The sequence below is a fragment of the Dipodomys merriami genome, unplaced genomic scaffold (assembly GCF_024711535.1).
Source record: "Dipodomys merriami isolate MVZ:Mamm:240054 unplaced genomic scaffold, mDipMer1.0.p SCAF_8, whole genome shotgun sequence".
Classification (NCBI taxonomy): Eukaryota; Metazoa; Chordata; class Mammalia; order Rodentia; family Heteromyidae; genus Dipodomys; species Dipodomys merriami.
The window spans coordinates 49,824,026-49,968,204 of NW_027206401.1; the positions used below are offsets into that span (position 1 = coordinate 49,824,026).

The 144,179-nt window shown below is 39.6% G+C and overlaps 2 protein-coding genes across 8 annotated transcripts; one reads left to right on the plus strand and one right to left on the minus strand.

Moving 5' to 3' along the window:
• The first annotated feature begins 12,137 nt into the window (after positions 1-12,137).
• Positions 12,138-19,451, plus strand: Gjb7 (gap junction protein beta 7). 5 transcript variants are annotated; one of them, XM_070010399.1, is made up of 4 exons: positions 12,138-12,239; positions 14,674-14,799; positions 16,775-16,896; positions 18,156-19,451. In XM_070010399.1, exon 4 carries the CDS (start codon positions 18,183-18,185, stop codon positions 18,987-18,989), a length of 807 nt encoding a protein of 268 aa, XP_069866500.1. In that variant the 5' UTR covers positions 12,138-12,239; positions 14,674-14,799; positions 16,775-16,896; positions 18,156-18,182; the 3' UTR covers positions 18,990-19,451. The 5 variants fall into 5 exon arrangements, with proteins under 5 accessions (XP_069866500.1, XP_069866498.1, XP_069866499.1 ...); XM_070010397.1 differs by having other exon boundaries at positions 14,724-14,799; XM_070010398.1 differs by lacking the exon at positions 16,775-16,896 and having other exon boundaries at positions 14,724-14,799.
• Positions 19,452-37,052: 17,601 nt separating this feature from the next.
• Znf292 (zinc finger protein 292) lies at positions 37,053-111,061 on the minus strand. 3 transcript variants are annotated; one of them, XM_070010651.1, is made up of 9 exons: positions 110,866-111,061; positions 76,456-76,610; positions 76,195-76,273; positions 73,695-73,748; positions 72,370-72,505; positions 57,747-57,949; positions 51,114-51,250; positions 47,883-48,024; positions 37,053-45,836 (listed from the first exon to the last, which is right to left on the minus strand). In XM_070010651.1, the coding sequence occupies exons 1-9, from the start codon at positions 111,031-111,033 to the stop codon at positions 38,727-38,729; spliced, it is 8,184 nt and encodes a 2,727-aa protein (XP_069866752.1). In that variant the 5' UTR covers positions 111,034-111,061; the 3' UTR covers positions 37,053-38,726. The 3 variants fall into 3 exon arrangements, with proteins under 3 accessions (XP_069866752.1, XP_069866753.1, XP_069866754.1); XM_070010652.1 differs by lacking the exon at positions 73,695-73,748; XM_070010653.1 differs by lacking the exons at positions 57,747-57,949; positions 72,370-72,505; positions 73,695-73,748; ... (1 more) ...; positions 76,456-76,610; positions 110,866-111,061 and adding an exon at positions 52,498-52,554.
• Between the last annotated feature and the right edge of the window lie 33,118 nt (positions 111,062-144,179).

A 144,179-nucleotide genomic window follows, 5' to 3' on the forward strand; every position in this document is an offset into this window, starting at 1 on the left:
GAGGGGGGGGAGAAGGGAGCTTTGGGGGCATTCTATATCCATACTCTATTGTCTGGTAACTGGTTTTTGTTTGTTTTTGCTTTTGCTATTGCTTTTTTATTGTTGTTCTATTGCTGTGTATTCATTCTTTTGGAACTTATGTTTTATGTGTCATTAATATCAATTAGTTTTGGTCAACTATTCACTTCCTTTGCTATATAGTATTCCATTGTATTGAGAATTGAGAGTCCTACTGTTACCATAAATTTCACTGATGGAACTTAGAACTGTATTAATATTACTGCTTTTGTTCTCTGGACAATTCTTACCAAGGAAAATATCATTTCAGACTAAATTTCCCTGACTGCATCAGGAAAAATGTTCAATCCAACTTCTACAAAGCAATGGCCATTTATTAAGATAAGAGTTTATACTTCATAAAACTCATCTCCAGGAAGTGGAGGAGTGGCTCAAGTGATAGAGCACCAGCCTTGAGAGAAAAAGACACTGAGCAAAAAAGCCAAGGGACAACACTCAGGCCCTGAGTTCAAGACCAATACTGGCGCGCGCACACACACACACACACACACACACACACACACACACACACACACATGCACACACACACGCAAACACACACTACTGGAAAAGAGATCAATTTGTGTTTTGTTTTCCGATATCTGCATAATCCTTATCTGCACAGAAAGCCAACCATATTTCTATGCTTTTAGAAAATTCTAACAGGAAAAAGAAAGAAAAAATCTTAGGCTTATTAGGCTAAAGATGAGGTTCAAGTGGTAGAATGATTGCCTAATAAGTATGAGGCACTGAATTCACTTTCCAGTACAGCAAAAGAAAAAAATTATAGGCTTGTCTGTCCCATAAGTATAATGACTGTATTATGTACACAGCAAATCTTCCTGTTGAAATCTAGGTATTTCCTGTTGTCGCATACTTACTTTTCTTAAGATTCACAAAATGCTGACAAGTGAAATATGGCCTTGCATTTGTTGACCCCACAATAATAAAGAAAACTAATTAGGGCCAGAAGCACAGGAACCTAACTGTCAAACCTTAAAAAGTCAGTGACTAAATTGGTGTTAGGTAGAGAGCTCTTCTTAGGAAAAATATGATTTCAAACATTCTTTGGACATAGAAATTACCTAGAAAATACATGATGCTTACCAGATATTGGTGGCTCACACCTATAACCCTAGCTACTCAGGAGGCTGAGTTCTGAGAATTCTGGTTCAAAGCTAGCCTAGGCAGGGAAGTCCACGAGACTCTTATCTCCAATTAACCACCCAAGGGCTGGAAGTGGAGGTGTGGCTCCAAGTGGTAGAGCACTAACCTTGAACAGAAAAGCTCAGAGACAGTGCCCAGGCCCTGAGTTCAACCCACATAACCAACAATAACAAAAAGAAAGAAAGAAAGAGAAAGAAAAGAACAAAAAAAAGAGAAGATACATGATACTCAATATGCAAATGCTAAAAATGCAACAAGACTTCTCAGTTGCTGGGAGGAGACTTGGAGTTGAGCTGGGGCTGGGCCTGATCCTGAGGCTGAGGCTGATGATAGCTGGCTGTTTGGGGGATTGCATTGTCCGGAAGGGCTCAGCTGTGATTGAAATCAAGGCTCACATTTTCATAGGAAGGGCTAAAAATTCATTTTCGACATAGAAATGGTGCTCAAATGACAACATTCCTATGTCCCTCAGATAATCAGTACTCATATACTATACTTTTCCCTAGTTCTTTTCCTACATCAGTCACAAGATGTTGAACTTTCTTGGAACAGAAAGAAGCAACAACTAACTGAAAGCACACAGTCCCTCAACCCACTCTTATCAAAATGGTAAATCTGAGAAGCAAGTGTTGTTCACATTGCATATGTGACTTGATGTCACAAATGTCAATCATTATTAAGAAATGCTTCTTATATTCCTAAAGTTGTACTAGCTGATATAAACCTACAAGCTTCTGACATAACTCAAAATTACTGCGATGGAATTAGGAAAAGACAAGTACTTCCTTCTTTATGCAGTTTTATGTTTCCAAATCATAGCAAAAAGCATTGTTCTGAGATGTGGAGCCAAGTCCTTCCTAGAAGCATTTTGATGCCCAGAATAACAGCTAATTTTGTTTGGTTTTGTGTTTTGAAATCAATGTATACTTATGTCATTTCTTGTGTTAGTTTCTGACCAGGAAATTTCACCACGACGACAGGTCAGCGTTGTTTTCAAGGATATTTACTGAGTAGCTATTGTTTCACTTAACCATTGCAAGAACACCGAAGTAAGGAATGCTTTTCCCATTTGCTAGACATGAAAATGGAGATTCAGAGAAGTTAATTAAGTCCCAAAGCTAAGAAGGAAAGAGGACCAGGACTCAGATGCAGTCTATGGGATCTCTTGAAAAAGAAAATCTTGAAACAGAGATATCATCAAATTTAGATAAGTAACTCCCTTGTACTTTGCTTACCCAGGCACGTCAGCCTTTTTTACTTTTATTTTTTGATAATGTGGTTAGATACCCTCATCACCTAGACACTGTCTTCTAGACCTACTTGAGTTTGTCAAAGGTTCTGCTTTGGTCCAAACACAAGTCTTGACTGTCTCTAACTAGAATCTGAAAGACCAGAACTTGACTTCTGTTGGGAGAGACCCTGTGCTGAGAATTAATAAAGGTCAAGATCAGAGGACAGTACTATTTTCACATGGTTCCCAACCATGAAAGTACTTTTAATTTTGTAGCCAGCTCTGATGCTAACATTAGAATCTTGGTCATGTTCCTCTCATGTAGTACCTGCATGGAGGACAATTCTGTGGCCCTTAATTTTCTATAATTATTATTTATTATAACAAAAATAAACATACTTCTCCTAGTGGATTAAATTTTACTGCTTATCAACTTTACCTAAGTATCCCTAATCAGAAAACTTGAAATTCAGCTCCAGAGACCAAAAAGTTTCTGAGTTCCCACATAACACTTGAACTTGTGATGGGTCACAGTTCAGAGAGGATTTGGATGGCGGTAGCTCACCCATGTAATCCTAGCTATTCAGGTGTCTGAGATCTGAGGATCATGGTTTGAAGCCAGCCCAGCCAGGCAAATCTGTAAGACATCTCCATGTAATCACCAAAATACTAGAAGTGGAGCAGTGGCTCAAGTGGTAGTGTGCCACCATCCTTCAAGCTAAGGAACAGTGCCTAGGCCTTGAGATTTAGCCCAGTACCAGCGTAAAAGAAGGAGAGAGAGAAAGAGAAAGAAAGATAAAGGAAGGAAGGAAGGAAGGAAGGAAGGAAGGAAGGAAGGAAGGAAGGAAGGATTAAAGGGCAAGAAGGAAGGAAAGTAAGAAAAGAAGAACGGAAAGAAGGAAAAAAGAATGGAAATCAAGAAAAGAAAGGAAAAAAGAGAAAGAAAAGGAGGAAAGAAAGAAAAGAAGGAAGAAAGGAAGGGAAGAAAAGAAGGAAGGAAAAAAGAAGGAAGGAAGGAAAGAAGGGAGAAAGAAGAAGCAGGTGGACCATACAGTTTATTCAGTATCTTAAAGGAAAGAGCCTTCTTGTATATGGCAGCACTTTTAGAAAACCTTGCTTCATGCCACAAAGGTACTAAAAATATCATCTAAAATTACCCCAGACTATGTATCTTTTTGAGATGTATGTGAAGCATAAATTTTGTACTTAGATTCTAATCTTCAGGATACAATTTATATACAACTCAGAAATGCAGCATACTTTTGGTTCTACTAATTTCAGGTAAGGGTTGCTCAGCCTGCACCCATCCATTGGTATACTGAGTAGTCTCTTCTACATTTCAACTGCTCAGAATTTAAGTGAGAAAATGATGTCCGAGACCAGAACTGTCACAGAGACATATTTCCAGAAGTACCAACTCTGCCCTTTACCCTTACCAGGCTGAACACATCAGAGAAACAAACCCAGAAGCTGTACCCCTTTTCCTGGATAATCTCAAGGATATATCATTGGTGCGCGTGCACGTGCGTGCGTGCGTGCGTGTGTATGTGTGTGTGTGTGTGTGTGTGTTTGTGTGTTGGGAGCTCAGTGCTCAAGGCTGGCACGCTACCACTTGAATCACAACTCCACTTCCTCTGTGCCCTCCCCCTCCTGCCCCACAGTTTTTGTGTGCCGGTCCTGGTGCTTGAACTTAGAGTCTGGGTGCTGTCCCTTGCGGGGAGCCGGGGCGAACGCCATTACAAGATGGCGCCCACTTCCTTGCAGCTTTGAGGTAAACAACTCCATATTAGGCAGTGCTTGGCGGGACTGTGGGTCCCGGGCTTTGCACATGCGTGAGCCACGTAGAGTCCCCAGCCAATCCCGTGGCACCTGGTGACGGTGAAAGGCAGACGACCAATGATAGAACGACCCATGTTCCTATTCCATATATAAGCGGCCACGTTTCTGTACATGGGGTCTCTCGCTCAAGCTCTCCTATCAACTCAAAAGCTCTCCAATAAAGTGTGATCTGAGAAGACTCCTGGTGTGGTGGTCGTTCTTCCTCGCTGGCCGAGAAGGCGTTCGCCGCAAGTGGTGCCGAAGAGGCTCAGGGACAAGACCAAAGACCCATGCTAACTCTCCAAGTGGAAGGGAGAAGATTTGAGGGACTGGTGGATACAGGGGCAGATAGAAGCATCATCCAAAGAGGAGAGTGGCCAAAGTAATGGCCAACTCAAAAATCCTCCCAGACCTTGCAAGGGCTGGGCTATGCTGATGCCCCACAGTTAAGTGCAAAAGAATTGACTTGGAGAACAGACGAAGGCCAGGTTGGAAAAATGCAGCCATTTGCGGTAGACGTCCCAGTCAATCTTTGGGGAAGAGATGTGCAGCAACAGCTGAAGCTAACTTTAACCAATGATTACTCTGAGGCCAGTCAGAATATGATGAAACAGCAAGGATTTGTTCTGGCCTTGGGGCTTGGTTGATGTCTCCAAGGACGCAAGGAGCCGATAGAGCCACTTCCTAAGCAGGACAGAAAGGGTTTGGGTTTTTTCTTAAGGGCCTCTGAAAACAAAGCTTCCACTGAAGGTGCGGTACCCATACCTTGGTTAACACAAAAGGCGGTATGGGTTCCTCAGTGGCCCCTCTCTCGAGAAAAATTGGAAGTGGCTCAAACTCTTGTCCAGGAACAGCTGCAGCTGGGGCATGTTGAACCTTCAGTGTCATCTTGGAATACCCCAATTTTTGTGATTAAAAAGGCCTCTGGAAAATGGAGATTATTACATGACCTTAGAGCAGTAAATGCCCAGATGCAAATTATGGGGCCCATTCAAAGGGGACTTCCATTACTTTCTGCGTTACCTCGAGAGTGGCCCATTTTAGCTTTAGATATTAAGGATTGTTTCTTTTCCATACCTCTTTATCAGAAGGATAGGGAGCGTTTCGCCTTCACCTTACCCTCTGTTAATCATGAAACCCCGGATGCTCGCTATCAGTGGAGGGTTCTCCCCCAAGGGATGGCCAATAGCCCCACAATTTGTCAACTGTTTGTGGGGGCTGCCCTAACCCCTGTTAGGAAAGATTTCCCAAAAGTGCGGATTATCCATTATATGGATGATATTCTGTTGGCTGCGCCCTCGATAGAGATTCTCCATAGAGTGTTTGGGCGGGTGTCAAAAACCTTAGCTGACAAAGGATTGATTATTGCCCCTGAAAAGGTTCAACAGTCTAGTTTTGTTCAATTTCTGGGGACCGTTGTTTCCCCCACTGAGATTAAGCCACAAAACCTTTCCATTCAAATTGGTCATCTTAAAACACTTAATGATTTTCAGCAATTGGCTGGAGATATTAATTGGATAAGGGGATTTCTTAATATCCCTCGGTCAGAGTTGTTACCTTTGTTTGCCATTTTGGAGGGCGACCCTGAAGTCACCTCCTCTAGATCCCTGACACCTTTAGCACTAAATTCCCTACAAAAGATTGAGGCAGCTTTGTCTAGTGCTCAACTTTTACGGGTTGATTTAAAATTACCTATTGATTTGTGTATATTAAAAACAAAAAACTACCCCACGGGGGTTCTGTGGCAAAATGGCCCCTTGTGGTGGCTTCATGGCAACTCAGTGGGAGCAAAGACAGTCCAATATTTTCCTGAATTAGTGGCTAAACAAGCACTTTTGGGCATAAAATATTGTTTAACACACTTTGCAAAGGTTCCAGATAAGTTAATTATTCCATACACCCGTGAACAAGTTGAGATTTTGGCCACTACCGTGGATACTTGGGCGGTTCTTGTTTGCTCATTTCCCAATGTAATTGATAATCATTATCCTAAACATCCTTTGCTTGCTATTATTAGTAAAAATTTAGTGTATTTCCCTGTTGTTACTTCAAAGGAACCCCTAGTTAATGCCTTGACCATCTTTACAGATGGATCAGAGTCTGGACAAGGCGCCTTTTTTGTTCAAGGACACCAACAACCAGTGGTCCTTCATTTTCGGTCAAATGTTCCGCAGGCTGTTGAATGTTTGATTGTGCTTGAAGTTTTTAAAAGATTTGATCAACCTTTTAACTTATTTTCTGATTCCTTATATGTTGTAAATGCCGTTGCTTCCCTTGAAGTTGCTGCTTCAGTTAAGCAGGCCAGCACAATTTCTAATGTTTTGTTACAGATTCAATCCCTTAAACAGAAAACACCCTTTTTATATTGGACATATTCACGCCCACTCTATGTTGCCGGGCCCTGATGGCAAGGTGTAATGCCCTGGCGGACCAGGCAACTCGGGCTGTGGCCCTGGTTGCTGCTGATCCTGTAGAATTGGCAAAGGACTTTCATAGATTGTATCATGTACCCGCAAATACCCTTAGAAAAAGATATAATTTACCCAGGCATGGGGCAAGAGATATTGTTAAAGCTTGTAAATTTTGTGTTACCTTTCTTCATCCTCCCCATGTGGGGGTAAACCCCAGGGGGTTGAGACCAAACGCCCTATGGCAAATGGATGTTACTCACCTGATAGAATTTGGTAAATTGAAATATTTACATGTGTCTGTGGACACCTTTTCTGGTGTCATTCATGCCACACCTTTGGCAGGAGAAAAGGTGTCTCATGTCAAAATACACTGCTTAGAAGCTTGGGTAGCTTGGGGAAAGCCCCTTAGACTTAAGACGGATAATGGCCCTGCTTATACTTCCCATGGTTTTTGCGCCTTTTGCGCACAAATGCAGGTTGCCCACACCACAGGATTACCCTACAATCCACAAGGACAAGGTATAGTAGAGAGAGCTAATAAAAGTTTAAAAGAAATGCTTCAAAAACAAAAAGGGGGAATTGCTGAGTCAGCGTCCCCCAGGGAAAGACTTTCTCTTGCACTTTTTACCCTTAATTTTTAAATTTTAAATGACAATAATCAGTCCGCCGCAGATCGGCATATGATGGGAAACTCCATGGATATTAAAGACGTGGTCATGTGGAAGGATGTTATCAATAATAAATGGTATGGACCGGATCCGGTTATTACGAGATCCAGGGGAGTTGTGTTTTTCTGCAGGATCAAGAAACGCCACATTGGGTCCCGAGTCGGTTGACACGACTTGTCAAAGAAGACCAAGAAAAGAAGAAAAATGACTGCGAAATCTCTGATAATGATGATACTACTGATGGTCAAGATCTGCCCCAGCCAGGAGGAACACAGATGGGGGATCCTGTCGGTGTTCCCGAGACCGATGCCAGTCAAACATGATGCCAGTCTTTTCCCATGATTATTTGTTATCTTTTAGGTAATTGGACTGGTGAATTTGATGAGATGCTGGATCAGCTGTGGATTGCCATTGTTACAGTGAACTCAACGCGAGTGGACCCCGGATTGGTGGAGGGACTCCAGTCTTGGATCTCCTCTGCTGTTTCCTGGTTTAAAGAGTGGGTGGGAGTTGGGATGTTTTTGGCCTGCTGCTTGTGAGGATGCGTAGTCTGCCTATGGTTGGCCTGTCGCCTTTAAGCCCAAACCAGAAGGGACAAGGTTGTTATCTCACAAGCATTAGCTGCCTTGGAAAGTGGATCCTCACCCCAGATTTGGCTGTCAGCCCTAAAGGGCAATTAAGCCCTGCCATCCTGCATAGCCTTAGCACCCCGAGGGATCAGGGGATCCCATTGCACCGGGACAGGTATGCAGCTTACAATACGGGACAGGGTGCTAGGCATATGCACTGCACTTGGGGAAGACCTCCATCTCCTCAAGAAGAGCAAGTCTGTTTGCATGTGGGTTGATGCTGTGCTTACCCCACCCCTGGAAAAAAGGCATCGGACCGGCGGGCCATCCTCTGGGGAGAGGTAACCTGGAACGAAGGCTTTGCATTGTCCTCTTCTATTCAGGGAACAGACCTCTACTCTTACCTGTTGCCAAAAACAAAAAGGGGGAACTGCGGGGAGCCGGGGCGAACGCCATTACAAGATGGCGCCCACTTCCTTGCAGCTTTGAGGTAAACAACTCCATATTAGGCAGTGCTTGGCGGGACTGTGGGTCCCGGGCTTTGCGCATGCGTGAGCCACGTAGAGTCCCCAGCCAATCCCGTGGCACCTGGTGACGGTGAAAGGCAGATGACCAATGATAGAACGACCCGTGTTCCTATTCCATATATAAGCGGCCACGTTTCTGTACACGGGGTCTCTCGCTCAAGCTCTCCTATCAACTCAAAAGCTCTCCAATAAAGTGTGATCTGAGAAGACTGGTGTGGTGGTCGTTCTTCCTCGCTGGCCGAGAAGGCATTTGCCGCAGTCCCTGAGCTTTTTTTTTTTTTTTTTCCCTCTCAAAGCACAGCTCCTTTAGTTTTTAGCACAGATCCATTTCCAGCTTTTTGCTGGTTAGCTGGAGATAAGAGTATCAGGGACTTTCCTGTTGAGGTTGGCTTCCAACCATGATCCTCAAATCTCTGTCTCCTAAGTAGCTAGGATTACAGTTGTGAGCTACCTGGCCTGACTTCTGTGGCCCTTCTTAACAACCTGATCTCTAAGAGGGTATCCCTCTAGCTCCAACCCTAGGGCAATTCCTCCAGAGGGATATGTTGGTCCTTCAAAGGCCCAGTCTGCCCTGAACTCTTGCTGGTCATCTCACAAAGCCACATTCTCATATTGAAGAGGCATCTGTCAAAACAGAAACCTAAGAGAAGAGGTTAGGTGCTGGTGGCTCATGCCTATAACCAATGCTACTCAGGAGGCTGAGATCTGAGGACCTCTACTCAAAACCAGCCCAGGAAGAAAAGTCTAAGAGGCTCTCCAACTAACCAACATAATACCAAACTAGAGGTGTGGCTCAAATGGCAAAATACAAGATAGGAACAAGAAAGTTGAGCAAGCCCCAAGATCAGCACAAATATAAAATGAATGAATGAATGAATGAATAAATAAATAAATAGAACAGAAATCAATATTATTCTTATTTTTCAAGTTCAATCTCCTCAATTTCATCTGAAGATTTTTTTTCCTTTTTCTTTTCCTTTTTTTTTTTTTTGTAGATTGTGGGGCTTGAACTCAGGGATTGGCCACTGTCCCAGAATCTCTCTGGGCCCAAGGCTAGCACTCTGCCACTTGAGCCACAGCACCAGTACCTGTTTTTGAGTGCTTAATTGGAAACAAGAACCTCGTGGAGATTTTCCTGCCCAGGCTGGCTTTGAACTGTGATCCTCAGAACTCAGCCTCCTGAGTAGCCAGGATTATAGGCATGAACCACTGGCACCTAGCCTCATCTGAAGATTCCTGATTTCAAGATGATGTTGTTTGATATTCTTTTTTGCAACCTTCATTATATTTGTCTCTCCCAAGCCAGAACAGAAGCAGAAGAGTTAAATCTCTGTCAAAAGTATAGTAGTGACCTTGTGTCCAGAAGACTGCCCAGTTAACACCCCTCACTCCATAAAGATCTGACTTGTACTCTATTTTTCTCTAGAGTCTCTCCTGGTCACCCTCTGCCCTGTTAGCTCTCTCTTCTAGCTTTTGTGTGACACACTGAAAGATCCTTGAGAGTTGTTGCTGGGAGATGACACCTGGCCTTACTGGATCACTATCTGGTAATATTTGTGTGGGTTCGTGCTGACATTACTGGAAGGCCGAGGTCCTCTGAGTCATGGTGCTCAGGTGTTCAGGAAGGTCACCCTCAAGGTTACCCTAACAATAAGGCACCAGCTGTTTAACAACAAACAGACAACTGTTCTAGCAGAAAGTGTTTCAGTACAAACAGGAAATGTTTTAAATCATGAGTAAAGCTTAGTGAGTCCTAATTATAAACAAAGAAGTAGAAACCAAGAGGGATATATAGCTCCAGAAACAAAGCTTTGGACTCTCATCCCAGTATTAATAGGACCAACAATCTGGAGTCCTGGGATATCTATAAAAGCACAACAAACTTGTGGTTGGGGATGGGAGGGAAAAATTGGGACAGTGTGAAGAAAGGTGTGGTGTTGTCCAAAAACAAATGTACTCATTGCCTGACTTATGAAACTGCAACCCCTTTGGTACATCACCTTTAAAATTACAATTTCAAAAACTAAAATTTTAAAGCTGGAAGTGGTGCTATGGCTCAAGTGGTAGAGCGCTCGCCTTGAGCTGAAGAGCTGAGAGACAGCCCCCAGGCCCAGCGTTCAAGCCCCACGACAGGCAAAAAATAAAAATAAAAAAAATTTAAAGTTATCGATAAGAGAATACTTTAATAAATGAAAAACAAAAAATGACAAAATTAGCAAATTTTAGTGTTCTACCTGGAGGAAGTTTATCCAGTCACCGAAATTAGTAATTTTAGTTAGTGCTGATTTTTTAAATAAATATACTCTTCTTTGAATTTTGGATTTAATATATGGAGATGGAGAGAATGATTTTGTTTTGGTTTGTTCCAGTAACTGGGGCTTAGATGTAGTGCCCGGGCACTGTGCTTAAGCTTTTTTGTTCACAACTAACACTCCATCACAGTTCCACTTCCAACTATTTTTGTGGTTAATTGGAGAAAAGGAGTCTTATTGCCTTTCCTGCTTGGGCTGGCTTCGAACTGTAATCCTCAGACCCCAACATCCTGAGTTAGCTAGGATGACAGGTGTGAGCCACCAGCACTTAGCGGAGAATAATTGTTAAGTGGTGAGCAAAAAAACCCATCAGAAATAACCTTCCCTGAATCTCACATGATCCATGTATGTGTAACTCATATCATGGAGGAAGAGCTCCCAGATGTGGGTTCCATCCCCAATTATTCTATTTCTATAGAGACTCTGGCACCGGAAGCATTTTTTAATGAAGGCATTACATTTTATGACATCTAATATTTCCACCTGTAAAACTGCTTCCAAGCTATTCTTATTCTTGGGGGAAATAATTTCCTTTTCACTGCTACCTCTTTTAATTCTAGACAAAGGGCATACTAGAAAGTGTTCCATATAAACATTTTAATATTTTAAAGTTCTTTCTCCACTTAGCTCTGTTACCTATTTAGGAAATATCTGTTATCATTGATTTCTGAATTTGAGAAATGATCTTTACTCTTCTTTTTATTTCTATTGTGTCCCATCCCACTGTAAGAGTATACATTACATTTATTTTTAAAAATGTGAACACAAAAACTACGTCTTTCTACTTTCTGGATTTTTTTCTGGTTTTGGTTTTTATTTGAAAATGCTAAAAACAGAGGGGTAATAGTTACATAAGTCAGGCAAAGAGCACTGTTCCTTTTAGACAATGTTTGGCTTTTAGCCAGGGTCACTCTATGTAGCCCAGGTTGGCCTCAAATTCACATATCCTCCAGCCTCTACCTCCCAAGTGCTAGCCACACCCTGTTACTTTCTAAATTTCTAAGATGAAAACATATGGAGTGAGGTCAAATAAGCTCATTAAAGATAGATTGCCTAAATTGTTCTTTGCCTATTGATTTTTTTTATTAGATAGCATTTGATAATACCTTGGAAAAATCATTTACACAGATGAAGCACTCTCATTGTCCCAGCTTCTTTGTAAGGATGATGAGAAGCTCTTATAGAAAGGAATATTCAATGAACTACTGTATGTGTGAGAGAGACAGGGACTTTGAATGCATATTTCCAGTTTTAGTTCTTTTAACATAGAGACTCAGCAAACCACATCTAAGTTATGAGCCAAAACAAAGGATCAGGTTACACCTATTTGGTTCACACTACCTTGGAAACCACTAGATTTCATTTCCTTGGGCTTAAAACACAAGTTCATTCTCAGGGAAATAATGGACTAAACTCATGCTTTTAAAAAATCAAATGAGTGACTGGATTTCTTCTAAATGTCCACTTCTCTTCTGAGAGGTAAGTTAAGCTTATTTTCTTGTCAGGCTTTGTCAATATAATGGGACAACTGTATTTTTATTGTAGTTGAGTAGCGATTACTTGGTTCAAAACAGTTTCAGTGAAAGTGGTAATGTGTCTTATTACAAAACTTACTGTTCTGTCAGTCAGCTTTGTGCCACAAAAGGTGCCCTTTCTGCATAAGTTGCCACAAAATAAAGTTGTCACATTTGGAATATGTGATTAAATGCAGGGCCTTTGGGGACGGTGGCCAAGGATGAGCTCCTGGTAGGAGCTCAGAGTACAGGGTGTCAATGTGATAAGCAGGACAACAGAGTTGAGGGCCACAGCCTGGGACCTTTCAGTGACCCATTGTGTGGGATGAGAGCAGCCTTAGCATTGTTCCTAATTGGACATTCTGTAAAAATGACAATGCCAGTATTTATACAGGGAATTAAAATACCCTGTTAAAATTAAAATTAAAATTAAAACAGCCCTCTTGGGCTGTGCAGATGTTCTTTCTTCTCTGTGTTTCTCAGGGTCTCCTGATGTTGACATTTTTTTCTAAATAACATGTTATTTACATGTACAAGTCCTAAAACAAGATGTAAAAATCCTTAAACCTCATAGCTCTTTTGCATCTACATTCACAAAAGAAATATCAAACATCACAAAACTAACAAAATAAAACTTAAGGAAAGTGTACTGGACAAAAGATGTTTCAGAGCCAGGTGCTGGTTGTTTATGCCTATAATCCTACTCAAGAGGCTGAGATCTGAGGATCATGGTTCAAAGCCAGCTGGGGCAGGAAAGTCCATAAGAGTCATCTTCAGTGAATCACAAAAAAAGCTGGAAGTAGTGCTATGGCTCAAATGGTAGAGAGCTAGCCTTAAGAAAATGGAGCCCAGATGGGGCTGGGAAGGTGGCTCAGTGGTGGAGTGCTTGCCTTGCATGCCTAAGGCCCTGGGTTCGATTACTTAGCACCACATAAGCAAAAAGAAAAAAGCCGGAAGTGGTGCTGTGGCTCAAGTGGTAGAGCGCTAGCCTTAAGCTGAAGAGCTGAGGAACAGTGCCCAGGCCCAGAGTTCAGGCCCCACGACCAGACCCAAAAACAAGAAAAGAAAAGAAAAGAAAAGAAAAGAAAAGAAAAGAAAAGAAAAGAAAAGAAAAGAGAAGAGAAGAGAAGAGAAGAGAAGAGAAGAGAAGAAAAGAAAAGAAAGAAAGAAAGAAAATGGAGCCCGGGAACAGTGCCTAGGCTGAGGTCAAGCCCCAGAACTGGCTTTGATTGTCATGCTATAGTGAACCTTGGCATGCAAGTATGTTTGAGTCTCTATTCAGTTCTTTGGGGGCATATTCCTATGAGTTAAATTGTTCGTCCATGTTTTGGTGATTTTATGTTTACCTTTTTGAGAAAATTTCAGACTTTTCCACAGGGGCTGTCTTATTTCATATTTCCATCAGCAGTGAGCAAAGGCTCCAGTTCTCCACATCTTCACCAACACCTGAGGTTTTAAAATTATAGTCAAATTAGTATGAAGTGGTATATTATTGAACTTTTGTATTCCTCTAAGGACTACTCATGTTTCATGTGCTTATTGGCCATTTGTACATCTTCCTTAGAGAAATATATATTTAAATCCTTTGCCTAGTAGTGTTCTTGTTGAGTTATAATACTCTACACACACACACACACACAGAGAGAGAGAGAGAGAGAGAGAGAGAGAGAGAAAGAGAGAGAGAGAGAGAGAGAGAAAGAGAGAGAGAATAGCATACACAAAACATAACCCATTTCCTATATATCCTTACAGATCAATAGGAATCCCACAGATCCTGATCTAAAAAACGGTTCAGGGATTTTACAAGGAATCTTCAAAAGTGAAGATACCTTGTCCAGGCAAGTTCTAGCTTCTTAGGAAACAGAGTCTGGAAGGATTACAACCTGAGGCCAGTCTACAGATAACATCAAGTTTCTCTTGTGATGTAGCATGCATCAGAATTTTATGTTTTTATAGCTGGATGATATTCTCTTATGTGTTATCATCACATTTTATCAACTCATCTGTTAATAGAGACACCAGTTCCCACATGTTGGCTCTTTATATTCTGAATATAAAGCCATATCAGATATAAAATTTATACATATTAACAAATATTCTATACATAGTCTTTTCACTTTCTTGTTAAGTCGTTTAATGTATGGCACTTTTAAATCTTTGTAAGTTTCAATTTATTTTTCTTTTGTGGTCTATTACCAAATCCAGGGTCATGAAGATTTGGCCCTATGTCTTCTTCTAATAGTTTAATAAATTTACCTCATATTTAGGTTGTAGGTTCATTATAAATTAATTTTTGTAAATGCTGAAGTCCAACTAAATTCTTTTGTGTGGGGAAAATTAATCATCCCATTAACTTCTCTCTCCTCTTTTTTTGTAACTTTTCTGTTATTGGTACTAAGAATATTGAATATTTTACTGTCTAAAATGCTTGATTACCTGAATTGCCCAGACTAAATTTCTGTGAAGTAAACTGCTACTTCAGAAGAGAGAGGACGGAGTTATGGAAAACTGAGACATTAGAACAGGTAAGTGGATGTGGGTGCTGACGGCTTACTCCTGTAGTCCTAGCTCCTCAGAAGGCTGAGATTTGAAGATCATGGTTCAAAGTTTGCCCAGGCAAGAAAGTCCTGTGGGACTCTCAGCTCCAACTAATCACCAAAAAAGCTGGAAGTGGAGTGTAGTTCAAGTGGTAGAACTCTAGTCTTGAGGAAGAGCTCAGGGACAATACCTAGGCCCTGAATTCAAGCCCCAGAACTGGCTAAATAAATAAATAAATTAGTTAGAAAAATAGTTAATGGAACCTAGCAAATAGCTTAGGGGCAGAACACTTGCCTATTATGTGTAAGGCCCTGTTTTTTCCCCCAGTACTATAAAAAAAAAAAGTAAAAATTGAAAACTCAAAAAACTAATCATTGAAATTTTAAGAAAAAGGATACATGAAGAATCTGGAATTATTAATAGATTAAAAAATTAAGCTGGATGTTAATGGCTCATACCTGTAATCCTGGCTGCTCGGGAGGCTGAGATTTGAGGATCTCGATTTGGAACCAGCCTGGGCAGGAAAGTCCATGAGACTCTTATTTCCAATTAAGCACCAAAAAGGAAAAAGCTGAAAGTGGTACTATGGGCTCAAGTGGTAGAACCCTAGCCTTGAACACAAAAGCTCAGGGACAGTATCAAGACCCAGAGTTCCCCAAAATGCTTGAGATTATATGGCAATTCTTGATTATTGTTCACCGTCTATGAAACAGAAAAATATTTTTTTTGCATTCAATGCACTTTTTGCAGTAATGGGAATTGAACCCATGGCTTTCATACATGCTAAGAAAACATACTACATTCAGTATATTTAAGTGTAATGAATTTACTAGTGATCTAAATACAGTACATTTAATGTGTATTGCATTATGTACAATTAATATTACATTTATGAAATGGTAAGACTTTGACATGAAGAACACATTTTAGTGGCAAAGAAAAGTAATAGTCATAGTGCATACTGAGCATTGATCTGTGTTGTACTTGTTTTGAGGGCGCATGAAAGCATTACCACCCCTATAAGTCTCTCAGAGTCACTAACGAGATTCGACTTAAACCAGAAAGTTCAACACTGTGGCCAAGCTATTACACATATGCTAAGTCACTCAATTAAAAGTGAAGTAGCATTAAAATAACTATTCACAATGAGAAAGTCATTACTTTTCCATCAGCAAAGGATCTGCTATAGGATGAGCACTTATCAAAGTAAAAGTGATTCTGCAATTTGATTGCTCCAGTCCTCTGATTCTACTCAATGGTCAATTGCTTTCTTACTGGTTTTCTTTCAGCAATGCAGTCTGGATTGACTCATCTTCATTTCTCTCTGAAACGATTCTCAAATGTTTTGTGACATTACATAAATATCCTCTTGAGTAATATGGATAAACGCCTAATGACATGCCATAAACATAAAAGCTTTTGCTTTCCTTTTTTGTCTTTGGAGCTTTGTTTTTCAATAATTCATGAAGACATTAACCTTTCAGATAGATTGAAACATACTTTTTACTTAATACAATTTTGTTTTGTTCTGAAAACCAAGGACATTGAAGTATTCATTCTCTGCTGAATACAGCATTGTATACATGTATCTGTGTTCATTCCAAAAATACCTCTTAACCTTAATTTGTCTTTTCAGGGTTCTAATGTGTGGGCTTACTCAATACTGTTCCTTCTGTAAAAGAGAATGTAATAGATTCTAGTAGGTGTGCTGTTATAACAATATTCTAATTTTATTTCCCCCGTGGCTCTCTTCACAACACTATTTCTGTGATATTTTGTTGGCTGATTCTGTGGACAAAACAAAAAGTGACTTTCATAATAGAAAACAGGACTTGAAAAGGTCAAATTTTTCCCCTGAGAAATCAGAGAATTAGTGGCAGGCCTGGAGTGCTGTCCCCCTGAATCTACTTTGTGACTTTGGAAAAGTGGCTTCATTTCCCAGACTCCGCTTCCTTATTTCAGAGAATAAAACCAGAGCCACCATAAAACCAACAGGCAAAAACAATCCAAAACAATCTACCTTTCCGGGTGGCCGTGAGAGACCAATTCAAATACTGAACGAAACTAAACACATACTGGACCTGGTAAGTAAAAATCAAGACTCATCCCACAGAGTTCAATCATAAGACAAGATGGGAGCAGACAAGTGCCAGAAAGCAATTGTCACTAAAATTAAGCAGAAGTTGTCCCCAATTTCCTACTAACTTTTCACTGAAAAGAGCAAGAGATAGAGACAAGTATAAGAGAACCAAGTAGCAGTGAGGTGCTGGTGGCTCACACCTGTAATCCTAGCTACTCAGGAGGCTGAGTTCTGAGAATCATGGTTGGAAGCCAGCCCAAGCAGGAAAGTCTTATCTTCAATTAACCACCAAAAAGCCAAAAGTGTAGCTGTGGGTCAGGTGGTAGGCAGCTTTGTACAAAAAGCCCAGGACAGACCAGACCCTGAGTTCAAGACCATGTGTACATGTGTGTGTGCATGCACAAATACACACACACACAGAACCAAGTATCACTGAGCATCCACTAAGAAGGGAGAAGAGAAGATGGTAGTGGAAATAGGAGATGTATGGGTGAGCGATTTCAGAAGCACCTTGGAATTTAAGAGATGTTTAGATGGAATAGGAAGAACTTGATGGGTGGGCAATTAATAAAAGACTCATGGGAGAGGATCCAAGATGAGTATGAGATTTCTAAATTGGGTGTTTGGCTGTTGGTCCTACAGTTCAACAAGAGTCAAAGGGCAGGAAAAGTAATAAATTCCATGTGGCCAGATCAAAGTTGGGGTTTCTGTGGGACATTTAGATCAAGGGGTAGTGGGGAGCAGAGATCTGGGATTGAGCTAAAGATTTGGCAGTCAGGAACCTGCCACTAATAGCTGGCTTCACAGAGATTTTAGAGAGAGGAGAGAGAGAGAGAGAGAGAGAGAGAGAGAGAGAGAGAGAGAGAGAGAGAGAGAGAGAGAGAGAGGTAAGTGAGGGTTCGGTAGGGAATGACTAATCAAAGTGGGCATGGGATCAATACATCAGTGGAGCAGTTATATCAACTCCTTTTGTAGTTTTTTTTTCCGATTATTTTTTGCTGGTTTTGGGGCCTGAACTCTGGGCCTGGGAGCTGTCCCTCAGCTCTTCAGCTCAAGGCTAGCGCTCTACCACTTGACTCACAGTGCCACTTCCGGCTTTTTCTGCACATGTGGTGCTGAGAAATCGAACCCAGGGCCTCATGTATGCAAGGCAAGCACTCTACCACTGAGCCACCTTCCCAGCCCTTTTCTGATTCTTTAAAACAGTAGATTGGTCAATGGAATAGAAATAAATGAAACTGGTGACATTTTTCTCTTTTGCAGGTTCTTGAGTTTTTGTGAGCCTGAGTCATGAGTTGGATGTTCCTCAGAGACCTCCTAAGTGGAGTAAATAAATACTCAACTGGGATTGGGCGCATTTGGCTGGCTGTTGTGTTCATCTTTCGTTTGCTGGTCTACATCGTGGCAGCAGAGCATGTGTGGAAGGATGAAGACAAGGAGTTTGAGTGCAACACTCGACAACCTGGTTGTGAAAATGTGTGTTTTGACTACTTCTTCCCCATCTCCCAGGTCAGACTTTGGGCCTTACAGCTGATTATGGTGTCCACACCTTCTCTCCTGGTGGTCCTACATGTAGCCTATCGTGAGAGTAGAGAGAAAAGACTCAGAAGGAAACTCTATGTTAGCCCAGGCACCATGGATGGAGGTCTATGGTACACATACCTGATCAGCCTCATTGTGAAAACTGGATTTGAAATTGGCTTCCTTGTTTTATTTTGTAAGTTATATGGTGGTTTTAGTGTTTCCCACATTATGAAGTGTGATTTGAAGCCCTGTCCCAACACTGTGGACTGCTTCATCTCCAAACCCACTGAGAAAACAATCTTCATCTTCTTCTTAGTCATTGCCTCGTGCTTGTGCATTGTGTTAAATTTCGCTGAGTTGTGTTTTTTGGTTCTCAAGTACTTTTTCAAGTGCAGTCTCCAAAAGCATTCTAAAAGGCTCAAGTGCTCAGAATATCAGAGCCATCATCTCAGATCTGTTGAATGTGGTGTCATGGGGGCCCCTCCCCAACTTTATAACCATCATTTAGACTTGGCTATAGGTATACCCCAGCAACCTGAAGCAAAGTTACTTTTTGACACACAAGAGAATTAAACAAAGAAATCTTGCATCCTTTCTAAGTGAGATTTTAACTGGCTTGGAAAACTTGGGGTGTGTTAATATTATTTTGGAGAAATTTAAAATTAAAAAAATCTCTCATTAGTGAATGCTACAGAGGACTCCTTGTTTTATTGTAGGGTTCTTTTTGGACAAACAAGTTGTGTTTTTACTAGATAGTTACAAATTAATCTAAAGAAATGGAACTAACAGCCAGATGCTGGTAGCTCATACCTGTATAGCTCATACCTAGCCATTTAGGAGGCGGAGATCTGATAATCTAGGTTCAAAGCCAACCCAGGCACAAAAAGTTCATGAGTCTCTTATCTCCAATGAATCAGCAAAAAACCCAGAAGTAGAGGTATGGATCAAATATAGAGCACCAGCCTTGAGTGAAAAATCCAATTAAGAGTACAAGAAGAAGAAGAATGAGGAGGGGGAGGGGAGAGGAGGGAAAGGAGGGGGGGAGAAGGAGTGAGAAGAGGAGAAGGAGGAAGAAGAAGAGGAGGAAAAAGAAAAAGGGGAAAAGAAGGGGAAAGGGAAAGGGAGAGAAAGAAGAAAATAGGAAAAGAAAGAAAGGCAATGCATGAGTTCTTTCAAGAGTTTGGATAGGTCAGAATAGAAAACCTATAGATTTTCTGAAGGGTTTTTTATAACGATCTGATTATAATTCATCTATAATGAAGTAGCTATTATAAAAAGTGACCCTTCCTCCATGGAAGCCCTAGCAGTTTCCACAAAGTGGCATTCAAGGTTTCAACTCCCTTAGGATTCCTCAGACTTTGTAGAGAAAGTGGGCAAGATATGCATGTTCAATGAGAAAGTTCAGAACTCTGAATATTAGGGTCCTTGGCTTTAAGTGAACTATAGAAAGGGAAGAACATTCTATATATTTTTTTTACCAGTCTTCCCTTTAAATACAAATACTTCCTTTTAAATACAAATTCCCTTTAAACACAAAAAATATCTTACTTAAGCTTGAGGACAGCAGACAACACAAAGAGTAACTCAAGAAACATTAGGAAGTGGAGCACCCAATCACAGGTGCATACTAACCAGAAACAGGAGAGACCACAGAGAAACATGCCCATTCAAGAATCACTTCACATACCTCTTTGACCATAAGAACATTGAAATATTGTATAAATTACCATAGATAAAAGTTCACAATATCCTATAAAGATGACATGATTTGCTTAAAATTTAATAACACATTTCTCTGTAGAACAGGTAACAAAATATATTCTATTTACTCACATGTTTTGAAAACTAAATTTTCTTGTATTTTTTAAAAATCACAGATATATTGTCTTTGGATTTGTGTGTGTGTGAGTCGTGGGTCTTGAACTCTGGGCCTGGGCGCTGTCCCCCCACTCTTCAGCTCAAGGCTAGCACTCTACCATTTGAGCCACAGTGCCATTTCTGTTTTTCTGAGTGGTTTTACTGGAGATAAGAGTCTCACAGACTTTCCTGCCTGGACTGGCTTTCAACTGTGATTCTCAGATCTCAGCCTTCTGAGTAGCTAGGATTACAAGCATGAGCCACCGACACCCGTCTGTCTTTGGATTTAATACTCAATATATGTTTGTTTTTTTCAGAATAAAAATGGTTTGTGATGAAAGTTGGTTTCACTGATTATGATTATTTCGTAAAATAAAACACTCGTTCTGACAATTTTAGAACAAGATTTGCAAGACTGGTAAGATAGCTCAAGAATTGTTCCCCTTTGAGAATTTCTTAACCAAAAATTCAGTGTACAGCATAATTTTAACTAAAATCAATTATTCGTGTCTTCCATGCCTGACCTCTTTAGAATAAAATGTCACATTACAATTCATACACAGCGAAGGTTATTTGGGTCATTCTGTAGTCTACAGGCCAAGTTACAAACAGTGCTCATAATCTGTTTTAAACACTGGGTACTGAACAGAGAGAAAGAAGTGATCTTTGTGATTTCTCCTTTCTTCAGTTTATCCTATGGTTTTGCTACTGGAATCAAAGAGATTACCAGGTCTTTTGCCATTGGGTTTTAGGTTTTTCACACATAAGTGGTTAAGGAAGTTTAAGGTTTCTGATGTGAAAGCCAGAAAAGACAATTTAAGGTACAAAGTTAGAATAGAGACAAACGGTTGTTTCATTGTTAAAATGAGTTTGCTACCAAAAATGTTTTTCTGAAATTCAGCCTCTTCCTGTCCATTATGATAAGTTCTGCCTAATCTATCAGATATAATTATTAGGACGTATATATACCTTGCTATTCTTCTTTGTAGAGTGAAAAAACTAAAAGATATGTAAGGAAGGATAATAGAACTGAAGCTATATTTAAATAGGAAAAAATATTTTTACCCTGCTTGTTGGTACAACTTTTAACTCACAGAATGAGCTTCTTATAAGAATATTCTAAAGAGTTTTAGAGTTGTTCAAGTTCCCAAACATTTCATTAAGATAAATTGTCAAGGCTTAAGCATGGTGCAGAGCACCTGTCTGTCAAGTGCAAGGTCCTGAGTTCAAACCACAGTACCATCACAAATACACAGTAATAAAAAAAAAGTTAGGTTGTGCTATCTGCCTTGCTTTTCTCATGAATAACATAGCAGATATTGAGCGCTTGGGAGCATGACCCTGTGTGCACATTCTGAGATATAATAATCTCGGAATAAGAAAATGTCCACTTCTGTTAAGAGAAGTGTAGAAGGGGTGGTATCGTGACTGGTCAGCACTTGCCCCATGAACTTTCTGGATAGAGACCTTACTGGGTGGGGGTCATAGAGTTTTTGACTAACTGAAATTTGGTGGGAAACTTTTTTGAGCTGCTTGTATAAAATGAATGACCATAGCTGCTAGTAGCTATGGTTCTCATGCAGAAAGGCACACTGTGAAGATATGTGGAGAAGAGGAAAATTCCAAGTCTTGATATTTGAATCCTTCAATCTTGTTGGTCCTGAGTCTGGCTCCATCTCTACCCTTTGTATGAAATTCTATCTATCTATCTATCTATCTATCTATCTATCTATCTATCTATCTATCTATCTATCTATCTATCTATCTATCTACCTACCTACCTACCTACCTACCTACCATCTATTTATCTATTGATCTATCATCTTCTATTTGCTTAATCTGGTGCAAGCTAGATGTCTAGGTCTTGCATGAGACAGCCCATTAAAATTACCGTCCAGGGGTTGAGAATGTGGCTTAGTGCTAGAGTATTTGCCTAGCATACATGAAGCCCTGGGTTTGATTCCTCAGTATCACATAAACAGAAAAAGCCAGAAGTGGCACTGTGGCTCAAGTGATAGAGTGCTAGTCTTGAGCAAAAGAAGCTCAGTTATAGTGCTCAGGCCCTGAGTTCAAGCCCCAGGACTGACAAAAACAAAAAGATAAAAAAAAAAACCCTAAACAAAACAAAACCACCTACCTTCCACATACATTTTCCCTGTTTAATAGTTTGTTTTTCTAGTATCTTCCCTTTCTAACCCCCCTGCCATTTTCTGCATGTTTACACATTTGTGCTACTAGGAACTAGTTCTAGAGGGAACTCAATATTGATTACAAGTAAGATAGAGATACCAAACTCTTCTTTATGGATTTTTTCATCATTTCTCATGTTAGTTTTGTCCTTAAAATTATAATGACTTGTTTAAAAGCCCATAGTTCACATACCATCACATGTATGTGACATACCGCTTAATCACAGACAACACCTTACTCCTACTGTGCATGTAATGTTTTTGTATATTCTATGAGTATATAGACCACAGAAGAGGGGAACATTTCATGGCTTAAAAAAATCAAATGGACAAGAAGTGGTGAAGCACACAAGAGAAAGCATGTCAGCTTTCAACTGGATTTTTCAGACCAGGGCCTGAGATAAGTGCTCTACAAATTCTTCTCAAAAAATAAAGACATGGGGCCTTTTCTCCCAAAAGCAAATCTTCTTTCAGCTGTAAAAGATCCTGGGTATTGAGGAAAATTCTATTTCCCACACACCGTTTTTATTCCCACTGTGTCCAACAACTTTCCTATTTTGAGATTATCTTTTTAAAATTTTTACTAATTTACCTTATTGCTATTTAGAGGAGATTTACAGAGAAATTACAATTATGCAAGTGAGGTAACAAGTACATTTCCTTACATACAGCATCTTCTGTTTCCTTATTCTCTCCCAGTCCCTCCCTCTTGTTCCCTTGTATAGTTTGTGAGATTGTCTTTCAAAGTACTCTAATGTATCACATATGGTTTGAAATCAAAGTGACATGAGTTCTGGATATTACTTAACTCAACTTTTCATCTAAAAGGAAGTATCAGATCCTTTCCCAGCTATAGAGATTTGATTCTCAATTACATATTATTACTACAGAGGAAAATATTGTTCAGATAAAAATAGTGCAAGTAATTTCTATTATTTTTATATTAAAATTGTTTCAGATATTAAGTACTCTTTCTGGAATGGAGGACAGATTGCTGTCAGTGTAGAATTAGGGATGAATCTCCCTACTTACAAATACTCACTGTAGGCTGAAGAAGTGGACTCCAGGTTCCTACTCTCTAGGAAAAGTTCCTCCTTTGTTGCAGATTGGGGCCACAGGAGAGAAATATTAAGCAATGCATAGGCTACATTCTTGCTCTAAAATATTTTTAACTGGACAGGGGCCAGTGTTTCAAGCCTGTAATAATATCTACTGAAGAGGCTGAGATGTGGATGATCAGTCTTCCTTGACAGAAAAGTCTCTGAGATTCCATCTCCATAATAATCTGCTCAAAGCAGGAATGGGCCCAAGTGGTAGAATACCAGCTGAGCAAGTAAGCCATGCAAGTATGAGGCTTTGAGTTAAAACTCCAGCACTACACCTCCATGTTTATTGCAGCACTGTTCACAATAGCCAGAATACGGAAACAACCCAGATGTCCAACACAGATGAATGGATTGAAAATTGTGGTATCTATACACAATGGAATATTATGCAGCCATTAGAAAGGACAAAATTATGGCATTTTTAGGGAAATGGATGGAGCTAGAAAAAATCATGTTGAGCGAGGTAAGCCAAGAGCAGAGACAAACGGCACACAGTCTCCCTGATAAGTGGATGCTAAATCCAAAATGTAAAGTGATATAACAAAATTAACAAGACTTAAGAAACCAAAGACTTCCACTCATCTGGTTGAATCACTACTAAATAACCCCATGCTGCTGATCACATATATGGTATATATGTGCACACCAGAGGGAAACCAGGAGAATAACACAGAACTAGAGGGAATTGGGGGAAATCATATACCAGAGGGACCCATCAGCTGCACTGGACACTGACCAAAATGTACTAAGCAAGTCAATAGCAGCAATGGGAGGGAGGGAATGAGTGGGAAAAAGGGAACAGCTGACGCTATGCAAAACAAATGTACATATCACCCAATGTGGAAGAAATAACTGTATTGCAAAGCTCACAGAACTCATAAATGTTATAGACCATGATAGACAATTTGCTCCATGAAAGTTAGAAGGTGTTTGTGACTTTAACTAAACATCACTATCCCACAATACTGTGAAATTTGGGGAATTATGTAACCACTTAATCACAATAAAAAAATTGAAAAAAAACTCCAGCACTATAACAACAACCCTCCATATACTTTGTACTTTGAGCTTTATCAATACTACAAAAAATAAGGACATTTGGCTTTGATAAATATACCAACTGATTAGTTTAACAAGTAAACTCATCTTCCTAGAATAGATTGCTCCAAATCCTATCAATTTAATATATATAGTAAGGTTATTGGTACTTGACAGTACATTTGCAGAAAAATACATCATCCAAGATCTTGCCTTCCTCATCTCTCATCTATCTATTATCTCCATCTAAGAGTCATGATTTTGTTGAGGATGACAATTTATCTAGCTTAAATAAAAGAAGATTTTCAAACATTCTTTGTGTGCAGATGGCTATCTTCTTACCAAAGGGAGAGACTTGGGGGGTGGGGCTGGAGAAAAGTTTGCACTGGGGAAAAGTGGCCTACCTACTTGTGTCTTGTTACCCCCCTCATCCTTACATGCCTAGAACATCATAACTAATAGAGTAATGGACTTCTGTAGTGAATACTTTTCAGGAGATGACTTTGAGGATGGAAGACCTTGTGTAGGAGCAGAAAGATGGGCTCTTGGGACACTGCTGCCATTACTGAATTGCCTACTAACAGGAACTGCCTCTCTTATCTGCTCTGTGCTGGCCAAAAGCTAATTCGTACCTAGGATAAATCATTGTTTGCTAATCTGTTTTTATTAGGGCCTAAACAATTCTTAAAAACATTCACATTAGGGGCTGGAAAGGTGGCTCAGTGGTAAAGTGCTTGCCTTGCATGCATGAGGCCCTGGGTTTGGGTTCGATTCCTCAGCACCACATAGCAGAAAAAGCTGGAAGTGGCCCTGTGGCTCAATGGTAGAGCACTAGCCTTGAGCTGAAGAGCTGAGGGACAGTGCCCAGGCCCAGAGTTCAGGCCCCACAACTGGCAAAAAAATACATTCACATTAGTGGCTAGCATAGAGACATAGAAGGCACACTAATTTCTACTGGACACAAAAAAATGGCTAGTGTGTGGAATGGCAAAACTGAAAAGTGTTAATCATTTCAGTAGGGTAGAATTTTATTCAGAATAGGTGATGTGATATGGACAAGTCATTGCATAAATCTTCTGAGAACAGCACTGATTTTATTTTGCAGCAAAGGTCCTTGGAATTCTAACTGTATACTACCTTAAGATGAGCAAGGTATGAGACTATAAAAATTGTTAATTTAAACCTCTATTAGCAGAATATAGGAAATGACCCTTCCAGTCCTCAAAGGGGAAACAGTTCATTTTGTATTCCAACTTTGCACTGGCTGAGGACCAGGACCAATGGCAGCAAACCAAAGAGAAAAAGGCCTAATATAGGAAAATGCTATTAGTTTGAGCTTCCTCGATGAAATGATCATTTTATAAAACAGTAAGAACTCAAGACACTGGAAGAGATGTTAAAGAATGCTTCTGAATTATATGGAGGTGCAACTGGATTTTCTCCAAATTTTCTTTAGCTATGATTCTAGTTTTTAGAATGTGATTGGGCAAATGGCAAAATGAGACTTTGTATTGGCTCTCTCCCTACATAAACTGAGTACACAGAAATAACAAATTTTCATGGACAACAAGCTATTTCTTTATAATAAACTATTTAGGCAGATTGCATAAAATAGAAAATTCATTTTCTTTACAATTTTGGCATTATAATGACATGCAAAAAGTACTTACTAAATACGTTGTATAATTTCATTCTTCTTTCCTGCACCTTGAAAAAAGTTCTCTTGCAAGCCTTGGATCAAATATTTCTGTCAGAGAACAAAATGTAATGTAAAATGGGGATACAAAATAGTACCTGGCAGGGCTATTGCACCAATGAGATGACCCATGAAGGCCACTGGCATATGGTAGCTATTCAAAAACTGTGCCAGGTGCTGCAACGAACCACACATGGCTTTATCACTTATATTTGCTTACATATATCCTTTTCTTTTTATTGTAGTACTGGGGCTTGAACTCAGGGCCTGCCACTTGCTAGGCAAATGCTTTACCATTTGAGCTATGCCCCCAGTTCTCTGAATTGCCAGCATCTCAAATGCAAGAGATAATGATGCTCTCCATCATTTTTACTTTCAAGGTTTAATCCACAGCAGCTTGGTATCAATGAACATATTTTTAAAGCTTACAGTGTAACTATGCTATAAAAAGTTAAATTAGTATATTAACAATCTGAATTAAACTCCTGCAGCACAAAACAATCAAGTGATTTGCCTGATGTTTCATGAAGTGACACAGCAGGTATCCAGTTTAAAAAAATCCAAATCTGGTGTTGGAGAAATTTATTGGAATTGTTTCAAAGAGCTTTGCAATATTGGCACCTCCATGTGACACTCAGCTCCCAATTGTATTATCACTTCTTTATCTTATTAGAAAGCTAAACACATACAATCAATATTGTCTCCAGTCTGTTCCCATATTCATTCTAAAGTAATGGCAATTGTCCTAATTTTTAAAAACTGTGCTTGTGTAGCTGTTTAACTTACAATAATTATCCCAAATTGTATATACATTTCTAATGTTAGTCTGCCATCTTGTGGCCTTACACTCCTGTGCAACTTACTACCCAGCCACTGTAAGGGGTCAGGCTTGTTACATATGCATGTAAGTTAAGTACAACTTCTTTCAGAGAGTAACTTCATTCCAGCAAAAGCTAGACAATTGTAATGCAGGAAGACATGCTGGGAGCTACAAGGAAAGCAGATCACCTAATTACAAAAAATATGCTGTGACAGGTACTAAAAACACCAGAATATTTACTGAATAAATATGAATACACATCTACTAAAAATGACTGTACAGATAGGCTTGCTGGACCATGGCAGCAGGAGGACCCTGTATTCAAAGCCAGCCTGAGATACATTGCAAACCAGTCAAAAATTATAATAAAAGTATAATCTAAAAATGTAACATTTTTAATTAGGCCAATCTGAACATGACCTCTTATAAAGGTGGAAAAGATAACAAGATTTGAATGTAGATTTTGCCAAAGGTAACAGGATAAAACCTGTTTGATTTGTTGAAGCAGAGAATATGTGTACATATATGTATATAATATTGGCTACCATGTTACTTTTCCTTCAAATAATGTTTAGGATTTATCCTCAACAAGCATATCTAAGTCTCTTAAGGGAGATGTGTCAGGTAGTACCTAGGAATAAAAACTGTTACCACCTATGCTAATTCCTCACATTGATAATTAAATGAGTTGATGTGTAAGAAGTCGGAATAGGATGTGGCACCTAGCTGCTTATTATCATCTGCTGTTCCTACTATCGAGAGCCAGTTTCCAAGCTACTTGAAATCTTTTGAGTTGAATTCTCTTAACTGTGGCAGTGCTAAGTTCTGGGTCAGAAAAGACTTGAATTTTCTGCTAAGCATGTCTGTCTTTTGCTTCCATCTAGTACTTCTGAGAAAAACGAGTTTAGTAAAAAAGGAAAGGGGCAGGGGATGGGGGGAGATGTAGGTATTCATAGGGACTCTGGCTTCTAGGCTATGGTTTTGTGTTTAAGCAGTGCATGGGTAGCAAACACAGGGTTTTGCAAATTCTAGGCAAGTATTTGATCACTGAGCTATTTCTCTAGCCCCTACTGAATTTCAAATTTTCTTTTGTCAAAGGCATCATCTCTGAGAGGTGGAGGTTGAGAAAATCCAGCCATACCTAAAGCTCAAAATCTAACACAATCATTTCATCATGTGGTAAAGGAGCATATCACTTCCACAGAACCAACTGGAGTGTCCTGGTCTTTCATTTTTGGCAGAGCAGCTGCCCAGTCTACTACTTGTTCATTTACTTTGTGTGGGAGGTGATGTGTAGTTACAAATTTGTTAAAGTCGGGAGCTGCTGGCTCATGCCTATAATCCTAGTTATTCAGAAGGCTGAAATCTGAGGATCACATGGTTCAAAGCCAGCCCACACAGGAAAGTTTTGAGAGTATTTTTGTTGTTGTTGGTCGTGGGGGCTTGAAATCTGGGCCTGAGCACTGTCCCTCAGTTCTTCAGCTCAAGGCTAGAGCTCTACCACTTGAGCCACAGTGCCACTTCTGGCTTTTTCTGTTTATGTGGTGCTGAGGAATTGAACCCAGGGCCTCATGCACACAAGGCAAGCACTATACCACTGAGCCACCTTCCCAGCCCCTTGTAAGAATCTTTATCTCCAATAATCAGGAAAAAGCCAGAAGTGGAGCTATGGCTCAAGTGTAGTGAGTGCTAGTCTTGAGCAAAAAACTCAGGGACAGTGCATAGGCTCTGAGTTCAAGCCCCAGAACCTGCACACCACATCACACCCACACTGTTGGAAAAACAGACCTGGTTTGTTTGTTTTTTCATTTTACACTGGTGGTAAGCAGATGAAAACTTTGAACTTTTACATTTAAGAAATCAATTTTACTTTACCCAATAGAGAGCAGGTTGCACTCTTGCTTGTGTATTCATATCATTATGTGATCCTGACACTTTCCACCAACATAATACCACTGGGAAATGGAAACTACATCACCAAGCAACACAGTAGAAAGCAGTCTAAGCCAGGCATAGGAGACCTACTTTGTAGGGTACTGTTAAATTTCTCCATGCCACTGTTTTCATCAAGTCAGAATGCTAAGTTTCCTATTCTTCCCACAGATGGGGCTTTCATGAGAAGCATGGCGTAAGTAAATACTTAGCTGCCACAATGCCATTTGAAAAAAAATCTACTTTGCAAAAATGTATTGGCAAAAATATTCTGTACTATGGCAGTAGACACAGTTGTGTCTAAGTAGGTTTAGTACATACCTTGTTTTCCCAGTAAAAGTGAGCTAAGAACTCTTCCAAGGTTTCCCTCCAGCCTTAAATTCATTGTTTTTAAAGATGACGGTATTTTATTATGTAACAAGTTTACCAGCTCCTGAGGACTGGAGGTAGCTATCTAGGACTGTCAAGAATGACTTGTTTGGACATTTGGACTGCGTGATTACAAAAGAGTATTTGCATACCCACCATCCCAATCTTAAGCATTCAAGTGTTGCTACCTCAATGCCTCTGTATAAAAGGGGCCAATTTGGCTCAGCAAGAAATGGACACTCTCCTTAAGAGGATGCCTCACAGACAGCTTTCTAATGACAAATATCCTGGCACAATCTGTTCCTGTGCAGTTTGTATCTATTGTGTGTCCTGAAAAGTACAGGGGCTTCTTGAATATCTCATGCTATAAAGGGATTTTGGCACACAAGGCTCATTATAATCATTCACTGTTCTTAAACCCAACCTTGCTACCCTTGGCAGAGGGTATAACAGTACTTAAATTTAAGAGCTGTGTACAAGCAACCTGCAAATTGAAAATTAATTTCCACCCTGCTATTTGGGGGAACAAAAATCACTCAGCTCCTCAATTAAGGCAAATGAAACCTCTTGCAGTACAACTTACAATCCTCTCTATATACATCAACTACAACTAGGAGCTGGGAAGAACCCACTCACTGCACATTGGCTCTTTCCCATTTCTCTTAGCTTCTCTGATTCAGGAACGAAGGTGCAGCACAGCTTATCTAGTATTTTATATTTAGAAACGTTTCCAAACTTTTAAAAGAAAAAAACAATGGTAGTAAATCTGTGAACCATAGGCAATTTTCTGCCATTTCTTCTTTGGAAATATGACATTTGATTCTCAAGCATATGCTGGATGTGTACCAGGTACCCAATTGTAAGCAGGTAAGAAGTTGAAACCCTTGGGGCTGGGAAGGTGGCTCAGTGGTAGAGCACTTCCCTTGCATGCATGAGGCCCTGGGTTCGATTCCTCAGCACCACATAAGCAAAAAGAAAAAAGCCGGAAGTGGCGATGTGGCTCAAGTGGTAGAGCGCTAGCCTTGAGCTGAAGAGCTGAGGGACAGCGCCCAGGCCCAGAGTTCAGGCCCCACGACCGGATCCCACCCCCTACCTCCCCCCCCCCCAAAAAAGAAGTTGAAACCCTGAGACTTTCTGAGATGTTCATCTTTAGGTGTTCCCTTGCCTGTGGTTTGTCTTTGGATCAGCATTAGTTGCCTAACAGCTACTATGGCTTTATTAATTTTTGTCTGTAGCTCCCTAAAGCTCTTTTACATGTAGCAATAGTAGAATTTGAGCAGCTCCATTAAGAACTACACCTCTTGTAGCCAGGTGCTAGTGGCTCACGCCTGTAATCCTAGCTATTCAGAAGGCTGAGATCTGAGGATGGCAGTTCAAAGCCTGCTGGAGCAGTACAGTCTGTGAGGCTCTTATTGCCAATAAACCACTAGAAAACCAGACGTGGTGCTGTGGTCAAGTGGTAGAGTGCTCACCTTGAGCTGAAGAGTGAAGTGACAGTGCCCAGGCCCAAAGTTCAAGCCCCACGACTGACAAAAAGAAAAAACAACTGCACCTCTTGTGTCAAAACCAAGAATGTATGTCTAAAGCAACAGGCAAGCCCTGTTTTTGTTTGCTTCACTTTAGGCAAATGAGAACTCTCATTATACCTTACCAGGTAATAAGTGCAGTAGCCCCTCTGCTCCTCCCCATTCCCTAACTTACCTTATGGGTGCAGACTGGGTTCCAGAAGTTCTTTTTAACCCTTTGGTGTATTAACCAAATGACAAAAATGCACATAAAAATAAAGAGCCCATGCCAGACTCTGGTGGCTCATGCCTGTAATTCCATCTCCTAGGAACTTGAGATCTGAGGTTTAGTTTGAAGCCAGTCCAACTAGGAAAAATTTGTGGGATTCTTCATCTCCAATTAATTAACAAAAAGCCAGAAGTAGAGCATTACAAGTGGTACAACACTAGCCTTGAGCAAAAAAAAAACTTAGTCAGCACCCAGGATCTGAGTTAAAAACCCCAGAACACACGCACACACACACACAGATAGCCCTTAAGAGAATATTGCAGTGTACATCAGTTCCTAATAGTTTCCTTATCCATAGAACATTTTTCAATTTTTTTTTTTACTTCTAGCTAAAAACACCCATTACTTAAAACTTCCACTACAAATATTCTATTTGCCTCCCATCTGTTCATAAAGCTCTTCCTAGAAAGGATAATGGAACTTCTTGTATTTTTGCTTCAAAAAGTTATACACTACAATGTCCCCATCTTTGGGGGGGGGGCAGTCGTGGGCCTAACTCTGGGCCTGGGCACTGTCCCTCAGCTCTTCAGCTCAAGGCTAGCACTCTACCACTTGAGCAACAGTGCCACTTTCGGCTTTTTTCTGCTTATGTGGTGCTGAGGAATCGAACCCAGGGCCTCATGCATGCAAGGCAAGTGCTCTACCACTGAGGCACCTTCCCAGCCCCATGTCCCCATCTTTTTGAAATGAGATCTGAGGCCCAGCCTTGCCTCAAACTCATGATAGGTGGGTTTACACATCTGGCCACTACAACTCAACTGAACTTGGATCTCCCTGGATGGCTAGGTCAAGAGAACATTCTTCCAAACTCTTTAAATGTACCACATACTCTGGAAGCACTTTGTTATACCTAATCTGGGACTTCAATACATGGTCCAATCTTCTCACACTAGTTCCAAGTACCTTTTCTTGTAGAGCTCATCAAATACTCAAAATTCCTTCATCTCCATTCTAATTTAGTGGCCTAACTCTATGGCTACTTCCAGACTAACAATTTCATTACTCCTAAAATCTTGTCTCTGTCCCAGTCTAAAGAGTGGAAGGGATACGAAGTCTTAATAGGGTGGAAGAAAGGATATCATCTCTTCTTAAGTCCTCTTGGTTTTATTTCCTGTCTATTCAGTCCGAGTTCACTGATGTATTACTTCTACCAGAACTGAAAAATAAATCCCCCCCTCCCACATAACAAAAAAACCTGAAGACCACCATTAGGAAAACCATACCACCTCAATGCCACTCCATTTTGCCTTCAAAGCGAGAAGCTGCATACATTACCCAATCAGTTGTTTTTGTATGTTACCTATACTTGGCTCCTCACATTCACCTCAAACTTTCACCATTCTTATCTTCACTTCCTACTTTTCCAAGTTTAGCTGTTGAGCAGTGTTTTCTTTCTTCTTTTTTTCCTTTCTGACAAGGAGCTCAATAGTTTTTATTTACCTGATAGTCTAAGCTATCAACTTCACTTCTGGGTCTAGGTTCCATCTTCTATACAACTTCTACCTTCTGAGGCAGAAATATGTTCAAATATTAGTATCTGCTAAAACTTTTCTGAAGATAAGACCATCAGGAGTTAATCTGACTAGTGCTTTATTAGTACTGACCTCCCAATGGCCTTGAAATGATCACCCACCTTCATCTTAATCTGTCAGTTTCAGTAATACTTGTACTTCACCCCCTTCTCTGATTCTAGCCTGACCTCCTTCCTCAGTATAACTTGTCTTCATCCTTTTCTGCTTCTTTCTCAACTCCAACAAAAGGTTATCAAGTACCAACCATGACCCTGACTCTGGGCAGAATGTCCAGAACTTAGAAGACAGGGTGCTTGCTTTCAAGTTTTTTAAATTCCAGAGCTGCTTCAGACACTTGTTAGAACTTAACTCTACACCAATCTGCAGTTGGAGATTTAAACTTTATACCATTTCCTCAAAATCAGCACTTTTTGTACTGGCCTGGATTTTTTCTCATTTCTCTCCTTTGATGATTTTCATATTACTATTATTTCTCATATTTTGGAGGGGATGGGGAAGATTAAGTGTATGTGGCCCAGTTTGAGCACTGGTACTAGAGGTGTGTGACACATCTAATGTCTCCTACTTTAGGGAAGAGAAGTAGTTCCTTTCCCTCACCAGACAGTAGGGGTATCACAGATTCATTATATATAAAAATGTATATAAATTATATAAATACTACAAACATAAATTTATATAAAATATATAATTCTAATAACCCACAAAATGTTTATACTAGGATAATAGCTCTATAACCCAACTGAGTCAGAATCTGATATTTTAAGCACTGAATATTCTCTACTGCACTTTACTCTAACCATAGTTAAAAAGAACAAATATTCTATTAAAATGCAATGTGACTATGAGATTTACATCTCCCTTCAAAAGAAAAAAATCAACTTAGCTGTTTGATGGGGGAATATACCAGAATATAAAATACAGGGAGTCTGCAAGGGAAGGGGTGACATTGAGAAAAAGAAAGGTACTCTTTACCTGATTTATGTAACTGTAACCCCTTTTTACATCACTTTCATAATAAATCTTTTTTTCCCCCCTCCATCAGTCATGGGGCTTGAACTTTGGGCCTGGGCACTGTACCTGAGCTCTTCAGCTCAAGGATAACACTCTACCACTTGAGCCACAGCACCACTTCTGGCTTTCTGTTTATGTGGTGCTGAGGAATCGAACCCAGGGCCTCATGCATGCAAGGCAAGCACTTTACCTCTGAGCAACCTCCCTAGCCCCATAATAAAATTTTTTAAAGGCAATACAGTGTGGCTCTGGCAGTCTAAGCAAGAAACAATTGTGATTTAGTTATGACATGGACAGCAACCATGACTGAATACAGGGGAGAGTGATGGATTGGTTAGTAGGATAACATCAATGAATCTTCAAGCAGACTTCACTTTCCAAAATATGCAATACTGGTAGAGGGATAGAGGATGGTGGAGATGGAAAAATTAGATTTGGATATAATAAGACAATTCGGTTACTTGTACATACCATTAGAATAATTCGAATAATGGGCAAGTTTGGTATTAGAAGTACACTGATAATATAAATACACTAATCACTACAGAACAGACCAAATCATCCAAAATTGAGAGCTCTAATGACTGAAGGTCAGGTTCTGGGAGATGAAGTAGGGGTTAAGTCAGAGATAAAGCAATCAAGAAAGAATGAACAAACAAAGGGTCAAGAAAAACATGAAGAATACTTCAAGCAGAGCCACTAACCCCCTACTGAATGCTTCTGTCAAAGCAAATAAAGGCTCAAAAAGCACCAGTAGATATGATAGCATAAGAGGCTGGTTATCCTGGTTTTTAGGAGGGATATAGATTGGAGGTCAAAAGCTGAAATAAGTAATGCTCAACTTTAAATTTTCATCAGTCATTTTCACTTGTGGAAGCAAGTTAAAGGTACTTGCTAGCCTGTTTTGGGGAACATTTATTTTTTTCATGCTGGTCCTGGGGCTTGAACTCAGGGTGCTGTCTCTCAGCTTTTGCTCAAAGCTAGCACTGGACCACTTGTGCCACAGGCCCACTTACGGCTTTTTCTGAGGACTTCCTTGCCTGGGCAAGGAAGATCTCAGCCTCCTGAATAGCTAGAATTACAGCCATGAGTCATCAGTGCCTGGTAGTAATATTTAAAGTTTTGAGATGATCAAGTTCTTGGAATAATTTTCTTCCATTCAATGGCTCAAGTAGACAAAAGGTTTTTGGATTCTTCCAGGAAATTATGACCAGGGTGGGGTGGGGACATTTTTAGAGTTTATGCAAAGTAAGGTATAGAATAATGGAATTAAGTCTCTAAGCTCAACAATCTGAGGACAAGAGATGAATAGTTAGCAAATGGTAGTTGTGATCATGTAGAAGTGTTTTTCAGTGGATATAGTTTGAGCAGGAGACTAGTAGTATCACTTACTTTATCAAAAGGTATTGACGGAAGGCAAAGTGAGTGAACAAGTAACAAATATACAAGCATAAAAGATTGCAAGACTAGCTAAAAGCCAAGCTGGAGGCATGTCTTAAGTGGTAGAGCACTGGTCATGAGCAAGCAAGCCTAGCACAGTGTTCAGGACACAGAGTTCAAACCTGGGGGTGGGGGTAATTGACAGTAGGAAGATACAAGATACAAGTATCTAGAGAGGTTGGCAGAAGCTTTGAGGAACAAGGAAGGAAACTGGATGTTTTTTGTTGCACCAGTCCTTGGGCTTGAACTTACAAGTATGAACCACGGATGCCTGGCAGGAGACTGAATTTTAAAGCACATTTAGCTGTTATTGAATATATTCAATAACAAATGTTATTGAATATAGGTTATTCAAGTCATTAACAACCAATACAGTAGAAGAACCAACTGGAATGGATAGAGAGCAATAATAATCACCCTTTATAAATAGCTAACACACCTGACTTGGTACACAACTAAATGACAAGTCATTTTAGATGAATCAGCATTTCTTAGTTTGTTCCCTAGAGTACTAATCCAGTAGGATATAATTATTAACTTCAAAAGAGAACAAATGTACTCAATTTAGTGTAGAAAATTTCCACTGAAACAGCTGAGACAGAAGTTTTCAATCTTCAATATGCTAATGGACATTAGATTCTTTAAGAGGGAGCTATTACAATATGCAATTTAGAAGACAACTTTATCATAACTCAATTCCATGACTGATATAAAAAATTCTAAGGCTGCTTCAGAGTGCATTGCTTTCTGGCACCTCCCATAAACATGAACTTTGTTTTCCAACTCCATTAACACTTTTTAATTCTGCTTCCATCAGTTTTTTTTTTTTTTGCAAGTTTTTCATGTTTCTTTGCTAATTTCATTTATCCAATTTTCATCCTATATACAATGCCAATTAACTCTCTAAAATTAGAGTTAAATTACTGGATAAATTACTCAACCTAAATGCATTCAATGCCACCTTTCCTTATTTAAAATCTGTATCCATCTAGCCTTTTAAAGTAATTAAACTTTACTGAATTTAACACTGACAAAAACTTTAAAAATTAACATAAGATAATGATGTAACTAGCACAATTCTGAACTGTAATGTTAACATTCTCTGGTTGTTTAAGAAGGAAAAAATTTTAGTGACAAAATTTAGGCTGTGGGAAGATATTCCAAAGACAATAGACTAAGGAAAAGTATACCATGAAAAACATAATTTAGGATGTTTTAATACTTAGGCATTACATTCCATATCAAATTTAATCAACATGCTATCCTATAAACTCATTATTTTATACCATGATTTTTCTATTCCATGCTAAAAAAAAAAAAAAAAAAGCCCACTTTTCCATAATTACTTTGAGCATACTGTACCCAAACCAAAAACCCAGCACTCAATGTTGGCAAACTCTCTAAAACATAAGAGAAGGAGATTTACAGAAATGTCTAGGGGTCAATTTCCTTCAACCAACAAGAAAGAAAAGAAAGGCCCTAACACATTGGTATTTTCACTTACCAGTGGCTCATGATTACAACGATCAGAAGTGCTTGCTGTTTTTTGTGAACTGCCTACCTTTAAAAGCTAGGTCAATTCCTAAGAAAACTTAATGAAAACATTCAACTGTTAAAAAAATACTAAAATTTGGTTACTGTTTAGAAAAGGCAAGTATTAATCACCCATTAAAAAATCTTTTTTATTTTAGTAACAGTGGGCCTACCAAAGGAATCTTCATGTGTCAAGTAGTATGCATATTGAAAATAAACTCGAAGGAGGTAAAACCAACTATTCAACATAACCCATGATGCCTTAAAAAATAAAATTATAATACTAAAACTTAAAAACAATTTTCCAAAAGAAAATAGCTCACACCTTGACCATGCTTATTTATTCAGAGTACCAGCAATTTCAGTTAAGTGCTTCATTTGTTCTGCAAATCTGATGCTTCACAGGGAATATACATATTTTTGTACCACAATATCATTAATATCTCAGGCTAATAATATTGTGAATGTGTTTCATAACGCAATGTAAAACAGCAATGCTTCTCTTTGTGGCAAACAAAAAGTAAATATTCAAAGGATGTCTTCTTTTGTTTCCAGTATTAATTTTAGTTGGATATTAGGTGATGGTAATCAATTTTTCTAAAATAACTTCTACTTTTGGCCATAAATCCACAATATAAATATGGTGAATAAAACTAAGCTAGAAGAGCTATATAGTGAATAATCAAAATAATCAATTACAACTAATACTGTTCTTGAAGACTGATCTAATGAAAAATGTATCATTAGATATGCTGAGAAAATACAGACAAATCTGTACAATCTAACATCTATAAACAGTAAAATCAAAACATCCAACTTCCTTATAGAAAGTGTTTCATCAATGTAACTATAAATGTTAAGAATTCTTGCATTTTATAAACACAAGATGGGCTCACTTCGATGATACCAATTTCAAGATTTATAAAAATGTTTAAAAAATTCTTTCCACAAAAGTTTATACAGTTTAAAGCTATACACCAATCTATGAATCTCAGAAAATGGAGGAGGGAAAAACCTTAATAGTTCACGTGTATAAAACAAAAATGAAATGTGATCTTATTTAAGGCAATACTGGGCTACTTCACAAATCACCATCTCAAATATTTACACTGCTCCACATACTAGTTTCTATCACATTCACAAAGGGTTTTTGTTGTTATTGTTAAAATACCAACATTTAAAATCTTCAATGTAGTAAATTCTTTATTCACATTTCTATTAGATTTCATGGACTCATAATAGCTATATCCAATTAGAAGCAATGGGAGAAAAAAAAAAGAAATCTGTAGCTACAGAAAACTAATTATTAGAGTCTGTTTAATTTCACATGCCACCCAAAAATCCTGGATGGCAAATTTACAAAACAGAGCAAAGTGTTGATATAATGTGCCTACTTTGTGAAACAACCTTAAGATCATCTCGAAGATATATTTTTCATGTAAAAAAAAAAAATCAATGAACTATGGCAGTTTCTATTTTTAGTTCAAAAAAGTTCTTAATTTAAAACAATAAAAGTTTTAAAAACTTGATCACTTAGTTAAAAATTAAAATTGCAAATATAAATGTCTCATTTAATAGTTTAGACTTACAGACTGCTGGTGGCAGCAAATGATTTACAATAATAAATATATACAAAAAAGATATCTACAAATAAAGAGTACTGTTATACATGAGCAGTGACATGGTGAAACATACCAATCACAGAGAATTCTGGCTAGTTCATCATGAAAAGGGGCACGGATAGAAATCTGAGGTTTAACTCAAATATTTACAATGACTGAAGCATTAATTCTGTTCCTCAAGTCCCATAGGGATAAAAAAAAAAGTTCTACATGACAAAGGTCATGGTTTTTTTTTTCTTTTTCTTTGGGAAAGGGGCAGGTAAATTTGTATCAACAAAAAAATAAACAAAAACTTTCACAATTTCAGCATGCTTGATGGCTTCCTATTTAAAATAAAACTATAAAATGATATATTTATAGTACATTAGTTATCAGTACTGCCCTCTGCCTGTGGCTTTACCTACACAGATTTCTTTCATGACAGACATATCTAAGTCATTTGAATGAACTTCAAGTTTTTGCAGACTGACAGTAGGTTTCATTTCCTGAAGTTGCTTTAGAACAAGCTCAGTGTAATCTTTTAGAGTCTTGTCTAAAACAATCTTTACATTATCACTGCACTGAAGCTGTGAGGGATTGGCAAACTGTACAAAGATTTCACTTTCTTTACAAGAACACACATGATTTCCACTAGTCACAGCAGTCTTATCAGTGTTTTTCCTTGAATTTGAATGAGAGGTTCTTTTATTTCCACTATTTGGATGATCTTTGTCAGCATTTTTCTTCTGCTTCACTGCAGACTCTTCAAGAAACTTCAGAAATGATACTTCAAACCCCATTGGTTTAAATGAGCTCCAGTCAAAAGATGCAGGATGCTCCTCAGTGGTCTGAATCCCAACAGCAGTTTCTTCCTCTTTATGCGTGCTACCTAACTCAACTGCTAATTCTGGTTCAGTTTTCTCAATCTTCCTTTTTTTATTTTGTGAAACATTTTTTTCTTTATTAACTCTTTTCAAATTACCTGCTTTTTGTCTTTCTGACTGGCAGGGATTATTTTCCTGAAAATCATGATTTATACTTGAAGAGGTATTAGCTTGTGTCTCCACACTTGTGCTATCTTCATTAATTAATTTTGTAATAAATAACTCTGTCAGCTCATCCATTTCATCTTTTTCATTTTTTTCAAATTCCTTCTGTGGTACAGTTTTTGAGCTATCGCTGGTCTCTGATACACATGTGTCAGACTCTTTCACATCATCCTTATTACCCTCTTGCTCAGAAGTTTCTTTCACTTGTGAGTTGTCACACTTTTTGAAAACAATAAGAAGATTGCGATGTTGTGATGTAAATGCTTTAGATAATTTATGGCATTTGTAATGTCTAATTATATTGCTTTCACTTGTAACAACTGAAGTACATCCCTTTATCATACATGGATACTGGGTTACGAATCTGCTTGTACACTCAGACAAGGCATCATTTCGAGCCTTTATAGAATATACATGCTTTCCACGTTTCAGAGAATAAGGCTTATTTTCTTCAATCTGTACAATCTTTGCATTTTTGTTTTCTAAATTAATTTTTTTCTTTCTCTTGGTCTTAGGCATTTTGATTCCTTCCTTTCCTGATCTGTTATGTTTTGTTCCCCGATATTTAGACTTTGATTTTTCTTGGTTTGCCTTGCTTGACATATTTTCCTGACCAGTTGTTAATTTTCTTGGCCGAATCAAATGAGCTTTATGTTTGTCATTATGCTTATTAAAAATGTGTCGGAGTAGATTAGATCGCGTTGCATATATCCTGTCACAGCCTTCACAGTCACACTTGTATATGCCATCATCTTCTGTTTTACTTGTCCTTGATCCAATTCCATGGTCTGCCTCAAGATGAATCACATAGTTCAAATAGGTTGTAAATGAAGACTTACATTCTAACTGGTCACATGGAAATTTGCCAACATCCACAGAAGCGGTCATACTTTCAATTTCCTCAGGAGTCATTTCATGAAGTTTCATATAGTGTTGTATCAGGCCAGTGATTGCTTGGAAAATTCGAGAACAGTCACTAACCTGACACCGAAATTCTTTCATGATTTTAGTTTCAGTTTCTTCACTTTCTTTACATGCTTCACTTTCCTCTTCAACTTCTGCAGAAAATGCAGGAAGATCCGATTTGTGTACAGCCTGGTAATGAAGAATCAAGTTTTGCTGTATTGTAAAGGCAGCAAAGCATCCCTGATGAACACAACGGTACGGTCTGTATGGACTATATCTGGTTGGAAGTTCAAGAGACTGGGATGTTGGCTTCTTGCGTTTTTTCTCTTCCCTTTCTTTTCTATGCCTCCTAATTTTCCGGATTTTGGTTTGTATGTTTGTGAGAGAATTTGGGTTAAATGGTTCAGACATAACTGTAATTAATTGTGAAGAAACTTCTGTTTTGTCAGGACTTTTTTTTTCTGTAAGTTGTTTGTCTGGGACCAATGCAACATTGAGGGCATTTTCTGTCTCTGATCCCAATTCTAAAGCAGGCTGGAATTCCTTTTTAGTGTCCTCTGTTATAGTTGGCTGTTTATTTACTTGTGTAATTCGTGAAGCTGACAAATTTTCATTCTGAGATTTTCTTCCATAAGGCCTTTTTATTTTTAACTTCACCATTTCTTCTGTCGTGAAATGATGTACCAACTGACAGTGTGCTCGGAGATTAGAATTTCTTGTAAATGTTTTTGTACATGTAGGTACTACACATTTAAATGGAGCAAATTTCAACTGATTCTTCTTAATTTCAAGAATCATCTCTGGAGTGTATTGATGGATTTTACCATAGTGCTTAAATAATGCATCTTTTGTCATAGCACTGTAGTTACAGCCTTGGTTTTGACACACAAAAGGTTTATTAACCCTGTCACTAAACTGAATGTGTATCATTTCAGAAACTGGCTGAACAACTGCCACATTTGGAATTGGTTTAGGAGGAGTCAGTGTTACTGATGTATTTACTAGTATACACTGGGTTGTTGGAGTGGATAGGTCATTTTCTAATTTCAATTTCTGTAAGCCTTCTAAAATTTCCTGTATCTGATCCTCCTTATGCAATACTTCAGATTGTGGAATGTTACTTTTTGTTGGCATGATACTTATGAAAGAAGAAAATTGAGAAGACTCAGGTAATTTGTTATTTTGTACAGGGTTTACTGAAGGAAGTTGGATGCTGTAATTCACTTGAGCATTCTGTGTTGGTTCACCAGCACCTTGAGATCCATTTTTTACCTCAAGTATTTGAGAATTCATAGCAGTTTTAATAATTTCAAGAGTCTTTTCAAAGTTCTGTATAACATTATCTTCAGAAATCTGCAAATCAGAATTCACTGCTGTGCATGAATTCAAAGCCATCATTTGAGAATCACCATTTTCAGTTTTTAATGTCAAAGGGGCTAATGCTGTATGAGCCTCAAGATTTGTTTTGAAATTCTCTTTTACATCAGTCACAAATTGATTGTCAACATTATTTAATTTGTGTGTTATATTTTCCACCAAGCCCTGAGGTTCACAGTTTGAAATTACATTTGAATGAAGGTTAGTAGTAGGGATCTCAGTGCTCTTTGCTATAAGTCCCATTGTTGTTAATTCACTTGGTACCAAGCTTTGGGAAGCATTAGGAGCAATTAGTGGAGGAGTAGCTTTCTTTCTTCTCTTAGATGCACTATTTCCTTTTTTATTTAAATGACTGCATCTTGCATTTTGAGGACCACTTATAACTGAAACACGTGAACTGTTACTATTAAAGTTTTGTGATGGCACAGTAGAATTAGTGAATGAACTAGAACACAAGCCATTTTCAGCGGTCTTTAGCAATAAGTCATTTGTAGGAAAAACAGGCAAATTGCTACCTTCCTCGATAGTGGGTGCTTTGGAGTTTGGTGTCCTATTCTGGTTGGTGAGCAAAGTGTTTGGGTGGCATACAGTCGGCAACAAGGTTGGTCCAGCTGGATTTGGCATCACTGTGGCATTTACTTGTGCTGCATCTGAGACACAACTTGTTCCAACAACCTGAGAAAGCATCTCAGCACTCTCAAATGTACTGGGAATGCCAGCAGTTTCCAAAGCCTGCTTAATAATTTCACTTCCTTCTTGAGTAACATTAGTATTAAAGTTACTCACACCAGATCGCGGAAATGTATTTGGTAAAAAGGTTGATGAGCGACTTTCAGCAGCAAGTAGCTGCAGAAATGATGGATCTTTAAAACATGCTTCAGGACTGAAGGTAGATTGTTGAGGCTGCTGCAAATTTACTGCATTTGTGGAGAGAATCATGCTGGCAAGAAGAGAAGGCTGTCCATTATTCTGCAGAAGTTCTTGAGCAATTTCTGCTCCATCCAGTGGTTTACAGTAAGATCTCTTAGATAAGTGTCCACCCAGTGACCTAGGGTTAGTAAAAGCTCTGTAACACCTACTACAGATAAATTTCCCATCTCTGATAATTGCAGGCCATTTAGCCCTTTTGTTGTGCTTGGGTTTTCTTTCCTTTCCATTAGGGCCCCGCCCCCGATCTTGTTTTACTTTCTCAGGTGCAGTCTGTTGAGCACTGGTGTTACTGAAGTCATTTGTAACAGGAAAAACTGCATTTTCACCACTGCTCCCCTTTAGAAAGGAGGAATTTGTGTTTCCTTCAATCTGTGAAGAATAATGATTTGTATTATTTTCCACTTGGGAAAAAACAGAGTTAGTTCCACTATCTGCTGGTGAAGGGAAGAGAGATATTGAGCTACTTTCTGCAGGTAAAGGAAGGAAAGGATCTGAGCCACTGTCAATATTCAATGGCAAAACGGTTTTGGTTAGATCTTCCATTTGTGCTGGCAAGGTAGTATTAGACAAATTTTCCATTTGAGAACATAACACACTACCTTGTTCATTTTTATCCTGAGAAGAAATATTTGGATTCATGACACTTTCCACTGAGGGCAATAATGGAGTTGACACGTTTGCTAAATGAGCTGGAAAAATGGAAGGTGAGACATGCTGGGTGGAACAGGTAGGATTCCCATTGACTTTGGTCTGTGATGTGAAAAATGCATTATTAGAGCTGCTCACCTGTGATGGCAGAAAATAAACAAACTTTCCGTTATTTGGTATATTTAAGTTGTTGGACTTTTGACCTTTTTTACTTTTGCGCTGCATCTTAAATGCAGCATACTGGTCAGGGTGTGCTGTTTTCATGTGTTTCCCAATACTCTGTGAAGAGTTATAGGTTCGAGTACATCCCTCCACCTGGCAGCTGAATTTCTGAACTGGAGCTTTTGGAGGCACTGATGGAGTTCCTATTGGATTTAGGTTGGACTGGGATGGAACAAATGTGATACTTTCTAATGTCTTAAGAGGTAAATTATAAAGACTGGATGATGTTTTTACATTATCTCCACATTCAAACTTGGAAGGTGGCAAACTGTTTTGAAATCCGGCTTGGTTTTGCACAGAAAAGGTCATCAGACTGTTTACTTGTCTTTCTAAGTTTTCAGGGTTAAGGTCACCTATTTTAAGGGTTTCTGAATTTATTAAAGAATTCTGAGCAATCTGGGTTTCGTTAAAACAATTCTGTTCTTTTCTCTCTTGGAAACCTGGATGACACAGATCATTACAAGTATCTTTAGCTGGTGTACATAAATTCGTGACCAGCAGCTCACCACTGCCTTCCACAGTTGAGTTTTCTTGCTTTCCAAAGTTATCCTCTATTCCTTGATTAAGTGACACCTTGATGGACACAGCTACTTCACTAGCCTGAAGCAGAGGAGTAGCAGTAGGGTTTTCCAAATTATTTGACAATTGTCCATTAGCTTGCCTGAGTTCAGAGGCAGAGATGTGGTCTTTTTTGACAGCTGACTCTGCTTTGCTTTTATCCCAAACATTACTTGTATCTATCGGTAAACTGTTCTCAATGTTATTTTCTGAAGGAAGCACTGATTTTTCTTTCTCACTATTATCTTCTGTGCTCTGATTTACTCTGGAAAGCTGAATGGATTCTCCTGATAAACTAAGTTGATCTTCAGGAGGTAGCACTTTTTCAGGAGGAGTATTATGATCATCCAGGTGCTTTTCTAATTCACTCTGAGAACGATACACTTTACCACAACCTGTGAACTTACAAGTGTAGGTATTATAATGCTGTGCTTCATGATCATACAATAAATAAGCTTCTGAAAAAATTCTGCCACATTTAGGAAACATGCACTTTGCTCTAAAGACTTGATGCTCCTTCCGGTGGGTTAAAAGTTCTGCATAACTATTAAAACCAGCCTTACATTTCATCTGTATACAGATGTATGGTTTACTACCACAGTGCATTTGTAAATGATCATTGAGATGAGTAACGCTCACAAAGTGTCGTCTACAGTACTGACAAATTACTTTTTTGCTTTGCATTTCAAGAAAGCGCTTGGCATCTTCATTATCTTTATGCCCCTTTACATGCGCAATTAAATTTTTAAAGTACTTAAAGCCTTTTTTGCAAAAAGTTACAGGGCAATTAAATTCATTAACAGGTACTGGCTTCTGGACTGGGATTACTTCTGGCTCATAAGATTTATCTTTGTCATCATTTTCATCATCTGAACCGTCATTGTCATTAAATACTATAAAATCTGTTGAATAGAGACTATTCTTTTTTATAGGCCGCTGTTCTTGCTTAGCAACAGTATTAGTCTTCTGGTTCTCATGGGTGGTTGTGATTTTAGGAGGCCTTCCCAATCTTCTTAATGGCTTCATAGCCGCTAGTCTCTCTTTACTAGATTGTTTAACATGCAATGTGACATGAGGGACAAAAGTTTCTTTAGAATTAAAATTCTTTGCACAGATGGGGCAACTGTAAATTCCATCTTTGTAATGTTTCTGAGCATGACGTACTATGCGATGTCCAAGGAATTCTTTGTCACATAGCACACAATACTGCATGTAGGCCTGCCAATTCCTAAACCTAGCAGATATAAATCCTCTCTCTCTTAATTGTTTTATCTCCTTCTTTTTCTGCTTGTCTTCACCAATGTCTTTAAGAAGCCCAGAATTAGCACCAACTCCACCAGAAAGTCCATTCACAGAAGTTCCTTTACTTTCTTCCTGGTAGTCTACTACTTTCTCATAAACTTCGCTATCATTTAATTCATCGATTGAAGACACAATGGATGCTTCCTCTCCCATTAGTGCAAGACACTGTCGTTTTAAGGTTTTCCAATCCCAGAATTCTGGGTCAAAGGGCCATTGAGTTTTCAAAACAAGTAAGAGCTCACAGCGCAGAGAATTTGGTATAGGAAGATTCTCTTCATCATACTTCTGGTCTGGCTGGTTATACAACATTTCCACAGCATAATATGCATCTACCGTGGGCTCAATCAAAAATTCGCTCAGTTGACAAGCACGTTTAACTTCCAAATCATCAGGTAACAAACAGGAAATGGTCTTGCAAATTGATATTTTCACTTCGGTATTTTCTGTAGATTCCAAGCGAAGAGCTTTTACACATAATTCTATACAGGTAGCAAGACCAGCCCCTTCAGTCTGTGAAAAAACAAACAGGAAATGTTAATCTAGAATCAACAGATCAGATTTATTTTTTAATTTGGTATTTAAGATCAAGGTGTTCTTTCCCAAATCTTACCACAGAAATATATGAAAAGACACTCTTTTCTAAAGCACTGAAGCATATTTTGGTGTGTGGTTTGTATAAAATAAACTGCATAGTACAGCAGACACAAACATAAGTACTAGAAGCTAAGAAAAGATCTAGGTATGAAAAATTCCTTTTAAGTCAAAATAGCACTTAAAACTTTGTAACATTGCTGGCTTATAATGAGATCAAATGTATATACTACCAGATAAGAGTTTAATAGAATGTCTCACACATAACCAAATGATCAATAAAAGTCATCTTTAGCATTAAGTTCACTTCCTTGCAATCCTTCCAAAATGTAAGAAAATTGAGAGCCCTCAGGTTCCCCAACTTGTTAGTAATGGAAGAATTTCAAGTGTAGCAAAGTAAATTATTCATTATTTGTGTGTGTGTGTGTGTGTGTGTGTGTGTGTGAAGAAGGGGGGCACAATGTTAAAGCACCTACTTTATGGCTAAGCCTGCTTAAGAATGAAGAAAGCAAGTTTTGTTTTTTTTTTTTAAACTGACATCTGGGGCAAAAATGTTAGTGATACGTTTCTCAAAGGTTAACAACTCTTTGGTTGTTCATAGGTTCATGCCTGGAATCCCAACTAAATGGGAGGCAGAGATAGGAAGATGATTGCAGTGTACCCAAGCCTGGCCCCAAGGAAAAGCAAGAGCCTACCTGAAAAATAGCTAAAGCAAAAAGGGTTGATAGGCTATGGGCATGGCTCAAGAAGTTGGACATCTGCCTAGTAAGCCTTGACTTTTAGAAAACGTAAGGACACAAGATTGGGAGGGGGGAGGATGGATAATTATGACCTAGTTGTTATTATTATTGTTATTATTATTATGGATCTCCACATAGCTATCTCCTATCCCTATGTTAATATTAAAACCTGAGCTACTTAGTTACTGTCCTAATCCCCACCAGGCTAGGCAAGACTGAGAACCTATTACATTAAGCTTTCTCTTCTATATTTAAATTCATCTTTACCAAGGAAAACCTGCAGATTTCCCTAATAGTCCTGTAATCTCAGCTGCAAAAGTAAGACATTTGTTTTATTTCACAAGTATCTGTGGCTATTTGATAATGCAGATTTTTGTTTTCCTTTGTTTTTCGATGCCAATCCTGAAGCTTGAACTCAGGGCCTACACAGTTCCTGAGCTTTTTTGCTCAAGACTAGCACTCTACCTCTTGAGCCACAGGTCCTCTTCTGGCTTTTCTTTTTCTGGTAGTTAATTGGAGAAAAGAGTCTCACAAACTTTCCTGCCCACACTGGCTTTGAACCAGGATCCTCAGATCTTGGCCTCTTGAATAGCTAGAATAACTGGTATGAGCCACCAGTACCTGGCAAATACAGGGAGTTTTAGACTACATAATCTGCCATGCTACTGGAAATGAAATTTACTTTTTATAGTTCTCTTTATACTTTGTAAATTTCTTTTTTTTTTGGTCGGTCATGGGGCTTGAACTCTGGGCCTGGGCGCTGTCCCTCAGCTCTTCAGCTCAAGGCGAGCGCTCTACCACTTGAGCTATAGCGCCACTTCTGGTTTTCTAGTGGTTCATTGGAGATAGGAGTCTCACGGTCTTTCCTGCCCGGGCTGGCTTTGAACTGCGATTCTCAGCTCTCAGCCTCCTGAGTAGCTAGGATTACAGGCGTGAGCCACCGGAGCCCGGCATACTTTGTAAATTTCTTAATAGTCAAATTCCCATAGTAGTAACAAAACTGAAGAATGAAAATTTGTATTATTTTGTGTACTACTTTCCTAGAAGGTAAAAGCAAGCCCTTCCTTTTCAATTCTGGATCAAATATATCACAGGATTAAAAAAAAAACCACCACCACCATTGTCTTAAGCAATTAAAAAAATCACTTGAAATAGTTCTGAAATAATAGAATTTAAAATCTTTTGTTAATTTTAAATTAAGAAAAGATATCATATTTATTCTTACCTCTGAATTAATAACTTTAATCAGGAAGAAAATGTGATATACAGTCTTTGTTAACAAAGAAAGTTGACGACACCTCTCTAGGTATACTTGTATTGATGGTTCTACCCTTTGTTGTAATTTACTCCAAAAAAGAGTGAGTTCCCTTTAAAAAAAAAAAAAAAGAAGGTTAAGAGAGAAGTCTGAGTATAATCATAGACTGTATGCCAGTCTTTTCATTGTATTTGAAAACTGGTTTTAATTCAAATGATACATGTGGAATGCAAGACAACAGATTCTGATCTTCTAAAGAACAAATACTTTATTGATCAGTATTTTTTCAATCCTAGAGTAGCACTTATCTTTTCTTAAAAAAGCATTTAACACTTGCACAAGCTATAGAATAGTTACTTTGAGCTGTGAGTGTGTGTGTGTGTGCAAGTGTACATAAATATCTTAAAGTGAAAAAATTATTTTTAAAAAGCATTTTTCTAGAGTTAGGGGTGGTACAGCATTGAGTAGTGTGTTTGGGACTCTGGCTTCAATCCCACCATCATATAGACACAAAACTAAAAAAATCATTTGTCTTTTAAATTAAAAACAACCAATAAGGTTATTTTTGATGCATATAGGAATCATGGTTGACACAGAACATAGAGGAGACTAATTTGTTACAATAGTACAAGAACATATATATATATATATATATATATATTTATTTATTTTTTTGCCAATCCTGGAGCTTGAACTCAGGGCTTGGGCACTGTCCCTGAGCTTTTTCTTTCTTTCTTTCTTTTTTTTTTTTTTGCTCAAGGCTAGCACTCTACCACTTCCGGCTTTTTCTGTGTATGTGGTACTGAGGAATCAAACCCAAGGCTTCATGCATGCTAGGCAGGCACTCTACCACTAAGCCACATTCTCAGACACAAGAATACTTTTTAAAAGTGGGGGACAGTATTGGGGCTTTACCTAATCTTGCACTTGCTAGGCAGGTGCCTCCAGCTCTTTTTCTGCTCTTGTTACTTCTGAGATAAGAGACTCATTGCCATGCATGTGACTGGACTATGATCCTCCTAGTTTCCCTTTCCACCATAATGAGGACGACAGGTTCATGTCACTATGCTCAGCTTCTGTTGAGATACGACTTTCCTAAGATTTTCCTGCCTGGGCTCAATCTCAGCCTTTCATACAGCTAGGATAACTGACATATGCTACTGAGCCAGCTGGGTTGATGGTTAAGAAGGGGTTTGGCGTGTATACCTGGGCTAGCTATAAACCAAAATCTTTCCAATCTCAGCCTTTCAAGTAGCTAGAAGTACAGGTGCGTGCCTGTCTTAAATATATTGTGAAAACAAAATTAACTTTTTATTTAATGAAATATTTTTTCAGAGAAAATAAATCTGACTAGAGTAATAAACTTGCCCCACTTTTAGTATCCTATTTCTATGTACCCCATAGTTAATTTTCACCAAAAAAATCTTCCTGTGTCAGCATTTTTCACCAAGTGTATTCTTTAATTGACAGGCCTTTATAACTAACTTTCCTGTTTCTACTTCTGCCAACTTGAAAATTTTGCTCATTTGCTGGATTTTAACCTACACAAGGACTTTCAACAATCTGTTTCTCAAATCCTAACTACTTGCACCTTTTCAGTTTTTTGCAAGCCTTTTCTGATCTCTTCTGAAACCTGATATCTGTAGTAATGCATCCTGTAACCATGTTTTCAGTCTCATTGGAGCCATGTCAGAGGATGGCCCTAAAGAACCACAAAATCTTCTGATGGCATGCCATTGCAGCCTCTTGCTTTAACTAAATTCTGTAGTATTTGTCTAATGACTAAAACTGACTCTAACCATGTTTCTCAAAAATGTGTCCTGTTAAACAATATGTGACCATATATGAAAAAGTGACTGCTAGTCTTCTCAATTCACCATCTTTTTAATTTAGTATATCATTATCATTGAGTCTTGTCTTTTTACTATCCTGGAAACCAGAAGCTTTGGTATTTCTTTCACTTCATGACACACACATAATGAGGACTTTATAACTTCCTATAGGATTTATTGGCTTTCTGGTTGGTATTTTTCTCAGTTCTATATGGTTAACTTCCTTCTCCATAAATGCCTATTACTTCTCCAATAGAGTGGTTCTTATACATTAATGTCTACTTTCTATTTAAGAGTGTATAGTAGGGGCTGGGAAGGTGGCTCAGTGGTAGAGTGCTTGCCTTGCATGCATGAGGCCCTGGGTTCGATTCCTCAGCACCACATAAGCAGAAAAAGCTGGAAGTGGCGCTGTGGCTCAAGTGGTAGAGCACTAGCCTTGAGCTGAAGAGCTGAGGGACAGTGCCCAGGCCCAGGGTTCAGGCCCCACGACCGGCAAAAAAAAAAAAAAAAGGGTGTATAGTAGATTGGTTTTGCTTATTTCCTAAAATTCAGACTTTAATGCCTTTTTAAACCATTAGACACTGGTTTCTTAGTTATTTTCATACTATTACACCTATAAAGTCTACTTTTCATTAATAAATGACCTGTTATTTATTATCTCCATAATTTTTCTACCTGCCTTTTAAATCAATCCATTTTATAGTGCATATATATTTTTTCCTTCATAACACAAATCAACTGCTCAGCAAACCTTGAAAATTCTCATTTTAATTCCTTTGATTACACAACCATTTACTGACCTGTCCTATATTCTTTTGTCACATATCACTTGATAAGTCTTTTTAAATGTCAGATTGTTATAAACCAACTTTTTTTTTGTGTCATCATAAAAACTGTAACATTAAAGATCGTGTGGCTATTACAATAAAGTTTTAAGGCCAAAATATAACTACTAGGTAATTAGTTTTTACAGCACATAATAAAAATATAATTTGTCTTGGTGAGGTTTAAAAACATTGTTTTTTTTTGTTTTTTTTTTGTCTTGTAAATTGTGGGTCTTGAACTCTGGGCTTGGGCACTGTCCCTCAGCTCTTCAGCTCAAGGCGAGTGTTCTACCAGTTGAGCCACAGCCCACTTCCAGTTTTCTGGTAGTTAATTGGAGATAAGAGTCTCATGGACATTCCTGCCTGTGCTGGCTTTGAACCGCGATCCTCAGATCTCAGCATCCTCAGTAGTTAGGATTAGAGGTGTAAGCTACCGGTGCCTGGCTTAAAAATATTTTAAAAACATTACTAAACAATCTTAATCCTCAAGACCAATTTTGTATTACTATTTAATAACTGTTCCTTGAAAAAGAAAACCAACTCACCAAGCACAGTACATATCCCCTTGCTGGAGCTGACGTGATAAAAATGCAGTACACAAAACAAGAGCACTTTTCTCATCACCTTCAGATTCTAAGTTACAGATCATTTCTAGTGCATCTTTGCAGTCAACTTCTGAAATCTACAGAAAAAGGACACAGAAATGTGCCATAAATAGGCATATTTTAAATATTAGAATATTCAATTAGAATATTAGAATATTCAATTTTTCATTACAATAGCTATGAATGTTTTCACCAATAAAATGCCATTAACTCTCACACTATCAAGTTATAATTGGTCATTTACTTATAATTTTAAGAGGTAATCTTTCTTCATAGCCAGTAAAACAGACAAAGAAACAGGGAGACCAACCATGAGAATTTACAAAAGTTCACTAAGTAATATTAATTATAAGCACCTACTGTCCATTAAATGAGATTCCTGACACTGAAAAAGGAAAATTGCAGTATTTTTCTCACTTTTATCTGATTTAATTCTAGAAATCAGCAGAAAGGCAGGTGTTATAAAGGACAGATTAATAAACTATTTGTTAGAGGAAAAAATATAAAAAAAATTTATGTAACTATATATTCAAAAATAGGCTCATCTTAGTTTTCTATAACTCTCTACTATACTGCTTTTCATATAAATTTATTCCACTTCAAAGTTTTTCAACATTCATGAGTATATTCACATAACCTACATGAGGGCAACTTGCTTCATTTAATGATATACTCACATCTATTACTCTTTTTTATTAAAGTTAATACTTATTACACCTCATTACAGTGATGTACTGTATAAATTTCCCTATCATCTTTGCAGCCATTTGCTCTAAGGGATGTGATAAGCCTCTCAAGGTAATAAATCACTTTGTGTTCCCCAGAACAGAAAGAGTACTCACCACACAGTACAGTGACATATGGCAAAAAGGAGGAACAAAGATGGAACACAGACCACTAACACCCAAGTACCACAGAACTGACTGGATCTTTCCTAGTTGGTCATCTTTCTCTCCTCATCAAATACTGGGTTAGCAAAAGTGTGCATAGGTATAAAATTTCAAGTGTTTGGAACTGAACAAGTGTTTATACAAATGGATGAGGTGGATAATCTGACAATTGATCTTTGATAATGATGGTAAGTGTGGTGTAGTAATAGACTCAGGAGCTCCATTATATCGAATTGGGCTACAAAACATTAAAGACTAAAAAAGATCAAACTGTGTAATCAATATCGGTGATTTCTTAAAGAAAGTATAGTTAGCAGCAGAATAAAGACTGAAACTTAAGCTGGATATAGTTGTTCATATCAATATTCTCAGCAAAAGCCTAGGTAGTGAAACACTGTTTCAAAAACAAAGCACCTGCCACTGATGGCTCACACCTGTAATCTTAGCTGCTCAGGAGGTTGAGATCTGAGGATCATGATTCAAAGACAGCCAGGACAGGAAAGTCCATGAGACTCTTATTTCCAATTAATCACCAAAAAAGCCAGGAGAGCTGTGGCTCAAGTGGTAGAGTGTTTTTATTTTTTGCTTTGAACAAAGAGCTCAGGGATAGTGCTCAGGCCTTGAGTTCAAGCCCCAGGACTGTCACAGAACAAACAAAATCCCCTGCAAAAGAAAAAAGAAAAAAAAAAGGCCCTGGGCAGTGTTTTTCTACAATTCAATTCCTCTGATACTTCCTACCTATAAACAACCTACAACTAACAATTTTTATCTATAAACTACTCTATTTCATGTAAATATTTCATTATCAAACATTTTATGTATATTATCATTCAATCATGATTATCAATCAATAATTCAATAGCACTATCATTTTATATATAAATATTATGTTCGAAGATGTTGCTGTCCAATTTATAACGGTTAAGTGGTGGAGCCTTGACTAAAACAACCTGTGACTGATATCAAAAATCCAATCTCTTTCATCACTTTTTTTATAAAGATTATTCTGGTTTTAAGCAATTATTCTGACATACAAACAATAGTAAATCAAACTGATTTTAGTTGTGTTTTTTTGTTTTGTTTTTTTGGTTGGTTGTGGGGCTTGATTACTGATGCCCATGATTTTAGTTGTTTTTTTGGTGTAGGTACTGGGGTTTGAACTCGGGGCCTTAAGTTCTCACTTGGCACTTTTGCTCAAGGCTGGCACTCTCTCCACTTTCAACATTATGGTGACTATTTGGAGGTAAGACTCTCACAGGACTTTTCTGGCATGGCTAGCTTTGAACTTCGATCCTTATATCTCAGCTTCCTGAGTAACTTGGAGTACAGGTATGAGCCACTGGTTCTAGCATAACCTGAGTCTTTTTTTAAAAACATTTTCATAAAATTAATAACAGTAGCTGGGTGCGGGTGGCTCATACCTGTATTCCTACTCAGGAGACTGAGTTCTGAGGATTACAGTTCAAAGCCAGCCAGGGCAGGAAAGTCTCTTATCACCAATTAACCACCAGAAAACCAAAGTGGTGCTGTGGCTCAAGTTGGTAGAGTGCTAGCCCCGAGCTAAAGAGCTGAGGGACAACACCCAGGCCCAGAGTTCAAGCCCCACAACTGACCAAAAAACAAAAACAAACAAACAAACATAGTGCCAGCTTCTTCAGAGAGAATACTGAAAATCTACACAAGAGCTTGCTGGGTAAATATTACTTTACAGTAAGTGTTTTTCACCCAAATACTTGTGACAAGAAGTATTTCACAATTTAGATTTTTTTTAAGAGTTGAATATTTGCATATATACAATATTATATCTTGTGGTAGCAACCCACATTTAAACATGAAATTTCTTCATTTTATATCATCTTTTTTTTTCTTTTTTCTTTTTTCATATCATCTTATACACCTACCCTGAAGATTATGCATCTAGGTTTTGACTGTGACCTGTCACATAAGGTATAGAACCTTCTACTTGTGTCCTTCAACATATTACAGATTTGGAGCATTTCAGACTTCAGATTTTGTGATTTAGGGGTGCACAAATTTACATACTACTTTTTTTTTAAGAAAAAGTTAAGCTACAAACACTTGGTGTTAGTGTCAAGATTTTAATTCAGGCTTGGCTTCACAGTCTATACTCATTCTAGAATTCCACATGCATAAGTACATAGATAAATAAAAACTCTTCGAAGATTGATTATTAATCTGACCATATTTGTTTCTTTTAAAACCTTAAAATCCCATTAATGTTGACATGGAAAAAATTGCATTATTTATGAAGAAAGAGATTTTATTTCCCCAATGAAATTTTCTCTTTAGCCCCTATGTTTTTGGTAGTTCTAGGGTTTAACTTAGGGCTTTCATGTTTTCTTGGTAGATGTTCTACCATTTGAGCCATGTCCCGATCCTTTATGCTACAGTTTTTATTTCTTTAACAAAGCAGTTTATGCATACAATGTATCTTGTCAGTATCACCCCTTCTGACCACCCTTCCCCTACCTACTCTTTCCCTCACTCTTAATTTGTGGTACAGGTCAGCTTGGACCCGATCCTATCTTTACTTCTTGCATAGGCAGAATGACAAGTTTATACCACCATGGTTAAGATTTTTCTTTTGAGGTGAGGTCTTGTGAAAGTTTTGCCTTGGCTGGTCTAGAACCACAAATCTACCGAATTCAACCATCCACACAGCTAGAACAAAGGTTTGTATCACACTGTACCAGGTTTGGGGGCAGATGGGGGGGGGTCTTACAAACTTTTTGCTAGGTCTAGTTTCAAAATGTGAGCCTCTCAATCTTCATTTTCCAAGCAGCTAAGATTACAGGAGTGAGTCACAGGAGTGAGCTTACTCTAAAACTGTACATTTTTTATGTTTTTTTTTTTTGGGGGGGGGGGGCGGGTCTGGTTGTGGGGCCTGAACTCTGGGCCTGGGCGCTGTCCCTCAGCTCTTCAGCTCAAGGCTAGCACTCTACCACTTGAGCCACAGCGCCACTTCTGGCTTTTTTCTTTTTGCTTATGTGGTGCTGAGGAATCGAACCCAGGGCCTCAGGCATGCAAGGCAAGTGCTCTACCACTGAGCCAACTTCCCAGCCCCTGTACATTTTTTATGTATCATTACTCATGTTTATTTACTCACATATATCCAATATATTTCAAGCCTTTGTGATCTAGAAATACTGAAAATTTCCCCCTCTTTTTGGGGGGTAGGGCTTTGCGCATGCTAGGAAGGTGCTTAGTATCAGTTGAGCCACACCTACAGTCACAGAAACACAGATGTTTATGAGATTATAAATTCATCCCTTTGATTTTAAGCTATTAAACCCTATGTTTAGATGACTTCCCACTAGAAAGTATGCTTCTCTAAGACAAAGCCTCGCCTCACTCACCTTTAACATCTCACTACCTACAAAGCACATACTGTGCACTTAACATTACAAACATTATAAAGGTTATTTCTTTTTTTTCTTTTTGGGTCCGGTCGTGGGGCCTGAACTCTAGGCCTGGGCGCTGTCCCTCAGCTCTTCAGCTCAAGGCTATCGCTCTACCACTTGAGCCACAGAGCCACAGCGCCACTTCCAGCTTTTTTTCTTTTTGCTTATGTGGTGCTGGGGAATAGAACCCAGGGCCTCAGGCATGCAAGGCAAGCGCTCTACCACTGAGCCACTTTCCCAGCCCCTATAAAGGTTATTTCAAGAAACGTTATACACCATTGTCAATTGTGTAGTTATTACTTGTGAAAACAGAGAGGGAGAAAACCCCCTATAATGGAAAAATGCCTTAGGCATTTTTGTGATTCTACTTGCTCCAGCCTAGAAATTGCCTGTAGTCACTCATCCTAATATTGTCAATACTCTCACTGTATTTGACGTGCTCATTTGTTACCTTGGTCTAAACTTATAACCTGTCCTCACTTTCTCAAGAAAAAGCACAAAACCATCATATACTCACGATGTCTAACTTCATGTGGGTAGTGAGTTATTTTCTGGTTTCTAATTACAATCATTGTCGACTCAAGGGGATTGCAAATCCTTTGTAATTTTTTTAGTGGGGCTGGGGTTTGAATTGAGGTTACAAGCTCTACCACTTAAGCTACACCCCTATCCTTTTTTTTGTTGTTTTTTGGGGTTTTTTGGTCAGTCATGGGGCTTGAGGGCCTGAGCGCTGTCCCTGCACTCTTCAGCTCAAGGCGAGCACTCTACTGCTTGAGCCACAGGGCCACTTCCCGTTTTCCAGTGGTTTATTGGAGATGAGTCTCATGGACTTTCCCGCCTCGGCTGGCTTTGAACCGCAATCCTCAGATCTCAGCCTCCTGAGTAGCTAGGATTATAGGCATGAGCCACCAATGCCCTGCACCACTATCCTTTTTTGCCTAGCTATTTTTCAAATAGGATTTGTGAATCTCCTCTTTACACTTCTATCAATATATTGGATGACAGGCTGCACCACAGTGCCCAGCTATCTACTGGTTGAAATGAGGTCTTATGAACTTCTATGTCTGAGGTGACCTTGACTGTGATCCTGATCTCTATCCTCTTGAATAGCTGGGATTACAGTTATGAGCTGTTGTTTCTGCCTTGTCATTTTTATCTTACATATCAGACTTTCTTTTAACATATCTTCAAGTCTATTCTACAACTCCTTTGCTTTCCTCTCTCTACTGTTTTAGAATCAACATATAGAGATACAAATTTTTTTACTTTATTTTTTTGCTGGTTCCCCAACCATGAATTCAGGGCCTGGGTGGTGTTCCTGAGTCTTTTGCTCAAGGCTAACACTAGCACCACAGCTCCATTTCTGGCTTTTTGGTGGTTAATCCAGAGTGTGGCAGACTTTCCTGTCCAAGCTGGTTTCAATCCATGATCCTGAGATCTCAGCCTCCTGAGCAGTTAGGATTACAGATGTAAATCACCGGAGCCTGGTGAGATACAGATATCAATATGCATTCTGTGTTCAGTGAACACTAGTCAGTGTACTACTAAGGTCTACCTAAATTCCTTAACAAATTGTTACACATTTGTCTTTCAATGCTCCTTCCTTATCTCCAACTTCATTTTGAAACTGATTCTCCGAAATGTAAAATTTCCATTTAGATCATGATTCTACTTTCAGAATTTTGAAGTCATCAAACATAACAATATATAAATACTATGCCAAGTACTATAAAGTTTATGCCAAATTATATGTAATGATAGGCTAATGCTTCATAAAAATAAACTTACATTATGCAGATATGCACACAGAACATTTACTCTTAATGTATTTTAAGTATTATATAAAATGCAGGTATTCCTATATATTCTACATATTTAGAGAGAATCTATATGATTCAGTTCTAGGAACACTTTATGTTGTTATTTAAACTAGCCAATTCAAAAGCTTTGCAAGTATTTGAAGTCAGAAAAACTAAAAGTACTACCCCAAATAAATATCTTATTGAACTTTTAAACCACCACCATCTGCCCTTATCTTAGTCAATCAATTAAAACATCCATATTATTCAAAATAGAAGGTAAATGAAAAGTTTACTTATAATTCTGATAGATGCTTAGAATAAAGTTGGACCCTACCCAAGAGCATATTAAAACAGGCTGACTGACAAGTCCCTTAACTACTTACAAAATAAAGTCAGGCATTCTAATATAATTGAAAATTTTCTATTTTAAAAATTAATTTCTAACAAAAATATACTCACCTCTTCAATTAGCTTTTCATTTGGTGATGATGTGCAAAGACAGACGAGGTAAGTTTGCTTAAAACTACCTTTTGTACCAATCTCTGGATGATCAGAACACAGCTTTGCTAGAGCAGTTGCTTGACTTAACTGATTTGTTTTGATTAGATGTTTAATCCTCATATCCAACAAGATGGGACCCTCAAAAGCTAAAAATTCATTCACTTTAAAAAACAAGACATAATAGATTATTAACATTTGGTAATACTTCACTTGCAACTCACATATCCATACAAGAAAACAACTTAAAAATAGGAACTAAAACTCATTTTTTCTATTCTCTATTATTGCAATTAAGGCTACCACATAATACTTGAGATTTTCATTGCCATCTTTTTATATTGTTTTTCTTTCTTTTAAAATTCTGAGACAGGGTTTCAAAGCTGGCCTTGTACACCCTATGCAGCTAGTCTAGCCTTTGGCTGGGAAACCTCCTGCCTCAGCTTACTGAGCACTTGGATTCCAGGCATGGAACCATCAGGTCTGGATTGCTGTGTGTGTGTGTGTGTGTGTGTGTGTGTGTGTGTGTGTGTGTGTGTGTGTGTGTGTGTGTGTGTGTGTGTGTGTGTGTGTGTGTGTGTGTGTGTGTGTGTGTGTGTGTGTGTGTGTGTGTGTGTGTGTGTGTGTGTGTGTGTGTGTGTGTGTGTGTGTGTGTGTGTGTGTGTGTGTGTGTGTGTGTGTGTGTGTGTGTGTGTGTGTGTGTTGATCTAGGGTTTAAACTCAGGGCCTAGGTGCTGTCTTTGAGCTTTATCACTCAAGGCTAGCTAACATTCTACCAGTTGAGCCATAGCTCCACTTCTGGCTTTTTTGGTGATTAACTGAAGGTAAGAGTCTCACAAGCTTTTCTGCCTGGGCTGGCTTTGAACCATGATCCTCAGATCTCAGACTCCTGAATAATTAGGATTACAGGCATGAAACACTGGCACCCGGCTAGTTTGCCAACTTTTTTTTTTTGGTCGTGGGGCTTGGGCGCTGTCCCTGCACTCTTCAGCTCAAGGCAAGTGTTCTTCCACTTTAGCCACAGCACCACTTCTGGTTTTCTGGTGGTCTATTGGAGATAAGAGTGTCATGGAGTTTCCTGCCATGGCTGGCTTTGAACCATGATCCTCAGATCTCAGCCTCCTGAGTAGCTAGGATTACAGGCGTGAGCCACCGGTGCCTGGCTAGTTTGCCAACTTTTAAAAACTGCATTAAAATAATTTTCCCTATTAGAGCATTATTCAGAATGGGTTCAATAAACTTCTTGTTGATAAAAATAGTTGTACATTCAATTTTAAAATTCTATTAAAATTATACTACATTATTCTTACTATAACATTTATTCTTGAATCACAGTGGTTAGTATTCCTAAAATTTGTAATGTTGGAGCATTATATAGTTGTTTGGGCAGCCACAAAAGAACATCTGGGTATTCTAAAAAAGAAATTTAACTATTATTTTGTTCATTATTGGCAATGTCATTTTACAAAGATGAAGTCTATCTTTTTAAAAATATATCTTTTAGAATGAATCAAAACTATGTAGTCTGGGTGCTGATGGCTCACTCCTGTAATCCTAGCTACTCAGATCTAAAGATCATGGCTCAAAGCCAGCCCAGGCAGGAAGTCCCTGAAACTCCTAACTCCAATTAACTACTAAAACAACTGGAAACAGAGCTGTAGTTCAAGCTGCACAGCACTAGCCTTAAGCACCAAAGTTTAAGGACAGTGCTCAGACTTTGAGTTCAAATTCCAAAACCAACATAACACACACATACCCACATACACAAAAGATTTTTTAAAAAGAAAAAGAAAAAGAAATGTAAGCTAGAAGGGGAAAATGTTTTAAGAACAAATCTCTTAATACTTCTGTGGGTTTAAGTTATTTTGTTAAAGTATCAACTGATAAGCTTCAATACATGCCTAAACACACTTATGCATAAGATACTTCTATTTTCATTATTCTCTTTTGGTCATCTACAAATAAGGGTTCATATTTTGCACCTATGAAAAGAATTTAAATCTTAGCAGGCTTAAATTTAAGATTTTCCCCCCAAAGTTTTCTTTATCACAATGGAAATCTTTTTTAAACATTTATTTGGTGATAGCTAGCCTGAAACTTTTGAAAAACTTTTAGCAATTAAATTTAAAATGCTTTATACATAAACTTCATTATTCTCTCTACTTGTGAATATGCTAAAAGATGTAAATACTTTGTGAATTAAAAGATGGAAAGTGAGTGATATTCTTTCTTATTCTGTGTTCCTTTCTATTACCTTTATTTTTACATTTTAACTATACTCTGTTCTACAAGATTTGTCTATATGCTTATGGCTCCTCAGTATTAAAATCATAAATATAGGGGCTGGGAATGTGGCCTAGTGGTAGAGTGCTTGCCTAGCATGCATGAAGCCCTGGGTTTGATTCCTCAGTACCACATAAACAGAAAAAACTGGAAGAGGCACTGTGGCTCAAGAGGTAGAGTGTTAGCTTTGAGTAAATGAAGGTCAGGGATAGTGCCCAGGCCCTGAGTTCAAGCCCTAGGACTGGCCAAAAATATATATATATATACATATTTCATAAATATATAACCAGGATAACAGAGGATCCCAAATTTCATACTTTTCTAGACTTCTATACCTACTTTATTCTTTACATTAAACCAAACAAAAAGTATACAGAATACAGATAAATATATGAGTTTGATGCCTCTGACTATCTTACTATGATAAATGACATTAAAAACAAAAGCAAAAGTAACATGAAGAAGGTCAAGTTATTATACTGGAAATATCTTTATATGTAAAATTCAATATCAAAGCAAATTCTAAGGGTTTTAAATGAAAGATTTATGAGAAATAAAGTTAATATAAGGCTATCCTGGACTTAATTAAATGATTGACATTAAAAAAAAAAAACCACCACTAACAACCTCAGTTTCCTAATACAACTATCTCAAAAGAACCCCCCAGGGATATAATACCTTCACAAAAACTCATAATCATGGCAAAACAAATAATATAAAGACGTTAAGTATCTAACTAAAATAACTGTTCCTAAGAGATCAATTGCAAATCATCCCTGAAAAAAAAAATCTCGTGGATGACGTATATCAAAATGCACTAGACTTATAAACTCATTTGTTGAATGATAACTCCTTTGTACAACTACTTACTAACTTTAAAAAGTTTTTTAAAGCATCATGCAAAATAATTTCTGTGCCAAATCAGTTTATGAAAAGAATGTTTACTAAAAACTTTCAAAGTCAGAGGTGTTTGTTTTTAATAAGAGACCACTGATGAACTAGGGTAAGATTTCAAAAAAATACAGGAGGAAAAAAATACAGAATACTAGGGCAGAAGGAGTTTTATAGTATCATTCTGTACAGCTCCATCATTTGGCAGATGAGTAAACTAAGGCTCACAGTAGGAAAGTAGCTTCCTAAAATTACAAACCACCCAATGACAAAATCAGGACCAGAGGTAATGGTTCTTCTTCTTCACATAGTCCAAGACCAGGAAGAAAAAAAATTCTTCCATGTGACTACTTCATTTACTTCTAATCCAAATAGTGCTTTGTAACAGTAAAAAGAAAAAAAAAGTGAAGTATTATTAGTCTTTAAAGGAAAATAATTACATATTCTGAAGCTCATGACTCAAAAGAAGAATATACTCAAATGCACTTATTCTCTCTTTTCAACTGTTACATCTTTCATTACTCTCACCAATAAGGACAGGATTTTCTTTATAGAAACTGCAACAAAGACTACCTATTTCAGTGCTTGCCAGACTTGTTAAAAAAAAAAAAAATCAAGGTACTGGGTTCTGGTGGCTTATGCTTGAAAGCCAGCCTTGTCAGGAAAGGCTGTGAGACTCACCAGAAAACTGAAGTGGTAGAGCACTAGGCTTCAGCAAAAGAACTTAATCCTAAGCAAAGGGGCAGTGCTCAGGCCCGAGTTCAAGCCCCAAGAACGACTAGTAAATAAGTAAAATCAAGCTAAATGCATGATATTGAGCCAATTTATCAAAGTAAAACAAAACAAACAAAAAACCTTCTTTTCATAAAATATCACTTTTATAATATTAAACAAGAAAATTAGTACCCAGTACATTTCTTTGTTTGCTGGTCGTAGGGATTGAACCTGGGTGCTGTCCCTCAGCTCTTTAGCTCAAGGCAAGTACTCTACCACTTGAACCACAGCGCCAAATTCTGGTTTTCTGGTGGTTTATTGGAGTTAAGAGTCTCACAGACATTTCCTGCCTGGGCTGGCTCTGAACTGCAATCCTCAGATCTCAGCCTCCTGAGTAGCTAGGACTATAGGCATGAGCCATCGGCGGCCCTGCTTACCCACTACATTTTTATGACAAATAAATCACAGCATAAACCTGAGTAGTTTTTTGAATATTATATAACACATATCTCTTACTTTCTCAGATTCCCCTAGAGTAGGGCCAACTTATTTACTGAGTGCACAGTCCCCTACCTAAGTGTGTATACAATGGCCTTTACATCATTTCTTTCTCACAGCTTCTCAACTGTCTCAAACAGCATATAAAAATCTCTACATGAGTGCTAGCCTTGAGCAAAAGAAGCTCAGGAACAGTGCCCAGGCCCTGAGTTCAAGCCCCAGAACTGGAGGGGGCGGAAAAAAAGATCCTTTTATGGGCTAGGAATGTGGCATAGTGGTAGAGTGCTTGCCTAGCATGCATAAAGCCCTGGGTTTGATTCCTCAGTATCACATAAACAGAAAAAGCCGAAAGTGGTGCTTTGGCTCAAGTGCTAGAGTGCTAGAGTGCTAGCTTTGAGTAAAAGAAGCTCAGGAACAGTGCCTAGGCCCTGAGTTCAGGCCCCAGGACTGGCAAAAAAATAAAAATAAAATAAAATAAATAAAAATCTCTGCACAGTATGTGTCACCAAAACCACTCCACATAAAAATCTCTGCACAGTATGTGTCACCAAAACCACTCCACATCTACTCAGGAGGGGTAGGCCAGGGATTTAAGAGCTTATAGATAGATTATAATGAATACATTTCCCAAACATCCAGTCTATTAGCTAGCTATGCCATTCTACTCGGTTCCACCCACTATTTCCTCTCCTCCACTGCAACCCCACTCCCAACCCAAATCACAAATCAGACAATCTTGCAGATCTGCTCCTTTTTTGCATCACTCTTACCCCTCATCACTTCTCCTCTAAGTGACCAAGGATACTTAAGAAGTCAGCTTTTAAAGCATATACTTCATTGTCTTCCCTCTTTAAAAAAGAACAAAAAACAAAAAACAACTTTTAGTGGCTTTCCCTTACCTTCCCAGGGTAAAGAAGGATGTTTCCTCTTAGAAGTAATCTAATAATTAGGCAAGAGAAAGAAATAATATGCATTCCAAAGAAGTAAATCATCTCTTTGAGCAAATAACATGGGGTTAGAGGTTAAAAATATACCTAAAAATTCCACTTTAAAAAAACTACTAAATGTTTAAGGTTCAAGAACCTAGAAAATGAACAAATGCAGCAGTGCTAGTCACTAGATACAATGTTGAAAATGAACTATACAACTTGTGGGTAGATATGGAAAGGGAAAACTGGGAGAGTGTGAGGAAAGGGATGACATTGTTCAAAAAGAAATGTACTCTTTACCTGACTTATGTAACTGTAACCCCGCTATACATCATCTTTATAACAGTAAAAAAAATTAAAAAGGACCTAAGAAGCCAAAAGATACAATCATTTGCATTTCTGTGCTTACAATTAAAAACTCATAAAGAAAATAAGAAAACAACCATTTAAACAGTATCAAAAATAATAAAAAAGAAATAAAACTTTAAAAAGGGGGTGGGAAGATTGTACACTGAGGACTATTAAAACATTACTGAAAGAAATTACAGGTAATACAAATAACTGGATTTGAAGAATTATATTAAGAAATCTACAGCTTTAACCCAATCTCTATCAAATATCAATTCAAGTTTTTATAAAGCCAGAAAACTTCGTCCTAACATTCTTAATTGTAAGGAACCACAAACAGGCAAAATAACTTGAAAAGATCTACAAAGTGGGAGGTACCATACTTTCTGGCTAGAAATCATATTCCTGACCTAGGGCAACCAAAACAGTGATACCAACAAAAAAGACATAAATTATGAATAGAATAGTGAAGAAAGTAGTATTTCATGAAATAAGTTTCAAAAATGATGCTAACACAGCTCAATGGAGAAAAGAGAATCTCTTGAACAAATAGTGCTGGAGAATATATCCACATGTAAAAGAATGAAGTTGAGACTTTATCATGCATAATATACAAAAATTATCTCAAAATGGATTAAAGACCTAACCTTAATATTCAAAACCACAAAACACCTAGAAATTTTATGGTATTAGGCTTAAACAAAATTTATTGGCAATGACACCAAAGGCAAGTGAAACATACAATGAGACTGTATCAAACTTAGTATTTTGTACAGGAAAATAACACTATCAATAAGAATAAAAAGACAATTAATTGGATAAAATATTTGCAGATCACCTAATAAAGAAGTATGCTCCAGAGAACTCTTAAGGACTAAAAGAAATAAATAATCTAAAATGTGGGCTACGCTTTATAGACCATGATAATGACAATTTGCCTTGTGAAGGATAAAATGTGCTTGTGACTTTAGCTAAGTATCAGTATCCTACAATACTCTGAAATTTATGTAATCATTTAATCTCAATAAAGAAATTAAAAAAGAGGCGTGGGGGGGGGGGACTATGTTGCCAGGCACTGGTAGCTCATGCCTGTACTAGCTCACGCCTAGCTACTTAGGAGCCTGAGATCTGAGGATCACAGTTTGGAGCCAGCCTAGACAGAAAGTCTATGAGATGTATCTCCAATTAACCAGCAAAAGGCTGGAAAGAGGAGTGTGGTCCAAGTGGCACAGCACCAGACTTGACTGAAAGAGACAAGTGAAAGCTCAAGGCCCTGAGTTCAGGTCCCCAAATCAGCACATAAACACAACCCAAGGGCTATGTATTCATATAGGTATCTCCCAAAAGATGATGTACAAATAACCAAAAAGTACAGAAAACATCAAAAATCCTTACAGAACTGCAAATCAAAATGACAATGAGGTAGCACCAAGCTATTAAGATAGCTCCTATGAAATAAAGTGTTGGTGAAGATATGGAGAAATTGAGAGCTTTGTGCACTGTTAATAAGACTGAAAATAGCACAAACTCTGGAGTAAACAATATAGTAACCTACCAAAGTTAAAAACAGAACTGAGTAAAAAAAGAAAAGCAAACAGAATTGGGTAGCGGTAATGCCTGAAACACTAGATATGGGGAGAATGATATTGGGAGGACTGAAGATCCAGGCCTGCCAGTGTAAAAGTTTGCAAGACCTTAATTATCAACCAGTAAGAAGCTGGAGTGGTTCATACCTGTCTTTCCACCAACACAGGAAGCAAGGTTAAGAGGACTGCACTTCAAGCTAGCCAAGGCAAAAAGTAAGACCCTATTCAAAAACTAAGGGAATCTGGCAAGGTGCTCGAAGCTCAACACTTCTAATTCTAGCTACTCAGGAGGCTGAGATCTGAGAATCACAGTTTGAAGCCAGCTCAGGCAGGAAAGTCTGTGAGACTCTCAATTCCAATTAACTACAAAAAAAAGCTGGAAGTACATCTGTGGCTCAAATTGTAGAGCACCAGCTTTGAACAAAAAAAGCTCAGGGACAATTCTGAGCTCAAGCACCAGGACCAGCATCAAAAACAAAATGGAAAAAGAAAAAAGAAAAAAGAAAAAGAAATTTTTAAAAAGTGGTAGAAAACATATCTAAAAAGTGCAAGGGAAGGGGCTGGGAAGGTGGCTTAGTGGTAGAACACTTGCCTTGCATGCATGAGGCCCTGGGTTCAATTCCTCAGCACCACATAAGCAAAAAGAAAAAAAGCCGGAAGTGGTGCTGTGGCTCAAGTGGTAGAGCTAGCCTTGAGCTGAAGAGCTGAGGGACAGCACCCAGACCCAGAGTTCAGGCCCCATGACTGGACCCCCCCCCAAAAAAAAAAGAATAAAAAAGGAAGTGCAAGGGAAGAGTATCAGTCCAAATATGCCCCTTCAAAAACATTACTTAAAAACAGAACCACTCAGTTGGCGCCAGTGGCTCACACCTGTAATCCTAGCTACTCTGAAGGCTGAGATCTGAGGATCCCAGTTCAAAGCCAGCCTGGGAAGGAAAGTACGTGAAACTCTAATCTCCAATAAACCACCAGAAAACTGGAAGTGCACTGTGACTCAAGTGGTAGAGCACTTGCCTTGAGCTGAAGACCTCAGGGACAGCACCCAGGCCCAAGACTTCAAACACTAAAACCGACAAAAACAAAACAGAAAAAAATAAAACCAGCCACTATATGACCCACCCATATCATTTCTGGGTATATGCTCACAAAGCAAAAGTCATATTTTCATATTTACAGTAGTATTACTCATGACAAGAAAGAAATGGGAACAATATCTTAAACATCTAGAGTTGAATTCAAATCCCAGTACCAAACACAAACAAAACAAACAACAATACCCAATATCCAACAAAATCCCGAATATATAAAGATGCCTTGCATGCATGAGGCCCTAGGTTTGATTCCTCAGCACCACATAAGGAGAAAAAGCCAGAAGTGGTGCTGTGGCTCAAGTGGTAGAGGGCTAGCCTTGAGCTGAAGAGCCAAATGACAGTGACCAGGCCCAGAGCCCAGGCCCCATGACCACCAAAAAAAAAATTATATATATATAAACCAGCCAGGTGCTGGTTGCTCATGTCTGTAATCTTAGCTACTCAGAAGGCTAAGATCTGAGGATTGAAGTTTGAAGCCAATCAAGTTAGGCAGGAAAGTATATGAGATTCTTTTTTTTTTTTTTTTGGTCAGTCATGGGGCCTGAATTCTGGGCCTCGGCGCTGTCCCTGAACTCTTCAGCTCAAGGCTAGCACTCTACCACTTGAGCCACAGAGCCATTTCCAACTTTTTTTTGCTTTTGTGGTGCTGCGGAATCAAACCTAGGGCCTCATGCATGCAAGGCAAGAACTCTACCACTGAGCCACCTTCACTGCCCCCATGAGATTCTTATATCCAGAAAATGGGAAGTGGTGCTGTGGCTCAAAGTGGTGCTAGTCTTGAATATAAAAGTTCAAGGAAGGGCTAGGAAGGTGGCTCAGTGGTAGAGTGCTTGCCTTGCATGCATGAGGCCCTGGGTTCGATTCCTCAGCACCACATAGGAAAAAGGAAAAAAGCCAGGAGTGGCACTGTGGCTCAAGGGGTAGAGCGCTGAAGAGCTGAGGGACAGCACCCACGCCCAGAGTTCAGGCCCCAGGACCAGACCAAAAAAAAAAAAAGTTCAAGGACAGTGCTTAAACCCTGAGTTCAAGCCCCTGGACCGACACCAAAAAAACAAAACAAACACCCCTCCCCCCCCGAAGAAACAGAAGAATGCTATTTTGACATGCTAGTTAGTATACTAAAAAATCTAAAGAATGAATAAATGCAATCCTGGATAAGAATGTAGAATTTCTAAGCTGCTATGGACTTACACTTTGCTTGCCAAAGTTCTTGTTTTTCTTTTCTTCCACATCAAATATGATAGAGTCTAGAAACCTACTTTTAAATCATTAAAATAAAACTATTATCACATATTACCTTTTAAAACCTAATATCTTTTTTAATTTAAAAATATAACCTCGGGGAAGGTAGGGAGGGAAGGGATGGTAGGGAGAAAACAATGGAGGGGGTAACTGCTCAATGGGAAGTGTACTCATTACCTTACTCATGTAACTGTAACCCTCTATATAGTATCTTTACAATAAAAAATTAAAAAAATTATAAAGATATGAGTACACTTGGGATTTCTTCCCTGTATCATTAAAAGTTATTGATGGTTTCATTCATAAACACTAAATTCTGTCATCTGTCATTTCTTACTCATTCAAGTATGTCTTTTCTTATGTATATTATACAAATGTATTTTATGACCTCTTACCTAAATAAATAATTGTAAATAGTTTTTTAAAAATGTAGATTTTTTTTTTTTTTGTCATTTGTAGGGCTTGAACTCTGGGCCTGGGCACTGTCCCTGAGCTCTTCAGCTCAAGGCTAGACCTCTACCACTTGAGCCACAGTACCACCTCTGCTTTTTTTCTGTGTATGTAGTATACTGAGGAATCGAACCTGGGGCTTCATGCATGCTAAGCAACATATTCTAGAAATAGTATTTTAAAAAGGCGTGATTGTTTATGGAAAAAAATGACTAAGAGCTAAAGCAGATTCATAAAACATAAATCAGACTTTTTATACACCTAAATATAAAATACAAAACTATAAAACATCAAGAACAAACACAAAAGAAAAATCTATACGACACTGAATTTGGTGATGAGATTTTAGGTAAAACAAATCATAGTCCATTTAAGAAAGTGAGAAAAATAGTGAGAAGTGTGGAATTTAAGCTCTGTTAATTCAAGTCACTGTTAAAGAAAAAGGACAAGCCAAATGTAAAGAAAAAAAACTGACATATATGTATATTATATATATAATATATAATATATATAATATTCCAAATGTATTTTTAAAAACTGATAATTCAATAAGAAAACCACCTAAAAAAACCTCAACAAAAACCCCAAACAGGTACAAAATCTGAACAGATAATCATAGATAATATAGATGACAAATACTCTGAAGAGAAAATCTTCAATATCATTTTCACTACTGAAATGCAAATTAAAACAGTAATTTGATAGCACTGTATGCCTATTAGAATAGCAAAAAGACTAAAAATACAATACCAACTGCAAGTAAAAGTGTGGTAAAAGAGAATTGCAATTCATTGCTGACAAGAATCTCAAACTGCTTAGGTCTTTTAGATATCCTTGAGACTTTGCAAGTCTCAGTTACAAAGTCAAATATAGTTTTCTCACATAGAGCAACATTCTCCTAAGTATTTACCCAACGAATATGAAAATGTCTATCTACACAAAAACCTAATACTTATAGTGGCTTTATCCAAATTATCAAACATGGTAGCAATCAAGATGTCCTAGATAAACAAATTAAGCTAGATAAAAGCATGGCGGAATATTAGACAAATACCGTTAAATAGAAGAAACTAGAAAAGGCAAAACTATATATAGAAACAGTGAATAGATTGTCAGGTGTTTGGGAGAGGCTGAATAGATAAAACAACTAATATTGTTCTATGAAGTAAAACAAATCCTAATACTGTACAGGTGTCTGGATATATAGAACTTTACAACACAAAGAGGGAATCTTGCTAGGTGCGGGTGGCTCACGCCTGTAATCCTAGCTACTCAGGAAGCTGAGATCTGAGGATCACGGTTCAAAGCCAGCCCGGGTAGAAAAGTCCATGAGACTCTTATCTCCAATAAAACACTCAGAAAACCAGAAATGGTGCTGTGGCTCAAGTGGTAGAGTGCTAGTTTTGAACTGAAGAGCTGAGGGACAGTGCCCAGGCCCGGAGTTCAAGCCCCATGACCAACAACAACAGAAAAGAGGGAATCTTAAAGGATCAAAAATACATTTGTGGTTTATGATTATTCAACAAAGTAGCACTCTAAGTAATAGAAAACTAACAAAAGAAGTTGGGTGCCGGTGGCTCATGCCTGTAATCCTAGCTACTCAGGAGGCTGAGATCTGAGGATCATGGTTCAAAGCCAGCCAAAGCAGAAAAATCTATGAGACTTTAATCTCCAATAAACTACCAGAAACCAGAAGTGGTGCTTTGGCTCAAATGGTAGAGCGCTCACCTTGAGCTGAAGAGCTGAGGGACAGCACCCAGGCCCAGAGTTCAAACTCCATGACTGACACACACACAAAAAAGACGACTAAGAATATGGTTGCAAACTCACATCATATGAATTCCCCAGTTGCTTCATGTGTTGTATTAGAATTAGACTACATATAACCCATCTGCTTTGTAGAAACACCTGGCTACCCAGTCCCAATTACTTCAGTGGCTAGATCAGGTGAAGATCAAGAAATAAAGCAACCAAAAGAGACTGGCAGATAGGTATCAGTCAATACAGACAATGTTAGGCACAAATAAATACTCAGGGCATGGGTGTTGTCCCTGAACTTTTTCATTCAAGGCTACCACTCTACCTTTTGAGCCACAGCTCCACACCTGGTTTATTGGTGGTTAACTGAAGATTAGAGTCTCGTGGACTTCCGTGCCTAGGCTGGCTCTGACTGCAATCCTGGGAGCTCAGACTCCTGAGTAGCCTTGATTTTATAGATGTGAGCCAGCAGTGCCTAGCAAGCACACTATTTAAATTTAAGTTTAAACTTCTGTTAAGGTAAGGACTCCTTTATACATATATATAATGTGCAGATTTGTCAAAACTCTATTTAGGTATCAGCAATGGGAAAAAGAAAAGTTAATCCTTTATTTTGATTAGCAATTTATTTAATGTCGGTTGTGGGTCTTGAACTTAGGGCTGGGAGGGGTCCCTGAGCTCTTCAACTCAAGGTAAGAGCTCTACCACTTGAGTCACAGCACCATTTCCTGGTGCTGTTTTCTAGTGGTTAATGGAAGAGAAGAATCTCCTGGATTTTCCTCCTCAGACTGGCTTTGAACCATGATTCTCAGATCTCAGCCTCCTGAGTAGCTAGGATTATGGGGGTGAGCCAATGGCGCCCAGCTTGTAATTTTATGTTATTAGGCAAAATTCAAGAAAATATTAGAAGAGGATGTAATATTGAAGCTCTGATTTTAATTCCTTGCTCTGCCTCTTATCACGAGCAATGTGAAATGGAAACTACAACTCATCTTTTTGTGCCTCCATTTACTCATCTGTAAAAGATCTTGTCGTTATATCAGGATCATTTTGAGTGTTAAATTAAATCTGTGTATAAATACTTTCCATACTGTTAGAAACTATATAAAATAATTTGATACTACTATTAACACAGCATCATCCAGTATTCCAAAAGTTAATATCACGAAGTATAATTTGATACCAGAAACAAATCAGGGATAAATCAGTCAATGGCAAAAAAAAAAAAAAAGATTCTCTATTTTAAAATTACTATTATTTTAAATAATTAGAGTCTACTGTTTTCCATATTTCCAAGGTTTTATAAATACTTCAGTAATTCTGAGGAAAAGGGATATTAAAACTTCTTGTGCAAACTAAAAACATTACATTACATTCTAGAAAAGCATGGGGAAAATGGCAGAAAGGGAAGACAGGCAGGAACCAGTGGGTTAAAGAAAAGTTTAGAGATGGGCTGTGAAACATTTTAGTAAACATTAAAGTACCAGAGTAGTTTACAAATATTAATAGTCCCTGCTTATGAAATTCAGAACTCGCTGTCAACAGTGAAATTGCTTTACTTTGGAGGGGAAATAAAAAAGAAGAAACAGATATGGTAAATGGTACACACATACTCTTGCCATTGTACATTTTCTTTTTTTTTTTTTTGTTTATTTCACCAGTTAAACACCTTAAGTAAGGGTAAGAAGAAATCTGGGAAACATTTTTTTTTCTTTTCTTTTCCTTATTTTTGCCAGTCCTGGAGGCTTAAACTCAGAGCCTGGGAACTGTCTCTGAGCTTGTTTTTTTTTCTTAATCAAGGCTAGCACTCTACCACTTGAGCCACAGTGCCACTTGCAGCTTTTTCTGTTTATGTGGTACTGAAAAATGGAACCCAAGACTTCATATGCAAGCTGGGCAAGCACTCTACCACTAAGCCATATTCCCAACCCTGGGAAACATTTTCTTAGGTGCTCTCAAGAAAAGTATAAGGGGCTGGGAAGGTGGCTCAGTGGTAGAGTGTACATGAGGCCCTGGGTTCGATTCCTCAGCACTACACAAGCAGAAAAAGCTGGAAGTGGCGCTGTGGCTCAAATGATAGAGTGCTAGCCTTACTTAAGGTGAAGAGCTCAAGGACAGTGCCCAGACCCAGAGTTCAGGCACCACAACAACAAAAAAAAGGAGAAAAAAAAGAAAAGTATCTAGAAGACAACTAGGCTTTTCATCACAGTATATGTAACTTGAAATACTCAATATGATTTTATATAGTAGTGACTTAGCCATCTATTTCCAATAGGATGTCTGCCAGTTTCACTGTCACTTTTATTGCCTGAGCTCATATTACACCAAAGCAAAGTAAAATAATGTTTGAGAAAGTACTAATTTTCTTTTTGTCTTTCTTCTGTTTGGTACTGGGGACTGAAACCAGGATACTACACTTGCTGGGCAAGTGTTTTGCCACTCTCCTACATCCCAGCCCATAATCTTACAGACAGAAGATTTGAAGAGTTATAGCACTGATTTCTAATTCTATTTTAAGGAAAACCTGTCATATTTCTATTCTCCATCTGTCAAATAATCATCAAACATAACCTATGCCACTTGCCAGGACACTCTATAGGGAATGCCTGTTGAGAAACATAGAAAAAGTTTTGTTTCCATAAAATAAAGGACCTCAAGTACCTCAGATAAAATTTAATTAAGTGGACTTCTTTGGAAGATGAGCTTATGTCTGAGTAACTTTAAATACTTGTGTTTTGAAGCCTAATCCTCACCCCACCCCCACCTCTTCTCTTTCTCTCTCTAGAAAATTTACCTTTATCCTTATCCAACGGATCCTGGGAAAGAATAGTGCGCAGTACCGGGTTTTTCCACACCCCAGTCTCTTGAGCTAGAGTAGCTAAAAATTGCAATTCACAGCTGCCATTCTCCATCAGTTTTTCATGAGCTACCTATAAATATTAAATAAACATCCAAAGAATTACAACAGATTTTAAAACAAGATTAACAGATTTTAAATATAACTATACACTTTTGAAAAACAGAATTTTATCTTAAAATTTTTATATCACAATATCAACTGCTGAATTCCTGCACTGACATTTAAAATTCAATTTCAAAAATAATAATTAATCAATTGCTCTAAAATGAGAGCAAAATTATATGGGAATACTTACAGCTGCATGTTATAGTCAAACAAAATGATGCTTCTCAGAGTCCAAAAAGATAAAATCTTGCCGTTAAAAAGTTCAAATGTTGAGGGGCAGGGAAGGTGGCTCAGTGGTAGAGCACTTGCCTTGAGCTGAAGAGCTGAGGGCCAGAGTTCAGGCCCCACGATTGGACCCTCCCCCCCCCAAAAAAGTTCAAATGTTGGGTAGAAAGGTGGCTCAGTGGTAGAGCACTTGCCTTACATGCCTGAGGCCCTGGGTTCGATTCCTCAGCACCACATAAGCAAAAAGAAAAAAGCCAGAAGTGGCGCTGTGGCTCAAGTGGTAGAGCGCTAGCCTTGAGCTGAAGAGCTGAGGGACAGCAACCAGGCCCAGAGTTCAGGCCCCACGACTGGACACCCCCCCCCCAAAAAAAAGTTCAAATGTTGGGTGGGAAGGTGGCTCAGTGGTAGAGCACTTGCCTTGCATGCCTGTGGCCCTGGGTTTGATTCCCCAGCATCACATAAGCAAAAAGAAAAGAGCCAGAAGTGGCGCTGTGGCTTAAGTGGTAGAGCGCTAGCCTTGAGCTGAAGAGCTGAGGGACAGCGCCCAGGCCCAGAGTTCAGGCCCCACGACTGGACACCCCCCCCCCAAAAAAAGTTCAAATGTTGGGCTAGGAAGGTGGCTCAGTGGTAGAGCGCTTGCCTTGAATGCATGAGGCCCTGGGTTGGATTCCTCAGCACCACATAAGCAAAAAGGAAAAAGCCGGAAGTGGCGCTGTGGCTCAAGTGGTAGAGCGCTAGCATTGAGCTGAAGGGCTGAGGAACAGCACCCAGGTCGAGTTCAGGCCCCACAACCGGACCCAAAAAAAAAAAAAAAAAAAAAAAAAAGTTCAAATGTTTTAAGACATTTTCTTTGAGCAGCAGCTGAATGAACACACAAGGATTTAAGCAACAACCTGTGCTGGGGATGCACTTAGTGTTAAGGTGCTTACCGAATACCTCCCCAGTACCTCTCCTTCCACTCCTGCAATAGTCTTCTTATTAACCTACATGAAAACGGATCAACCAGTGCTTTTTATCTCAAAAGAGAAAGCGTGAAAGTTTATCAAATGTTAGGAAACAAACTCAGAAGTGTAAGTTGTTCAGTATTCTTTGTGAATAAAAATGATTTAACTTGAAAAAATATTTAATTTGGTGTTATGATCTATCCAAATGCTAAACAAAGAAAATTCTAAAATATTTATTTACCTGAAAATAAAACACTTGCTGGGGGAGAAAAATAACTTCTAAGAAACAAGTTACTACTATGCTAATGTAGAAAATTTATGATCAAGAATTTGATGTGAAGGGACAAACGGTTGGTAAAACACATTCATTTCAACAATTATTAAGCATCTGCTATGTGTAAGAGAGTGTGAAACCTTTTGGTATTCAATAAGACGGGAGACTTCCCTTGCAAGGGTTGTGCATTGAGTATAGACTTTAATGTTTAATATTAACATAGAAAAATTCATTTCCCTGCCTAGCTATACCTTGCTTTACATGCTTATTTAAGGCTAAGCCTCTTTAAAATATTGGTTGCAAGGAAATATGAGGCCAATTTTAAGAATGCTGGAGAGTGGGGGGAGAAAGAGAGCAGGGAAAGGGAGGGGGGAGGAAAAGAGAAGGAGAAAGAAGTCAAGTGGTAGGAAGGGAAGGGAGGGGAGGGAAAGGAAAGAGGAAGATATTATTAAAAATTAATGAAAATTCACTTGAAGCAATAATACAGTCAGCATAATCTAGTGCTTGAATTTTTGAAAATGATCTAAAAGCAGCCACACAATAAATTCTGTATTACTGTCCACAAGTAGAAAAATAGCATTAAATAAGCAAGAAAAGCAGTCACTTTCAGATACAGGAGGAAAAGCTTGGGCTTTGAATCTTGGCTCAAATAACTGTCCTGTGATATTAGTTTTATTGAATTTGAACATATATATATGTATATGTATATATATATATATATATATATATATATATATATATATATATATATATATATAAAATTTTGTGAGGGGGGCCTAGTTCTGGGGCTTAAACTCTGGGCCTGGGTGTTGTCTCCGAGCTCCTTTTGATCAAGGCTAGCACTCTACTACTTGAGCCTCAGCACCACTTCCAGCTTTTTCTGTGGTTAATTGGAGATAAGAGACTCACAGACTTTCCTGCCTAGGCTGGCTTCCAACCATGATCCTCCGATCTCAGGCTCCTGAATAATTAGGTGGCTGGCTCAGATAAATATTTTGAGAGTTCTTGACTAAGTTTCCTCATCTTCCAAATTAGAGAAATGCATCTCCCATAACCAACTTTATCATAAGAATTAAGTGAAAAATTAAATTCTTACAAAGTGTATCACATATCATTAGCAATTACACTGTCTCTAAACATAAATGAAAGTATTTTGTCTTCTCTTAATCCTTCATTATTTTGTCTTAAAGAATTGTGCAAGCCGGGCACCGGTGGCTCAAGCCTATAATCCTAGCTACTCAGGAGGCTGAGATCTGAGGATGGTGGTTCAAAGCCAGCCCCGGCAGGAAAGTCCGTGAGACTCTTATCTCCAATAAAACCACAGAAAACTGGAAGTGGCGCTGTGGCTCAAGCGGTAGAGTGCTTGCCTTGAGCTGAAGAGGCGCAGGGACAGCGCCCAAGCCCACAGAGTTCAAGCCCCACGACCAACAACAAAAAAGGAATTGTGTAATATTTAAGCCATCTATCCAAATGTGCATGCCAAATTAGCAAACATTTATTTATTATATGCAAAGCAGCAATTGATATTTGTCATTCCTTCAATGTGTTCAAGTTTAGCCTTTTTTTTTTTTAAAGTGCCAGTCCTGGGGACTGAACTAAGGGCCTTGGCCATTGTTCCTGAGCTTTTTTTTCCCCTCAAGGCTAGTGTTCTACCACTTGAACCACAGCTCCATTTCCAACTTTTTGGTGGCTTGTTGGACATAAAAGAGTCCCATGAGGGCTGGGAATGTGGCTTAGTGGTATAGTGCTTGCCTAGCATGCATGAAGCAGGGTTCGATTCCTCAGTGCCACCGTAAACAGAAAAATCTGAAAGTGGCACTGTGGTAGAGAACTAACTAGCCTTGAGCAAAAGAAGCCGAGGGACAGTGCTCAGGCCCTGAGTTCAAGCCCCAGGACTGGGGGGCGGGGGGAGGGCGGGGTAAGAAGAAGAGTCCCATGAACATTCTTGCCAAAGCTGGCTTCAAGCCACAATCCTTAGATCTCAGCTTCTTCAGTAACTAAAATTACAGGCACCTGGCTTAGCCAATTTTTTTAAAATACCAAAAACTGGTAAGATATACCCATATTAAATCTAAGAAAGGTGGGGGAGGATGACAGAAAGGGTGACACTGACCAAGATGTAGTCATAACCTGACTTCTGGAATTGAAACCCCTTTGTACAACTATTTAATAAAAATATTTTTAAAAAATCTAATAGGTAAACATCCTCACCTGTACCAGCGTCTGAAACTGTTGCCACTGTTTATCTGATAACTCAACAGGCAGACACAATAAAAGTTCAACACAGCTTCTAAAAACAAAAGTTGGTAAGGATACAATTATTAAAATTCATAATAAAATAAATCCAATAATTCTAATATCAGTAGATTCCCAATAAATCTATTTTAAGTTAAATTATGAAAAGGCCTGAAATATAATGCTTAAAAAAAAGGCTAAATGTTTTCTGAATTTACTTTTTAAAGGTTTACTCACAATGCCAAGCGTTCCAGAACCAATGCTACATTTTCACATTCAGAGGTAAGATAAGGTCGAGCTTTAACATAACTTTGGATAGCCACTGTGTATACCTCCAATAAAGGTAAGGGATCTTCTGAAGTTTTCCATTTCTCTGCATATTCAAGGAGTGTCTGTTTTGGAAGAAATAATAAACTTATTCAAAATGTAAATCAAAATATACTGACTAATCAACTTTTTCTTCCTGTACAAAAATGTTATTTTTGCTTTGTTCTTTTGTTTTGTTTGGATTTTTTTTGTTTTTGGCTGGTCTTGGGGCTTGAACTCAACTCAGGCCCCAGGTGCTCTCCCTGAGCCTATTTGTGCTCAAGGCTAACGCTCTATCACTTGAGCCAGAGTGCCACTTCTGGTTTTTCCTGAGAAGTTTGTTGGAGATAAGTTTCACAGACTTTCCTGCTTGGGCTGGCTTTCAACTGTAATCTTCAGATTTCAACCTCCTGCGTAGCTAGGATTAGGTGTAAGCCACCAAGCACCTGGTGCTTTGGTTGTTTTTTCAAGGTAGGTTCTCTCATGCTCATGTTTGGGCCCAACCTCCAACCATGATCTTCCTACTTAACAGCCTTCCCACTTAGCACTGAGATCACTGGCTCAGACCATTATGCCTGGCTTATTGATTGAGATGAGGGTTTCACTAACATTTTGTCCTGAATAGCCTCAAATCACGATCCTTCCAATTCCACCTCTGAGGTAGCTGGGATTATAGTAATAAGCCACTGAACCCAACAAGGCTGGATTGACTGACTGACTGATGACACTAGGAAGTGAGCCCTGGGTCTTCCACTTGCTAGGCAGGTACTTTACCATGCAAATCTTTCCTCTAGCGCCCTCTTGCACTTTATTTTTTCAGGCATGGGGCTTAAACTCAGGGCCTGGGCGCTGTCCCTGAGCTCTTTTCACTAAAAGCTAGTGCTCTACCACTTTAAGCCACTTCTCCACTTCTGGGTTTCTAGTGGCTAATTGGAGAGATAAGAGTTTCACAGACTCTCCTGCCCAGGCTGGCCTTAAACTGTGATCCTCATATCTCAGCCTCCTGAGTAGCTAGAATTACAGGTGTGAGCTACTAGCACCTGGCTGCACTTTGTTTTTGAGATAGGGTCTCACTCTATGCCCAAGCCAGCCTGGGCTGTAATCTTCTTATGTGTGTTTCCCAAGTCACTCGAGATAATAGCACAAGTATTGTAGTGGGATAACAAGTATGAACCACTTCACCCAGCCATTGGTTGAGATGGAAATCCCACTAACTTTTATGCCCAGGCTGACCTCAAATGATGATCCCCAATTTCTGCTTCTCAAATAGCTAAAATTATAGAGAAGCTGGCTTTAAATAGTACAAGTATTACCTGTTTTCTTCTCTAGTCAGAAATGCACACTCTTTCCAAATAATTACTAAGGTTTCAAAGTTATTTTAAAAAGAAGACACCTGGTAAAGCAATAGTTGACCAAATATACAGAGAGAAATACTTAAATTATGTTTGCTATTGTTTATAGAGCAGAAAATGTGAAATGAATCACATCTGACCAGCAAACACATGTACTTTCTCAGTTCATAAAAGAAAATAAATAATATATAACAAAGTTTTCTTTTTGGGTGGTAGTTGGGTTTGAACTCAGGGCCTCACACTTGCTACACAGGTGCTCTGTTTCTGAGCCATACATCGATCCCTCTCCCCAACAGCTTTTCTAACAGTTATCTTGAAATAGGATTTCTTTCCCTTTTTGCCTAGGCCTGTGCCTGCCCTGCCAGTCCTATCTTATACTTCCATCTGTAGCTGGCATGACAAGTGCACACTACCTTGTCCAGCTTCTTCTATTGAGATGAAAGTCTCACATTTTGCTCAGGCTGGCCTAAAATCATGATACTCCCAATATGAGCCTTGAATAGCTAGGAATACATATAAACTATTGGGCCCAGCCATAACAAATTACTTAACACTAAAAATACCTTACTCTGTTTAGTAATCTCTAAATAACAGTAAGTAATCGGAATAAGAAAGAATTGAAAAATCTGGTGAATTTAAGGGCAACATAATAACAACTCACTTGTTTAATAGCCATACAACTCACAGACTCTCACTCAACACCCACCTTTTCTTTTTCTTTCACTTTAAGTAGTGAAGGAAAATACTGGCCACTGGGATAACTAGAGAAATGACAAAATAACTACAATGTTGAGTGGGGTGGCAGGGGTATTTCACTAGATGTAAATAAAAACCAACTCCAACAATAAGAACACCAAAAAGGGCTAGGAATGTAGCTTAGTGGTACAGTGCTTGCCTAGCATTTATGAAGCCCTGGGTTCCTCAGTATAACGCAGAAAAAGCTGAAAGTGGCACTGTAGCTCAAGTGGTAGAGTACTAGTCTTGAGCAAAAGAAGCTCAGGGATAGCACCCAGGCCCCGAGTTCAAGCCCCAGAACTGGCAAAATATATATATATATATTTCAGGCAAAGTGGAAACAAATCTTTCTCATTTATCCATGAAAAAAATTCAAATATTTCCCAGATGATTCCTGAAATCAACTTGCTTTTCAGATCTTAACATTGACCTCACTTCATAGTCCCATTATATTTATAACTGTTATGGTACAGAATACAATCTGTGAGGATAAAAAGAATCAGAGGTAAGTTCTCTAGTCCTAACCAAGTGGAAATACCCAGAAATCCAGAGGTAAAACTATTTCTGAACTTTCAACAAAGGGTAGAGGTAGTAGTACTAAGAAGGAAAATCGGAATTTCTATGTAAATGTAGTCAATGTATTCTCTAATGAGTTACAGGATGAATGGCACTGTAGTGCCATGGAAAATGAGTTGAGGCTGACTTCTGCAAGATTCAGAACTGTAAATAGAGAAATTAAATAATTTTTTCCTGCCAAGTCATATCACTATTGTATACATTATCCTAAAGTGGACTCACTCTTGCACAATTCTCACTTTTTAAAAATACCTACAATAAAGATTAATTTTACATTTCTCATGATCTGAAATGGTTATACTTTCCAATCTTTTAACCAGTAACATTACATCATTTCAATGACAATGACAAATATGTGGAAAATGAATTATCTTGCATGTTGACTTTGATTATCATGGTTATAAAATTAAGTGAATCAAACTCTTCATTGAGCTAATATTAAATAAAAAGACTATATAAGAAAACACAGATATCAAAGATGCATCTATTTGGTGAAAGGGAAAGTAAATTTCACTATCAGTCTTTCAAGCTTGTGCCATGTGCATAAAGGTGTGGTACAAGAAAAAAATGTGTTTGTTTTTTTTCAAAATTCAGTTTCTGGCACAGACCTAAAATCCTTGAAATAAACTAAATGTGATCAGTATACTACATGTTACTAATTTTTGACCGGGGCACCTACATAGCTTCAGGGTGGGGTGTTATTGGCAGAAAGATCAAATCATGACTAGGCTGAGACTTTTAGCCCTAGCCTCTGGAAGAAGGAGCTAAGGGATTGAGTTCAGTCTCTAATAATGAACATTAATGAATTATATCTATGTAATGAAAACTGTATATAAACTCCTAAACAATAGGGCTCAATGAGCTTCTGAGTGGCATATATCCATGTGTCGAGAGGTTGGCATATCCCAACTCCACAGAGACAAAGGCTTTTACATATACTTCTGGCTTTCTCATATACTTCTGGCTTTCTCTATACACTTTTCATTAAATTATAATAGCAAACATTGTAATTTCCTGTCATATCGTATCTAAATGAGAGGCAGAGGCTGTAGGGATCCCCATCTTTGTAGCCAGGTTTGGCAGAAGTACAGAGAACCTGGGGTCCTAGTACTCTCAATTTGACAAAGAGAGGTTGCTTTGTGAAAGTGAGCCCTTAAGCCTGCAAAGTCCCACTAACACCAAGAAATGAGTGTCAGAATTGAACAGAATTGTGGAACGCTGGTTTGTGATTGATGAGTTAGAAAAAGTCTGTGAAAACACTATGAAAAACAAAACAACAGAATATAAAACTGAATTAGCTGAATGCAGTGGCATGTATCATGGTTTAAAATCCTAGCTATGAGGTGGCTGACCCCAGAGGATCTCATGAGCTGGGAGTTCAAGTCTGGCCAGTTCAACATTGTCAGACTGAACTTCAAAAAAGTTAAATTAGGGCTGGGATGTAGCTCAGTGGCAAAGCACTTGCCTAGCAAGTGCAACGTCCTGGGTTCGATCCCCAGTACCAAAAAAGAAAAGACCCCCCCCAAAAAAAAGTTAAATTAGTTGGGTGCCTGTGGCTCACATCTGTAATCCTAGCTACTCAGTAGGCTGAGATCTGAAGATCATGGTTTAAAGCCAGACCAAGCAGGAAAATCCCTGAGACTCTTATCTCCAATAAACCATCAGAAAACCAGAAGTAGTGCTGTGGCTCAAGTGGTAGAGGACTACCACTGGGACAGTGCCCAGGCCTAGAGTTCAAGCCCCATGACTGACAAAAAATTAATTAATTAAAAAACATAAAAGGATTATTTCAGGGGCTGAGGGTGTGGTGGAAAAGTGTTTACTCAGCATGTAAGAGGTCCAAGGCCCAATGATGTGTGTGTGTGTGTGTGTGTGTGTGTGTGTGTGTGTGTGTGTCTGAGAGAGAGAGACAGAGACAGAGACAGAGACAGAGACAGAGAGAGAAAGAGAAGAGAGAAAGAGAGAGGAGAGAGAGAAGAAAGAGGAGAGAGAAATTAAAAAGCAGATAAAGCTGGGAGCAGGTATTTCATGCCATCCTAGCTACTCAGGAAGCTGTTCTGAGGACTGAGGACTGAGGTTCAAATCCAGCCTGGGCAGGGCAGGGATGTCCATGAGACTCTTATCACTAGTTAACCACCAGAAAACCAAAAGTGGTGGTGTGGCTCAAAGTGGTAGAGCAGAAAAGCTCAGGGACAGTATCAGGCCCTGAGTTCAAGCCCTACAACCAAGGAGGGTGGGAGGTGGGGAGAGAACAGGTAATGAATTGATGATGGTTGATTTTAAAGCTAATATGAATCAATTCTCCAAAGCTGAAGAATCAATCCAGAGACCCAGGGCCTTTTTTTCTCAAAAGTGCAAAGCCATGTAGAAGAAAGAAAAAAAATATGAAATAAAATCTGAATTTTATTTACAAAGGAGGACCCAAAGCCCTACATTTTTCCTATTAGTATTTTATTCTCATACCCTTTCAAAGAAATAAATTTCTCTACCTCTCTGTATTTATATTTACACAGAGAGAGAGAGAGAGATGAAAGTCATGGTTTAAAATATTATTTAAAGAGGGGATGTGGGGGGGAGATAGTAAGGGGAAACAAAAGAGGAGGCAACAATACTTGATAAGAAATGTACTCATTACCTTGCTCATGTATTGTAACAATAAAAAAAATAAAAGTGTAAAAAAAAAAGAGGGGATGTGGGAGAAATGGTAGGGAGGACAGAAGAATAGACCCTCAAGTGACCCTATCATGTATATTAATTAGGGGACAAACCTGGAATGGGCAAAAGAAAAACAAGCATAAGGTAGGTTATAGTGGGTTGATCCATCCCTAATAATAGTTTCCCCACATCTTTTTCTTACAATTCCCCCGAATCATTCCCTATCCCAAATAAAATTTGATGTTAAAGATAAACCAAATATAGATGTATGGTCCACAAAAAATTGAACTAAGTTTTTTGCTCTCTAAAAGCCAGGTTTTACCCCACTGGGAAGAAAAATGCACACTTTTAATAGTTGAGCTTTTAAGATGACTTCTCACAACTTAAATCAGTAGAGACTAAAGGATTCTCTGGTGGAAAAGATAGTACAGATTGACTTTCAGTAGCTTCCTTCATTTCCCTCAAGGATTATCAGAAGAGAAAACAAAACAGAAATGAAGCCACAGAGGTGTTTAATTTAATGAACACAAGGATTAAGTTACTTATTGTCCTATGTAAATATAAGACTAGTGGAGTGTAGGGTAAGTTTAGTGTTATACTCATGTTCCAACTTACATCTAGGATTCTCCAGACTGTAGGTTAGATTCATCTGGAGTGCAGGTTCTCAAATATTTTGGTCTCATGACTCTATACTTCCTAAGAATGCCACCACAAATAGACATTCTTAATTAAAGCTGTATTTTCTTTCTCATTTTTTTATGCCATTCATTCCTGGAGGTTGAACTCAGGGTCTGGGCTCTAGCCCTGAGCTACTTTTTGTTCAAGGCTAGTGCTCTACTACTTAAGCCACAGATCCACTGGAGATAGGAATCTCATGGATTTTTCTGCCTGAGCTGGCTACAAACTGTGATCCTCAGATCTCAACCTCCTGAATTGCTAGGGTTATAGGTGTGAGCCACCAGCATGCCCGCATGCCCACCAAAAGCTGTATCTTCTAAGACACCATTAGTGAGAATTATGACACTGCTTTACATTTCTCTTTGCATTTCTCAAATCTCTATAATCACTTAACAGAAAATAAGTATTTTCTTCAAAATTCTATTCTATACCAATTAAAGAAGGCAAATAATATCTTAAAGCTTTGACCTTTACTCCAAACCTCTGGCTCATGCATAAGTTATTTACATTCACTTTGTTGGGTGTGAGGGCACATAGCTGTAATCCTGGCATTTAGAGGGCTGAGGCAGTAGGGTGATGAGCTCATGAACTATTTAGTGAGACTGGGTTGGAGACGTAGCTCCAGGGTAGAGCACTTGCAACTCTGGGTATAATATCCAGTGTTCTAGTTTTCTGTAAGATTAATACAATGGACATATACATTTGATATCCTGCATTTTCCAGACTTCATTAAAACTACAGTAATTCAACACAGTCAAAAGAAACAGGAAAACAGGATTGCGGGGAAGAGAAATAAAAGATTTTAAATTGGAAAGCAGGGAGCTAATGGTACTCAGGGGTAAAAAGTGTGCTTGGTATATGTAAGTCCCTGATTTCAATCCTCCAGAGTCCCCTAGAATAACAAGAAAGAAACAAACAAAAAGGCCCCCAACCTGAAAAGTGATATGATTACCACTCTATGAACACTAACTCCTAAGTAGGTTGTATTTTTAAAGGAGGTGGGCAACTCTTCAAAGATACCAGAGGATTCAAGAATTAGGAGCACTAGGTCCCTCTAAAATGAGGGAGAAGATGGGGACAAAATGAGAGGATCAGGTCAGGCACCAATGGTTCATGACGATAATCCTGGCTGCTCAGGAGGCTGAGATCTGAGGATCACAGTTCAAAGCCAGCCAGAGCAGGAACCTCCATGAGACCCTAATCTCCAATTATTTATCGAAAAAGCCAGAAGTGCAGTGGTACTCACTAGACACTATGCTGAAAATGAACTAAACAACTTGTGGGTGGGGATGGGAGGGAAAAACTGGGAGAGAGCAAGGCAAAGGATGACACTGTCCAAAAAGAAATATACTCTTTACCTGACTTAGGTTAACTGTAACCTCATTGTACATGACCTTTACAATAACAATAAAAAAGTTAAATTAATGAAGAAAGCCAGAAGTGGAGCTGTGGCTCAAGTGGTTGAACACTAGCCTTGAGTAAAAGAAAACCTTTAGAGGCTGGGAATGTGACTTAGTGGTAGAGTGCTTGCCTAGCATGTATGAAGCCCTGGGTTCAATTCCTCAGTACCACAAAAACAGAAAGTGGTGCTGTGGCTAAAATGGTCTTGAGCAAAAGCTCAGGGACAGTGCCCAGGACCTGAGTTCAAGTCTCAGGGCTGGAAAAAAAAAAAAAGAAAGAAAGAAAAACAAGAAAAGCTTTAGGGACAGAACCCATGCCAAGTTTAAGCCCCAGAACTGACAGGAGAGAGGAGAGAGAAGAGAGGAAAGGAAAGAGAAGAGGAGAAGAGGGAAGAGAGGAGACAGGAGAGGGGAGGGGGAGAAAAAAGTGGGGGCATTAAGTAAACTTTATATCTCAACTAGGTCCCTCCCTCAAGCCCTTTGCTCCAATGTTTTAGTTGAATGCTTTTTGGAAAACTCAAAGAGGGAAAAACCCTCTGAGATTCTGATACCCGTAAAACCTGCTAGACTCTCTTAATGTAGATTGTAATAAATGCAAAATATGGCCTTGGAGTTCTCACTCAGCAATTATAGTGGCATACGTTTAAGTATGTATGTCAAGGGTAGTGAGACACGAAGAAACTTTCTAACAATGTGAGATCGAAATAAAAAGGGGATACTAGAGGGGAGAAAAGAACTTCAGTGTGCAGAGATGATGCAGGGATAAGACAAAGACGTTAAGAAACTATTTCAGCCTGGCACTGGTAGCTCATGCCTGTACTCAGGAGACTGAGATCTGAGAATTAAAGTTTGAAGCCAACTGAGGGAAGAAAGTTCATGAGATTAACCACCAAAATAAAGAATAAAGTGGAGCTGTGGGTCAAATGGTAGAGAGGTAGCCTTGAGGAAAAAAGCTCAGGGACAGCATCTAGGCCCTGAGCTCAAACGCTAGCTGTAGGGGGATGGAGGGGGACGGGGGGGGGGAATTGAGTCCTCAGCACAATTACTGGAAGTGGGCTTATACCAAGGTACTCCCCCCCCACCACCCCAAAAATGCCAGAACTCAGCTGAATGCTAGTGGCTCATGCCTGTATTCTTAGCTACTCAGGGGACTGAAATCTGAGGATTGTGGTTTGAAGCCAGCCTGGTCAGGAAAGTCTACAAGACTCTTATCTCCAATTAATAACACGGACACAGACACACAGAGACACACACACAGACACACACACACACACACACACACAGAGAAAGTCTACAAGACTCTTATCTCCAATTAATAACACACACACACACACACACACAGAGAGAGAGAGAGAGAGAGAGAGAGAGAGAGAGAGCGCTATGGCTCAAGTGGTAGACCACTAGCCTCAAGCTGAAAAGGCTCAAGGATAGTGCCCAGGCCCTAAGGTCAATTCCAGGACCATTAAAAAAAAAAAAATTCAAGCAGAAATTAACAAGTAACTTTGATGGAAAGTGGGTAGCAGCCTTCTCAACATCAATACTGGAACAAAAGGAAAATCTAGCACTGTATTAAAAACTAAGGGGAAATTACATCTGTCTAACCATCATAAATATGAAGATATAAACCCATTTTGAGAAATCCAAGTACTCAAAAAATTCACCCTCTAGGCGCATTTTTCCCCCCAGGAAGCTACTGAAGGAGGAATTTCACAAAAATAGTAGTAAGCCAGGAAAAATGTAGAATACTACCCAGAAAAAATGGAATACTATCCCAGGAAAAGGGAATCTAACATACAAGAAAGGTGGGATTCTAAGATCCCAGGAAAGTACCTCAGCAACGGTCTGAAGAATAACATATCAGATAGCTTTAGGAAAAATGTCTTCAAGGTTAAGGTGATAAGATTACCTAGGTGCTTGAATAGGCTGAGATTTGTGCTTGAATAAGCTGAGATTTATACCACAGAGGACGCATTTTAATTAAATTAGTGCTGGCAGTGGTACTCACTAGACACTATGCTGAAAATAAACTAGACAATTTGTGGGTAGGGATGGGAGGGAAAAACTTGGGAAAGAGTGAAGGAAGGGGTAAAACTGTTAAAAAAAATTGCACTATGTCTGATTTAGAACTGTAACCCCTTGTACATTACCTTTACAGTAACAATAAAATATGCATTATTTTACATTATTAACATTACTTACATTATTTACATTATTAATGCATTATTAACAATAAAAATGCATTAATAAAAAATAAATTAGTTTAAGCTAGGTGCTGGTGGCTTACACCTATAATCCTGGCAACTCAGGAGGCTAAGATCTGAGGAGCATGGTTCAAAGTCAGCCGGAGTAGAAAACTCTGTGAGAATCTTATCTCCAATTAACCATCAGAAAACTAGAAGTGGAGCTGTGGCTCAAAGAGGTAGAGTGCTAGCCTTGAGCAAAAGAGTTCAGGGACAGCACCCAGGCCCCGAGTTCAAGCCCTATGACTGACAAATAATGCTAAATATAAAGAAAATTAAGCTAAGGAATTATTCCTTAACTGTCTTTAAGACCATCCAAGTCTAGAGAAATTTGCACTCATTATTTTTTTTTACAAATATGAATAAAACATTTACACAAACGGACTACAAACCAGGTCATAGACATAACAGAAAACAATATATATTTCAAATTCTTGAACACAGTGCAATGAAGTTAGACACTATTAACAAAAAGAATATCCTTAACAAAGACAAGCATCACTTGAAATTTTTAGATGTGCTAAGTCATAACAGGAGAAATCATAAACCAGAATATTCAGACCCAAACTTCAGGATAAACTCAAAATACCAAAATTTGTATGCTGCAGCTAAAATCATCTTAAGAGAGAAATATAAACATGTAAATGCTTTTACTGTTGTTTCTCCTGTAATTTTAAGACACACACATATATGTATATGTGCACATAAGTTGTTCCAATACTATATGAGACATGAATTCCCTGGTTGCTTATATGTTTGGGGGGAGAAGAGAATAAGAAATATTAGGTAAAAGCGAAAAACTAGCCAACTGAACAGAGCTATGTCAGAATATAAAAAATGTACATTCAATTTAAAATGTACTAACCACCTCAGTTCACCAAGTTTTATTACACTACTCTTCCATGCCTGGTGTTACAATTTTCTGTCCAATTTCAGAAGTCTCCTACAATTTCACAGTAACTCACAAACTGCATCCCTTCTATCAGTCACACACTTTCTATGTCTACTTCCACAAATTTCCCATCTTTTCCAAAATCTTTTTCAAGCTATTTCCTGCAGTGCTTATATATTCCATAATCACTTAATGTTTCTTTTCAATGTCATTAGTGCCAACAATGCATACAAAAGAAGTCCATGCGAAGTCACTGGAGAAACTGCATTTGGATCCAAACTCAGTATTAACTGTAATTCTACTCAAATGTAAGGGTTAAAAAGTGTAATTTGAGCCAGGCACTAATGGATCAGACCTGTAATCCTAGCTACTCAAGAGGCTGAGATCTGAGCAAAATCACCTGGGCAGAAAAGTATTATGAAAGTCTTATCTCCAGTTAAGCACCATTGCCCTGCAAAAAGAAAAGGGGGGAAAAGATAGAGAATAGAAAGAAAGCCAGAAGTGGAGCTGTGGCTCAAGTGGTAGAGAGTCAGCCATTGTGGTTTGAAGCCAACCATGCAGTAAAGTCTATGAAACCCTTATCTACAATAAACTAGCAAAAAAAAAAGCCTTAAGAAAAAAAGTTCAAGCCCAGTGATAGTGGCTCACACTTGTAATCCTAGTTACTCAGGAGCCTGAGATCTGAGGATTGTGGTTCAAACCCAGGCCCGGCAGGAAAGTCCATGAGACTCTTACCTACAATTAACCAACAGAAAACCAGAAGTGAGCTGTAGCTCAAGTGGTAGAATGCTAGCCTTGAGCTGAAGAGCTCAGGTACAGCACCCAGGCTGAGTTCAAGCCCCATGACCGACAAAATAAATAAATAAATAAAATTTTTAAAAAAGCAAGCAAGCAAGCTGCGGGGAGAGGGGAGGGGCCTGGCCACTGGTGGCTCATGCCTGTAATCCTAGCTGATCTGAGGATCACCGTTTGAGGCCAGCCCAGGCAGGAAAGACCTAGACTTTTTTTTTTTTTAATATTATTTTATTTTATTTGAGAACATACTGTACAGAGGGGCTACAATTACATGGGCAGGATAATGCATACATTTCTTACCAAGCATTGCAGCCTCCTCCTTTGTTTACCCTTCACCTCCCTTCCCAGCCTCCCCCCTCCCCCCACCCAATTATACCCCCCCCCACATGGACATTATAAAGCTGGTTTTGACATGACATTTTGTACTTCTCATTGTTGCAACAGGTCAAGACCTAGACTTTTACCTCCAATAAGCTACTCAGAAAAAGCTGGAAGTGGCACTGTAGGTTAAGTGGTAGAGTGCTAGCCTGAGCACAGAGAGGCTCAGGTGACAGCACCCAGGCTCTGAGTTCAAGCCCCAGACCTGACCAAAAAAAAAAAAAAAAGAAAGAAAGAAAAGAAAAGGAAGTTCAGGGTTAGCACCCAGGCCCAGAATTCAAGATGCCAGGACTGGCATTATGGAAAAAGAAAGTGTAATTTGTCTTTGTGTCTTTTCTCCTAACCCTGCAAACCTAGATTCTAAGCAGGCTGAGCAGGCTCTCTACCACCCAGTTATACCCCTAGACCACAAAAAGCATAATAAGCATTCATACTTAAAAAAACCATAAAGTACCTAAGAATAAATTTAACAAATTTTTTTTTTTTTTTTTTTTTTTTTTTTTTTTGTCGGTCGTAGGGCTTGAACTCTGGGCCTGGGCGCTGTCCTTCAGCTCTTCAGCTCAAGGCGAGCGCTCTACCACTTGAGCTACAGCGCCACTTCCGGTTTTCTGGTGGTTTATTGGAGATAGGAGTCTCACAGTCTCTCCTGCCCGGGCTGGCTTTGAACCGCGATCCTCAGATCTCAGCCTCCTGAGTAGCTAGGATTACAGGCGTGAGCCACCGGCGCCCGGCTCAAAATGTATTCTGAAGCTGGGCATCCATGCATCACCCTTGCAAACCTAGCTATTCAGGAGGCTGAGATCTGAGGTGATCCTCAGTTTGAAACCAGACTAGGTAGAGAAGTCCTGGAGGTTCTTATCTCCAATGAACCACTACCAACAAAACAAAAGCTCTAAGTTGAGCTGTGGCTTTAAGTGGTAGAGTGCCAGCCGTGGGCAAAAAAGTTCAAGGACAGTGCCCAGACCCTATATAGTTTTATATTTTTTTAATTTTAAATTTTTTGTAAAGGTGATGTACAGAGGGGTTACAAATACATAAGTAAGGTGATGAGTACATTTCTTTTTGAACAGTGTTACGCCCTTCCTCATTTTCTTCTACTCCCCCCAATTCCTTCCCAAGTTATAAAGTTCATTTCCAACATAGTGTCTACTGAGTATCACTATTGAATTGGTTCCTTTGTCCCACTGTTTCTGATTCCCCTTTCTTTTCCCCAGGTCAAATAAACTTATATACAAGAAAAAGGGTACAGAATTTTTTTTTAAATGGTGACAAGGGAATAAATTAAAATTTAAAAAGGAAAAGAAAAAATAAATAACTGCAAACATTATCATTTAAAAAACTGTATTGTTTCTAACATATTTATAAGATGATTTCTTTGTTGCTTTGTATGTCCCTCGCCCAGGGTCTCACTGTTTTCACTGTATTTGATGTTGGTATAATTTGTGGAGGGGAAGGGAAAAAACAAATTGTTTAAATAAGGATACAGGTGGACCCAATGCAACAATGAGATGTACAAGATGTTATGTAGAAAAACGAACTTTACAACTTTGGCATGGGAAGGGGAGGGACGGGGGGGGGGGGGAGGGATGGTAAGGGGAAACAAAGGAAGAGGCAACAATGCTTGATAAGAAATGTACTCATTACCTTGCTCATGTAATTGTAACCCCTCTACAGTATTTTCACAATAAAAACAAAACAAAACCTTCTTGAGCTGGGAATGTGGCTCAGTTGTAGAGTGCTTGCCTTGCATGCATGAAGCCCTGGGTTCGATTCCTCACTATCACATCAACAGAAAAGGCTGGAAGTGGTGCTGTGGTTCAAGTGGTAGAGTGCTAGCCTTGAGCAAAAAGCAGCTCAGAGACAGTGACCAGGCCCAGAGTTCAAGCCCCAGAAGAGGGGGAAAAAAAACAACAAAAACCAATCAACCAATCAACCCACCTACCCTTTCTTGTTTCTATTTCTTGGAGTTCATTTCAATAAGCATCACTTTATATGGTCATATGCACATAGCTATTGAGCCATTGTGATCCTCTTCTAGATTATCCTTCTTTGTTCTCACTATGCGATACTTAAAAGTGCTGTTTAATTAATCATTTAATCATTTCCAAATGTAAGTATTTGTCTTTTACTATCCACTGGATTAACTTGTAGATTTATAGACATATTCTAATTATTACAAATGATGGAAACCATGCAGCCTATGTTTCTTTGAGCCTGGCTTACTTCACTTAATATAATTTGTTCCAAGTCTTTCCATTTCCTTATGAATGGGGCAATGCTATTCTTTCTAATAGAAGCATTGAATTCCACTGTGTATATATAGCACATTTTCTGGGTTTAAGCCCCACTACTGACCCAAACAACAACAACAACAAAAAGCCAGGTGCCAGTGGCTCACGCCTGTAATCTTAACTACTCAGGAGGCTGAGATATGAGGACCACAGTTCAAAGCCAGCCCGGGCAGGAAAAGTCCATGAAAACTTTCACCACCAGAAAACCAGAAATGCACTGTGGCTCAAGTAACAGAGCACTAGCCTTGAGCTGAAGAGTTCAGGGACGGCGTCCACACCCAGAGTTCAAGCCCCACAACTGACAAAAAAACCAAAAACAAAAACAAAATGAAACAAAACAAAAAACAAAAAAAAAACCCTAATCTTTGTAAAATAGTTATTGTCATCTCTAAGAATGAATGGTAGTCTAGCCTTGGTATCTCATGACTGTAACCTTACTCGGGAGGGCTAAATCTGATTATTATGGCTAAAGGCCAGCCCATAAAGGAAAGCCTGTCAGACTTTCTCCATATAACCACCAAAAGTGGAGCTGTGGCTCAAGTGATAGAGTGCTTCAGCTTTGAGCAAACAAGCTCAGAACTCAGTACCCAAGCCCTGAGTTCAAGCCCCAGGACAAGGAGAAAAAGAAAAAAGAATAAACTGTAGACTATAGTCAAAAATCTAATTAAATGGCTGATATTTTCTTTTATTCCTCCTCTATTAGTCACTTACCTTCTTTTTCTTTATTATTCTATCAAGTTTATTTTTGTTTTCCATACATCAGAGGCTCAAAGTTTTTGACTGTGAATACTTTGCCTGTGAATACTGTTTAGTTTGCCACATTGACTTTCCCATGTTCCATTTCTCCCTATTTAACCCTCCTACCTGTTCCCATCCCCCAATAAAGGATAAGATCTTTAGATTCTAGGGCGAACTATTCAATTTTCCTACACTTATTCTCCTTTCTCCATTAGATCTCTGAGGTGTTTCATCCCCCTTTCTGATGTCCTCATTTCAGCTCCCTTTATGGCTTTCTATCATGCCTCAAATTTCCAAAGTTATGGAGTATCATTAATTCCTTAGGATAAAAAAATACTAAATTTGTGTATACATATATAGAAAAAAGTTCTGCTAAAACAAATTATTCTATTTAATGTCTCCTATTTAAAAAATCTTTAGAACTCACTCTTGGTAAATGCATTTATTTTTAATCTATTTAAGAATCTTGGGAAACTAAGGTCCTCCCTCAAGTGGCAGAGCTTTATTTTTTCTTGTCTAGCATGTGTGAGGCCCTGGGTTCAATCACTAGACACATACTTATATAACAAAAGAAGCCATCCATATTACCAAAAGCAATCTTCAGATTCAATGCAGTATTTATCCAAATTCTACTCACATTGTTCGCAGAATAAGAAAAAACCAATCCAAAAATTCACATGGAAGCATAGAAGAATTGCAAAAGCAATTCTAAGTCAACTAGATCACTGCTGGAAATACCACAAAAAGTACACTATAAAGCCATAGTAACAAAAGCAAACAGTTTGGTACTAACACAAAACAGCCTTGAAGACTAATAGAACAGTATAAAATACTCAGAAATATAACACAGCTACAGCCAGCATAATAATATTTGGCAAAGAAGCCAAAACCATCTATTGGAGAAAAGATAGTCTCTTCAACAAATGGTGCTGGGATAACTGGTTATCCACTTGCAGGAAACTGAAATTGGACCTCTATCTTCCACACTGTAACAAAATCAAGTGCAAATGGACCAAAGAGTCCAAACTAAGACCTGAAACTTTAAATTTATTACAGGAAAATGTGGGGGAAACTCTAGAAGCTATAAGTACAGGTGAACATTTTCTGAGTAGGACTCCAGGGTGAGAACTGATAAAGGAGACTATATCAAATTAAAGAGTTTCTGCATAGCAAAAGAAACAGTCTCTAGACCCTAGAGACAACTCACAGAATGGGAGATTATCTTTGCCAGCTATTCAACAGATAAAGGATTAATATCCAGAAATACAAAAAACTAAAACATCAAGTGAAACAAGTCAATAAATGGGCAACTGAACAGTTCGCACAAGAAGAAATACGAATGAGTCAAGCGGAAAAGGTCAGATAATGTGATGTTAGGAAAATGAACCCTTAAATATGTATTTTAATGTTTTCGTTTCTTTCATGCATGTGTTTCTAACGCATTTATAAGATTATTTCTTTGTTGCTTTGTATGTCCCTCCCCCACAGTGTAACCCCCACTTTCACTATATTTGATGTCAGTATAACATGTGGAGGAGATGGGGACAAACAAGTCGTTTAAGGATTCAGGTGGACCTGTTGCAACAATGAGAAGTACAAAATGTCATGTCAAAACCAACTTTACAATGTCGGTGTGGGGGGGGGGAGGGGGGTATAATTGGGTGGGGGGAGGGGGGTATAATTGGGTGGGGGGAGGGGGGAGGCTGGGAAGGGAGGTGAAGGGTAAACAAAGGAGGAGGCTGCAATGCTTGGTAAGAAATGTATGCATTATCCTGCCCATGTAATTGTAGCCCCTCTGTACAGTATGTTCTCAAATAAAATAAAATAAAATTTAAAAAAAAAAAAAGAAGAAATACGAATGGCTAGCAAATACGTAATGATCAACATTGTTAGCTATAAAAACTACATTAAGATCCATCTTCTCAGCCAGGTGCCGGTGGCTCAAGCCAGCAATCCTATCTACTTAGGAGGCTGAAATAAATCTAAGAATAGAGGTTTGAAAGTAGCCCAGGCAGGAAAGTCTATGGGACTTATCTCCAATTAACCATTAGAAAACTGGAAGTGGAGCTGTGGCTCAAAGTGATAGAACACTAGCCTTGAGCAGAAAAGCTCAGGGAGAGCAACAAGGCCCTGAGTTCAAGCCCCAGACTGACACCCTCCCCCCAAAAAAAGTCTCAATGAAATCTGTTAATCAATAGGGGGTGGGAAGAAGCAAGGAATGAGAAACCAGATAGCAGGTAGGGAGGTGTACTTTAGGATAACAAGGAGTATAAAAATGATGAATATGGTCAAAATTGATTTTATCTATAAAAACCAGAACTTAGCTGTTGAAAAAGTTTGGGGATGGGCTGGGAAGATGGCTCAGTGGTAGAGCGCTTGCCTTGCATGCATGAGGCCCTGGGTTCGATTCCTCAGCACCACATAAGCAGAAAAAATAAAAAAGCCGGAAGTGGTGCTGTGGCTCAAGTGGTAGAGTGCTAGCCTTGAGCTGAAGAGCTGAGGGACAGCGCCCAGGCCCAGAGTTCAGGCCCCACGACCGGACCCAAAAAAAAAAAAGTTTGGGGAAAAAGTGATAGAAGGGATAAAAAGGATTGATTGAAATATATTGTAAGCATCTGTGGAAATGTGACACTAGTCCTGGGTCTTGAGCTCCAAGCTGGGTGCTATCCCTGAGCTTTTGTGCTCAATGCTAGTGCTCTACTACTTGAGCTACAGCTTCACTTTTGGCTGTTTGGTGGGTAATTGGAGATGAGAGTCTTATGGACTTTCTTGCCCAGTTGGCTTCAAACCATGAGCCTCAGATCTTAGCCTCCTGACTTGCTAGGATTACAGGTGTGAGCCACTAGCCCCTGACTTGCTTTTTATAACTTATTAATATAAATGGGCCTCTACCAACCATAACTTCATTGGTCCCTGGGTCTACCAAAACTCTACAGGCAGAATGTGTATTTGAAGTCCAATTAGAAATTATATATATGTGTATGTGTATGTATGTATATTTGTGTATATATACATATGTATATATATGTATGTATGTGTATATATATATATATATATACATACATACTTATACACACACACACACATATATATACCTTTGAGCCACAGCACCATTTCTGACTTTTTGGTAGTTAACTGGAGATAAGAGTCTTACAGACTTTCCTGCTATAGGCTGGCTTTGAACTGTGAGCCTCAGATCTCAGCCTCCTGAGTAGTTAGGGTTATAAGTGAGAGCAACTGACACTTGGTTTAAAACAAACTCTTAAATATACTGTTTTCTTTATAGTGGTGAATAGCGGAATTCAAGAGGCAGTGGAAGATAAAGAAATAGGCAATAAATATATGTTGTACCTTTCCAAGAAATCTGGCAATGAAAATTAGAAAAGAGTTAAAACTTTCTTCAGGATAGAAGTTTCAACAAATGTGAACAAAAGGAGACAGAGGAGGGTGAGATCTGAAGATACTCACTCAAGTAAAAAGAGGAGACATATGCATGTTACCTAAAGACAAGAGTAATAGAAAGAAGATACAGGAAAGTAGAAAGGTTGGAAGTGATTAACAAGTAACAAGCAGAATAGCTCAATAGCTATGCACATGTGACCATATAAGATGATGCTAAGTGACACAAGAGGTTTTTCTTTGTTGTTATTTTTAATGTACTATGTGATTTTTTTTTGGTTTCCTTTGTATGTTCTTCCCCCTATGGTATATTCCCTGTTGTCACTGTATTTGCTTCTGGTACCCTGGTATAGTACATGTTTATTTGAATTAGGAAAGGGAAGGGGAACAACAGAATGGTGAGACAAAAAAACAAGGGGAAAACCAACACAACAACGATATACACAAGACAATATGCTGAAAATGATCTGTACAACTTGGGGGGGTGAGGGAGTAGGGGAAGGGAAAGGAGAAAAATGAGGGAAAGGCTAACAAGTTTGACAAGAAATGTACTTATTACCTTACTTATGTAACTGTAAGCCCTCTGTATATCACCTTGACAATAAAAAAAAAGTATGGGGCTGGGAAGGTGGCTCAGTGGTAGAGTGCTTGCCTCGCATGCATAAGGCCCTGGGTTGGATTCCTTAGTACCACATAAACAAAAAAAAGCCTGAAGTGGCACTGTGGCTCAAGTAGTAAGAGAGCTAGCCTTCAGCTGAAGAGCTGAGGGACAGTGCCCAGGCCGAGTTCAAGTCCCACAACCGACAAAAAAAAAAGACCCACTAGGAAACTGAACACCATTTCTTCCAAAGAAAGACAATGAAACCTGGAGATAAAAAGATGAGGAGGGGCTGGGAATGTGGCTTAGTGGTAGAATGCTGGCCTAGCATTCATGAAGCCCTGGGGTTCCATTCCTCAGTATCACATAAATGGAAAAAGCTGGAAGTGGTGCTGTGGCTCAAGTGGTAGAGTGCTAGTCTTGAGCAAAAGCTGCTCCAGGACAGTGCCCAGGACCTGAGTTCAAGCAAAAAATTAAAAATTAAAAAAGCTTTTAAAAAAAGCATGAGGAAATGTATTAGCCTGCCTAAAGTCTTCAATAATAGCAGAGAGTATTTTTTGTGGAACTATTTATGCATAAATTTCACTATTATCTAATTTTTGCTATTCCCCTGATAAAGCACCATGTCTATATTTACTCTATACATACCAGCAGTATCATGCTTTCAGACATAAAGCCTTAGATACCAAAAAGTAAACATTTAGTGTAGTTTATTGTGTAAGAAAATAGCACAAATATATCTTTAAAATATATGAAAATATATGAAAGTCTTGAGTAGGCTTTTATAAGACAGTAAACATTTGTTATCTTTGGTAGAACACAGAAAAGGAGGTAGGAGGACAGAGAAACTTAAGGAGAATAAACACCTGTTTAGGAAGAGAATTATGCTTGAACTCCAGAATTTCTGCCAGCATTACTATAAAGTTTTAGATCAGTATTTGTCCACCTGAAGAGTTTAAGGTATTAGACAAGACTTTGATAGGGTGGTTTTTCTGTTTGAGTCTATGAGAATGATCTTGCTATATTTCCCAGTCTAACCTGGAACTTAATTATGTAACTCAATCTAGCCATACACTCAAGATTCTCCTTGTTGGGGCTGGGAAGGTGGCTCAGTGGTAGAGCGCTTGCCTTGCATGCATGAGGCCCTGGGTTCAATTCCTCAGCACCACATAAGCAAAAAGAAAAGAGCCGGAAGTGGTGCTGTGGCTCAAGTGGTAGAGCGCTAGCCTTGAGCTGAAGAGCTGAGGGACAGTGCCCAGGCCCAGAGTTCAGGCCCCACGACCGGACCCCCCCCCCAAAAAAAAAGATTCTCCTTATTTCTGCAAATGCAGGGATAACAAGTATTTACCCCAAATCTGTCTCTGCCTTCTGCTCTCTATCTTCTGCCTCTGTCCCTGTCTTTCTTACTTGAAAAAGCACTATTCAGACAAGAAACTATTTCACTATGATTAATGTTCTTTTATGAAGGGAAATCTCACATGAGCTCCTCATAACTGCATTAGTTGCTAATATTTACTCTAATTTCAGTGTAATAAGCAAAGAGCTCAGTTGTGCTTTATAGTTGTTTGGGATATTTTGTTTATATGTGCTGGTCCTGGGGCTTGAGCTCAGGGCCTGGGTGCAGTCCCTGGGCTTTTTGTGCTTAAGGGTAGAGTTCTATTACTTGAGCCATAACTATAGTTCCATCACTTCATCATTTCCATCACTTTCATCACGTCACCATAGCTCCACTTCTGGCCTTTTGGTGGTTAACTGGAATAAAGTCTCACCTGTCTTGTACTGGTTTTGAACAGAGATCCTTAGGTCTCAACCTCTGGAGTAGATTGGATTATAGGCATGAGCTACCAGAGCCCAGCAAGCTTTATAGCTTTAAAGTAGATGTAATTTTAACTTCAGGACTTACATGAGAAGAGAGGCAAAACAAAGCAAAACAATCCTGACATCCCACCAGAAGTAATGAAGTTGGGATACAAACCATAGTTATCTATCTATCTATCTATCTATCTATCTATCTATCTATCTATCTATCTATCTATCTATCTATCTTTTTTTTTTTTTGAACGGTTGTGGGTCTTGAACTATGGCCCTGGGCACTGTCCCTCAGCTCTTCAGATCAAGGCTAGCACTCTACCACTTAAGCCACAGTACCACTTCCGGTTTTCTGGTGGTTAACTAGAGATAAGAGTGTCTCAAGGACGTTACTGCCCAGGCTGGCTTTGAACCACGATCCTGAGAGCTCAGCCTCCTGAGTAGCTAGGATTACAGGCATAAGCCACTGGCACCTAGCTCATAATTCATATTCTTAGTAACTATGTAATCCTATATTTCTCATTTCCAGCCACTCAATTCTACATTTAAGTGTTTGTTTTTGTCTTTTGGACAAAGGAAAGCTCTGAATTATAATGCCAGCAATCTACTGGCATATCCATATTCATCAATGGAAACTTGCCTCATGCTGGAAAAAGCACCCTTAATGGATTATTATTATTATAAAATCCAATTCTCTAAATTAAGTTTCAAAGAAGCTGCCACTGAGGTAGGAAGACAAAGACTTTAGGAAATTTTACAAACCAAATCAAAGTTAAAAGCAAATTCACATCAGTTCAGAAAAAAAGAAGCCCCAAGACTAGGACTAATAGGTGCTATTATTAGACTGAAAACTAATCACAAAATTCAGACCAGATTTAATATTAAGGTCAAGAACTATGGTAAAATAAAGAGGTCATTCCAAAAATTTTTCAAAGTCATAGTGTTGGGATAGGTCATTTTTCCCTCTTTTAAAGACTGAGATTAGGGCTGGGAATGTGGCTTAGTGGTAGAGTGCTTGCCTACCATGCATGAAGTCCTAGGTTCAATTCCTCAGTACCACATAAATAGAAAAAGCCAGAAGTGGTGCTGTGGCTCAAGTGGTAGCCTTGAGCACAGAGAGGCTCAGGGACAGAACCAGGGCTCTGAATTCAAGCCACAGGACTGGCAAAAAAAAAAAAAAAAAGACTAAGATTAGAAAGCAGGAACAGAAATAGCTTTGCCAATCTAAGAGAAAAGTGAGAGGGGTCAAGAAATAAAGTAATACTCTTGAGGGAAAATGTAAATATGTTTATAAAAGTGTCCAGAATTACAGTGGGGAATAAATGGTCTTCCCCACAGAGACTAGGTTTGACTATGCAACTTATGGTAGCCATTAATAATGTGAATGGCTTACAAAGGAAAGCACCAGGGCAAATGGGATTTACACTCTTCCTGCTGAAAGAAAGAAACTCTGGCTACCTAAATAAAGGACAAAGATAAGAGTGACAAATAGCCTAACTGAAGAATGACAAATAGCCCAACTGAGTGCTGTTGCCCAATTCCCCTAACAACACACAGGTAAGGAAGATCATTCAGCCTCCAATGTGCCAGTGTACCTGTAGATATGTGTACAGGTACAGTGTACCTGTAGTACTGAGGTTTGAACTCAGGGACTTGCTTGGAGGCATGCACTCTACCATTTGAACCACACCTCTACCTTTATGCTTCTTTCTCTTTTGTTGGCCATAGGGCCTGAACTCAAGGCCTGGGTGCTGTCCCTGCTAGCTCAGGGCTAACACTCTACCACTTGAGCCATAGCATCACTTCTGGTTTTCTGGTGGTTAATTGGTAAGAGTCTTACGGACTTTCCTGCCTGGGCTGGCTCTGAACTGCAATCCTCAGATCTCAGCCTCCTGAGTAGCTAGGATTACAGGCGTGAGCCACCAGCACCCGGCTAGTGCTCTACCGCTCTGAGCCACAGTTCTACTTCCAATTTTCTGGTGGCTATCTGGAGATAAGATTCTAAGAACTTTCCTGCCTGCAGTCCTCAGATCTCAGCTACTCTCCTGAGTAGCTAGGATAATAGGCGTGAGCCACTAGTACCCATATCCTATGTTTCTTTAAGTGCTAGCAGTGGGGCTACATGCACTCAGTCGGCTTTTTCAATCATGGCTGATTCTCTACTACTCAGTTCCAGCTGAGACTTGTCTGTCAGTAGAAGCTTCAAAACTTTTTAGATCTCAGCCTCCTGAAAGGCAAGGATTATAGGTATGAGCCACCAGCACCAGACCCCTCATCTCCCACCAAGAGACTTTTAAGTTACTAAGTTTTGTAGTCAAGCAAAGCGTGGTGAAATTTAGCCTTTGTTAAAACTGGCATAAGCATACTCTGGAAAGTGGAATTTAATATTTCTAGTATGCAATCATACTAATTATCAACATTTTAGAAAATATTTCCCATGAGCATTATCTAAACTTTTAAAGTTTAAATGACTTATTATTCCCTCAATACCTAAAGTAATTATCACTAATTAACAAGCAAGTCATCTTTTCTTCTGATTTAATGTGTCCTACAAATTCAGATAGCCTCTAATATTAAAAAAAAGTCTAGCTTCAAACATTTCCCCCCATTACTAAATCTAAACAAAATATGGATACACAAAAAAATCAACTTGAATCAAACTAATGAAACAAATATGAAGAGATGTTGGAATAAAAACCAGTAACAAATTCTACAATATAAACCAACAGATTTATATTACTAAAATATAATGTGAAGCCAAGATCCACTTGTAATTACAGGCTCACACGTGTAATCCTAGCTACTCACCAAGCTTAGATCTGAAGATCATGGTTTGAAGCCAGTATGGACAAGAAAGACTGTGAGAGTCCTGTCTCTAACCACCAAAAAGCAGAATGTGGAGCTAAAGCTCAAGTAGTAGAGTGCTAGCTTTGAGCAAAAGAGCTCAAGGACAACACCCAGGCTCCAAGTTCAAGACCCAGGACAGAAACACAAAACCAAACAAACATAATCTGAAAATTGCGTAGCACTCAACAGTTTTATTTATTTCTTATTACAAGAAGGCACTATCAATGTTTAATAAGGTAATGAAATCTAGTTCAAATCTTAACTCCTCAATAATAACTATTTTGAATTCTTGAAATTAAAATTCTTTTTATTTTTGGGTCCGGTCGTGGGGCCTGAACTCTGGGCCTGGGCGCTGTCCCTCAGCTCTTCAGTTCAAGGCTAGCACTCTACCACTTGAGCCACAGCGCCACTTCCGGCTTTTTTCTTTTTGCTTATGTGGTGCTGAGGAATCGAACCCAGGGCCTCATGCATGCAAGGCAAGCGCTCTACCACTGAGCCACCTTCCCAGCCTTGAAATTAAAATTCTTAAAAATTAGCTCATTCTCCTAAATATCCAACAGTAATTAACTTACTAGACATAGCTACAGACTACAATTATCATGCAGTTACCTAAGCAGCTATGAAATGATCTTAGAAGTACATTTTTAGGTTAAAAAAGTAAACAAGATGGAGGTAGGGATACAGCTTACCTATTATTCAAGGCCCTGGATTTGACTTCTCCAGTACCCCAAGACAGCAAAGCAAAATGCAGTGTAGAGTATCTTGCCATCAATCATTTTTTTTTAAAGGAGGAACAAGTTATTTCTTCAAGATGCAGAAAAACCTATTCATGAATTGCCTTACAAAAGACTTGAGGTCTAAGACGTGGAGATAAATAAGTTTTCATTGTATGCCCTTTCTTTGAGTATATTTTAATTTTATTGTCAAGGTGATGTATAGAAGGGTTACAATTACATAAGTAAGGTGGTGAGTGTATTTTTTTTTTTTTGTCAGTCCTGGGGCTTGAACTCAGGGCTTGGGCGCTATCCCTCAGCAATTCAGCTTTGAGACACAGCACCACTTCTGTTTTCTAGTGGTTTATTGGAGATAAGAGTCTCATGGACTTTCCTCCCCCCGCTGACTTTGAACCCCAATTCTCAGATCTCAGCCTCCTGAGTAGCTATTACAGGTGTGAGCCACCAGCATCTGGCTGTGAGTACAGTTCTTGTTGAACTTGTTACCCCCCTTCCCTCATTTTTCTCCCATTTTCCCTCCCCCGTCCCTTTTTTTAAAAAAACTATGTCTGTGTATAGTCATCCTTTGGCTTAACATCAGAAATACATCACTAGGTAATTTTGGTATTATTATTTTGTAAATATTTGAGTGTACTTAAGTATTATAGCTCACTCTCCTCCCTCGACCCCAGGTGCTATAATTGTATATATACCATTGGCATATAACTAACTACATTTTCAATGAAAAGCTTAAAAATAAAGCAAAACTAGCTCATAAGCTAATGATATACTACTACCTTTGTCATCTCTTCAATTGTCTTCATGAAGTGCTATTTAAATCTTACCTTATTAATTTATATCCCACTGGAGACTCCTTTATCTTACATCTCCTGTAATATCTAAAAGACAGGCTGTCAATTATATCAAAAGGCAAAATCCTTGGCTTTGGGTTTTTGTTCAGCTGATTTTTCTTGGGGGGGGAGGGCAAAAGGGGAGAAAGACTGCTTATTTTTGTGGAGACAGGATCTCACCATATAGTCCACGAAGTCTTGGGATTCGCTAACTGCCTGAAGTCTCCCTAGTGCTGGTACCATCTGGCTTATATCCTTGGGTTAGTCAAAACAATTAAATATGCTGAATTTTTTAGTAAAGGTAACAAATGTCCATTCAAATTTTCAATCTTTTCAGGTATACTAGTCTGAAGTGCTTATTACCTATTTTGAAGCGTGTGTGTATGGTAATAGGGTCTGAACTCAGGATCTTGCACTTGCTAGGCACATGCTCTTGCACTGTGACCATACCCCCAAGGCTTATTTTGAACTCTTTATTGAAATTATACTATTCACAAAATTGGCTTTTTCTCCCTAAATACCCACCTTTATTAAACCTAGTAAAATAATTTTTGTTGTTGTTGTTGACTGGTTCATTGTTTTTGTGTTGTTGAGGCTGAATCCAGAACTAGTGCATGCTAAGCTGACCTACACTCCTGGCCTGCAAGTTGTTTTAAACAGCAGTTAACATAATTGGTTGTTGGGTGCTGATGGCTCATGCTTGTGGATATCTGGGGATTGCGATTCAGAGCCAGGCCAGGCAAGAAAGTTGGTGAGCCTCTTATCTCCAAGTTACCAGCAAAAAGTTAGGTATGGAGCTGTGGTTCAAGTGGTAGGGCACTACCCTTGGGCAAAAAAGCTCAAGGACAATGTCCAGGCCCTGAGTTCAAGCCTCAAAAGCAGTAGCAGCATAATAATAATAACTGTCTACAGCCAGTATTACTGGCTTACACCCGCCGTAAAACCTAGCTACTCAGGAAGCTGAGATCTGAGGATCGCAGTTCAAAGCCAGCCAATTAATCACAGAAAAAGTCAGAAGTGGTGCTGTGGCTCAAGTAGTAGTAGAGCTCAGGGAGAACACCCTCAGGCCCCCTTGGAGGGAAAAGGGAGGTAGAAATAGTTTTGGCTCAGTGGTAAAATGCTAGCCTTGAGTAACAAAGCTAAGGGATAGCGCCCTGGCCCTGAGTTCAAATCCCAGGAATGGCATGTGTGTGTGTGTGCGCGCGCGCGCACACACACACACACACACACACACACACACACAGAGACTGGAATTCTGCTAAGAAAGCAAAAAGTTTCTTCTCATGTTCAGTATATTTAAGTTTTAAGAGCTTTTACTTGGACCTGTTCCAAACTATTTCTGGAGCTTAGTTACCCTAATATAAGAATGCAACAACTAGAAAATAATTTCTTAATATACTACTTTCTTTTTGGTTTATAGTGTTTTTCAAAGGGGTACTGTATTTAGGCAGGAAGATAAATTTCCATGGGCAGGACTGTCCATGGGTGCTAAGAGCCACTATCCATAGCTATAGCATAATGTAAATTTCTCCATAAAAGAGAATTGGATGCCAATTGAGAAGCACTGGTTATATGAACTGAGAAATTATAAGCCATGTGCATACATACATATATATATATATACACACATACTTATATATTTATATTTATATATAACATACATATTTCTACAACATATTTCCATAAATGCAATTCAACTAATTAAAATGTAAGCTGTACTTTAGGTGTAGTTCAGTGGTAGAACACTTGCTTAGCATGCAGAAGATCCTAGGGTTCATTTTAAGCATCAACAGAGCCTGTACTCCTAGCTACTCAAGAGGCTGGGATCTCAGCATCACAGTTCAAAGCCAGCCTGGGCAGGAAAGTCCGTTATTCTTATCTCCAATAAACCACTCAGAAAACCGGAACTGGCATTGTGGCTCAAGTGGTAGAGTGCTAGCCTTGAACTGACCAAAAAACAAAACATTTACAGTCACTTTACCTAGTATTATAGATGTCATAAACATGACATCCTAACAAATGACTGTTTAATTCTTTTCAATGAATGATTATCTAAAATCCTGCAGGAACAATTCTGCTGTTGGAATATTTCTGTTTAAATTTCCAAATAAATAACTTTTCTTTGCCATATTCATCTCTGATATAAACAATCTAATTCATATTTTTCCTAAAATTATTTATCCATTTATCTAAATTATTTATTTAGACATGGCAAGTTACTTGAAGCCAAAAATTGTGGTTCATCTGCTTGGCTCAAAAATAGTAGGTAGTTGAGCTGGGAATGTGGCTTAGTGGTAGAGTACTCGCCTAGCATGCATGAAGCTCTGGGTTCGATTCCTCAGTACCACATAAACAGAAAACGCTAGAAGTGACACTGTGGCTCAAGTGGTGGAGTGCTAGCCTTGAGTAAAAAAGAAGCTCAGGGACAGTGCCCAGGGTCTAAGCTTAAGCCCCAGGATTGGCAAAGAAAAAAAAAGAAAAAGAAAATAAATAGGTACTCAACCAAAGTACTGTGTCAGTAATTACTGGCCCCACATAATAGTCCAAGAGGCTCCAACTATAACCACTTTTTACATATAATAAATATAGTAATGACTCTAAAGCAAATAAGTGCAAGAAGTGATTTCTGGGTATCCTATAATCAAATTATAAGTAAATTTTAAGAAAGTGTAAATGTATATTATCCATATAAATGCTAACTTTCAAAAGATAGGATATTTAAGATTTATTACTCTCATAGACATGTTTTATCTATCCTTTACACTTAAGTTTTAATTTTGTATGTGTGCGCCCATGCATGTGCACTAAGGATGCATGGTAGGGCTAGTACATGCTAGGCCAGAACTCTTTCACTAAGCAGTTTCTACAGCCTTACTACAAATGCTTATTTAAATAACGAACAGTGGAACTTGTTTCCAGGAAGGAACCCAAAATGAGGAGCAAAACAAGTTGTTAACAATAAGAAAAACATTTGCCTTTCTATTCTATTTCTCTGAACTCAAGAAATGTTATTTTTCATCCTACATAATTAAAGAAAACCTATAAATTAAGGCTCAAATAATTTCTGTATTTGTGGATTTCACTATATCCTCCAACACACCTTTTATTAAGGTAAAAATTCAAAATACAAACAAACTCATTTTTAATTCATACAATTATATTCAACTGATACCTAGGTAGGAAGAATATACACTGTGGAAGGAAAATCTCTTTAAAAAATGGAAAAAATAGATAACCACATGTAGAGAAATGAAACTGGACTTCTTTCATCATATTATATATATTATATAAAAGGTATTGAAGATTTAAATATAAAACCTAACTCTACAAGCCTACAAGAAAACAGGGAGGGCTGGGAAGATAGCTCAGTGGTAGAGAACTTGCCTTGCATGCCTGAGGCCCTGGGTTCGATTCCTCAGCACCACATAAGCAAAAGAAAAAAGCTGGAAGTGGCACTGTGGCTCAAGTGGTAGAGCGCTAGCCCTGAGCTGAAGAGTTGAGGGACAGCGCCCAGGCCCAGAGTTCAGGCCCCATGACCGGACCCCCCCCCCCAAAAAAAAAAGAAAACAGGGAAAACAGCATAAAACATTGAACTGGACAAGGACTTTTTGGATAGAAAATGGGATTGATCAATTACAGCAAATTAAAAAAGGTTCTTTATTATAGAGTTCTGCATAACATAGAAAAAGGAAGGCAAACAGACAATATACTGACCAGAAGAAAATGTTTACAATCTATATATCTAACAAGGGGTTAATATCCAGACTATCTAAGAAACACAACTTAAATTTAAGTTTTAAAAAAATGGGCAAAGCCGGGCAGCTGGTGGCTCACGCCTGTAATCCTAGCTTCTCAGGAGGCTGAGATCTGAGGATTGCAGTTCAAAGCCAACCTGGGCAGGAATGTCCGTGAGACTCTTATCTCCAATTAACTACCAGAAAATCAGATTGGCACTGTGGCTCAAGTGGTAGGGTGCTAACCTTGAGCTGAAGGGCTAAGGGACAGCACCCAGGCCCAGAGTTCAAGACCCATGACCACTGACAAAAAAAAAAAAAAAAAAAAGACAAAAAGACTTCAATAGAATTTTCTCAGAAGCTCTATAAATGGCCAAAATGTATATGAAATACTTTTGTATCTCAAAAGTTTCTCAACTGCACTAACACATCAGAAAAATGCAAATCAATGCTAGAGTTGTCATCTTAGTGGTAGAGTAGTGCTTAAGAGTATACAATCTCCATCTCAGAAATGGGGGAGAACCCCACAAAGAAGAGTGTCCCTTCCCTTCAGTTAGTAATATTATCAAAAAGACAAAACAACTACCATATGATCCAACAATCCTACCACTCAATATATAGCCAAAAGAACTGCAGTTTTATATATTTCATGTGACACTATTCATAATAACCAAGATATACAATTAAATTATGTTATCTGTATCTATCAACTGACAAAAAAAATAATACTTCACCCAGGCACGGTTGGCTCATGGCCTGTAATCCTAGCTACTCAGGAAGCTGAGATCTGAGGATCATGGTTCAAAGCCAGCCCAGGCAGGAAAGTCCATGAGACTCTTATTTCAAATTAACCACCAAAAAACCAGCAGTGGCACTGTGGCTCAAGTGGTAGAGAGCCCTGGCCTTGAGCTGAGGAACAGTGCCCAGGCCCAGAGTTCAAACCCCCACGAATGACAAAAAAAAAATAATAATAATACTTCAAACACACAATGGAATATCATTTAGTCATTAAAAAGGATGCATTCTGTTATTTATGCCAATACGGACAGAACTGGAGGACATATTCAGTGAAATCAGCTAGGCACAGGAAAACAAATGCCTTCATTCATAGAAGGAATAAGAAAGGTTATTACAAGTGACTTGGAAAGGGAAGAAAAATCAAAGGAGACTTGTCAATAATATAGTTACAATCAAATGAAAGGAATAAGATGTCCTATTACAAAGAAGGGTAACACAGTTAGCAATAATGTTACATATATCTCAAAATAGCTAAACAAGGAATGGTCTCACCACAAAGATAATCAATGTTTTAAGGTGCCAATTACCATGGCTCAATCATTGCATAATATACACAGGTACTAAATAACATACTGTGCCCATAACTATGTGTTTTCTATCAATAAAAAATAAAAAATTAAATTCACTAAATGCAAGTTAGGACTGCAAAAGCACTGAGTATCTTCCTTGTTAGAATATTAACAATGAGGCCTATTAACTCTTAACAAAAGGTTGTTCATCTTGACATTCTTGAAGTATGTCAATATCCCAATAGAAAAAACTTAGAAAAAATTAAATGATAATCTCAAGGTTGAAAAAGAAATAATTTCTTTTTCTTTTTTTGTCAGTTGTGGGGCTTGAACTCTGGGCCAGGGTCTGGGCCCTGTCCCTGAGCTCTTCAGCTCAAGGCTAGCACTCTACTGCTCTGAGCCACAGTGCCACTTCCAGTTTTCTGATGGTTAATTGAAGATAAGAGTCTCACAGAGCCAGGTGCCAGTGGCTCACAGCTGTAATCCTAGCTACTGAGGAGGCTGAGATCTTAGGATCGAGGTTCAAAGCCAGTCGGGGCAGGAAAGTCCATGAGACTCTGATCTCCAATAAACCAAAACCGGAAGTGGCACTGTGGCTCAAGCGGTAGAGTGCTCGCCTTGAGCTGAAGAGCGTGGGACAGCACCCAAGCCCAGAGTACAAGCCCCACGACCAACCAAAAACAACAACAACAAAAAAGAGTCTCATGGAATTTTGGGCTGGCTTTGAACCATGATCCTCAGATCTCAGTCTGCTGAGTAGCTACAGTTATAACCATGAGCCACCAGTACCCAATAATTTCTGACTCTCAGTATTCTTAACACTATATTTACACCGCTCTAATAAACCATATATATATATATATATATATATACATATATATATAGCTTATATATACATAACCTAACCACTGCTTTGCTCCACTTCCTATCAAAATTCTACATAATGGTCTAGAGGCATGGCTCAAATGGTAGAGTGCCTGCTTAGCAAATTAAGGCACTGAGTTCAAACATCAATATAAAAGAAAAATCCAGCTGGGTGCCAGTGGCTCATGCTTGTAATCCTAGCTACTCAGGAGGCTGAGATCTGAGAATCACAGTTCAAAGCCAGCCCAGGCAAGAAACTCCGTGAGACTCTTATTTCCAATAAACCACTAGAAAACCAGAAGTGGTGCTGTGGCTCAAGTGGTAGATCACTTGCCTTGAGCTGAAGAGCGCATGGAAAGAGACCAGGCCCAGAGTTCAAGTCCCATGACCCACGGAAAAAAAAAAAGAAAGAAAGAAAGAAAAGGAAAATCCCTCCCCACAGAAAAACAAACCCAGTTAAGATACAATTGTACAATAATATTCCATTATCTCCCATTGGATAGGATCACTAAATATACTATTAAAAAATATATTCTCGTGAGAATCAAACACCTAATACACCCACTTCAAATAATAGAGATCACATCTAAGTGCACGTCTATTGTGGAATTGAAGTGCAAGAAATAATTTGTAAGGCTGGGAAGGTGGCTCAGTGGTTAAGTGCTTGCCTTGCATGCATGAGGCCCTGGGTTTGATTCCTCAGCACCACGTAAGCAGAAAAAGAAATGTTGTTGTGGCTCAAGTGGTAGAGAACTAGCCTTGAGCTGAAGAGCTGAGGGACAGTGCCCAGGCCCAGAGTTCAAGCCCCACAACTGACAAAAAAAAAAAGAAAAAAAAGAATTGTAATTCTTGAAATCCATTTCATTTGTTTGATGTTTTCTGTCAGCACTAGTCAATAAAAGCAATTCAAGTGTGGTACAATCAATCACTTTCTGATTTTTGTAATACCATTCTATTCACTAAAAATAACTTTAAAGTGATAAATTCACGTACATGTAATGGTAAGCAGTACTGGGGTTTGAACTCAGGACCTAATGCTGGCTCTACCATATGAGCCATGTCCCCAACTCTTTTTGCTTTCCTTAATTTTCAAATAGGCTCTCAGATTTATGTGGGAGACCATGAATCTATCTACATTTCCTACACAGCTGGGATGACAGATCACATACCAGACCCAGGTTTTTTACTGGTTGAGAAGGGGTCTTGTAAACTTTTTGCTTGGGCTGACCTCCAACAATGATCCTTCCAATCTCAACCTTAGGAGTAACTAGGATTCAGGAGAGGTGGTTCATGCCTATAATCTTGGCTACTTAGGAGGTAGAGATTAGGAGACTGAGGCTCTTGAGAAGAGGCCAGCCTGCACAAAGAGTTCAAAAGGCACAGTGGCATCATAGGAGCATCATAGCTCAAGTAGGCCAGGGCATAAAGAGAGACCCTACCCAGATAACCAACATTAAAAAGGGCTGAAGGCATAGTTCAAGTGGTAGAGTGCCTCTAAATATGAGGGCCTGAGTTCAACCCCCAGTACCACCAAAGAGGTGGGGGTGGGGGGGAGAGCTAGGGGGGCGGTGCTAAGATTACACATATGAGCAACTAGGCCCAGCTGAAAGTAATAATTTTGTATCACATAGCTTCAAAGATTCCATATTCCAAGAATTATTAACCTCATGTATAAATGCTGCTGGTTAAAAATATAATAATTGTAATAATTAGCCTTGAAGCCATTAGTAGACACTATCAAGGGAATAAACAGCAAAGCTACACTTTTTATACTTTTCACTTGTTAAAAAGGCGAGTCTGTGGGACTGGAGGTGTGGCTCAGGTGGTAGAGGAAGAGCAGCTGCCTAAGAGCAAAAGCATCAGACATGGAGTTCGAGTTCTAGTCGCACAACAACAACAAAAAAAATGCTGAATCTATTTGCAAATAAAAGACTTCCTAAATCTTTACATCTAAAAACCAAGTAAGTGTAAGCAGGTAGTTTCAAGGCAGAGAAATCTACAAATTTCAACAATTCTTTAACGCTTAGAGATTCAAAGAAATGACAGATCGTTTAGTTTTGCCTCCAGACTTACATTACCTTAAAGTGGGGGAACCTAGGCAGTCCCTGCTTGATCTCATCAAGTTCTCCTTAAAATAATGAATCGATTCCTGACAATAATGCATACACAGCAATGGAGATTCTTTTGTATGTGATCCATTATTCCTGTTTTTATGAAGAGATTGCAGAATCTGGAGGCTAAAACCTAAGTGAAATCATAACCTACTACAACATGCTAAATTGGTCCACCCATTGTCCAACCTTAAGTTCATCACGTCCAAAATAAATTCTCTATTACTGGGTACGTTCACAAGTTAACTCTTAATGTTAACTCTGCGAAAATTGTTTGGTTTTATTCCCCCTCCCCCACCTCAATTAGAGAATTTATGATCTTCATCAAAGCCAGAAGCAATCTTGATGGAATATCAAACGTACTGGAGGGCCTAAATTCCGGGTTCTCGCTAGAGCAAAGACTGTTTAAAAAAAAAACAACACAACATTCTAAACCCTGCTTAGAACGCAGTTACTGGTAAGCAATGTCCTTGGTCAAGCAAAGGATGGAAAGACCCTCTCACAATTCGCCAAGAGACCAAATTGGGATGACTCCGAGAAACGTGGGGGTGGGGACAGGGTGCAAAGAAGGGTAGAAATCGTTACTCTTCCAAGCGGGAAGGCAAAGGAAGAAACGACTCTGGACAAGCCGCCCCCCCCAGAAGACAAGCGATCCTCTTCGAATGGATGGAGAGACAGCTCCTCTCCATGGAGGAAGTCTACCTCTCCCGTGGAGGCGCGTCTAGCTAGCCAAGGCAGCCGTGGACAACCTCCGCCCCCCTCTGCACATCGCCTGGTCCAGCTTGGAGGGGTCGGCAGGGACTGCCCCCACGGAACATCAACAAAGACCCCTTCAGTGGCAGGGCGAGAAACTCCAACAACAAAGGCCCGGGAGGGACACAGGGAGGACCGCGCCGGGGGCGGGACGGCTGGAAGCAGGCAAAGGAGTCCCCAGCCGTGGAGGCGGAGGCCCGCTGGAGTGGGAAGCCGAGGCTCAGGGGCAGGGTAATCCCCCGCGCACAATGAGGAGAAGAAGAAGAAGAGGAAGAGGCCCCGGCCTCCGGCCTCCCCTCGTCCTCTCCCCAGGCTCGCCATCTCCACCGTGGCCCCCGGGACCGCGCAGCCCCGACTTCTGGGAGGGGAAAGGGAGGGAGGATTTTCCGCCCTGACCACAACTCCCTTCCCCCCTTGAAGCCCGGCGCTGCGGACGACAACAACCGCCACCACGGCGGCCACACAAAGGCGCCATCCTCGTCCTCCCCGCTCCCGCGCCCGGGCGGCGGCGCCGACGAGGCCGAAGGCGGCGGCGGCGGCGACCCCCGCGCGGCCGCCGGGCGCCCGCGCGCCCCGGTTCCCCCGCCAAGCTGGGGAAAGGGGGAGGGGACCCCGGCGCCCTCACCTGGCAAAGCTGCTGACAGTACTCGGTGGCCGCTTCCACGGCCGGCACCCGGCTCTCCCGCAGCTGTCGCTCCAGCTCCTGGAGCCGCTCGCCCAGGCGCTGCAGCTCGACGACGCAGCCGCCACGGCCGCCACTCAACCTCTCCTGCTCGGCCTCGTCGTCCGCCATCTTCACACCCCGCTCCGTCGCGTACGCACCTGGGTCACGTGATAACACAATGCCACGTTCGGCGGGGTCACGTGCCGGGCGCGCTCGCTCGCCGCCGAGCACGTACAAAGGGCCGCGGGAGGGGGGGGGCGGGCGCGGGGCGCGGGGAGGGGGGGGGTGTGAGCGGGAGGGGAGGGCGGGGACAGTGGCGCGCCGAGCGCGCAGGAGGTGCTGGCCCGGGGGAGGCCGCAGGGATGGGGAAGGGGGGGGGCAGGGCGGGGTGGAGGCGGGGCGGGAAGCCGCGGGTTACTTACCCCAGCGGGAAGTGGGCAGCCGCGGCCAAGCGGGGCGGGCCCGTGGAGGCCTGTTCTCGGTCACGTGGGGGCCGAGACTGGAAAAAGCCTGGGGAGGGGCTGCCCTCGGCGGCGCCCGGCGCCCCGGCGCGGCCGCCCCGAGCCCTCCGGCGGCAGTGCCCTGGCAAGTCTGGGTGGCCTGGGGCCACGGCCGCATTTGCCACGGGCCTGTAAGCAGGCCCGAGAGGAGGGCCGAGGGGAGCCGGTGAACTCCATCCGCGGACCGCGAACGTGAGTCGGAGCTAGAGGACGAGCTGTCAGAACTGACGGCCCCGGGAGGAGGGACCCAGCGCCGAGGCCCCCCGGCCTCGTCCCACTGGACTCCGCTCTCAGGCCCGAGACAGCCTCTCCCCTGGAAACTCCTTCCCTAGAGGGGCAGGAGGCAACAAAGGAAAGTCACTGAACGAGGTTTACTCCTTGGTGTGCAGAATGGAGCAAACGCGTGGAAAGTCGTTTTAAAAGAATTCAGACTACGGAATTAGGAACGCTGTAACCAGATCCTTTTAAAACCACATTTTTTTTTTCTACAGTAAATGATAACCAGCCAATCTGCTTCACCACAGACATCACCCACATTGAAAGCATGTATGAACGCTCTTGAAAGTAGGTCGAAAAAGAAAGAAAAAGAAAAACAGCAATAAGCATTCTACTTAAATCATAATGGAAGAGTAAATTGAGGCCAAAAAACAAAAAACACCCAAGGTTGTCAAAAATGATAAAAAATAGCATTCTCTTCCCTGGTGCTACACGTAGAGATGGTATTCTGAACCATATTTTATTTAAACAGAAAGGAATGAAGACCTGGTATTAAAAGAATAGAAGAGTTAGTACATAAAAAAGTCCTAAAGCCCATAACGAAACATCTTTGTTAATATTAGCACCAAGGGGCCTATTTTTCTTTTGATGCAAAGGAATTAAAGAAACAATGATGTAGGTGCACCTTAATATTAGCACCAAGGGGCCTATTTTTCTTTTGATGCAAAGGAATTAAAGAAACAATGATGTAGGTGCATCTAGACTTTCCACTATTGTAATTGGACTGAAGTATATCTTCTAACACAAACATCTTTTTTAAAAAAAATTCTGTCTGGAGAGATGGTGCACACCTGAAATCACAGCCCTAGAAAGACTGAGAGAAGGATTCAGGATTGGAAGCCACATACAAATAGTGTGTCAAAAGAAAAAAAAGTCTATTGTGCAGGATTCTGTTCCAAAATTTTCTAGTAGAAAATGTCCCACATAATATGCTATTCTGAAGGAATGTTTTTACAATTAGTGGGTTGTCTGTTTTAAAAGCAATGTGGTATATGGTGAGCAGACACAAAGCCCTTGGACAAACTATCAGTTACTACATTACAAATTAACAAGTTAGAATCTTCAAATGCTTATTTGTACAAGAGGCTAGAGAACGTTTGAAAAGCTGAGAAAAGGGATACAACAGTATCATTGAGAGCTGAAATGCAACAATTAAGGTTTTTTGTTTTTATTTTTGTTTTTAATTTTTAACCTGGTGAGAAACCCTAAGCTTTAACTGCTAGTGATTTTGTCTTTGTTTTTGGGCTTAAAGTCAGGGCCTGAGTGCTGTTCTTGAGCTTTTTTTGCTCAAGGTTAATGCTGTACCAAGAGAACCACAGCTCTACTTCCAGCTTTTTGGTGGTTAGTTGGAGATAAATCTCATAGACTCTCCTGCCCAGGCTGGCTTTGAAGCATGTAAGCCAACAGTGCCCAATTGATTTTTAGTATTTACAACTTATTTTCCCTTCTTAGGTAATTTAAATATACAATGAAGTTTGAAATGAAACATGTTCAGTGTTATCTTAATTGCAGTGAAAAATCCAAAATGAAAAAGGAGTTTAACCAAACGCACCAGGAAAACTAAGGACATTTAAGTAATCAAAGGTTACCTCATTTCCAGTTTCCTGGCAATGATGTATACTACACATAATCTACAGTAAGGAAGAAAATGGAGAGGAGATAAATATCTACAGAGAAATATACCAAAGAAGACTAATTTTGTTTTAAAGGATTGCCTACAATTGTAACTCTGTGATAAAGCAAGGTGCTAAACCCTGGCTTGGATAGGCAGGATGCTAAGGAAATGGGGGAGGGACAGGGAATTACCTGAAAATGTAAATATGTAGGTCATTCCACATCATGCCCATGATAATTGTATAGCTAAGGAGTCTTGGTTATCAAATTGATTCTTATCACTGCTACAGCCATATCCTTCACTTTCAGTTAGTGCCCGTGGACCCTACTTTCTTTTCCTATACTATTTCTTCTTTGCATTTATGTAGAAATATGTAGAGCTCCTTGGAAATGTAAGGACTGAGGATGAGAGCCATCAATACTTAGGAAGTACTTAATATTCATAGGTACTATTTGGTTTTGGAAAATTAGAAGTGAATAAAAACTACCCCTTCTTACAATGTTGGGGGAAAGGTGACCTGCAATCCCAATATAAGCTTGTGACAAGCGTTTTTATGAAAATGTGGTCTCTGAACATTAAAATAGCCTAAGGGGCTATTTAGTGAGACTAGATGGCCTAGGAATCTCTACAGAAGTGCGAGCTTTTGTTTTTAATGAAAAGAATTGGAAATCGTATCCCTTCACAAGTCGATCTTGGAGACTTCAGAAATCTCATTATCTAAAGAAACGATGTAACAGCAAGTACACAGGACTGTGTGCCTGAGTGCACTTGTTCTTTTAAGTATTAAACTGTGTCTGTCTCTGTCTGTCTCTCTGTCTCTGTCTGTCTGTCTCTGTCTCTCTGTCTCTCTCTGTCTCTCTGTCTCTGTCTCTCTCTGTCTCTCTCTGTCTCTCTTTCTCTCTCTCTCTCTCTCTCTCTCTCTCTCTCTCTCACACACACACACACACACACACGCACAGAGTTCCTAGAGGAAATCCTAGACCCGTTCCATAAAGCAAAAATAGGCCCTAGGACCAAGAGCTCCGAGTCTCTAAGGAAGTACACATTCACAAAGAGAAACCACCCATTTTGAGCACTGAGCGACTGTTATGGGCGTGGTATAAACATACAGGCCTTCTTACTCGGTTTCAGTGTAAATCTGGGAGGCAGATGGAGAAGGCTCCCCCACCTCTGCGATCAGTACTGCTGGGGGCCCTGGGGGTGGACGTCGCTTCCGGGGCCGCGCGTGCACTCCGGGGCTGCACAGGGCCGCCGCCGCCGAATGCCTTCTCTTTCTGGGATTCTTGAAATACGGACAGGGAAGGAGCTGGGTTGTGCGGGTTACATGCAGGCAATGCAGAGCCAGAGGGGCGCCCCCAGGAACGCAGCGATCCTGGCAAGAAGCCCCCATTAGCTCTTGCTGTCTCCAGACCCGAGGCGCCCGGCCGCCGGGCCGGGGAAAGCGAGAACCCTCCCTGCAGAGAGAGGAGAGCGCGCGTCACCCTGGGCCCCGGGGAGCCGAAGCCGGAACGGGCACCGGCTCTCGCTCCATTCCGCTGCAGTACCCCTGTCTGCACCTCCCCAGCCGGCCGCAACCGCGCCCAAGAAGATCTCGCCCTGCTCCCGCTCGGGGTCCGCCCGTCGCCGGCGCCCAGCGTTCGGTCGGAGCTTCGACTTTTGCAGCTGCGGATCAAACCCGCAGCTGGACGGTGGCTCCGGGCTTGGATACAGAGAGGCCTCCGGGGCCCTCGAGCTCGACCGACTGAGGCGCCTCTCCAGGGCGTTAGCTGGGTGCTGGAGGGGCTGCGCCAGAATGCTGCTGAGGCCGCGCAGCGGACACTGCTGCTCCGTCTCCGGCGCGCTCCGTCTGCCTCCTTCTAAAGGGCCGGGCCGCCAGGCCCACGCCGCACCGTAGGGCTGGAGTCTGGAATTGGGTCCAATAGAAAGTCCCTGAGAGAGTCTGGGAATCGGCCGTGCCCACGGACTCTGAGGGAGCAGGAGCTTCACGAAACGCTATTTGCATCTGTTAGAAACACACAACACGTTTCCAGGGAAGACATTTTCCCTGAGAGGAAGAGCAGAGGAGTCACAGTGTTGAAAACATAAAGCAGGTGCTGTGCTGCATGTGGAAATGATCCCCAAACGGCAAACGCTAAGCTCACATTTGAGAGGATGATTTTCAGTCCTTGGATTTCTCCCTCGCCCTGCCAGAAGTCTGGCATATAAACTTATATGAACAGATCATGACGGAGACATTTCTCTCTTTTTCCTTTTTCCTTTCTTTCTTTCTTTTTACCCGTCCTAGGGCTTGAATTCAAGACTAAAGGCATGGGCACTGTCTCTGAGCTGCTTTTGCTCAAGGCTAGCACTCTTCCACTTGAGCCACAGGGCCACTTCCAGCCTTTTCTGTTTATGTGTTACTGAGGAATTGAACCCAGGGCATCATGAATGCTAGGCAAGCACTCTGCCACTAAGCCACATACCCAGCCAAGGAGACAATTCTTTAAAATTTATTTGAATGTTTTTTGCTTTCCATATGAGGAAAAGCAAAATACAAAATGAGGCCTGGCACCTACGGTGCATGTCTATAATCTTAGCTATTGCAGAAGCTGAGATCTGAAGATCATTGTTCAAAGCCAACCCAGTCAGAAAAGTCTGTGAGATTCCTATCTCCAATTAACCACTGAAAAGCCTGAGGTGGAGCTGTGGTACCTCAAGAGATAGAGGGACAGCCTTGAGCACAAAAGCTAAAGGACAGTCCCAGTAGAACCAGACTCACAGACAGACAGACAGACAGACAGACAGACAGACACACACACACACACACACACACACACACACACACACACACACACACACACATACACACACACAGAGGATCAAAAGAAAATGTTTTAATGAGAACCTCAATTATTCAAATTTCTGTCCCTGAGCTCATCTGCCAAAGCCAGTGTTCTACCACTTTGAGCCATACCTCCACTTCCAGTTTTCTGGTGCTTAATTGGAGATAAGAGTCTTTTGGAGATTTTTCTGCCAGTCTTGGTGCTTGAACTCAGGGCCTGGGCACTGTCCCTGCGCTTCTTTTGCTCAAGGATAGGACTCTGCCACTTGAGCCACAGCGCCACTTCTGTCCTTTGCTCTTTATGTGGTACTGAGGAATCAAATCCAGGGCTTCATGCACAATGCTAGGCAAGCACTCTACCTGTAAACTACATTCCCAGCCCCCAAACTTCTAATTTACCAAGATGAAAATAATTCTGTGGGCTGTTTGGGAATGTGGCTTAGTGGTAGAGTGCCTGCCTAGTATGCACGAAGCCCTGGGTCTCAGTACCACATATACAGAAAAAGCTGGAAGTGGAGTTGTGGCTCAAGTGGCAGAGTGCTATCCTTGAGCAAAAGAAGCTCAGGGACAGTGCCCAGGCCCTGAGTTCAAGCCCCAGGACTGGCCAAAAAAAGAAAAAAAGAAAAAAGAAAGAAAAAAAGGATAATGTGGTATACAATCTCTATGGAAAATCTGACAATTTGTTCCTAGCCCTTCTCCAATAAGTGAAGAGAAAAACATAGACCTTTCACTTATTAATTCTTCTGATTTATTTATTGTGGTGGTGGGAATGAAATCAGGGCCTTGAACTGGAGCATGCATTACACAACCGAGTTGCCTTATATTTCTAAATTTTAATCATTGTATATCATTTACTTCATCAGAAATCTAATGTTAGTTAAAAATCTGAATATCACTATTCACATAGCATTTTAGTTTTAAAATACAAGGCTGTTGTAATAAACTTGGATTATATATAGGACTCTCATCCCCTTTTAGATAGCAACTTTACAACTTTTTAGGATTCATGATTTCCATGAATCTTTTGTTGTTAGTGGTGGTGGTGGTTGTGGAACTTGAAATTAGGGTCCTTGTGCTATCAGATCTTTTTCCAAGGCTAGTATTCTACCACTTTGAGCCATAGCTCCACTTCCAGTTTTCTGGTGGTTAATTGGAGATAAGAGTCTCTCTGGGATTTTTCTAACAGGGCTGGCTTTGAACTGTGATCCTCAGATCTCAGCCTCCTGAGTAGTAGGTTACAGATGTGAGACACCAGTGACTTGCTCCATGAATCTTATACACATACTTTTCAATGTAATAACTAGTAATTAAATCACTGAGTATTTAGTGTCTGTTCATGTATTGAACAAGGATTATTCCCAACAAATACTCTCTATCACATTTTTACAGAAATATTCTCTTACTGTTCCTCTGCTTAAATCCTCAACCTTTTTTGTTCCTTTGCAACCAAGGTTGCTCTATGGCATTTTCCTTGATCTGCCCTGGCAAAATAAAATCTAGATTCAATATCTGTAACCAATGTAGATATGACTTATTTGTTCTGTTTCCTTATATATTCCTCCTTCATACAATCATTCTCCAAAGAGTCTATAATTTTATTAGTAATGTGTGTATGTGTGTGTATGAGAGAGAGAGAGAGAGAGAGAGAGAGAGACAGAGAGAGAGAGAGAGGGAGAGGGAGAGAGAGAGTGGTCCTGGGGCTTGAACTTAAGGCCTAGGCATTGTCCCTGAGCTATTTGGCTCAAGACTAGTGTCCTACCACTTGAGCCTTAGCTTCACTTCTGGATTTTTGGTGATTAATCAGAGGTAAGAGGTCTGCCAAGGAAAGTCATCATCCTGTCCTCAGATCTCAGCTTCTTGAGTAGCTAAGATTACATGCATGAGCCACTGGCACCCAGCTCTGACTGTAATTTTATCTGGAAATTGTCTTTTACTTTTTATTATTCTTTCTATAGATATGCCTTACTCAGAGACTAATCTCTTTGAGGGTAGAGATAGTCATATTTTGTTTTTTATTCTGCAATACCCTTTGGCAAGTAGCAAAGCAATAAGTATCAATATGTGTCCACTGAAGTAAGTTCAATTGTTTATAGTTGCTAGTTGTATGTAACAATTTATACTGAACATTATTTAAAATATCCTAGAGTCTATAGGGAGAATTTATGCCCTTTAAACTTTAAAGACTTTACTGCTGCCTTTAAAATATTTTAAGAGATCCTGTTTTATCAGCAAAATTATCTATTAAAAAATAAGAGAGATAGGAGTTGGTGGCTCACATCTGTATTCTTAGCTACTCAGGGGGTTGAAGTCCTAGGATCATGGTTTGAAGCCAGCTAAGGCAGGAAAGTCCCTGCGACTCTAAATCTCTAGTTAATCAGCAGAGCAGAAAAGATGTGAAGTAGTACAGAAGTAGTAGAGTACCAGTCTTGAGCAACAGAGCTAAAGGACTGTGCCCAGGTTCTGAGTTCAACACCAGTACTGACCAAAAAAAAATTCTAAAACTAGGGATATTTCTCATGAGCAGGTTCATTAACATGTACAGACTCTGTACTCACATGTACAGACTGTGTTTTCAATCCTGTGCAAAAAACAAAAATTGAGCTCAACGACTAGAATTAAAAGAAAACAGGAGCTGGGTGCTGGTAGCTCATGCTGTAATACTAGCTACTCATGATGTTGGGATCTGATGATTATGATTCAAAGCCAACCAGGCAAGAAAGTCTGTGAAACTCTTATTTCCAATTAACACCCTCCCCCCCCCCCAAAAAAAAAACAAAAAAACCAACCATAAGTGGAGCTGTGGCTCAAGTGGTGAAGCACTAGCCTTGAGTACAGAGTTCAGGGTACAAAACACAAGCCATGGGTTCAAGCCCCTGAACCAGCACATAAAAAAAAAGAAAAAAATATGATACATGTTCAAGCCTTACATATAACAGATAAGCTGTGAATGCATGGACTCTAACTTTCTATCTAGCTTATTCTGTGCTTGAGGACTGATTTAGTTTTGCCTTTGCTTTTTTATGTTGTCACAGTATTGATGATGTTTTATTTCATTTCTGCAAGAGATTTTTACATTCACACTCGAGTTTCTTTTTGGTGCTGGTCCTGAAGCCTGAACTCATGGCCTGGAGGCTATCTCTGAACTTTTTTTACTCCAGGCTAGGAATCTACCACCTGAGTCAATCCTCCTCTTACTGCTTTTTGCTGGTTAATTGGAGATAAGAGTCTTAACAGTCTTTCCTGCTCTGGCTGGCTTTGAAGCTTAATCCTCAGCCTCTTGAGTAAATTGGATTACTGGTATGAACCATTAGTGCCAGAAGGGCACAGCTTCTTGAATTGCCATGTCTATAAGAAGTACTCAATTTGACCAATATGCAGATTATCAGACCATAACTCTAGAATATTTGATTTAATTCACTGAGATTGGCTCTGGAAACTTGCATTCCAATCTCTTGTGGACCAAACTATTCTAGACCTTTGGCTATCTAATTCTGCCTTAATCTTCCCCTTGAACTCATTTCATCAATTTTACTTTAAAAAAAAGAAGCCTGAACATACACTTACTTCACACCCACTCCACTACCTCTACCCCTGCACAGAAACTACTTTAAAACTGCTTGAATTTCACTACTATCTAACCTTGTCATAAAGAGTTGGTAAGGATAGGAACATATTCTTTGTGCTTTATCTGATCCCCAGCACAGAAAACAAAACTATTCTGTATTTGTCTGCTACAATGAAAGTCATTTTTCATTTTGCATATATAAAAAAAGGGAGAGTAGAAGTATGTTATAAGTATAATTTATATTTGTGGTAAAGTTTTCAAGCAGTTAAGAGACAAAATGAAAAATAAAAATCACATCAGCTGCTGGTGGCTCAAGTCTATAATCCTGGCTATTCAGATTGAGATCTAAGGATTACTGTTTGAAGCCAGCCAAAGCAAGAAAGTCCTTGAGGCTTTTATCTTAAATTAACCAGCAAAAAGCCCAAAGTAAAAGTGTGGCTTAAGTGGTAGAGCATCTTTCTTGAGCAGAAAACTCATGTGAGAGCTTGAGGCCCTGAGTTTCAGCCATAGTACCTGCATGCACATGCATGCACACACACACAGACACACAGACACACACACAGACACACACACACACACACACACACACATTGATTTAAAAACATTTCTGAGTATAATACCATCGGTTTTTCTTGTTGTTGTTGTTGGTTGTGGGGCTTGCGCTCAAGGTCTGGGCACTGTCCTTGAGCTTCTTTGGCTCAAGGCTAGCACTCTACCACTTGAGCCACAGTGCCACTTTGGCTTTTTCTGTTTATGTAGTGCTGAGGAATCAAACCCAGGGCCTCATGCATGTGAGGCAAGCACTCAACCACTGAGCCACCTTCCCAGCCTGCATCTGACCTTCTTAAATCTTAAATAACAGCTCATCTGGACTATCCTCTACCTTAATTTTGTTTTTTCAGTGCTAGGTATCAAATCAGGATTTTATACTTGTTAGACCAGTGTCTTACCATTAAATCATATCCCCACCCCAACCTTACATTTTCTTAGAAATTATTACATATTAACATTATTTTAATGGCCACATGATATTCCATGGTATAAATAAGGAATAACCACTGATGACTAGATTATTTGTGGGTTTTTTCCCACTAAAAGACCTTTTTTAAAAGGTAGAAATGGTAGCTTACATCTATAATCCTGGATACTTCAGATGCTGAGATCAGGATTGTGGTTCAGTTCCAGACTGGACAAAAAACTATGAAAACGCTGTCAACATAAAAACCTAGTCATAATAGTATGCACCTGTCACCCCCTGCTACAGGAACAAGTATAAATAGAAGGATTACTGTCCAGGCCCATCTAGGCACAAAAGCATGGCCCTAACTCAATGAATGAATGAATGAATGACCATAGCAAAGGAGTTGTAAAATGTTGGTGCATGTCTCAAGTGATAGATTATCTGCCTAGTAACTGTGAAGCCCTGATCTCAAGCCTCAATTCCACATCACAAAGATAAAAACAGGAAGCCTTCAGTGTATTCCTTGTGCATATATCTGTCTATTTGAGTAAGTAGATCTCCATGGGGTAAATTTCATTTAAAGCTAATCTTTTTTGTGGAAATCTTTTATTCCATCAATAATAAGGCTAGGTTGTGCTTTGGTGGTAAAGAGCTGGCCTAGCATGCTGAAAATACTGGGTTTGATCCCCAACATAAAAGTGTAAGGTCTGCACAGGCCATACAGGCCCTGTGCAGATACCTCCCAACCTCTTGGCTAAGTTTCCACCCAGTATCTGTTACCTAGGTAACTGGCACACCTGGAAGCAGTCACCTTCCCCTCCAGCTAGATCACATTCTGGGCTTCCTCTGGTCACACACCTCCCATCTGACCTTAGGAGGATCCCAGACCCTAAGGTCACATCTGGATCCATTGTGGCACACCTTTCCCCCACCTGGCCACACCTCTTCCTGTTTCTGGCCTACATAAGTCCTGGCCCAGGAGTGGGTCACCACCCTTTTTCAGCCATGGTGGGGGCAGCAGTTCTGTAAATTAACTTCTTTTCCTGCCTGAATAGCTCATGGTGCTCTCTTCACCTGCTACCTAATGAAACCTGCCTACTTAATACACCTTACAAGAAGAAATTAAACAAATGAACAAATAAAATTTAAAACAACTTAATCGTTAGACTACCAAAGTGTCCTTCTATAATGTTGGCCAAGTTATACTTCCATCAGTATTGAAGAAGAAAGTCTGTTGTCCAGGAACTAGATGCACTAAGCTTTGTACCATGGAACTATGTTCTAAACCACAGAATTTCTTTCTCTCTGTCTCTCTGTCTCTCTGTCTCTCTCTCTCTCTCTTTTTCTCACTTTCTCTCTCTCTCTCACACACACAATGTATATGTGTGTGTGTGTGTGTGTGTGTGTGTGTGTGTGTGTGTGTGTGTGTGTGTGTATGTGGTGGTCCTGGGGCTTGAACCCAGGAGCCTTCCATTCTTACTTTGCCTTTTCACTAATGCCTGTGCTCTAGCACTTAAGCCACACCTTCATTTCTGGCTCTTTGTTTGGGCTAGCTTTGAACTTCATCTTCATATCTCAGCCTCCTAAGTAGCTAGGACAATGGGTTCTAGGGAAGTTCCCCTCCCTCCCCCACCCCCCCACAGCCATCATGGGTCTTGCACTCTGGGCCTGAGCACTATCCCTGAGTTTTTCAGCTCAAGGCTGGTGCTCTACCACTTGAGCCACAGCACCACTTTCGGTTTTCTGGTGGTTAATTGGAGATGAGCCTTTCAAGCTTTCCTGCCTGGGCTGGCTTGAACAGCAATCCTTAGATCTCAGCCTCCTGAGTAGCTAGCAGGTGTGGGTCACTGGTGTCTGGCTCAGGCAGTAATTCTTATTGCTTGACTTTAAAAAAATCTTTAGAATTTTAAATAATTCTCTCTCTCTCTCTCTCTCTCTCTCTCTCTCTCTCTCTCTCTCTCCTCCCTCCCTCCCTCCCTCTCTCTCTCTCTCTGCCAGTCCTGGTGCTTGAACTAAGGGCCTGGCACTGTCCCTGAGCTTCTTTTGCTCAAAGCTAATGCTCTATCATTTTAGCTACAGCACCACTTCTGGCTTTTTCTGTTTATGCGGTACTAAGTAATCGAACCCAGGGCTTCATGCATACTTGGCAAGCAATCTACCACTAAGCCACATTCCCAGCCTAATATCTCATTTTGATAAACATAGTTTTGGGTCCATTTAACTTATGCATGGTTACTAGTAATTTTAAGGATATGATTAATACTGGGACTATCTCAAGCAATTATTCACTATATTTTGCATTAACATGAAATTTCATAAATATAGTAGGTTTGAAACAAATTGTTTACTAAGGAAATATTGAAATGTACCATAAAGAGGGCCACTTTCTCTCTTAAATCAATAGGGGATAGAAATACACAGCTAATCTTTCTTCTTTGAAATTTCTGCCATTCGAATATTGTTTGGTGTATTATTCTCCTTTTGAATTAGTGACATAAGAGAGAGGTTTGATTCCTAGTTAGTTATTTTTTTTTTTATGTGGGTCATAGTGTTTGAACTCAGGGCCTGGACACTGCCACAGCTTTCTGCTTAAGGCTATCATTCTACCACTTGAACCACAGCATTTTTTTTTTTTTTGGTGGTTAATTGGAGTTAATTGGGATGGCTTTGAACTATGATCTTCAGATCTCAGCCTCCTATTAAGTAGTTAGGGTTACAGGTGTGAGCCAGCACCAGGCTAGTTACTTATTTTGTACAGAACACATGTGAAGAAGCAAGGAGGCACTTTTTCGCCTTTGCTTCAGGGTGTCTGCATTTTGCTGTCATTTCTGTTCCACTGTAGGATTTCCTTCATCGGTGCACTGCCCTACTTCCTGTTTAGAAAGTAAAAGCACACAACTGTCTGCAGTACTGGATCATCATTTAGAAGGCAAGGATCATTTCTTGTGAAGCACTGACTGGCAAACACAGCAGGAGCACAAAACTGAAAGGAGAAGCCATAAGAAATTTATGTTTTCTTTCCCTGTCAAATACATAAAACCAGGACTTCAAAATGAATCAAACGCACTTCTAATGAACTTTTAAAGTAAAAATGCTATTTTTTTAAAACTTCCAAAGAATCAGTGTGTTGCTCCTTACAGAATTATTAGATGCTGCTGGGTATGTATCTGTTTGAAGTTATAAGGCTTTAACTAAGAAAACTAGTTTTATGATAAACAGCATTTTGGAGGATTTTACATTTTTATATACTTGAGCTATTTGTAAACTATTTATTATTTATTAATTATATTGCCATTAAACAGTTGTACAAAGGGGTTTCAATTCAACATATCTGTTTATGATATCAGTGTCATTCCTTTCATCATTTCCCCCATTTTCCTCAACCTCACCCATCCCTATAAGTTACTTGGTTTTATTTTCATATATGTGTATTAAGTATTATGACGCATCCATACATCCTTCTCTCCAGTTGTCTGACTCCTACCTACCTCCTTCCCTCCCTCGCCTGCTTGCTTGATTGCTTGCTTGCTTGCTTCCTTCCTTCCTTCCTCCTTTCCTTCCTTTTTTAGTTTTGTCAGTCACGGGGTGTGAACTCAGAGGCTGAGCACTGTCCTTGAGCATTTTTGCTCAAGGCTAGAGCTCTACCATTTGAGTCACAGCTTTACTTCCAGCTTTTTGCTGGTTAATTGGAGATAAGAATCACACAGACTTGCCTACCAAGGTCAGCTTCCAGCTGCAATCTTCAGATCTTAGCCTGCCGAGTAGCTAGAATTACAGGCTGAACCACCATAATGCACAGCAACTTATTTATTTATTTATTTTTGAACTCTGGGCTTGGGTGCTATTCCTGAGCTCTTCAGCTCAAGGCAAGCACTGTACCACTTGAGCCACAATGCCACTTCTGGTTTTCTGGTGGTTAATTGAAGTCTTGTGGACCTTTCAGCCTGGGCTGGGTTTGAACCTCAAACCTCACCTCAGATCTCAGCCTCCTGATTAGCTAGGATTATAGGCACGAGCTACCAGCACCAGGCACAGCAACTGGTTTTTTTTTTCCATAATTTTTTTATTGTAAAAATACTGTACAGAGGGGTTACAGTTACATGAATATGGTAATGAGTACATTTTCTGTTGAGCATTGTTACCTTCTCCTTTGTTTTTCCCTTACCATCCCTTCCCTTCCCACCTTCCCAACTCCTCCCTCCCCCCCAAATTGTAAAGTTCGTTTTCAACATAGTGTCTTGTATATCTCATTGTTATAATGAATCAACCTGTATCCTTATTTAAGTATTTTGTTATATCCCTTCCCCTCCCCAAATTATAAAAATGTATATACTATACGCAGGACACCGGAATCAGATACAGTGAAAACAGGGATTATACTGTGGGGGAAGAACATACAAAAGGAACAAAAGAATCACACAGTGTGTTATAAGTATGTTAAAAACAATAGCAAGAAAGAAAAAACCACTTATGTTCCTGTCTTGGGGTTCATTTTACTTAACAGCATCTTATATGGTCATATGTACATAGCTTTTGACCTTTTCTGCTTGTCCTAGACATGTATTACTTATTGCAAATAAGGGAAACCATGGGGCCTATGTTTCTCTGGGCCTGGCTTACTTCACTTAATATAATTTTTCAATAAAAGACCCCAAATAGTATAAACAATTCTTAGTAGAAAGAACAGCATTGGAGGAATATCAATTCCAAATTTCAAATTCTACTACAAACCCATAGTAATCAAAACAGTTTGGTACTGGCATAAGAACAGACCTCAGGACCAATAGAATAGGACCGAAGACCCAGAAATGAACCCACAGACCTATAGCCACCTAATCTTTGACAAGGGAACTAAAAAAATAGAATGGAAGAAAGACAGCCTTTTCAGTAAATGGTGCTAGCAAAACTGGTTAACTACTTGTAGAAAACTAAAGCTAGATCCTTATATATCACCCTGCACCAGAATCAACTCCAAATGGATCAAAGACCTCGGAGTCAAAGCAGACACTGAAAACATTACGGGATGGAATAGGAGAAACCCTAGCTCTCCTTGGCACAGGCTGATATTTTCTTAATAGAGATCCAGAAACACAACAAATCAAAGAAAGGTTGGACAAACGGGATTGCATGAAACTGCAGAGCTTCTGCAAGGTAAAGGACATAGCTAGCAAGATCAATAGAAAGGCCATGACTGGGGGCTGGGAAGGTGGCTCAGTGGTAGAGTGCTTGCCTTGCATGCAGAGGCCCTGGATTTGATTCCTCAGCACCACACAAGTAGAAAAAAACAGAAGTGGTACCGTGGCTCAAGTGGTAGAGCGCTAGCCTTGAGCTGAAGAACTGAGGGACAGAGCCCAGGCTCAGAGTTCAGTCCCCACAACTGACAAAAAGAAACACAAAACAAAAAAACATATTTGCCGGGCACCTGTGGCTCAAGCCTGTAATCCTAGCTACTCAGGAGGTTGAGATCTGAGGATCGAGGTTCAAAGCCAGCCTGGTCAGGAAGTCCGTGAGACTCTTATCTCCAATAAATCAGTAGAAAACCGGAAGTGGTGCTATGGCTCAAACAGTAGAGTGTTGACCTTGAGTTGAAGAGCTGAGGGACAGTGCCTAGGCCCAGAGTTCAAGCCCCAAAACCGACAAAAAAAAAAAAAGAAAAAAAAGAAAAGAAAGGAAGCCTATGACCGGGAGAAAGCTTCACTAGCCATACAACGGAAAAGGGTCTCATATCTAAAATATAGTTAGAGGGGCTGGGAAGGTGGCTCAGTGGTAGAGCGCTTGCCTTGCATGCATGAGGAGCTGGGTTCGATTCCTCGGCACCACATAAACAAAAAGAAAAAAGCCAGAAGTGGCGCTGTGGTTCAAGTGGTAGAGCACTAGCCTTGAGCTGAAGAGCTGAGGGACAGTGCCCAGACCCAGAGTTCAGGCCTCACGACTGGCTCCCCCCCCCAAAAAAATAAAAAAAATATAGTTAGACTCAAAAAACGAAATCCCTCAACAACAAATCCTCAAAGAAATAACTGCCTGATTAATAAATGGGCTAAGGACTTAAAGAGAGACTTCTCTGAAGAGGAAATAAGAATGGCCAATAGACACCTGAAGAAATGCTCATCTTCTCTAGCCATAAAAGAAATGCAAATCAAGACAACATTAATAAAAACAGATGCTGGAGGGGATGTGGCCATTGTCGGTGGGAGTGTAAACTTGTTCAACCACTTTGGAAATCAGTATGGAGGTTCCTTAAAAGACTTCACATAGAGCTCTTCTCTGATGCAGCAATCCCACTTTTGGGCATTTACCCAAAGGATCACAAACAAGGTCATACCAAAGCTACCAGCACAACAATGTTTATTGCAGCATTATTCACAATAGCTAAGATATGGAACCAACCCCAATGCCCCTCAGTAGATGAATAGATCAAGAAAATGTGATATATATATATATATATATATATATATATATATATATATATATATATATATGAATTCTATGCCTCCAACAGAAAGAATGACACCACCCCATTTGTTAGGAAATGGAAAGACAACAACTGTTTATTTTTATTTTTTTTAATTTTTATTTTTTTTAGCAACTGTTTTTTTAAAGAAGATAGATAGCTGACCACTATTACTTTCCTGTATGAGCTGTATGCATTTGATACTTTTGGTTACTTCAAATACTGTTTTATAAAGCCCAGCAAAAGAAAAGCATCTTGGGGCTAGGAAGGTGGCTCAGTGGTAGAGACCGGACCCACCTCCCCCACCAAAAAAAAAAAGAAACCCACAAAGCATCTTATTCTGGTTAAGATGCTTGCAGGATCATACATGCACTTTGCAATGTGCAATGTAGAATACTCAGAAAATCTGTAGTGAGGACCTTCATGAATTAAAGCTCAAACTTACAATTTCTAACTTTGGTGTCATAAAACCATTTTCCGTCTAACTGTGGTATCATAGAAGATAACTTCCCTTCCTTGTAACACATTTAGTACTGTTTTGTACAACTGCTGAGTTTCTTTTTTTGGGGTCCATTCGTGGGGCCTGAACTCTGGGCCTGGGCGCTCTACCACTGAGCCACCCTCCCAGCCCCATTTTTTTGGGGGGGGGCGTCTGGTTGTGGGGCCTGAACTCTGGGCCTGGGCACTGTCCCTCAGCTCTTCAGCTCAAGGCTAGTGCTCTACCACTTGAGCCACAGCGCCACCTCCAGCTCTTTTCTTTTTTGCTTATGTGGTGCTGAGGAATCGAACCCAGGGCCTCATCCATGCAAGGCAAGTGCTCTACCACTGAGCCACCTTCCCAGCCTCATGATGGGTTTCTTTTATGGTGATCCTTTGCTCTTGTTGGAAACTCACTCAGACAGCTGAATTTTTTCATATATTTATATATTTACTGTAAAGATACTGTACAGAGGGGTTACAGTTACATGAGCAAGTTAATGAGCATTTCATCGAGCAATTTCCTATTGAGCATTGTTACCCCCTCTTTTGTTTTTCTCCTATCATCCCTTTGCTGAATGTTTTTTCTAAGTTTCTGCCACAAATCTTTTCATTATGCCCATCCATTTTCATGGTTTTTAATTTTTTTGGGGGGGGGTCCAGTCGTGGGCCTGAACTCTGGGCCTGGGTGCTGTCCCTCAGCTCTTCAGCTCAAGGCTAGTGCTCTACCACTTGAGCCACAGCGCCACTTCCGGCTTTTTTTTCTTTTTGCTTATGTGGTGCTGAGGAATCAAACCCAGGGCCTCATGCATGCAAGGCAAGTGCTCTACCACTGAGCCAACTTCCCAGTCCTTAAAATTTTATTTTATTAGCATATTGCCAATCCAATTTTTTCCTGAGCTACAATTTGATTATCTACTTTGTGTTACAAGTATTTCAAGCCCAAAATGAGTTTGTCAAAGTTTCCTTCCATGCTTTCCCTAATCCAGGCTAAGCTTTATGCTTGTTTGTTTATTTGTTTATTTGTTTGTGCTGTGCTGGCCTGGGTACTTACCCTGAGATTTTTTTTTCCATTTTTTTATTGTGAAAATACTGTCCAGAGGGGTTACAGTTACATGAGCAAGGTAATGAGTACATTTCTTTCTTTTTTTTGGGGGGGGGTCCAGTAGTGGGCCTGAACTCTGGGCCTGGGCGCTGTCCCTCAGCTCTTCAGCTCAAGGCTAGCACTCTACCACCTGAGCCACAGCGCCACTTCCAGCTTTTTTCTTTTTGCTTATGTGGTGCTGAGGAATCGAACCCAGGGCCTCAAGCATGCAAGGCAAGTGCTCTACCACTGAGTTATCTTCCCAGCCCTGAGTATATTTCTTATCAAGCATTGTTGTCTCCTTCTTTGTTTCTACTTACCATCCCTTCCCATCTTCCTCCCCACCCCACCTGATCCTGAGATTTTGCTCAGGGCTGACACTCTACCGTTTGAGCCACAGCTCACTTTTGGCTTTTTTTGGTGGTTAATTGGAAATAAGTGTCACACAGACTTTCCTGCCTGGTCTGGTTTCCAACCATGGTCCTCAGATCCCAGCCTCCTGAATAGCTAGAATTACATTTGTAAGCCACCAGTGCACAGCTTCTAAGTTTGCTTTTGGTTCTCCTATTTCTTTTTCAGGGAAATGATATTGTTACAAGCTTTAAATTCCAGACTTTGAATTGAGTTTTGACTTTTCTGTCTCCCTAATATGCCACTCATGGTCAGACTTTGCAATAAATCTTTGTATCACTTCTCTCCACCACTCCAATGTCATTTCCCAGTGCTTTTCGTGATAAATCTCTACTAAGGAAAGGTTTCTTTTTCTTTTTTTCTTTTTTTTGCCAGTCATGGGGCCTGAACTCTGGGTCTGGGCGCTGTCCTTCAGCTCTTCAGCTCAAGGCTAGTGCTCTACCAACTTGAGCCATGGCGCCACATCCAGCTTCTGCATATGTGGTGCTGAGGAATCTAACTCAGTGTCTCATGCCTGCAAGGCAAGCACTCTACCACTGAGCCACATTCCCAGCCCCAAGGAAAGGTTTCTTAATTGTTACTTACTTCAGGTATTTTCTTACCTGTAGTTTGTTTTATATCCATTTATTTAATTTCCCCCATCTTGGCCAACATTTTATTGGTTATAAATGACTTGCACTCCCTGAACAGTAAGTTAAGAAAATAAAAAGCTGGAAATCATTGCCTCATAGTTGTAAGGGTTAACCAGTGACTGGAAATATATCAGAAACAATAGAAGACCCTGACTCTGTTACATTCATTCTGGAGACACATAGACTTCATTGCTTTCTGTACATTTGTTTTCTCTGCTTCTCCTTGTGCTCAGAAGTGATTCACCTCTTGGACTTTTATTGCTTTATTTTCATTCACTTAGTTCTACATACCAACCAAAGAACCTTTGACCCCAATTCCAAATTCCTGAGGAAGATAATCAGATGGGACCCTGTCTAATCCACTCAGTTTTAGCTGGAAGAGAGTGTCTTATTGTGTAGATAGAGCTGTCAGGGTTCTACCTGTGTGTGCCAGGAAGTCTTCAAAGAAAGTCCATTCAGGATAAAATGTTCCCAAGATGCTTTCCATGTCAGGAGAAAAGGTCATTACAGTGTGTGGAGTGTTTACATCATCTTCACCTTTTTCTTATCACTCTTGGATCTGTGTCTTATATCCACATTTTTTTAAAAATTTGCCAGTCCTGGGGCTTGAACTCAGGGCCTGGGCACTGTCCCTGAGCTGCTTCTTCTTTTTTTTTTGCTCAAGGCTAGCACTCAAGGCTAGTACTCTAGCCACTTGAGCCACAGTGCCACTTCTGGTTTTTCTGGTTTTTTTTTTGGGGGGGGGGGTCTGGTCGTGGGGCCTGAACTCTGGGCCTGGGAGCTGTCCCTCAGCTCTTCAGCTCAAGGCTAGTGCTCTACCACTTGAACCACAGCGCCACTTCTGGCTTTTTTCTTTTTGCTTATGTGGTGCTGAGGAATTGAACCCAGGGCCTCATGCATGCAAGGCAAGAACTCTACCACTGAGCCACCTTCTCATCCCCACTTCTGGTTTTTTCTGTGTATATGATACTGGGGAATCAAACCTAAGGCTTCATGCATGCTAAGCAAGCACTCTACCCCTAAGCCACATTCCCAGCCCTTGTTTCCACTTCTTTAACACACTATTATAGAAGAAAAGAATATATTTATCCTGATTTTAAATCACCACCAATATCAAAAGTGAAGTCAAATTTATAATTTACATAGCACATAGAGAACACCATAGCCTTGAATAGATACTACAAGTCCTTGTAATGCAATGGGAAATTTTGATAAAAAATGAAAAATAAGAACCCCCTTGACCACTGTTAAACAATGGAGCTTTGGAGAAATACAGAAAGCCAATGCCACTCATCTTTGGTAAATCTCCTTTTTTTTTTTGGTAGGTCATGGGGCTTGAGCTTTGGGCCTGAGCACTGACCCTCAGCTTTTCAGCTCAAGGCTAGGGCTCTACCATTTGAGCCACAGCGCCACTTTCAGTTTTTGGTGGTTTCTTGAAGAGTCTTGCAGACTTTTCCTGGCCTGGGCTGGCTTTGAACCGTGATTTTCAGATCTCAGCCTCCTGAGTAGCTAGGATTACAGGTGGCATGAGCCACCAGTGCCTGGCTAAATCTCCATTTATGTAAAGCTTTGCATACTCTGGAATCCATTAAGATAAAAAAATCACAGCTGGATGCTGGAGGCTCATGCCTGTAATCCTAGCTATCCAGAAGGCTGAGATCTGAGGATCACAGTTCAAAGCCAGCCCGAGCAGGAAAGGCTGTGAAACTATTATCTCCAATAAACCACCAGAAAACCGGAAGTTGCACTGTAGCTCAAGTGGTAGGTTGCTCACCTTGAGCTGAAGAGCTGAGTGACAACGCTAGGCCCAGAGTTCAAGCCCCATGACCGACAAAAAAAAAGTCACTGCTAGAATAGAACGTATCCCAGTCAGTAACTGCAATAAGAATACAGGAGACCATGCATGAATGTCTTTGGGTTTCTGTAACAAAGTAGCACAAAACTTTGTCTCTTAAAACAATAGAAATGTATTTGTTACCATTTTGGAGGCTAGAAATGCAAAAGTAAGATTTGGCAAGTTATATTTCCTCATAGGGGAGAATTCTTCCTTGCTTCTTCCCAGCTTCTAGTGGTGGTAAGAGTCCTTGACATTCCTTAGTTGGCACATGCAAAACTCCACTTTCTTCCTCTGTTGCCAATAAGCACAATAGTCAGATTAATGCACAACCAAATTACCTCATCTTAATCTAAGAACTTCTGCAAAGACCCTATTTCTGCCATGCGTTGGTGTTTCTTGCCTGTAATCCTAGCTACTCAGAAGGTTAAGATCTGAGGGTTGTAGTTCAAAGTCAGTCCAGACAGATAGTTCAGGAGACTCTTATCTCTAATCAACCAGCAAAAAGGCAGAGCTCAAGTGGTACAGCACCAGCCTTGAGTGGAAAAAGTGGAGGGCAAGCACAAAACTACGAGTTCAAGCCCCAGAACTGTTGCGCACGTGCATGCACAAACACACACACACATAACACTTTCCAAATAAGAACACATGTATTATTACTGGTGATCAACACACACACACACACACACACACACACACACACACACACACACACACACTCACACACACACACACACGCATCCTAGCTTACAATTTATTTATTTACTCTTGCAGTCACGGGGCTTGAACTCAGGGCCTGGACTGTCCTTGAGCTTTTTTGCTCAAAGCTATCACTCTACCACTTGAACCACAGCACCACTTTCAGCATTTTCTGTTTATGTGACACTGAGGAATCGAACCTAGGGCTTCATGCATGCTAGGTAAGCGCCCTATTAAGCCTCATTCCCAGCCTGCAATATGTTTTTTAAGAACATCTTTGAGCCAGGCACTGGTGGCTCATGCCTGCAATCCTAGCTACTCAGGAGGCTGAGAGCTGAGGATTGTGGTTCGAAGCCAGCTCTGGCAGAAAAAGACCCTGCGAGACTCTTATCTCCAGTTAACTGTGCAAAAACTGGAAGTGGAGCTGTGGCTCAGGGTGGTCAAATACCAGCCTTGAGCAAAAAAAGCTGAGGAACAGCATACAGGTCCTAAGTTCAAGCCCTACAACTGACAAAAAAAAAAAAATGGATAGAATATCATTGAACCCATAACAGATTTTCACCTACAAAATCTACAAACGAGTCTGGGTAGACATGATAAATTGCAATAAAACTAAAGTACTCCACTGATCAAAATAGTGGTCTTCCAAAAGTGTCTATATCCTGGTCCCCAGAATTTGCAAATGCTTTAGGATACATGGCAAGAAAAAGGTTAAAATTGCAGATAAAACTAGGATTACTAATCAAAGGTAGCTATTCAGGAGTATCTGGGTAGACACATAGTGTGATCACAGGATCCTTTTATGTGGAAGAGATAGGCTGTAGCTGAGGTCAGAGTGGTCCTATCTGAGAGAGACTTGGCAGACATTGCTGGCTCCAAAGATGAAAGGGGCCACAAGCCAGACTGTAGCTGCCTCCAGCAATGAAAATATACAAATGTACACACTCTCCTAGACCTTGCAGAGGGCCTTTAGCACTGCTATCTCCTTGATTTCAGCACAATGAGACCCATTTGGGGCTTTCCTTTCTTTTTCTTTTCTTTTTTTTTTCAGTTCTGAAGTGTGAACCCAAGACCTTGCACTTGCTCCCAGCCACACATCTCTCAGTCCCTTTAGCTTTCGTTATTCTTTTGAATAGGGTCTCATTTATGCCCTGGTAAGCCTGCATTGTCATCTTTCTGTTTACATTTCTCACATAGAAGGAATGAGTACTACTGGGCCCAGATTTTTATCAGTTGATGTGAGGTTCTTAAAAACATTCTGCCTAGGCTGGCCTCCAAATGTGGTTCTCCCACTCTCGGCCTCCAGAGTAGCTATGATTAAAGATGGGATCCATTGTGCCTGGCTCCATTCATCACATCTGGCCTCTCAAACTAAAAGAGAAATATATATATATATATATATATATATATACTTATATTATATATATATATATATATATATATATAATTTTTTTTTGGGGGGGTCCGGTCATGGGGCCTGAACTCTGGGCCTGGGCGCTGTCCCTCAGCTCTTCAGCTCAAGGCTAGTGCTCTACCACTTGAGCCACAGCGCCACTTCTGGCTTTTTTTCTTTTTGCTTATGTGGTGCTGGGGAATCGAACCCAGGGCCTCATGCATGCAAGGCAAGCGCTCTACCACTGAGCCACCTTCCAAGCCCCAAATTTATATTGTTTTAAGTCATAACACTTACAGACATTTGGTAAAGCCATCCTAGGAAACTAGAAGTGTTGTGATACCAGAAAAGGGAGTACAATACTCCTTAAATTAACTTCAGAAACAACAAATTGAAAATGAACATGTTTAATTAGAAAAATAAGCGTAATATGAGACATCTAATAATTTATCCACACAGCTGCCAATATGTTACTGCTGGCGGTGAAGGATGGAACACTAAGTAGACAATGACTCTTGATACATAGGTCATGTCTGCATTTGTTTAGTGGCATATACTTGAAGTCAAGTCAGTCTTTAAATCATACTGTTTGTGCTTTTTTTGTCTTTACTAAAATAAAATTTGCTGGAGTGATGGGCATGCCCATTGAAGTATGTTTCACTCATCCAACATAGCTGGATTTCGAATTTCAATTTGACCAGTGGTAGCAGAATGTTCACATGTGTAAGCAGTTTCCCCTAGGGAAGATTGCCTTTCTGTGTAATTTGATTTTCCTTAGTTACATAAAATGAGAACTGGGCCCCTTGAAAACAAGGTATTGATCTGGTAAGAATCTACCTTATTCTTATTTATAAAAGCTATCTTTTGTTGCATGCATGTAAAGTTCTGAAAAAGCACCCTATTCTAAAGGAATACTAATTAAACATTTGAGTGACAATTGTTACTGTAATTCAGATTCTAACTTTGGATGGAATACCATTTATGGGAGTTGTAGCATATTCTACAAAACACATTACCCACAAGGAAGTAAAAGTTTCTGCTTAGCCAGGCACCAATGGCTCCTGCCTGTAATCTTAGTTACTCTGAGGACAACATGAGGATCTGGCCAACCTGGAAAGACAAATCTGAAAAACTCTTACTTACAATTAACCAGAAAAAGGCTGGAATTGGATGTGTGTATCAAGTGATATAACACCAGCTTAAGCAGAAAAAAACTAAGCAAGAGGGCAAGGTTCTGAATTCAAGCTCCCTTCAAAAAAGAAGAAGAAGAAGAGGAGGAGGAGGAGGAGGAGGAGGAGGAGGAGGAAGAGGAGGAGGAGGAGGAGGAGGAGGAAGAGGAGGAGGAAGAGGAGGAGGAGGAAGAGGAGGAGGAGGAGGAGGAGGAGGAGGAGGAGGAGGAGGAAGAGGAGGAGGAGGAAGAGGAGGAGGAGGAAGAGGAGGAGGAGGAAGAGGAGGAGGAGGAGGAGGAGGAGGAGGAGGAGGAGGAGGAGGAGGAGGAGGAGGAGGAGGAGGAGGAGGAGGAGGAGGAGGAGGAGGAGGAGAAGAAGAAGAAGAAGAAGAAGAAGAAGAAGAAGAAGAAGAAGAAGAAGAAGAAGAAGAAGAAGAAGAAGAAGAAGAAGAAGAAGAGACAAATGGTGAACAAATGCAGCAGTAGTACTCACTAGACACTATGTAGAAAATGACCTATATAATTGGGCGGAGACAGGAGAGGAAAACTGGAAGAGAGCAGGGTGACATTGCCCCAAAAGAAATGTATTCTTTTTTTTTTTTTTTGGGTCCGGTCATGGGACCTGAACTCTGGGCCTGGGCGCTGTCCCTCAGCTCTTCAGCTCAAGGTTAGTGCTCTACCACTTGAGCCATAGCACCACTTCTGGCTTTTTTCTTATTGCTTATGTGGTGCTGGGGAATCAAACCCAGGGCCTCAGGCATGCAAGGCAAGCGCTCTACCACTGAGCCACCTTCCCAGCCCCAAGAAATGCATTCTTTACCTGACTTATGAAACAATAATTTTTTTAAAAGAGGAGGAGATGGAGGAGGAGAAAGAGGAGGAAGAGGAAGAAGAGGAGATGGGGGAGAGGGGAGAGAGAGGAGAGGGAGGAGAAGGAGGAGGGGGAGAAGGTCTCTGTCTCTGACCTCAGGCCCTGACTTCTCATAAATTGCAAATCTTAAGTGATCTTTATCCCCCACCCTCCCCGCTGCTTTGTGGTCTTTTTAAAAACTCTTATTTATATATGAAAGATCAGGATGAAGGAGAAGATACCTTTCTGAAAGTTAATGTCATTAACATGATCAAAAAAGGAGATTTTGAGCCCAGAGAGTTTATAGTTAATTTTATACAATTCCCAACTGCTTGTAGAAATTTATTTTTGGCTGTCACACTTTTATTTACATAAAAATTTTAAGCATTAAGGACATGGCTTGCTGAAGAAGTTGAACACTATATTAGATAGTATGAAACCCTGAATTCAAACCCAGTATTATAAAAAAATATTAGTCTGTATTTTTTTTTACTCCTTTATTATCAAAGCATTCGTTGGGAAGCTTTCTTTATATATGCATATGCATACCAAACAACACTGACTTAATTCAGTGAGGGTAGTGTGTGAAAATAATTACAGTGAGGGTTTTTAAAAGTGAAATGCACATGCTTCTATTCTTATTAATGGAGGGCCATGTCAATATATATGAATACTATTCTTAGGTAAATTCAATTATGAAATTCCTCCTGGCAGGTAAGAGAAACCTGCAGGTGGTTTACAGAACCCAAATAAGTAGGACAGGCTGGATTATTTATGGCCCATCTTATATGACCCCATACGTGCAGAGCAGGAATTCCCAGGCATCTTCACACAAGCAAACTAATGGAGGAAAGTTTGGCTCCTGCATGGTAGTAGCTCATTTCCAACAGCTCTAAACATTCCAAACCTGCAGTGGTCTGGTTTTCTTTACCAAGACCTCTAATTGTTAGCTAGACTCTTGGATTTATGGGCTTATTCTCAGCCATATTTTCTAGTTTTCTTAATTTTTTTTACTATTTTGCTTTTGGCTTCTAATATTGATTAATAATATTCTAATTCAGATGTTGCAATTTCTTTAATAACTTTAACTACAAGTTTCAACTTATCTCGTTTTAGTTTTTGAACTTGGATGTATTCATTTAATTTTTTTTAATTTTAATTTTTTAGAAGCAGATTTAAACAGAATTTTATTGTTATTATAAAGGTGATGTACAGAGGGGTTACAGTTACCTAAGTCAGGTAATAAGTGCATTTCTTTGGACAATGTCATCCTTTCCTCCCTCTCTCCCAGTTTTTCCCTCCCATCTCCATCTACAGATTATATAGTTCATTTTCAACATAGGATCTATGTTCATTTCTGTGCCTCCTCTTACCTTCCTAAAGACATAAACAAACATGACAAAAAGAAAAAAAAACAGCAACAAAGAAAATAACCTTGTTTCCATTTTCTGTAATTCATTTTGATCAATATTCTTTTACATTATTAGGTGCACATAGGCATTGAGCCTTTGTGTTCCTCTCCTAAGAGTACTCTCCTTTAGTCTTGGATGCCTAGAGTCTTGGATGCATTTATTATAATCAGCTTGCCAAATGCAAAAACTGGAAGAGAAGGAAGTGGAGGAGAAAAAGGAGGAAGAACAAGAGGAAGAGGAGAAAAGAGGGTGAGGAGAGGTGAAAGGAGGAGAGGAGAAAGGAAGATAAGGAGAGGAGAGAGGATACTTTTACATTTTGTAGCTTTTTCTGACCGAATCAGTTTGATACTGCTTTCTTAGAAGGAAAACTGTCCCATCTAGCCCTTTTTCTTTTTAGTGAAGGTCAATGTAAAAAAGCACACAAATAAAAGTTATCTCAAAAGCCAGGCACTGGTGGCTCACATCTGTAATCCTAGCTACTCAGGAGGCTGAGATCTGAGGATTGAGGTTCAAAGCCAGCCCCAGAAGCAAAGTCCATGAGACTGTTATCTCCAATAAACTACTCAGAAAAGGCTGGAAATGGAGCTGTGGATCAAGTAGTAAGTAGAGCACTAGCCTTGAGCACAAAGAGGCTCATGGACAGCATCAAGGCCCTAAATTCAAATATTAGGACTGGCAAAAAAAAAAAAAAAAAAAGGAAAAGTTGTCTCAATACCCTACTGTAGCCAGGCACTGGTGGATCACACCAGTAATCCTAGCTACTCAAAAGATCTGAGGATTGATGTTCAAAGCCTGGACAGGCAGGAAAGCTCAGGAGACTCTTATCTCTAATTAACCACATAAATAAATAAATAAATAAATAAATAAATAGCTGGAAGTAGAGCTGTAGCTCAGTTGGTAAAACACTAGCCTTGAGCAAAAAAGCTCAGGATCAGCATCTAGCCCTTAGACCAGTACCTCAAACAAACAACTAAACAAAACTCTTGCTGTAATATATCAGAGGTGGAGGCATATGGAAGAAAGGGTTATAAGCATGTGTGTTCTAGCTATGTGCAGCACATGAATTTTTTCTGAATTATACCTCTTTAAATCTTTTAGACAATAAATATTGAGTACTGTATTATTTTCTTAGTAAAATAAGCCAAACTTTATAATAATAACTTTTACAAAATAAAACAATAAAAGTAAATGTGAAGTCAATTTCATTGTACTCTCTGTTAGGTCCTTGGGGGCTTTGACTGATGATAAACTATGTTTATTACTTGTTAAATGTGTATTGATTCCAGCCTTAAGGTAAGAATCATTGCTTAGTGGAAAACAATAGCTGTGAGATGATGAAATGAAAAAGCAACACAGTACTAATTTTTAAAAAGAATTAATGGGACACAATAGATGGAATAAATTCCTCTTGTAATATAGTTGATTCAACATGATAAGAATGTAGAAAATATTGGAAGAATGTAGGCTAAACCACTTCTGAACAAAAAGCCTGGTAACATGTCTTTAGCTAAATTTGCTTTTCTCCAGCCCTGCATATATATAGAAAATTTCCATTCATACAAATCTTTCTTTTATTTACCACTAGTTCATAATATTACAGTGATGAAGAATTAGCAAGGAAATATTAACTGGCTCCTTGAAGTCACCCCTTTCATCAGTGACAGCAAATACAATCTTTGTCAAAGATGTATGGTTTCTGTTTTTCAACACCAAGAGACCAGCTCCTTCCACACTCTTAATTAGGGGCAAAATGTCACATTCACTGAAAGCAAAGCACAGCTTTTCACAGCAATCAAAGGATCAAAATTTCACTTAACAGAAAAAAATTGCTAATGGATTTTTTTCTTTAAAAAAAGCAAATTGGGCTAAGATTGTGGCTTAGTGGTAGAGTGCTTGCTTAGCATGCACAAAACCTTGGATTTGATTCCTCAATACCACATAAACAGAAAAAGCCAGAAGTACTGCTACTAATCAAGTGGTAGAGTGCTAGTCCTGAGCAAAAAGAGCTCAGGGGCAGTGTGAAGGCCCTGAGTTCAAGCCCCAGGACTGGCAAAATAAAATAAAATAAGTTAAAAAAAGCACTGGGCACTGGTGGCTCACACCTGTAATCCTAGTTACTCAGGCTGAGATTTGAGGATGGTGTTTCAAAGCCAACCCCAGGCAAGAAAGTCTGTGAGTCTCTTATATCCAATTAACTACCAAAAGAGCTGAAGTGGAGTCATGGCTCAAGTGGTAGAGTGCTAGCCTTGAGCAAAAAAGCTCAGGGAAGTGCTCAGGCCCTGAGTTCAAGCCCCAGAACCAGCACAAACAAAACAAAACAACAAAAAACAAGAACAGCTAGCTGCCTGTAGTGCATTCCTGTAATCCTAGCTATTCAGGGAACTGAGATCTTGTGGACTGAGGTTTGAAGTCAGCCTAGACAGAGAAACCTATTGAGACTTAATTTCCAAAATAACTAGTAGAAAGCCTGGCTGGAGGTGCGGCTCAAATAGTAGAGTATCAGGCAAATAAGTGCAAGATCCTGAGTTCAAATTTTAGTTTGAACAAAAAAAAAAGGTTGAAGTTTGGGAGAACCTGAAGGAATATAGAATATACCTTCATTTTATGATTCATTTATCAACAATTATTTAACTGTATTGCTAAATGCTATTTCTCACAAGTATTATTTTAATAACCCCATCAATAATTATTAGGTTTCTGTTGACACTGAATTATGAATGGCTGTGGTTTCCTTCTATTTTTCTTTTGTCCCCTTAATTCTTCCCCAGTAGATCTAAGGATTAACTAAGCCACCATAGTCACATGGATAAAACCATTGTAGTAGAACTAGGGGACCAAGACAGCAACTTTCTGTTTTTGTTTGCCTTCTTGCCTTATTTTTTTTTTTATTTATTTATTTTTTAAATTTAATTTTATTTTATTTGTGAACATACTGTACAGAGGAGTTACAATTACATGGGCAGGATAATGCGTACATTTCTTACCAAGCATTGCAGCCTCCTCCTTTGTTTACCCTTCACATCCCTTCCCAGCCTCCCCCCTCCCCCCATCCCAATCCTTCTCCTTCCCCCCCCTCCCTCCCCCCCCCCACCAACGTTGTAAAGCTCGTTTTGGACATGACAACTTGTACTTCTCATTGTTGCAACAGGTCCACCTGTATCCTTAAACAACTGGTTTTTCCCCATCTCCTCCACAAGTTATACTGACATCAAATATAGTGAAAGCAGGGGTTATACTGTGGGGGAGGGACATACAAAGCAACAAAGAGATAATCTTATAAATGCGTTAGAAACACATGCATGAAAGAAAAAAACATTAAAACACACATCTAAGCGTTCATTTTCCTGACATCACATTATCTGACCTTTTCCGCTTGACTCATACATATACTAGATATTGCAAATAAGGGAAACCATGGGACCTATGTTTCTTTGGGCCTGGCTTACTTCACTTAATATAATTTTTTCCAAGTTTTTCCATTTCCTAACAAATGGGGCAATGTCATTCTTTCTGATGGAGGCATAGAATTCCATTGTGTATATATACCACATTTTCTTGATCCATTCATCTACTGAGGGGCATCTGGGTTGGTTCCATATCTTAGCTATGGTAAATAATGCTGCAATAAACATAGTTGTGCTGGTAGCTTTAGTGTGGTCTTGTTTGTAAACATTTGGGTAAATGCCCAAAAGTGGGATTGCTGGGTCATAGGGGAGTTCTATGTGAAGTCTTTTGAGGAACCTCCATACTGCTTTCCAAAGTGGTTGAACAAGTTTACATTCCCACCAACAATGAAGTAAAGTTCCTTTCTGTCCACATCCCCTCCAGCATCTGTTGTTGTCAGAGTTCTTGATTTTTGCCATTCTAACTGGAGTGAGGTGATATCTCAATGTTGTTTTGATTTGCATTTCTTTTATGGCTAGGAATGTTGAGCATTTCTTCATGTGTCTATTGGCCATCCTTCTTTCTTCTTCAGAGAAGTTTCTCTTTAAGTCTTTCGCCCACTTATTTATTGGGCAGTTGTTTCTTTGAGGATTTGTTGTTGGGGGGTTTAATTTTTTGAGTTCCAAGTATATTTTAGATATGAGACCCTTGTCCGTTGTATGGCTAGTAAAGATCTTCTCCCAATCCGTGGGCTTTCTATTGATCTTGCTAGCTATGTCATTTGCCCTGCAGAAGCTCTGCAACCTTATGCAATCCCATTTGTCCAACCTTTCTTTGATTTGTTGTGTTTCCGGGTCTCTATTCAGAAAATTTCGGCCTGAGCCAAGGAGACCTAGGGTTTCTCCTATTCCATCCTGTAATGTTTTCAGAGTGTCTGCTTTGACTTCGAGGTCTTTGATCCATTTGGAGTTGATTCTGGTGCAGGGAGATATATAAGGATCTAGCTTAAGTTTTCTACATGTAGTTAACCAATTTTGCCAGCACCATTTACTGAAGAGGTTGTCTTTCTTCCATTCTATTGTTTTAGCTCCCTTATCGAAGATTAGATGGCTATAGGTCTGTAGGTTCATTTCTGGGTTTTCAATTCTATTCCATTGGTCCTGAGGTCTGTTCTTATGCCAATACCAAGCTGTTTTGATTACTATGGCTTTATAGTAGAGTTTGAAGTTTGGTATTGATATTCCTCCAGCAGTGTTCTTTCCGTTGAGGAGCGTTTTTGTTATTCGGGGTCTTTTATTGTTCCATATGAATTTTTGGATTGCCTCTTCTATTTCCTTGAAGAATGAGGTTGGAATTTTGATAGGTATTGCGTTGAATTTGTAGATAGCCTTGGGAAGAATTGCCATTTTCACAATGTTAATCTTTCCAATCCAGGAGCATGGGAGGTTTTGCCATTTTTTAAGTTCTGTGTTGATTTCCTTTTTTAAGATTTTAAAGTTTTCATCATAGAGGTCCTTCACTTCTTTAGTTAAGTTAATTTGCCTTCTTGCCTTATAAGTTCAGAATTTTATATACAAAAACAAAGTTGAGGGTCTGGGAATGTAGCTTAGTGGTAGAGCACTTGCCTAGCATGAATGAAACCCTGGGTTTGATTCCTCAGTACCACATAAACAAAAAAATTTCAAAGTGTCACTGGCTCAAGTGGTAGAGTGCTATCTTTGAGCAAAAGAAGCTCAGGGACAGTGCCCAGACCCTGAGTTCAAGCCCCAGGACTGGCAAAAAAAAAAAAGACAAAACTGAAAGATTGGGAAGAACATTTGTTACAATGGGTTCAACATTCCCCTCCCATCTCTCTATATTCTTTGTTTTATCTTTTTGCTGGACTTGGAGCTTAAACTCAGGGCCTGGGTGCTGTCTCTGAGCTCCTTTTGCTCAAGGCTAATATGCTACAACTTGAGTCATAACACCATTTCCAGCTTTTTCTGAGTAGTTTATTGGAGATAAGTGTCTCACAGACTTTCTTGCCTTGGCTGGCTTCAAACCTTGATCCTCAGATCTCAGTCTCCTGAGTAGTTAGGATTATGGTTGTGAGCCACAGAACCCAGCTCCATCTCCCTTCATTTCTGTTAAAGAAAAATTATTCTCTTGTTTGGCACTAGTAGCTCATATTTGTAATCCTAGCTCTCAGGAGTCTGAGATCTGAGAATTACAGTTAACAGCCAGCCTAGACAGAAAAGTTCATGAGACTCTTCTTATCTCTAATTAAACATCAAAATGCTCAAAGCAGAGCTGTGGCTCAAATGATAGAGCACTAGCCTTGAGCACAAGAGCTAAGGGACAGCACATAGACCCTGAGTTCAAGCCCCAGCACCACAAAAAAGCTATTCCCCAGAAAAACTCTTCCCACCATTGCAATTATTCAATCATGCTTATTAATGAGTGGTAAAGAAATGTTTATTCAGGATCAGAATCATCAGGATCCATATAACAAATACTGAAATGGGATTCTGCAGTGGAGGAAAGAGTTTGGACTCAATTTCAAATATAGGGTAGCCAAATGGTAATTTATAGGCACAAAGAAGGGTATGTGTAGATAATGGATGAAAAATTACTAAGAGGAAATATCAGGTATAGAAGGATTCTAGAAAAATAGACATACCATGACTTTTGCTAGAGACAGGCCAGGGTTATTAGACATCCCCCTGAAGGTGGTAAGGTATTACAAACTTTATTAGAGAAGGGAGATTGCTCAGATATCATATAGGGGGGAATTCTGGCTTACCAGGTTTTTTACAAAACTATACTTCACAAGGAAATCCATAGATGGGCTGTCAGGAGCCTGCCTACATACAGTTTAGTCTCCAGAGAGCAAAGCAAGCAAACAAACAAATATCTCTTCCTGTGTGCTGGAAGAGGAGGAAGAGAATACTGGAAAGAAAACAAGATATCAATCTTAGTGATTGGTCCCCAGAAAAGAACTCTGAACTTCTCTAAATAAAAATGTGGGTTGGTAGGGTAATGATGTTGGTAGATTCTAGGTAAATTTTGGCATCCAACTATGGTTGGGTATGATGTCCTACTTCTTATTAGTCGCCCTATGGAACAGATGAAATGATGTAGCCTTGTTTCATTTTAATGGTTCTGGGATTGAAAGCAGGATCTCAATCATGCTAAGCATGCGTTAATAGCACTTTACAGAGTTTGGGATAAAAAAAGTGCTTTGGGTAGCACGAACAATTAAAGGGACATCCAAGAATCCGTTCAATTGCATACAACTTGCTCTCTCAACTTCTCATTTTATAGACTATACATAACTTATGCATAGTTAATAAACTAGAGCTATTTATAAAGAATATCTCTGAATCAAATATTTATGGAATGGTATATAAAGCAAGTTTAGAGAACTATAGGGGTTATTGCATAGCTGTATAATCATTCTGTTTTGTTTTATTTTGTTTTGCAATGATGGAGATCAAATTCAGATCTTTGTGCATGTTAGGTAAGGACTCTACCTGAGCTCCATCCACATCCTGCCATCAGTGTAGTAAGAGTCATAGAGCTGGCTGGGTGCCGATGGCTCAGGCCTGTAATCCTAGCTACTCAGGAGGCTGGTATTTGAGGATTGCAGTTCAAAGCCAGCTGGGGCAGGAAAGTGCGTTATCTCCAATGAACCACTCAGAAAACTGGAAATGGCACTGTGGCTCAAGTGGTAGAGTGTTAGCCTTCAGCCGAAGAGCTGAGG

Coding starts and splice junctions, on each gene's coding strand:
- Znf292 (XM_070010651.1), bottom strand. CDS start 111,033: ATGGCGGACGACGAGGCCGAGCAGGAGAGGTTGAGTGGCGGCCGTGGC. Junction 76,611..110,865: donor ACTGTCAGCAGCTTTGCCAG/GTGAGGGCGCCG, acceptor CTTCCAAAACAG/ACACTCCTTGAATATGCAGA. Junction 73,749..76,194: donor AGTTTCAGACGCTGGTACAG/GTGAGGATGTTT, acceptor GTTTTCATGTAG/GTTAATAAGAAGACTATTGC.
- Gjb7 (XM_070010399.1), top strand. CDS start 18,183: ATGAGTTGGATGTTCCTCAGAGACCTCCTAAGTGGAGTAAATAAATAC.